Genomic DNA, 144,179 nt, shown 5'->3' with positions numbered 1-144,179 from the left:
CTTGAAGTACCTTTTCTGTCCAATTCGCTCTCACCACACGATTTCACCACGACGAAGTAGATCATCTAGGAATCATCAGAAGCCACCATGACTACAACTGACCAGCAGCAATCGTCGCCAAAATTGTAGTAAGTCACTCTGAGGCTTCTGGTGAGTAACATCAGGTTTATTCCAGTTAATGATAGAAAGGGTAAACAAAATTCTGAATTCAGCAAGGGGTCATTTGTGTAGATCCTTCTAGGTTTCTTTATAGAAACTAACAGTTGAAATTAGGTAAAATTGAAAATAAGTTGAAAAAAACAGTCATTTTTGCGAACTTTTTCACCTGTAAATTCTTCTAATTATGACAAATGTTTGAAAGCAATATACCGTTACATTTGCTGGACAATTTTGGTTGTGGGGGATATATAGGACTTTGCGGTTCACCAAGATCCCAATTAACCCAAAGCCAATAACTGAGCAGAGTCTTGCAATGGTATTTTATTATGTACCGGGTATATAGCAATTAATTTGGGAAAATATATCTAGTGAAAAATCGGGATGAAAGACACCTATGTATTTCTTAAATTGGAACAAAATATAGAGTGTAGAAACAATAGCTATTTGCACATTTCCGAAATTGTGCGTACCTATACCCATGAGAATTATAGGACATTTTTCAAAGTGACTTCTTTTTTACACAACGTCTTTCATTTGGAAGGCAGAAATGCGTCAAAAGTCAATAGGTAATAACAGTTGCTCTACAATTCCGTTTTACCCTTAGTCTCCTGATAAAAATGGTACCTCACTTGTGTGGGTAGGCCTAGAGCCCGCGACAGGAAACAGCTCAAAACACAACGAGGACACACTTCATTTTTACAGTGAAAACTGACACTTTTTTTGCAAAGTGACTAGCTGTAAATTTTAAACCCTAGCTCTGACGTCACCTAGGAAAACGTAGCAAACCTATACATTACTGAAAACTAGACATCCAGGGAAATCCAGGATGGGGTGATTTGTCTGACTCTGACCAGGTTCTGTTACCCAGAATCCCCTGCAAACCTCAAACTTTGTCAAAAAACCCAAATTTTTCTCACATTTCTGTGGTGGAATGTTTTGGAATCTGCGTACATTCCCCAAAGTCTTCCGAGAAAAATGGTACCTCACTTGTGTGGGTAGGCCTAGTGCCCGCTACATGAAAAGGCCCATAACTCAAGTGACCACTGTACCCGATGGGTTCTTTTTCCTTGAAGTACCTTTTCTGTCCAATTCGCTCTCACCACACGATTTCACCACGACGAAGTAGATCATCTAGGAATCATCAGAAGCCACCATGACTACAACTGACCAGCAGCAATCGTCGCCAAAATTGTAGTAAGTCACTCTGAGGCTTCTGGTGAGTAACATCAGGTTTAGAGCATAACAGAAGGTAACTTCAACGCTAGCTGGCCAGGCACAAACTGTCTAATCCCAGAATGCTAGGATGAGTCAGGGCCACCTACATTCTAGAATAAATGACATAGGGCTAATGCAAGAGAAAGCATGGAAACAAAGGTAGGAATATTATACAACAACCACCCCTTGCAAAACCAGGTCCTTTCAAAATAGGTAATTTTTATGTCTCCGCAATACGTGTTGGGCCCTTCCCTGCCATGGCTACTTGGCCCACCCACACAAGTGAGGTACCATTTTTAACGGGGGACTTGGGAAAATGCAGGGTGGTAGGAAATTTGTTGTTTCTTTCTGAAGCGTGAACATTTTGGCACAGTAATGCAAGGAAAATGTGACAGTCACATTTTTAGGTTTGCAGGACATTATGGGTAAGATAACGTGTTGGGATCCACAAGATAGACATCACCATTTAATTCCATGGGTGTTTAGTTTACAAGAATATCTAGAGTTGGTAGGTTTTTCTTAGATGGAAAGTACACCTTGTCAGAGAGACAAAAAAGACAAATATTACTGCGTAACCATCGATTCCTCAAACACACATGCATAATGGTTGGATTTGGCATGAGGCAAGTGATGGTTCAGTATAATAATGTTATTAACAAGAGATTTCACAAAAATGAAATGCACTGTCAATAATTGAAAGGACAAAAAACAGAACCAGTGACACCCAGCTCGTGAGCTGTAAAGCCTCATCAATGCCCCAACCGGTTTACATGCCATTCACTCACGTTTCGCATGTGATACACACAAGACCATTCACACCACCAGGCACGGAACCAACACATTACAACATTCACAAAAAGGGACAAGGAACACCCTGCTTGAGAAAGACAGAAAAGACAAATATTACTGCACAACCATATATTCCTCAAGCATACATACATATCTTGGATTTGGCACGAGGGTGAGTGATGGGTCAGTGTATTAACAAGAGAGTTCACAAAAATAAAATGCACTGTTAATATTTGAAAGGACGAGAAACTGAACCATTGACTCACAGCTTGTGAGCTGTAAAGCCACGACAAGGCACCAACCTCTTTACAGGCCATTCATACACCTTTCATACGTATGACACATACAAAACCATTCACACTGCCAGCCACGGGCCCATCACATTACAACACTCACATCAGCAGACCGCGCCATTCAAGGGCGCATTACTTTCACACGCCCACATGTCTGACACACTAATCACACCAGCTGACGGATTGCGTGGACTGGTGTTTGGCTACCAGTGTATATAGTGGCTTGCAGCAAGTCACTACTCACACACTGCCAGCCAAGCGCCAGTCCATGCACACCGCCAGCCAAGTGCCAGTTCACACACACACTGCCTGCTAAGATCCAGTTCATTCACACCATCAGCCAAGCGCCAGTCCAAGCACACAGCCAGCCAAAGGCCAGTCCACGCACACCCCCAGCCAAGCACCAGTCCACGCACACCGCCAGCCAAGCGCCAGTCCACGCACACCACCAGCCTACGCACACCGCAATCACATTTAGGGTTTTTTCCTCATTGCCAACAGACTCTACATCTCCTACTGAGAAAGTCTTTTCAGGGCATGGGAGGAATGTGATCAGAAAAGTGGCGATCTTCAAATCTAGCCACATCCTCCACCACTCCAACTCTAGGAACACTTGCATGTTCCACTACAACAAGGCTGCCAATTACAGACTCCGGAAACTTAGCAAAAGTCATCTTTGACTCAGGACAAGAATCCTGGAACACAACAAAAGCATGAAAGGTGGCACAGTGGAAAAGATGGATAGCCAACTTCCTATACCAAATGTAAGCCTTACGAAGAGCAGCGTAAGGTTCCAACCTCTGATCTACTCTGTCAACACCACCCATGTGCCTATCATAGTCTAAAATACACACTGGTTTGCGCACTTCAGCAATGTGACCTCAAACAGCGACAGAAGAGATGTCTACATGCTGACTACCATCCATGATGAAAGCACTGCACCTGTCTGAAAATGTCACAGCTAGTAGCTCCTCGCATCGCAGCGCACTGCACTGTCCCCGCACAAGCTTTTGACAAACACGTTCTTTTGGGAAACCTTTACGGTTAGAGTGAATTGTGCCACAAGCAACAGTGTCCACTTTGGCCAATTCCCTGAACAACCGCACACCAGTGTAGAAGTTATCTACATATAAATGGTGACCTTTGTTAAAAAACTCATCTACCAAGTTCCCACACAATTTTCCTAGTCACTCCAAAAGTGGACTGAGAACCAGGGGGGTTAATCCTGGATCCCTTACCGGTGTACACACTGAAATTAGAGACATTTCCAGTCCTACTGTCACACAGCATATACAGCTTAATTCCATAGCGTGCCCTCTTACTAGGAATGTATTGCCTAAAAACCAACTAGCCCTTGAATAAGACCATAGACTCATCCACTGCTATTTCTTTCCCTGAAGCATAGATCTCAGAAAATCTATCTACAAAATGATCAATGACAGGTCGAATCTTAAAAAGATGGTTACAATCAGGGTGATCTTGTAGTAATGCTAAACCATTATCAAAAAAATGCAGCATCCGAAGCAAAAGCAAATGCCTATCACGACTCATGACTGCCGGAAATATAGCCGTTGCCATAAAGGGACTAGTAGACCTATATGAAGACATTGATGGCTTCCTTAGTAAGCCCATCAAAAATGTTAACCCCTTCAACTTCATCGACTCATCCCATCCAGATTTGTGGGAGTCCACAGAGTAGCTCTAGAGTGGGACCTAAGCCTAGCACTGTTGTCTCTCAAATACTGTTCAGCATACAAACTAGTCTGCACAACAATCTCTGCCAAAAATACATCGTCCATAAACAACTGAAAAACGTTTATCGGCAAAAACTTTTCAGTATCCATTCCATACTCTGCAACACCAGTAAAGTCTGGCAATGCTGGCTGCACCATGCCTGGGGCAACCCAGAGGTCAGCACTTCCAATGGGAAACCTTGCAGTTCCAGGCTGCAGCCCAGATGCCTCTTGCTGCACTATTGGCACATCAATCTCCTCCTCTAAACAGGCGCTTCATCCGCACTAAGAGTAGCTACATCCGCACTGACAGTAGCTTCATCACCTGATGATTACTCTTGGACAGAAAACTCACTGTGCAAAATTTGTAAGTAAACAAAGTGTGGCTTTATCACAAAGATCTATATACTCAAAAACTACAAGATTAACTTCCAAGAGACAGCTACACTCACCAGCACCTACTCTGCAGAGACACAGTAAAAACCAACGATATCCCACTAGAAAGAAAAAACAAAACCAATTACTCATAAGACAACAAAATACACATCAAGCACAAATGCAAAAAGTTTTTCACACTCAATAAAACAGAAGTTAAACCTTCAGCTATTATTACACAATTTACAAAAAGACATTCATGCAGGGAAATGAAACTCATTTAGAGTAAATAGTACAAACAACTTTTTCTTACCAAACACCTGCAACTACACAAACTGCAGAATCACCAGTAATGAAACCCCAACCCGGAAAAACAGTCAAAAGGCTCGAACTAGAATAAAAAGAACTAAAACTATACAATCACAATTCAAAAGAAATAAAACAATTAACATTATAACACGCTATGTCACTACTCAAATGGCCAATCTGCCACCAAGGGGGAAAGAAAAACAGCCAAAAGTAAATAATAACTGATGCCCAATCCCATTAGGGCAACTCTTACCCAAGGGGCCAAGCCATAACATAAATATATACACATCCCTGGTGCAAGTGGGTTTTCTACCCTGCAGGCAGATGTGTCTTCAAGTAGGTCTGACCCACCCCTATTGGGGATAGTGGGGTCGGGGGTGTGGGGGGGGCAGAATCTGGCCACAAGTATAAAAAAAAGTGAGGGGGCAATCCTTCCCTTAGCGATCGCCTCCATGCACTAAAAACAAATCCCTGGCTTTAGTGGGGTGTTTTGCCCCCCCTGGGGACAGAAAGCCCCCCCCCCCCCAAAAATGGCTCATCTGTCTCCAGGGGGGGCAGAAAATACATAGACAAATGTTAACCCCCTTGGAGGCGACCCTTGCCTAAGGGGTTGATTCCATTAAAAAAAAAAAACAATTATCACTGGATTCAGTGACTGAGACTGTTGTCTGCCCCCCCTCCCCGGGGGCAGATTGGCCTAATAAACAGGTCAAACTGCCCCTAGGGCAAGCGGAAAACAGCCACTAGTGCCCAAAAAAATAGTGTGTGGTCCTTGCCTAAGGGATCGCCCCCATGCCTAATATGAACAAGTCCCTGGCTCTTGTTGGGGTTTCTGCCCCCCCGGGGACAGAAAGGCCAAAAAAAGGCTAATCTGTCCCGGGGGGGGGGGGCAGGCAGAAAACACATGATAAAAGTCAAAGGCCAATTGCGGTTGAACTTCGTCCTAGTATTGTTATAAAAAGGGGAGTGGTTTTGTTAATAAGAACTGGGATGTTAGCCTACCTATTTCAGTACAGTGGTGAATACTGTTTTGCATATACGTTCAATATATATCTTTAAAAATCCAATATATATTTTCCAAAATCTTTTTTGAAAGTGGCGTTAGTGAACTGGGTGCATCCCAAAAATAGTTTATACCTAGTTTGCAGAACCGTAAACGCACATGTCTAACCCACTACTACAGTGCTGTATGCTGGTCAAGTCAAAAATCTCGATTAGCCCCTCTTTATAGTGTGTAAGTTCTTCTGTGGTCCACAAATGGACCCAGAATAACAGAGGTCTCAGTATGGCCTGTTGGTCTATGCATTTTATATTGAGGTGCTGAATGGTAGGAATCATGGATGTGCGTACAGGCAGACCTAATAACATTCTTAGGAACCTATTTCCCTCCCTTGAAAACATGTTGTTCCGTCTTGTTGCCCCCCAGAAATCTGCATCACAAAGTGTTGCTGATTGTTCCCTGTATTTGAGTAGTGCTCCAGACATTTTTTTGAAAATTGTAAAAAACAACTGCTGGCAGAAAGTATTGTTCACAACTACATGTTTTCAACCAAAAAATGTTCTGCCCTCTCCCCTACTTTTTCTGATTTCGCTCTGCCACATTTAAAATCCACCAGCTGCCACTTGCCAGAGTTCTGAGGAAGGTGCTGATATGTTCCAAACTGGCTAGGTTCCGTTGCATAAACGTGTGAAACCTGTCCTGGCTGAAGCTAATTCAGGCACTTTTATTTTTCACTTAGGGTGGTTTGTGTTATTCTTGGGAGCGCTCAATACATCAATGAGAACTGTTTGTCATTAGCAGGTCTGAAGGTGCCCGGGTAGGGGAGAGGGAGGGTGGCGGGTAACTTACCCACCACAGCATTCTTTGCTCCGCGGCTTCAGTTAGCCCACCAGGGTTCTGGCACTACCAAGGTGCGGTCCTCCATCACGTAGACACAACTTACCTACAGGTTCCCTGAACTGGTGCATGTTTTGTTTTTGAGAGGGGCGTAGTTACCAGTGGTGCCATAAGTGCAGTGACCCAAAGAAGCCCAATTATTGTTTTTTTTTTTTACTATCCAGAATGGGTTTGGGCATCCATTTTATTTGCTTGCACTGGGGACCAAGCCACGTTTGCTATGCCACTGTCTTTGGAGGGGGCTTTCAAAGATACCCTTTGAGGAAAAGGAGGAGCGACACAGACCACTGATTTGTGTGAAAGAGGTGGCTTTATTGAAACAGGTGCACATTACAAACAACCTGGGCCTTTGCCTTACAAAACTATACCCTCACTATACAACGTTGATCACCTATGTTAAGCTACCCCCTCTGCTAAATACCCCCCATAGCAACTTCAATTCAATAATCTTTATTCGGTTTAATAACCATAAAAAATGCAAGTCTAAACAATCCATAAATGCATAATAATTTAAGTCAAAAACAATCATGCCGATAAACTTCCAGTAGCAATCAATTTACTCAAAATTGTTTTTAGGAAGGAGGCGTGGCTACCGGCCGAACAAGATGGCCGCTTAGCCTTTGAGCTCCGAGGACACCGTTGCCCTTTACACTGATCCGTACAGATATCCGTGATTCTTTTGATGCCCCGACGGCTGTAACCTGTGTCGGAACTCAAGCGGCATTGTCCTGTACAACTCCGGTAAAAATCGGGTGCTGCCTTCTGCCTGAGCGGCCGACCGAGAGAAAGCGGCCTTCTTGAAACGCCTAGACCGGGGACATAGTGCCAGGTCCCGTCCTGGACGGAATACACCTCAGTGCGGAGCCAGATGCCACTGCCATCTAGGGGTGCGACAGCGGCGCCCTCGCCCCTCCCCCCTTGTACCTTCTAGGGGAGGGTCTGCGCTCCTCGCCTGTGCTGGCCCTATATCGTGAGTTTTTACAGCGTCTGGTGCCTGCTCCGCTGCAACACGGATGACTGATTCTGCCGCCTAGGAGGCCCTGCTCCCATTGCCGACCGCAAGAGAAGGTACAGCATACCAATGACGGCTGCAGCTGTGGCATGCTTGAGGCCCCCTATTCCTCCCACCGTTGCGGATCTAACAACCGCTGCTTAAGGCGTGATTACCGTCCACGCTGCCCTGCGTTGCACCATAGCCCCTCAGGGGGCCACCCGGAGCCCAGCATGGCGATCCTGGCACCTGGAGGAGTGTTGCGCGGTGCCCGGCTGGGGGTGAAGGTGGCGGGGGAGACTGGGGGATACACCCTGGTGTGAATTGGCGACAGAGGCTGCACCATACCCTGCGCTACATCCCATCTGGATAGGTGAAGACTGCTGTCATCACGCTGGTTCACGGAGGGACTCCCTACTTTGCCTACTCCTGCAGTGATACAAACTGTGACAGGTCACTTTGGGGCGCCAGTCGGACTCCTGCCACTTAAGAACGTAAGTCTGGTCTGGTTTTCAGATATTGTGCGCAGAGGTGGGCAGAGGGCCGAAACACCACACTACGCAGGAGAAGCTGGATAAGTTTGGATACGATAAGGGCTCTTCTCCGTTGCCACCTCAGGGCAGACCAACGGACAGCGAGGGAACAAAAAAGGTCACTCTTGAAGACGTTATGAGGGCTCTGGCGAATGTGCTGACAACGGTGGGCACTATCTCTACGGACATTTCTCTGCTACGAGCTGACCTCAACAAGATGGCGGATAGGGTGAAAGAAGTGGAGATAGTCGCTAAATCTTTAGTTATGGACACTTCGGAACTGCAGACCTCTGTCGCCCAGCTGGAAAAGGAGAACAAGTTACTTGCAGAGAAGCTTGACGAACAGGAAGGGCACGCAAGATGCAACAACGTAAGAATTATTGGTATTCCGGAGTCTGAAGGTGCCCAGGCAATGGACTAGTACGTGGAGGACCTAATTACCACTAAACTGCAACCTAAGGGGCTCTCTACTTTCTTCTTGGTGGAGCGTGCCCACGGGGTGCCTGGCGGCAAACCCAAGCCGCGAGCGCCCCCAAGACCAGTGCTCGCCAGGCTATTCAACTTCAGGGACAGAGATGCAATTTTACAAGCAGCAAGAGTCTCTCACCATCCGTATTTTAAATTCCACTGTGACGTTCTTCCCGGACTACACGGCGGCCGTATCTAGAAGACGGCGGAGCTTCTTTGAAGTTAAAAAGTTACTTCAGGCACAGGAGCTGCCATACTCTATGCTCTTCCCTGCAAGACTTCGAGTAGTGACGGATGACCGGACATGGTTTTTTGATACGCCCGAGGCAGCACATGACTGTGGGCCGCTCAGATCGTAGGCACAGATCGCACCGTCACCGAGAAGACGAAGATGCTGCAGGAACTCTTAGCTCCAGAAGCCCCGACACAAACTAAGTCCTACTACAAGAAAAGGAACGACCATTGTCCTGACAATACTGACTCCCGATGCCTACGGCGGTCCCGTATAAAACCGCGCTATCGCCGTTCTGTGGTTCTGGACTGGGACAGGACTGGGGGGCTCTAAAGGGCTGGAGCCTCGTTGAACTCTTTTCCCCGACAATCAAGTATTGGGTTATGGGAGGGGAAAAGCGCTCTACTGAGTTGGGGTGGCGGGCAGTTGAAGGTTCGCTAAGCAGGGAGGCAGGGAGGGTGGGTGGGACACAGGGTGAGGGGGTAACTGAGTTGTTGCATTTCGTTGTTTTTGTTATTTGTATGGTTGTGAGGGTGACACGCTGCTCTACTGAAGGTGCATTGCAGGTCAGGTTCATCTTTGATTGCACGACACAACTCTCCACCATAGATGGCTACACACGTGACAGGTACACCTGAGACTCATCAAACACAACCTTCCCATCAATCAGCCCTAACCGTCTTGACATGGAACATCCGGGGATTGGGAGACAGGGTGAAGCGGGGTCTGGTGCTGAAATGCTTGAAACGATGTAGTCCAGCGGTGGGTCTGCTGCAGGAAACGCACCTAGTGTGCTCTGCTTCCGAGGCGATGGACAGGTGGGGGTGTAAGATGGTGGCACATGCAGACTTCTCCTCGGGTTCTAGAGGAACAGGGATCCTTGTAAGGAAAAATTTCCCGCTAGTATTCCAGAAGACGCGAGTTGATGACCAGGGCCGCTTTGCGACCATTACATGCCAATGGGAGGGTCGTCTTTTTAATTTTGTTTCTGTATACATCCCACCTACCCTACAGGCGACGGCGCACTCTGCATTCACGGCATTCCTACTGACTTTGCCTATGGCGACGTTGGTGATAGGAGGCGACTTTAACGATATCATTGATGACGGGATAGATAGATACCCGGCCACACCAGTGGTACGAGGGGGGGGGGCGACTGCTAGGACTTCTGGAGGCCCTGCGGCTTACGGATTGCTGGAGGTACAAACACCCCGGCGACAGACAATATACCTTTTATTCTGCGGTCCATAATTGTCTCACCGGGATTGATTACATTCTGATGTCGGCAGATGGCTTACAAGGCATTGAAGAGGCGGATATTCGCCCCAGGGGTATTTCTGATCACTCCCCATTGCTATTAAAATACACACACCACCGTATGCATAGGCGGCGCATGTTCCCTGTTCATGCGGGCTATCTACAGGTTGCCCCCCTTTTGAAGGATCTTGCCAAAACCACCAAGCAATTTTTTCTAGAAAATACCGGCTCTGTGGACTCCCACAGTTCTCTGTGGGAGGCCTACAAAGTAGTCCTGCGTGGGCAGGCGATGACCTCTATTACCGGCCATAAGCGAGCACAGCGGAGGGAACTAAACGCCCTTGAGGAAGACCTGGCCACCGCAATAACGGAGCAGGAAACTCACCCTTTCCCGGGGGCTGCCCAGGAGATTCGCCTTAAACAAACTGCATATGTAACATATCAGAGGGAGATGGCAAAAAAAGCACTCCAGGCGACCCGCCATAGAGTTTATAAGTTAGGGGATAAAGCAGGGAAGATGTTAGCCTGGCTGGACAAAAAAAATAAAAGAGCGGGTAGAGTCATTGCACAGCTTACGTCCCCCGCGGGGTCTATGACCTCAGATCCTGACGCTATAGTTGGTCTCCTGGCCGATCATTTTGAAAACACTGATGCTCCCCAAGCGTCCTACACGGTGGAGGAACATACGATTATATCAAAGATCTGACGATCCCTTGCCTTTCCCCAGAAGCGGTACTCCTACTGGAGGCGGACATCATCTCTGATGAAATACAAGAGGCGACTTATGCGCTCGCGTCTGGCAAGGCGCTGGGTGGAATTATATAAGAAAACCGTGCAAACGACGGCCCCCCTTCCTCCTGAATATGTTCTTGGTAGTCTAGAAGCTGAGGAACTGCCTAGGGATCAACGCCTCGCCACGATTGTTCCGATCCATAAACCTGGCAAGCCTGCGACGACTTGTGTTTCCTATTGCCCAATCTCCTTAATAAACGCAGAGCCAAAGATCCTCGCCAAATTATTGGCGTTGCGATTGGCCCCCCATCTTGCCACCTTGGTACATCCAGATTAGTCTGGCTTTATGCCGCATCGCAGTACAGCGCTCAACCTGCGCCGCTTACATGCGGTTATGGCCCGCCGGGAATATATACAGGAACCTGCTGTCCTCCTCTCCCTAGATGCCACTATGGCGTTCGATACAGTAGAGTGGCCTTACCTGTTCGCAGTGCTTCAACACATGAGCTTCGGCCCTAAGTTCTGCACCTGGGTTCGTCTGCTCTACGCCAAACCCCTGGCCCACGTGGCAGCAATGGACACATCTCAAGGGATTTCCCACTCGGCCGCGGGACAAGGCAGGTATGTCCATTATCCCCCTTATAATTTGCACTGATTCTAGAGCCGTTAGCGATTTGGATTAGGTGGGAACCCTCTATCAAAGGAATCCGGTGGTCTGCAGTATGGGAAGACCGCATATCTCTATATGTAGATGACATACTTATTTATCTCACTTCCCCCCAAAAATCCATTCTAGAACTGCTGAATGTGTGTGAAAAATTTGGGAGAGTGTCGGGCTACAGGATTAATTGGTCCAAATCTATCCTCTTTGTTCTTGTCGGCCTCCCACCTCTGCTTCCTGCGAGCTGCCCTTTACGACCTACTGGGTCGGCGTTCAAATACTTGGGTATTTATGTTACGTTAAACCCAGATGTCTTTTACACTTTGAATCTTAAGCCCCCATTGGACCGGTTCAAACGAGATGTGAAGGTGTGGGGGGCCCTCCCCCTCACGTTTCTGGGCAAAGCGGCCTTATACAAAATGATGTCACTCCCGCGCTTCCTGTATCTCATGGAAAATACGCCGTTTCCGGTCCAGACCTCTTATTTCACAGCAATCGCGGCAACGGTCTCTAGCTTATTATGGGATGGAAAACCAGCGCGCATTGCACAAGGTAAGCTGGTAAAGGACTGGTATGACGGTTGCATTGCGCTCCCAAATATCGAATTATACTACTGGGCAGCCCACCTCAAACAAATTCATTATTGGTTACATGCCTCACAGACTGAACCAGCATACTTAGCGGACAGACAGTACTTGGAGGCTAGAGGACTGATGGGTACCTCTACAGTCGCCGTGTGCCTTTGGACCTATTGGGCCCTACACGCCACTCGGTGCAACTCTGGTACAAAGCGCATAGGCGCTTTCAATGTTCTGATCTTATCACGCAAATGACACCATTATGGGACTCATGCAGGTTGGGTTCTCTTCGCAACAGTAAAGGGTTCCAGGCTTGGGACAACATAGGTATTTCAGTGGTGGGAGACCTTTGGAAGAAAGGCAAGGTGGTGGACTTTTCCTTCCTACAAACAAATTATGATATGGCGCAGGTGGAATGGTTCAGATATATCCAAATTCGGCATGCGCTGCAAACAGCCATCCCGGTGGGGATGGACCTGCAGGAATCTACCCCTCTTGAAGATAGGTTACTGATGGAACATATGACAAACAAAGCAACATCATTTACATATCGAAAGTTGGTTAACAACCTTCCTGACATGACGTCCAAGCTGAGGTTGAATTGGTCTCGAGACATTGGCAAATTTGATGACTCTGAGTGGCAGGAGGCCCTTTCCTCCCCTCGGGAAACGGCTATCCCCTCCAGGCTCAAATTAGTCCAACTTAAAATATTACACCGCACGTACTACACCAGAACGATTTTATACAAGATAGGGAAGGCGTCGCATGTGTACTGTCTGCGTGGGTGCGGGGAGGAAGGGACATTCTATCATACTATATGGGACTGTGATCGGGTGGCAATGTACTGGACTGCTGTGATGCGTACCATCTCTCAGACTCTAACTGTTTCCCTTCTGCCTGATCCCCGGCGCTGTTTGTTGAATGTATGGGAAGCTAACGACCTGACTCATCGCCAACAGGATTGGGTCATGTTGGCCATGATGATGGCGAAACGTAATGTTGCCAGGTTGTGGGGCTCTGACACGCTGCCTACGCTAAGGGACTGGTGCAGGGACATGGATGATGCAATGGTGGCGGAAAAAGCGGTGTTCGTCCACCGCGGCTGCCCTCGGAAGTGGGAGCAAATATGGGGTGCATGGAATAAGTTTAGGGGTGATATATGTGAGCCCCCACAACTAAACGAGGAGGAGGTCTCCTCAGATTGAGAGTTGTAATTACTTGCATGTATGATGTTGTATTGCTGTGCCCACTCTAGTTGAATTCCTACTGCTCTGTAGCTGATATACTAGTTGAGCTTGACTGTATATGCACTGTATATGTTTTATGATGTTGAAACTGCATGTTTTCTCGCCTTCCATGTTTAATTCAATAAAAACATTATTAAAAAAATAGTTTTTAGAATAAATAGCAGATACATCGATTGTAAATATGAAAACGTAGATTTTGATACTGATGCTGTTATGTGATTTTCTATCATTTACAGGATATTAGTTCAAGGCAGAGATTAATAAAGGTTAAATGCTGAAAAGTGCTCCTACATACTCTAACAGCATACAGTATTAAAACATTTAAAATATAGACAGCAGCAACTGGGTAAAATGTAATGCCTTTCCCCTTACGTATTAGATTAACAGCAAATAAATATCTACTTACACTAAAAACTATTTTCTGGGATGTATCCATTTTAAAAATCCTAATAGCTCCTGAGTGTGACCTTATTCCGACCTTATTTCGACAAATAGGTTTAATCCATTTTTTCCTAGGGATGGCGTACGCTGGCCATTAAATAGTAGGTGGGAGTAATTTTCCACTGCATTGAGTTGTCATAAGCGACAATAGGCCTCTCTATCATCACTATTGTTGCGTAACCATTTGGCTGTGATGCAGTTAATCTGTAGGACGTCAAAACAAAACTTCATGTACAGAGACTTGGCCAATTGCGGTTGAACTTCGTCAAAGTATTGTTAAAAAAAGGGTGAGTGGTTTTGTTAATAAAAACTGGGATGTTAGCCTACCTATTTCAGTACAGTGATGAATACGGTTTTGCATATACGTCCAATATATATCTTTAAAAATCTTTTTTGAAAGTGGCGGTAGTGAACTGGGTGCATCCCAAAAATAGTTTATACCTAGTTTGCAAAACCGTAAACGCACATGTCTAACCCACTACAGTGTTGAATGCTGGTCGAGTCTCAAAATCTCGATTAGCCCCTCTTTACAGTTTGTAAGTTCTTCTGTGGTCCACAAATAGACCCAGAATAACAGAGGTCTCAGTATGGCCTGTTGGTCTATGCATTTTATATTGAGGTCCTGAATGGTAGGAATCATGGGTGTGCATACAGGCAGACGTAACAACATTCTTAGGAACCTATTTCCCTCCCTTGAAAACATGTTCCATCTTGTTGCCCCCCAGAACTCTGCATCATAAAGTGTTGCGGATTGTTCCCTGTATTTGTAGACCTCAAGGGGCGGAGACACTGCCTTGGTTACACTATTCTAGTGTTTTTTTTAGTATTGGTATGGATTTCTGAAGTAGGATAGCCTTGCTTTTATGTAAATGTAGATACAACGTCAGTTTAGTGTCTAGTGTGATACCAAGGAAGTTGCTGAACACATATTCTAACTTTTGATTTTTAACTGTAATGTGTTTCTTAAAGGCTTTATGTGGTTTTATGGCCATGTATTTTGTTTTACCAGAGTGTATTTCAAGGCTCTTTGAAACACAATATTTGATAAAAGACTCTAACAGATTTTTTAGTCCCTTCGGGGTTTGTGATAGCAAGATTGTATCATTGGCGAATAGTAGAGCCGGTACTGGCACCCCTCCTAACTTTGGCGAATCGACTTTACACCCTTGGAAATGCTTTACAACATAATTTACGTATAGTGTGAAAAGTGAGGGAGCCAGTACACATCTCTGCCATACTCCTCTCCTTATAGGGATCTCCTCTGTAAGCTCACCCCTGGGCCCCCATCTGACCTTGGCATCGTTATCGGTACAAAACGGGGGTGGTGATGGACAGAGCATCTGAACCAATCAAACACTCACACCCAGTCAAAAGATCTGGGTGTGATCCATCACCGTTCTTTAGCCCACTCTGCCACCCCTGTTCAGACATGGCTATATGCAAATCAGTCTGACCCTGTGCCTCATGGGAACAGTCCAGCCCGAACCGCCAAGCCATGACTTCCCTGGACCGGAAACAAGCTTCCGAGTTCCGGTTTCTGGCATTACAGCCGTTTTCAGTCCGGCTTGCTTGAATCCAGTGGCAAAGTGAGCAAGGGACTCACGTCTGAGCATACCCTGCCACACTTATGGCGGCCAAATGCGGTACAAAAGGGGGTGGTGATGGACGGAGCATCTGAACCAATCAAACACTCACACCCAGTCAAAAGATCTGGGTTTGATCCATCACCGTTCTTTAGCCCACTCTGCCACCCCAGTTCAGACATGGCTATATGCAAATCAGTCTGACCCTGTGCCTCATGGGAACAGTCCAGCCCGAACCGCCAAGCCATGCCTTCCCTGGACCGGAAACAAGCTTCCGAGGACCGGTTTCTGGCATTACAGCTGTCTTCAGCCCGGCTTGCTCGAATCCAGTGGCAAGGTGAGCAAGGGACTCATGTCTGAGCATACCCTGCCACACTTATGGCGTCCAAATGCGGTACAAAAGGGGGTGGTGATTGACGGAGCATCTGAACCAATCAAACACTCACACACAGTCAAAAGATCTGGGTTTGATCCATCACCGTTCTTTAGTCCACTCTGCCACCCCAGTTCAGACATGGCTATATGCAAATCAGTCTGACCCTGTGCTTTATGGGAACAGTCCAGCCCGAACCGTCAAGTCATGCCTTCCCTGGACCGGAAACAAGCTTCCGAGGACCGGTTTCTGGCATTACAGCCGTCTTCAGCCCGGCTTGCTTGAATCCAGTGGCAAAGTGAGCAAGGGACTCATGTCTGAGCATACCCTGCCACACTTCGCATCGTTATCTTCATGCAATCGGACTATCTGTGTCAGAAGAACTTCAGGGACTCACTGAATTTCAAGGAATTGCCAAAGGGAATCTCTAGTGATAATATTGAAGGCAGACTTCAGATCTATAAATGCTTTCAACAGGTGTCCCTAAATTAGATTAGTGTATTTCCAACCTATACATAGAAGTCTAAAGACCTGGTTTATTGTGCTTGTGTTCGCTCTGAACCCAGCTTGGCGCTGTGTTAAAATGTTGTTTCCCTCTATCCAGTTGCTGAGTTTGGATAAATTGAAAGACAGTGGGTTACCCAATCTACCCTTGCGGGCTCGGGCAGTTTAGTCTTAGCTTTGCGGCAGTCATTATTGTACCAGTGGTTGTATGAGGGGCAGTTAGTCGCCCTAGCTGGCTCATGTTCTCTGGGGATTTTACTCCAGATCAGTTTCAATTTATCTTCCATAGTGCAATGGATCTGTACAATGGGAATCTCCTGTGTAGATTTATCTAAAAAAGTGACAAGGACGTCTGAGACAATGCTACAGGTCCTAATCATAGCATTGTGATTGCCTTCAATAGATGGCCATTTTAAAGCTCTATGATTGTTACTAACTATCGATTGGAAAGGGTTTCTAACATTAACATTGATTCCCGAAGTCCAAGTCTCAAAAAGAGATCCCACCATTATTAAGCACAGTGGGAAATGATCACTGTTCTCTCAAGCCTCTACTTTTAGATTTGATTAAGTTACCCCATGAATTGGCAATAACCATTATGTAATCAACTCTACCCTTGGAAAGACCTCTTTTGAATGTGTAAGCATTCTGTCTACCTGAGGGCAACCGGCCCTTACAGGCCCTCAATCCTTGCCCTGAAACTAGTCGGACCATTTGGGCCACTGCGGTTGTGCACGTTACGGTGGTACGACGGTACCGACTGCCAAGGGCAGGACACCGCTGGCCATGTCCTCTTCCTCCAAAATGGTTTACAACCGCACGACTGGTACAACTTTACAATAAAAATCTCCCCCTACGATTACTGTTCACCTGGGATCTATAGATCTTAGGAAATTGTCCTGTTGGTCTATCACTGGGGATTCCGTGCTAGTGGATCTTGGTCTATTGTAGATATTTAGTAGATACATTTCTGCTTTATTGTATGTTTTTATTTTTATCTCCAGGATGTAATTCCAAATGAGTTATTTCGGATTTTTTTTTTTTGATAATCAACTTTATTGATTTTTAAAAACAAAAGCGAATAAATTCATTGGTAGCAGATCAAGCATTATGAATGAAGAAATTACATCCCACACTTTTGACAAAGGAAATTAGCTTGACTGGATCAGATGTTATATTCCCAATACAGAGGAGACAGACAAGATCACTCAAACTCTCACATGGGTGGCAAATTAAACCATTTACCCCACACTTTACTGAATAGTTCGGGGCACCCCCTAGCCTCGAAGTGGCGCTCCTCCTGCGCTCCACACCAATCCACCCCCCCTCTTCAATTTCCGCACGGTGGGTGCTTTAGCCTGAGACCAGAGCGCAGCTATATCCCTTTTCGCCACCGCCACGGCCGTCCCCAGGAAACGTTTATCTGCCCTGGAGCCATCAAGGCCATCAAACACTCCCAACAGCAAGCGCTTCAGGTCATGGGGCACCTCCCATCCCAGGGCCTGTGTAAGCTCGCGTTCCACCCCTCCCCAGAACGATGCCAGGGCCGAGCACTGACATACCATGTGATAGAAATCTGCTGGGGCAGACTCGCAGCGCGTGCAGGTCGGGGTGGGTCGCATTCGGGCCCGGAAAAGGTGTGCCGGAGTGAGGTACGCTGCATGGAGGTAGTAAAGTTGGACTAGGCGTAACCTGGCAGATGTTGTTGGGGTTTTAGGGGCCATAAGTGTGTCCCGCCAATCCGCCCCCTCCAAGGGACCCCCCCTCCCAGCATGCCCGGAGCCGGTCTAGGGACGCAGGACCGTTGTTTACCAGTGACCGGTATATCCGGGAGACCCCCGCCCCACCTCCCCAGGTTCCCCATCATCACCTGGGCCTGCAAGGGACTGCATTCTTGGAGAGAAGTGGAAGTTGGAATGTGAGTGCGGAGGGCGTGTCTGAGTTGGAGGTATTTGTAAAATTGGGAAGGAAGAAGAGTGTGACGTTGCTGTAGGTCAGCGAAGGATCGAATGTGGTCCCCCACCCACACGTCTCCAAGCAGTGAGATCCCCACTAGTTCCCAGCGGCGAAAATCGCGCAAGGACAAAACCTCCCACAGCCATGTTCCAGTCCACAGCGGCGTCTGTCTGGTAAGCCTCCGGTCCCATTGCACATGACGAAGGGCAGTGCGCCAGGTCTCAAGGAGCTGAAGGGGGTCCACAGATCTGTTTAACTGAAGAGCAAGGTCTTGAGGGTCTTCCTGAAGGTGTTCAGGGAGGGGGCGCATCTGATGTCTGCCGGTAGCTCGTTACAGGTCTTGGCTGCAATGTGAGAGAAGCATCTTCTGCCTGCTCTGGCTCTGTGGAAGCGCAAGGTTTCGGCCAGTGCGGTGTTGGCAGATCGGATGTTTCTTTTGGGTATGTGGAAGGTGATTCTGTCGTTGAGGTATTTGGGTCCGTTGTTGTGTAGGCATTTGTAGGCCTGAGTGAGTATTTTGAAAGTGACTCTTTTCTCCAAGGGGAGGCAGTGGAGACTTGATAGGTGTTGACTGATGTGTTCGTGTCAGGGGATGCCAAGGATGAGTCTGGCGGCGGTGTTCTGTATTGTCTGCAGTTTGAAGAGTAGGGACTTGTTGATGCCGGCGTAGAGTGCGTTTCCATAGTCCAGTCTGTTAGTGATGAGTACGTGAGTGACTGTCTTCCTTTACTCCGGGGCGATCCACTTGACGGTCTAGCAGTGGATGCAGAGGTTGTTGAAAGAGCTGGAGGTGACAGCGTTGACCTGTCATGGTGAGTGATGATGAGTCGAGTACGATGCCAAGGTTATTGGCGTGGTCTGAGGGGGTAGGTAGGCTTCTGAGGGCAGTTGGCCACCAGGAGCTGTCCCATGCAGGAGGGGTGGTAAAGAGGACGAGGACTTCTGTCTTCTCGGCGTTGAGCTTCAGGCAGCTGTCGGTAATCCAGACTGTGACGTCTTGCCTTCCTTTCTGGAAGTTGAGTTTGGAATTGGTGGGGTCTATGGTGAGAGAGAGGATGAGCTGGGTGTCGTCGGTGTAGTATGCGATGTTGAGGCCGTATTGTCGGATCATGGCTGCAAGTGGGGCTATGTAGATGTTGAAGAGGGTGGGGCTCTGGGATGAACCCTGTGGGACACCGCAGGTGATTTTTGTGGGGTCGCAGAGGAAGGGTAGGAACCTGATCCTTTGGCTTCTTCCGGTGAGGAATGATCGGATCAAGTCCAGGGCTGTTCCTTGTATGCCTGCGCCGTGTAGTCTGGCGACTAGTGGGCTGTGGGAGACAGTGTTGAAGGCCGCTGATAGGTTGAGTAGGATGAGGGCTGAGGAGTGGCCTTGGTCCAGGAGGTTGCAGATGTCGTCTGCTGTTGTTGCTTCGGAATACGGATTGGAACGGGTCGAGGACGGTGTTCTCTTCAATGAATTATGTATGTTTCCTGTTGACTATTTTTTCTGAAACTTTGGCTGTGAAGGGGAGGAGCGAGATGAGCCGATAGTTCTTGAGGTCGTTGGAGTCAGCTGTGGTCTTCTTGAGCAAAGTTCTGACTTTTGCGCAATTCCAGTCGTCTGGGAAGGTGCCTGTTTTGAAGGCGATGTTGAGAAAAAACCTCTGCCTTACAAAACTATAATCTCACTATACAATGCTGATCACCTATGTTAAGATACCCCACCCCTAAATATCCCTCCCCCATAGCAACTTAATTCAGTAACATTATAGTTGCTCCAATGCTGCTTAACTGCAACCTTTAAACTCCTCTCCCTCTTTAGTACCACTATTAACACTGCAAGTAACTAAACTTTCTACAGAACCTTTAAGTTCCAGGTTCTTCCTGGATTTACCCTGTCTACCTCTGTCAGCCGCTGTCAACAACACTAAACTTCGGTAAACCATGGCAACTTCACAGCCAGCCAACACCCATGAAAAACGGGGTGGACCTCTCATGACTAAGCCTGGGCGGAGCTCGAGTAGCGGCGCTACGCTAAATTCCGTAACGTTGTAAAAAAACTCTGAGAGCCACACAGAGTTCTACAAGAATGCGAAGTTACTTGTTCTGCCCGTTCGCAATGCTTTTTTTGACGTTCGTGAACGCGTATTGCGTGTTCGGGAATGCGTATTGCATGCTTGGGGGGAAATATCTTGCGAACTTCACTACGTGGTCGCCCATGGGCTTGACCATCTTGATTTTCATATTTGCTATGGTTTTGGGCTGGTTTTTCTATCCTCCCTATATCTTTTCAATTCTTTCTTTCTAAAACATTTTTTCCGATCATTTTTAGGTATTATATATACACCTCTCTATTCCTGAGTGTATATTTTGCATTTTTTTCTACTTTTTGTGTGTGTTTTTTAATGCGTTTCTGACTGTTTTTCTATTAGTTGCTTTTTACTTTTTTTTTCACTTCCTTACTTCGTACATTTTCTTTTCTGCCCCCAGAACCATGGCAAAGAAGCAGGAGAAGAGGAGGAGTGTGAGCTGCGGAAGGCATCGCCCGGAAGGCTGCAGACCTGGGCCATATTTTACAAGGTGGAGGTGGCTGCACTAGGTTTTTTGTGACCACCCCTTTACCCTGGTAGCAGGCGGCAGGCCTGGGTCCGGTTACGGGCTCGGGGAGCATCACCGGAAGTGGGCGAGGGTGTTCCGGGCAGTGTTTTAATGCTCTGGGATCCGACTCACCCATAGCCAACTGATGCACTGGTAGTCCGACATCCTGGACCGGGAGCAGGACCTGCTGGACCTGCTAGGTGTTCAATCAATCAATCAAGGACATTTATAGAGCGCACTACCTACCCGGAGGGTCTCAAGGCGCTTGGGGGGGGGGGTGCTGCTACTGCTCGAACAGCCAGGTCTTGAGCTTCTTCCTGAAGGAGAGGTGGTCTTGGGTCAGGCGCAGGTCGGTCGGGAGGGAGTTCCAGGTCTTGGCGGCCAGGTGGGAGAAGGACCTTCCTCCTGTTGTCGTTCTTCGGATGCGGGGGACGGCGGCGAGGGCGTGACTGGCTGATCGGAGGTGGCGTTTGGGAGCGTAGAAGTTGATGCGGTTGTTGAGGTAGCTCGGGCCTTGATCGTGTAGGGCTTTGTGTGCGTGGGTGAGGAGACGGAAGGTGATCCTTTTGTTGACGGGGAGCCAGTGCAGGTCTCTCAGATGTCCGGAGATGTGGCTGCGTCGGGGGATGTCGAGGATGAGTCTGGCTGAGGCGTTCTGGATCCGCTGGAGTCTCTTCTGGAGCTTGGCGGTGGTTCCGGCGTAGAGGGCGTTGCCGTGTTGAGGTCCCGGGGCTTGGTGAGTAGCTAATTATATTACTATTTTGTTCTCTTCTGTGTTATTGCAAATCATTTTTTATTCCCAAATATCAAGAATGCTGCTGCTGCTTAAATGCAGGTACGTTACGTTTAAAAATCTTATATTATGTGATTGTTATTCTTCTAGACAGGAGCTAATAATCTTACTTGTTTGCAACTTTGAGCTCGCTTGGGCTGGTTATGACAGAGAGGTTAGAGAACTTAAATTAGGTAATGCAGACTAGAAAGACTCCTTTCCTTTGTCCTGTCAGGCTGTCCTGTCACTAAGAGACTGGTAGTTAGTTAGTTAGTTACTTAGTATTATTTGGTAATTTAGCTGCCTGCATGACACGTCCTCTCACATGACCTCAGTACTAGGAAAACCTTTTGTAGTTTGTATAGTGAGTGAATAGCAACCATCCAATTTGGTGTATGCAATATGCATGCGTCCATCTATGCATTTAAGAAGACCAAATGCAGACTTAGAGAATTGGCCCGTCAAAGCAGGTTGAGAGATGATTGCGAATGAGATCGGAACTTAGAAGCATATATAATTTTTTTGCAATTCATTCCAAAGTCTTTTGAATAGGCGGGCTATGTAGGTTTAGATTCACGAATCGTAATGGAACTGTGTAATAAGGACAGTCCGCAACCACGATACTAGTCTACTACTTGTCGATCTGATTTAGGATAAGTCAATGTTATTGCAATTGCTGTTTCCTGTCTAAAAATCTTTTTGGAGTGATTATTTAACACCAATAATTTTTTGTCTCTTTAATTATGTCTTACATGATCAGCATCCAGGGGCAAGAAGAAGAGGAAGACTGGGTCTGCTGAGGTGGCACCCGGAGGGGCCTCCCAGGGCCTGAATGCGGCCTCAGATGCCGATGGCTCTGCTAGGCCCAGTAAGTCCTCCTGTTGTTAATATTATGAATATATTTTTCCGTAACTTTTACCGCTCTAATATTTCCGTGAGCTAATTCTATTTTTCCCAAATCCTCTTCGATCTATCTGTTTCTAAATTCTTGTTATTGGTCCATTACCTACTAACATTGGTATTTATATATCTAGTGTCTGTTTTTATTTTTTTTACATAAAATCAAACTGCCTCTGACTCTATATTAATCTCTCTGTAGCTTGCTTTCTTCTGGTTTTCAACGCAGCTTTCCCTCTCCCCTTTAATATTTTGTGGATTGCCTAGTGGTGGTACTGCAATACTCGGAGAACCCATTGGTCCTACTACTAGAACTAGTAGTAGTAAGGGCTCCTTACTACTACTATTACTATTAGTACTAATCTGCTGTACAGATTTCATGCCCACGTAATGTATTCTACGCGTGTTTGTTGAGATGAGAAGGTTTTCTTTTACTGTCTCATGCTCAATCAGTGAAAATGACAGTCACTCACGTTGGATACGCCAAAGCAGTGTATTTTACTTTTCTCGTCTAGGCCTAGTACTTTTTTTATTAGCAGCATTTGATGGTGAACACTAAACAACTGATTGTCACTGAAGTGACAATCAGACCTTCGTGGGTGACTTCAATCTCCATTGGGGCTCCGTGCAAGACTCTTCCGCGAACGGGCTGGCCTCCTTCCTCTCTACAAACGATCTCACCCAACACTGCACAGAATCAACACACTCTAAGGGTTCTATCCTGGACCTTGTTATTTCTAAAGCAGGCATGCTTTCTATCGTTCCCCCTATTCACGTAGACTGGTCTGACCACCTCCTCATTCCATTCTCTCTTCTCCTAGCACACTCTATCACTCTTGGCCAACCTAAGAGGGCTACCTCCTGGTTCCGTGACGCTAAAAACATTGACACTGCTTCCCTCTGTGAATCAGCTTTGCTGTCACTTCCAAGGCTAGACCCGAACCTAGATGTTGATGATCTCACTTCACAATGCCTCTCAGTCCTTGCAGTCGAAATTAATAGCGTTGCTCCTCTCCAAAGCAATAAGAAAAGGCCCATTCCCTCAGCACCCTGGTTCAGCAAATCCCTATATGAAGAAAGGAAGCACCTAAGACGCCTGGAGAAACATTGGAGGCAAGCACCCTCCACCGAGAACTTGGCCACGCTTCGTTCAGCAAGATCCGAGTACCACAAGCACATCTTCCTTGGGAAAGCATCACACTTCAGAACCCTACTTGACTCAGCCAAAAATAGACCCAAAAAACTATTTGATCTCATCAAGACCTCTAACTACTCTCCCCCAACCTCCAAATTGGAGGATTCTACAAAGAAAGCTGCTGATTTCGCTGTATTCTTTGACGAAAAAGTGAAATCACTTGTGGTTCAGGTCGCTCATCCTACCCCTCCAGAGGAGCGCAAATCACTAGTCATCTGGCAGAACTTCGACCCCATCTCTGAAGATGTCCTCCTCAAGTGCATCCTCGAAACAAAGCCCTCCAACCACTCGCTCGACCCCATCCCCAGTGCCATTGCCATTGACTTCTATACCCTTTCTCTTCCTTATTGGACCACTCTGGTCAACCTCTCCCTCTGTCAAGGTTCCCTCCCTGTTCCCTTCAAATCTGGGCAGGTCACCCCTCTGCTTAAAAAACCCACTGCGGATGCGAATGACCTCAACAACTTCCGCCCCATCACTAACCTACCCTTTCTTGCGAAGATCACAGAAAGATGTGTTGCGAAACAACTCTCACGTCATATCAAGGAAAATGATCTTCTTGACAATTTTCAGTCCGGCTTCATCCAAAACTGCAGCCCTGAAACTGCCCTGCTGCAAGTGATCGATGATGCGCTGAGAATACTAGACTCGGGGGGGTCTTGTCTTCTAATTCTCCTTGACCTTTCGGCAGCCTTTGACACTGTCAACCACAACACCCTCCTCAACACCCTTCAACGTGGAATGGGCATGGAAGGCACCGTGCTTAAATGGTTTGCTTCTTTCCTTTCTGATAGATCCCAAATTATCAAAATAGAGGACAGTCCCTCACCTCCTTTGGCGGTGGGTCAAGGTGTTCCCCAAGGCTCTATTCTTGCTCCCACATTGTTCAATCTCTATTTGGAACCTCTGGGAAATCTCCTAAGTAAATCTGGGGTCAAATATCACCTCTACGCTGACGACACTCAAATCTACCTCAAGGTTGCCTCCACGCACGATCTCTCTGTCCTAAGCTCTACCCTCGACTCCATTCATAACTGGATGTCAACACATCAACTGATCCTGAACCCCTCCAAAACTGAGTTCCTCCTCCTCTCCTCCTCACTCTCTCCTCCCCCGGTGCAATCATGGATGGACCAGATGAATCTGCTGCACACTAATCCCATCATTGTCGACAGCGCAAAATCCCTTGGTGTCATACTCGACACAAAACTCAATCTACTCTCCCACATTAATTCAATTGCAAAGTCTGCCCGATACCAACTGCGCCTTCTTTGGGGGATTCGCCGCTTCTTTCCGGTGCATGACCTCAAAACCCTGGTCCAATCGCTGGTCCTCTCCAGACTGGACTACTGCAATTCTCTTCTGACTGGCCTCCCCAAATCCCACCTATCCCCCCTTAAGTCTGTTCTACATTCAACAGCTCGTTTCATTTATGGGGCCAAAAGAAGCGACCACATCACTCCCATGTTATCCTCCCTCCGCTGGCTCCCCATCGAGGCGAGAGCTATCTACAAGACTGCCTGCATCACCCATAAAGCCTTGCACTCCTCCTCTCCACGCTACCTGGCGAATAAACTGAAACTCTCTGGAGGCTCTAGACCATCACGAAATGCAGAAAATCTACTGCTTGAATCTCCCACTTTCAAGAAGGAGAGATCGATGGCCCAATCCTTTTCAGGCAGCGCAGTGAGAATCTGGAACTCACTACCGCCTCAGCTCCGGACCACCTCCTCCTCCCAAGCCTTCAAATCTGACCTCAAAGTTCTCCTTCTTCAAAGACATTTCCAAATGTAATTCATGCCCTCTCTGCTATCTGAAGGAAGCCCTTCAACTACTGAAAAACCTACTTTATTTTGACTATGGAAGTGTCTTGCAAGTGTGTTCTTGTGGTTTGAAAGTCTGCCTCTTATTGCAGTATTGTCCTTCCTCCTGTGTCTGGGACTCGTGGGTGACTTGCACCCGTCACTCTCTCCGGTAACACACTGTTTTCTACCTCCTACATTTGTTTGTTTCGACACCTGCACAAGTGCCACCAGTGCCTATGTAACGTTTGTTCTTGTGCTGGAGTGTCCTCCATATATTGCAGTATTATACCTCTATATTTATTTTGTACGCTTTTTGTAACCTGCACACGTCACTTTTTCCTCCTGCAATGCACCGTTTGCTACCTCTTGTATTTTGTTGACTCACGATTGTCACTTTTGTAATGCACCGTTTACTACCTCTTATACTTTGTTGGCGCACAATTGTAATTTTGCTTCATTTAATGTAACGTTTGCCTTTGTATTTTGCTCACTTGTAATGTTCTCATGTATCAGTTCTGTTCCTATTGTGAAGCGCTCTGACACCTTCGGGTAAAGTCTGCGCTATATAAAAATGCATAAATAAATAAATAAATAAAACAACTGACTACCGTGCACCATAGCTGGAAAGAAGTATGAGGAGGAGGACAGCACCATTATTTTCCAACCAAGAGAGACCTCATGTCCAATTGTCCGTCCAGTTGGCCACTTTTTCCTTCTTTTAAAAAAATCAGATGCACCAATTGCTCTAGCCACTGAGTCCAGTCATTTGGATCGTCCTCTTCTTGCGAGGCTTTTAAAAAATTACCACTAAACGAAATGCCCAAACTGATTTTATAAATTTTTGATAGAACATACTGTCTACTCTACTCTAGTACCCAAATTGTAGTGATGTGTTTGTATTGTATTTTCAATCTTGCTAATGAAAACAATAAATAGGGGAGGCGTATATGGAATTTAAAAAATGGGAAATGTTTTTTTCAGGTGTACCGACCACCATGCCGGGTTCAGCGGAGAAGGTGCCGCCACTCCGGAGGGAGCGGATGCCGCAGCTGCAGGGGGTGAGACTGCAGCAGTGGCGGGTGGTGGTAAGTCATATTCCTTACTTATTGACAATGATGAATACACTCGCTGCAAGGGTGTACACAATACTGCTGCTGAAACTAAGCTGTTGTGAATAGTTGAAGAATACACCCTTTACTTAACATTAGCATAGTGGGAGTTGAGTAACTAATGGCCTCTCCTATTCAATCTTCAACTCAGCAGAGAAAGGTTTATGAGGAAGACAAAGAGTCAGATAACATGTAATATATTATTGGCAGAGAAGGATGTGTGGGTGAAGGAAGGGGCCGGGAGATGCATATAAGTGACTGTTAGGATGAATGGGTGGTTGAAGGATGGGTGAAAGGTGAAAGAAAGGATGCCTGCCTGGATGGGTGAAACTGTATGGGTGAAAGGAATCCTCCAGGGGGTTTGATGGGTCAAACTCAAAGGCAAGCAAGGACGCATGGGTGGTGGTTATATGACAAATGTATGTTGTTGGTGAAAGGTTTGTTGAGATTGAGAATGATAGCCCTGTTTGGATGGATGGATGCCTGGATGGTATCATAGGTGAAGAGTCAGGCTGGATAAAGAAAATGTAAAACAAAATTAAACTGTGCCAGAGTAGAAAAGCCAAGGGTGAAGAATAAAAAAATGCTAGAAGAGCAATGCAATGATAAATGAAAAAACCCTGGGAAGAATAAACAAGGAATGTTCAAGGTTTTTGATTATTTCTCACAAAAGGTAAATCAGATGGTTATGTCAAAGAAAATGAATAGAGCACCAAGTGAACTAAAACAATGCAATACAAAACAAACGGCATTTGCTTGTTAAAGACGAGAACCCTCTCTCACCCAGGCGATGACATGCTTCATCATTGAGTCCCCTCTTACGCACAGTGCCCGCAAGGTGCACAGTATGGGCTACAAGTCTCCCTTGGAAGAGGAGCATGAGGTGTTTTCTATGCCAATGTAATGTGTGAGTGAGGGGCAGAGTGCTAAATAATATGTGTTTTAAAACCACCTAATATAGGGAAAATAACTTTACTCAATATCCCCAATTGATGGACTTAAAAACAGTGTAACAGTAGGGATATAGATGTACCCTATCTGACTAGGTCAACATGTTTCTGCTAAATTATATAAATTCGTAGCATTCTTCAGGAACAGTGTCTTGTCATTCGTGAATATAAATCTAAAAAAACATACTTATTTGTTGATATAAACACTTGCAAGACCAGCTTCAGTATGGTCCGCCCTCTGTAACACAAAAATCATAATCTCAAGATCACAAACCAATTTAGTACAATTGTGCCCAAGTGCAAGTGAAAAAAGTGTCAGAACACATGACATGACACCCACTACAACACAAATGAATTAATTAATCTCACCATATGCAGATCAAATCTCTGTTTCTACCTTCATTTAGGTCCTCTTATCTACCACTGGGAATCTTTAAAAAACAAACATCAACAATGTGAATCAACTTTCTTCACACTATAATCACTCAAGACTCTATATGGCTTAACTGTGTTCATATACTGTGTTCATATAAACAGTCATCCTATTTCTTCAAGTAACATACTATACATTATCTACATTTTGATCGTATGTCTCTTTTGCCCTCCTCCCCATTGAAACTATATGGGAGAACATGATAGGAGAAACAATCATCTATGTCTCAAAAAGTCGCCATACTTTAGCAGCACATAATCTACACCATAATTACTATCAGCACTCATGCGGCGGCACGTTCCAAGTCTCACATAATGTTAAACACGTAAAACAAAGCGTCTCCCTACGGACAAGGAACACTCACCGGCTTTCCTCATGTGCATCACTCGGAAAAGAGGCCTGAAGGGGAGGCCGAGTGATCGCGAAAGCCGTATTCAGGCTGCCGAACGTCTATCGACCCGGAAACAATGAATGTGACTTACGGGTCAAAAAGGCGCGTTGGAGTATTTGTCGACACCACCGAACTTCATATTGAAAGTCTCCTTAGAATAATATTTGACCACACTTTACTCTCAGGTCAAAAAGTAAAAATAAACGTGAAGTAAGGGGATAGTATAAATTAAGTCTGCCAAGCATTATGGGATACGTAGTCCTAGCACACGCTAGTAAAAACGCATGCCCATATTTAATCATGATAGAGAAGTCAATGTCAGAAACATGTTGCAACGCCATAAGCCAGTCAATAATGTTCAGTAAAACAACATATTTGTTTGTTTAGATTTAGTGACAGACAACCTAATCACGGTATTATGGAAAAATATCCAAAACAGACAAGTATAAAGGGGAGTATAAAAACAGTATGATGGTTATGTAAAATACCCCTATTTTTGTTTATATGTTGAACAATGTCAGAAAAACAATACAATGGGATATCTAATGCAAGTTCCAAGGGATATCCCGTGGTATTTAATCCCGTGATATGACTCTTTAAACCGAACACCCATCTTTGTTCTCTACGTAAGAGTACTTTATCTTGGTGCCCCATATTAACGTCATATTTAGGTTTATCAATGATAAACCAAACAAAATCATCCTCAGTGTGTGTCATATCTGCATAGTGTCTTGTCATACGGGTATTTGTCTTTTTACATCGAAAAGCACTTCGATGTTCACCATCCTATGTCTCACCTTCCGTGTAGTCATTCCAATGTAAATGAGTGAACACGGGCACAAGATCATATACACTACACCACTCGTATTGCAGTCAGTGTGTGAATTTAACCGCCATGGTGTACTTAAGCCCAAGTCCAATTCTGTCACTTGTTTGGTAAACAGACAAACAGAACATGCCCCACATGGGAAATGTCCTACAACTGGTGAGGCTCCCCATAACGTAGTTTGTATGTTCCCTTGTTGTTGTGGCTTGGGTCTAGTGTGTACTAGCATATCACGAAGATTGCTACTACGTTTCAGTGCAGAAAGTGGTTTATCCAAGGTCAAAGACCCTGTATTCAAGATATGCCATGATTTGTTAACTGCTCTCTTAATGTTCTCAATCAGGTTACTAAAAGTTGTCACACACACTAGCTTCTTGTTTGCAACTCTCTCATAGTTTTCAAGAAGTGCCTCCCTATTATTATTACGGGCTCGCTTTCGAGCACCATACACCAATTTAGAGGGGTAGTTCCTTGCAAGGGGTTCTTCACTTAAAATCTGTGCATGAATTTTATATCTCTCAACTTCACTACAATTTCTCCGTAGCCTTAAAAGTTGACCAATCGGAACATTATTCAATAAGGCTCGTGGGTGAAAACTGTGGTAGCTAAGTAAAGAGTTCCTTGCCATCGGTTTCTGATATAACTCAGTTTGGATTTTACCGTTCTTACGGTAGAGTCTTAAAACTAGATAGGAAACATTCCTATTACTAGATTCACCAGTAAATCTTAAATTAGGATCTTGATCATTAAGCCAATTTGATAAGACATCAAGAGACTCCTGGTCACCTTCCTAGATGACCAGGATGTCGTCTATGTATCGTCTCCACAATTTGAGGCGTTGTACAAAGGGGTGGCCAGCTGTAAAAATAAACCTGGTTTCGAAACCATACATATACAGATTCCCCATGCTTGGGGCACAAGTGCTGCCCATAGAAGTTTCAGTAGTTTGCCAAAACAGGTCTCCTTCATAGCTGAAATAATTCTCCTTAAGCGCGAATCTGGCACATTGCATAACAAAAGAATTGGGCGTTTGAGCTTCTAGCGGATGACTCTCCAATAGCTGTTCTATTATGTGTAGCGTGTCCTCCTGTGGGATGTTCGTATATAACGATTCTACGTCATAGGTCACCATCCTATTAACAGTTGGTTCAAAAGACACTGTATCCAGAAGTGTAAATACCTGTTTTGAGTCTTGTAAATTAGATGGCATTTCGGTCACAATAGGACGAAGAAAATAATCAACAAACTTGGATAATGGCTCCAAAACCGAACCAATACCCAACACTATAGGTCGTCCAGGTGGCGGTCTTTGTTGTTTATGTATTTTAGAAAGAATATAAAATCCTGGCACCCTCGGATGTTTTTAAATCAAAAATTCAGCTTTACTTTTAGTGATCCAATTGGACTCTCTACCTTCATCCACCAAGGATTTGATCTGTGTCTTCAATCTCGTAGTTGGATCCTGTAAAATTCTAGTATAGAATTTGGGATCATGCAATTGTCGAAGACATTCTCCACGGTAAACCATAGTATCCATAACGACGGTGGCACCGCCTTTATCTGCAGGCTTGATTGTAATTTCAATATCATTCCCCAATTCTTCAATGCATTTTCTTTCTTTGTTAGAGATGTTACAATATGTCTTCTTAGGAGTAGCCATTCTAGATTCATATTCTTTAAGTACTGCTTTCTCAAACGTACTGACCTCTGAAGGAACTTGCTGCAAAGATGGCAGAAAAGTGGGAAAATAGTAGCAAAGCCAAGGGTGAATAATAAAATAATGCTAGAAGAGCAACGCAATGATAAATGTTTCAGAATACTCCCTTGACTCACAGTAGTTTGCAAGCACAACATATATATTGTGTATGTACCCACTCATCATCAATCGCCACACTCCCACTCCGAAGCCCACTCCCGCTCCCCACCCATATCATTTTAACCATGTCAGCCATGGGTGGCCTATCGGCTGCATGGTAAACAATAGTAGTACGTCAATATCATCACGTGACGTTGTGCCGTATATCATCATCATTCATATTAGTAAGCATATATCATGTGCCTTTTTGTTGTAGTCAGGGTGAAAGTGAAATTGAGCGTTTGCAATTTATTTAACAGAGTATGGCCATAATGGAAAAATAGATTATTGTGTAGTACAACTGCCCCACCTGCATTCAGTAGTAAAGTAATGTGAATCTGCGACACAATTATGTCTGTCTAGGGCTCAAGCTGACTGAGCTGGCATGCCTACAAGATTAATTTAGCCAAACAAGAGAAAGAAGAAGAATACTTGTCTACTCCATAAGTGTGCAATGCCTGAAAGTCTAATCATCATTCTTCACATCCAAATCTTAGGGCCCAAGAAAGTGAGGATACCACAAATGTTATGTACTGCTAGTGCTACCATACAACTATAATTTTATGTGTATTTTGTGCTACTGTTTTGCTAAGAATATTGGTTACAACTGTCTTTTTTCTTTCTTGATATAGCTACTCCTTCCCAACCCGCCACCAGGCAGGAGTTAGCAGCCAAGACATGGCAACGGAAGCTGGAGGCCATCCGAGCCAAATATCACTGGCTGGTTTTCCTGGTTGAGGAGGCGGTAACTATATCTTTCTCCAATGTCCGGACCCCAGCCAGGCCCTCCGTGCCTTCGGTGGTACAGCGCTATGTTCTAGCAGCCGCCTACCGCAACTCATCATCAACCACTGCTGCCCTCCCTGTTGTTCCAGCAGGAACATTCAGCGCTGCATGCTCCTGAGGATGGTGTGTCTAGAGGCCATGCTGGAGGAGGTCGTTGAGCGCACTACTCGGCACGTCCGCTGCTAGTCCTCAGTCTTCACTTTTCTTGACCCTGGCCCCTTTTTAAATCTTTTTTTTTAGTGAGTGGGATGTGTTGGGGAGAGGGTGGGAATGTTGGGAAAATTTGGGTGTTGTTCTTATGGACATTTGGAGTTGGACATGGACATTTACTGGACATTGGTTGGGGTTAGGGAGAGGGGTGGGTCAGGTGTTGTAGGTTTCTTCTAGCTTATTTATTAGAATAATACATTATTTATAGTTTTACAATACATATAATGTAAATCTTTTCTGGGGGGATACTTTTTTACTTCGCCTTGTTTCCTCCTTTGCTGCAAGGCCCCAGGCAGTTTTTGAAATCTGCTGATTGTGTAACACACCAACATATAGATGCGGTACCCTCACTTATCCTACTATGGTCAGTCTCTCCTCCTAGTCTATGCAATCTGCAACTAAAACCCCTATCTACTAATAAGGATGTGGAGGTGTGAATTAATTCATTTCCTTAGTATATACATTAATGCCTCCCCCACACGTCTTCTCTTACCTGTGATTGATGTTTAGGCGAAGCGATAGCTGCATGGTGATGGTTTGGTTTCCCAATGTGCCATGGTGGTGGGAGTAGCAATAGTAGACAGTAGCATTTTCAAAAAAAAGAAAATAAGATAGTCAGTCACCTGAGGGAGACTGTGGAACGAGGAGTAGAAGTACAGTACACAAGAAGAAGACTGAAAACAAGAAACCATGATGATGATAAGCAATGCTAAAGTAAAATAAAACATAACGGTGGCAGGGATAGCCTAGTACAAATTGCAAACTGAAGTTGACTCGACCTATGAAGTGGAAAAACGTAACCTTTAATGCTGGAAGGATGGTGAATCAATGTCTGCAATTAATTATGATGGATTATGTTCCTCTGGAAAAAATAATTGAATACTGTGCATGGGTGAAAAATCTATTCTATATGTTGCCTGAGTGGGATATATATATATATATATATATATATATATATATATTCACTGAAAAACCATAGGTTTCAGGCCTTATATAGTTAGGAATCAGCATTTAAAAAACCTTTGAAATTCACTGAAAAAACCATAGGTTTCAGGCCTTATATAGTTAGGAATTAGCATTTACAAAAACCTTTGAAATTCACTGAAAAAACCATAGGTTTCAGGAGTTATATAGTTAGGAATTCGTTTTTAAAAAACCTTTGCAATTCACTCAAAAAACTATAAGTTTTAGTGGTGTTATAGTTAGCTGGACATTTTACTCATACAAAACCAATGAAATTGCTCCTATATAGTTAGTTATATATTTCGCTCACCCTCACTCCACTGCTGATTATGTCACATATTAGATCATTCATGACATGGTCAGTGACATCACTGATGACATTTCAAATGACATCACTGATGACATCACTGATGACATCATCCACGTGACAATCACATACACCTTTTCATACACTATTACAATTTTTCATCACTGTTTGTAAAATACAGAGTATCATATTTAAATCCATTGTCACAGCAATACAAGTATCTAAAAATCCACTCAATGATTCATAGATGTATACACACATCTAATCACTTACCTATGGATTCACTCATACATGCTGTCAATGAAAAGTGAGGGTACCGCATCTATATGTTGGTGTGTTACACAATCAGCAGATTTCAAAAACCTATGGTTTTTTCAGTGAATTTCAAAGGTTTTTTAAATGCTAATTCCTAACTATATAAGGCCTGAAACCTATGGTTTTTTCAGTGAATTTCAAAGGTTTTTTAAATGCTAATTCCTAACTATATAAGGCCTAAAACCTATAGTTTTTTCAGTGTTTAAAAAAAAAATTTGATTGGTTAACTGGCTTATTAGGTGTATCTTAGTGAATACATATATTAGCGAGTAATGTTTAAATATTTAAATATATGCATGAGTGATGTAATATGTGACGTCATCAGCAGTGCATTGCAGACGTGCAAGTTATAGTGAGTCCAACTAACTATAACGTGGGAATTTCAATGGTTTTATGCGAGTAAAATTTCCAGCTAACTATAACTGGTGTGAAACCTATGGTTTTTTCATTGAATTTCAAAGGTTTTTTAAATGCTAATTCCTAACTATAACTGGTGTGTAACCTATGGTTTTTTCAGTGAATATATATATATATAAAATTTCTATGGCAAAATGAAACCCCTCATTTTGTTCCTTTTCAAATTAAATGTATTAAGTGTTACCACTTTATTCCAATCAAGATGACTTCAGGTGTGCCATACTTTTGTCATAAGTAAGACTGTTAGCGTTCTAGTTGTTCTTTAGAACACTCTGGGACATTCTGTCATTGGGCTATAGTTGGGCTACATCTGGCTGATATTTGGGATACATTTGGGCTCTTTTGTCTCTGGTGGCCATCTTGGGAGACTGCATATCAGAATTTTTTTAATGAAATATAAGAGGATTTGAGAAGTCACTCAAAATGTGCCCTCATTTTTCTTTCTTCAGCACTAATCATAATTTCTATGTCAAAATGAACCCCCTCATTTTGTTCCTTTGCAAATTAAATGTTTTAAGTGTTAACACTTTATTCCAATCAAGATGACTTCAGGTGTGCCATACTTTTGTCATAAGTAAGACTGTTAGCGCTCTAGTTGTTCTTTAGAACACTCTGGGACATTCTGTCATTGGGCTATAGTTGGGCTACATCTGGCTGATATTTGGGCTACATTTGGTTTTTTGTCTCTGGTGGCCATCTTTGGGCTACATTGGGCTACATTGGGCTACATTTGGGCTCTAACATATATATAGCCCAATGTAGCCCAATATATATTTTTTCAAAGTTAATTTTCGTAAAAACCACTGGAGCACATATCTTGAGACATAGCAAAGGCACATCGGGCTACCAGTCCCTACAATTTTGCCAAGTTTGGTGGAAAACCATTCAGCCGTTCGGGCTAAAAGTGAGTCCAACCGCCCTATGGAAATTAACATGGGGAAAACACGTTTTGGGACCCCCCTTTATCTCGGCCCCCGCTTGACGAATTCCCCCCAAACTTTCAGGGAAGGAGCGGAGCGCCGCGAGGCAAAGCTAAGGAAAATTTCAGGAAGATTCCTCAACCGGCGCCAAAGTTATTCCCAATAGAATGTTGCGGTTTCCCTATGGAAAACAATCCTAACTATATATACCTACTGGCAAAAAAAAAAATATATATATATATATATATATATATATATATATATATATATATATATATATATATATATATATATATATATATACTGAAAAAACCATAGGCTTTAGGGGTGTTATAGTTAGTTGGACATTTCACTCGTACAAAACCATAGAAATTCCCTCGTTATAGTTAGTTGTACTAACTATAACTTGCGCTCCCACAATCCACTGCCGATGATGTCACATATTACATCATTCATGACATGGTCAGTGACATCACTGATAACATCACTGATGACATCTTGAATGACATCACTAATGACATCATCCAGTGAATGTGATTTGGTGCGATATTTAAATAAGTATTATATATATATATACACACATAGCAATCTGTCTTGAAGACTGAGTGCATGTATAAGTGTCTGAATGGACGATTTAGTAGCAATGTGATTGACTGTCTAAGTGACGAATTTAAAGTGTCTCAGTAAATATATGGGATAGGGATTAAACTTTGGGAATACCTGTATCACTCTATCTCTTGTTGTGTAAACTACAGTTGGTTACTAGATATGTGAAAGTCTATATTAGTTATTAATTAGTTAAGTGAGTATTTGTAAGGGATAGTGAATGAATGTATGTGTGGTTGGGTGGGAGGTGTGTGACTGTCCAAAGATGTGTAAATAGTTGATTTAGTAGGGATATAAGGTTAAGACTGTATGTGGAAACAGTTGTTTGGGTGAGTGAATCTATTTATGGGTGTGGTGATGAGTAAATATAATTCTCAATGATACATGTCCAAGAAACTAGAAATATAAAAAGCAGTGTATGTGACAGTTGTTGTATATAAATAACTATACATAAGACTCAGTGATTGTATGAGTGACGTATGGATAACTGTATACTTGTAATAGTGATTTTATAACACACTAAGTATGAGTTACTATCTATATCAATAAATAAAGTGGTGTTTGTGTAAGTGTGTAGCTTAGTAAATATAAGTATGATCAACTGTTTGCATAAGTGAGTAGAATGACTGCATAAGTGAATAGGATGTGTGCTGGTGTGTAATGTTGATCTAGTTGTATAAGTTTATTTAATAGTGTTCTATTGATCTTTGTTAGCATGTATGAGTGAATCGTGTTCATTTATACGAGGCTGCATTTCACCTGGAGTGGTAACTCGGAGAGCAATTCTATCAATCAATATTCTGTGCCTCAGCTAATAGTAATCTGAGCTCTGCAAACTCTGGACCTGATATTTGCTGGGGCCCAGAGACGCTTCGCCCCAGTTCACCCAGTGTGGATGTGTACCCATTGAAGTAGCTACTGGCAGAAGGGCTGAGGTTGAGGGTATATGCACAGCTTGATTTCTGCCCAGCCTGTGCAGCTCATTGAAGGTAGCATATTAAGGGCCTCATGTATGGCATTTATGGCATTTGGCATAGGTCAGCACAGCAAGGCACCAAAGTGAAAATCCTGGAATGCATCATATTTAAGCAATGCGGTGCATTCCGGTCCTTACTGCCTGCATTGGTGTTGTTTTGGCAGCCTATTGTGAATGTAGGCAACCTTGCACCATGGTGCAAGGGTGCCTTATTTGCAGGCAGGATTGTTTTTTTGCAGGAAGGGGCAACTTCCTGCACAATCCTGAGATGAATTTTTATCTTTGTATGTGCACTGTAGAATGCAGCACGCAGGAAAAGAGGAAAAAACTGGGAGAAATTAACATATTCCTCCTCTTTACGTCTCCCCACCTCAGGAGACGTATGGATTTGACACTTCCCCATGTTTACATGCCTTTGTCAATCTGAGGCAGCATCAAATTCCATGGGTGTTGCATGGGAAAACTGTAAGAAAAGATCACTGCGAGGTATCAGAAGAATGACCAGGAGTCAATTGGTATTGTACAGCTTGATGATTTATTTCATGTCAGACCATGAGTACAGCATACAATGAATTCCTGTAAACTGCTCCTCCACATGTATGTATATATATATATATATATATATATATATATATATATATATATATATATATATATATATATATATATATATATATATATATATATATATATATATATATATATATATCCAAAGCCAAGTCTCTCTTTACTGGAGCCCCCAACCCTTCAGGGCGGCCTCTTCACAATGGGCACGGAGCAGCCCATCAATTACAAACACAAAAACCACAAGAGGCCCATTGCTGGCAACTTCGGCATTTATTCCACGTTTAGCACTGCAGATTCCTTCCTGCACCTAACGTTTCGGCCTCATCCGGCCTTGCTCACAGGTAGAAGGACAGCTTTCAAAATGCTAATTGCGCTCTGCTGTGTGCTTTTAAGTTCTTGTTCCTCACGTGACTGGTTTGGAAATACATGTCCCAGAGTGCACCGCCAGTGAAATTGTAGTAACAGCTGGAAATCCACATTTTTATCCAAAGTGTTTAGAGTATTTAAAGTTGGTACCTGCATGGCGGTGTCACTCGTAGTTGGAAAATACTTTAAAAGTCAGGTGAGTTTCACTGGCGGTGCACTCTGGGACATATATATATATATATATATATATATATATATATGTATATATATATTCACTGAAAAAACCATAGGTTATAGACCATATATAGTTAGGAATTAGCATTTAAAAAACCTTATTTTACTCACACAAAACCATTGAAATTCCATATATAGTTAGTTGCACTAACTATATATCGCGCACCCGCAATCCACTGCTGATCATGTCACATATTACATCATTCATGACATGGTCAGTGACATCACTGATGACATCACTGATGACATCTCAAATGACATCACTGATGACATCACTGATGACAACATCCAGTGACTGTATTTTTCTGTAAAGTTAAAATATGTCTTGAGTGGATGTATAAGTGTCTGGATGAAGGATTTAGTAGGTGCATGACTGACTGTATGAGTGAGTGATTAAATGTGTCTCACTGAATGCATGGGTTAGTGACTAAACTGTCTTAATTTGTGCATCATTATGTCTGTTGTTCTGTAAACTGCTGCATGTGTTGATCATTAGCTATACGAGAGGCTATATGTGTTATTAATTGGTTGCCCAAGTATTTCTATGGGAGATTGAGTTTGTGTGGGGGTGGCTGGGAGGTGTGTGACTCTATGCATAGATGTGTGAGCAGTTTATTCACTAGGTGTATGAGTTCAAGAGTGCATGTGGAAACAGCTACATGGGCAGTTGACTGTGTGCATGAGTGTATTGATGAGTGAATGGATATCTCAATGCTACATGTCATAGTAAGTACATATGTAAAACACAGTACATGTGAGAGTTGGCATATATAAATAACTGTGCATGAGAGCCACTGAATGAGTGAGTGGTTGTATCGATCATTGTGAACTTGTATCAGGGATTGTATAAGAGAGTAAATATGTGTTAGTATATGTTTCAATAAGTAAGGTGTGTTTAACTGTATAGTTGAAGAAATGGAGGTGAGATTGTTTCTTTGCATGACTGACTGGGTGTGTGAGTAACTCCATGGATGAGTGGCAGTGTGTGAGTGTCTGTATACACTGAGTGTATCTAAGGTTATATTAGAGTCTGAAGAGGTTTATCGTATTAGCACAAGAATGATGTCAAATGAGATGTCATCAGTGATGTCATCAGTGATGTCATTTGAGATGTCATCAGTGATGTCATCAGTGATGTCACTGACCATGTCATGAATGATGTAATATGTGACATGATCAGCAGTGGATTGCGGGTGCGCGATATATAGTTAGTGCAACTAACTATATATGGAATTTCAATGGTTTTGTGTGAGTAAAATAAGGTTTTTTAAATGCTAATTCCTAACTATATATGGTCTATAACCTATGGTTTTTTCAGTGAATTTTCAAGGTTTTGTAAATGCTAATTCCTAACTATATATGGTCTATAACCTATGGTTTTTTCAGTGAATTTTCAAGGTTTTGTAAATGCTAATTCCTAACTATATATGGTCCATAACCTATGGTTTTTTCTGTGAATTTCATTGGTTTTTTAACAGCTAATATCTGTAGCTGTAAAATGTATTCTTCTTTAAATCCAAAAATATATTTTATATGTTTATGAATAATTTTTTTTTTTAATATTTTTTTTTCTTCGTTCCTGCTTCGCAAATCGGGAAGCTTCCCGTTAGCTGACCTTGATGCCGCGAAATAGACCGCGAGCCGGTAAACGTTTCTTTACCGCAAGTGGCGCGTTACAAAACAACATCGTGACGCCTCCCGTCCGCATGACGTTTCACGTTGTCGCGTGATACGTCATATGACGTACTACGTTAGCGAACTGGTACGCGAAGCGAGTCGCAAAGCGCAGGTTTCTGGAAGCAAACCGGGAGGCCCTGCAAAGCGCTTAACGTAAACACAGCAAGTCATGTGACTTGGTAATAACACTTTTCATTGGTTCATTTCACTTTTGGTTTCCTAATGATGTAAGACTAGGTCATATAATCTAAAATGAACACTTTTGATTGGTTGAGAACTCTTGTTTTTCCCAAATGATGAAAATCCCTCCTTCTTTCCTCACTCTGACTTTCATCATTGTGAGAGAAAGACCCTTTGTGATCACTGAGCAATGGCTTCTTTAGTAGCTTCAGCTGGTGCTTCCCCACCACCTCCACCACATCCAAGGAAGAGTGGACCACCTGCTCAAGTTATAATTCAAGAAGAAGAAGAAGAAGAGGAACAGGAGGACGAGCACGAAGAGAGGCAGTTTTTGCCTGAGCAGCCCAGGACGTCTCACCGGAAAGAAAACTTCATTTGGCAATTTTTTAAAATTCCCAAAGGTCAGAAAAAAGTAAATGCAAGATACGTAACTTGCCTTATATGTCAAGATAGACTGTCCAGAGGGACCGACAAAAAATACAGTTTCGGAAACTACACAATGCATCGCCATATGACTAGGTGGCATCCTAACAACTACAGTGCTGCACAGTTTCGGAACGACCTAGATAATCTCCCTATTATGGCCAGAAGATCTGTTGTACCGGAAGTAACGGGACCAGAGGGCAGGGAGATGGTGCCAAATATACAAATGAGATTTGGTGATGTAAAACACATCTGCGCATTTTGCGATGGATTCATTTCCTACGGACAAAAAAGCATCACTCTGATCAACAGAGCTATTGACTATCATATGCAAGTTTGTCCGAAACGCCCAAAATAATAAATACTTCTTTTTTTTGTTTTGTTGCTCCTGTTGAGCCCTTTACAATGAATCGTTTTCATTGCCCCCTCCAAGAAAAACCCAAAAAAATATAAAACTGTTCCGAAAAATTCAAAAACAGTAAAAAAATGTTCAGAAAAATAAAAAAAAAAGTTCTTTTCAGAACTACCTCCCCGTTATTAAAAAATTGGTACAATATTTGGAACTGTGCCAACCTCTATTTCTCTTAGTTCGCTTCCCAGTTCGCTCGCCGGTACGCGAACCGGAAGCGAACCAAAAACAGTAAGTATAAGGGAAGGAAACAGACACTTATGTTAAAAGAAAGACAGCTATAGGGGAGTAAACTAGAGATACTATTACCCGTAATCCACTGCTGATGATGTCACATATTACATCATTCATGACATGCTCAGTGACATCATCAGCAGAGGATTGCAGGTTTTTTGGCAACATGCCTTATCCACGGTTTAATAACGCTGCCTTTTGCTTTATATAAGTTTTCAAATTGTATGAAATATATACCAATAGGTCGTTATGAACCTTTAGGTAGTGCTTTTCTTCATGAGGTCTGGTCGCTTCCATACACATACAGATGTTTCAAAGATGATCAAGAAGTTTATCTGAATGGAGAGGAATGCACTGAGACGCCAGATCATTCACTAATGTGTAGGCACATACAGTTACACGGTTCATGCAACAAACACCGACCAAATATGGCTTGCGTGTTGCAAGGCACGCCAGTTCCTGCTATCATCCCCACGTTCAAGTTGTTGGAAAATGGTAGTTATTTGATGCTCAATAATGAAGATTGTTCTGAGTTAATTAAAAGTATTCCTTTTATCGTAACAGTAAGTGAACGGGTTATTTGCTGCAGAAATGTTCTATTTCCTCCCACACATGAACATAGGGAGTTTTCAATCTGGCCACAAATACCAACCTTGGGACACGTTTCAACGGCATGGCAAGAATAAGAGCTCTTTTGTCTCAGAGAGAGGTGGCCTTGAGTTCGGCCCGTGAAACTTTCGTACTTCACATAGCGAACACCCGTACAGAGGTGCACACCCTTTTCAATTAAGATTTGCCTTTCAATTTCAGCAACATGTTTCCGACTATCTTTAACGCATCCTCCACAAAGTCCCTGGCGCACTTTTTTAAAGTTGTTACCAGTGGTCTCGTGACTTCATTTGAGAAAATCTTTGGAGTCATCCCTGCTTCCTTTCATTCTATTTTATGCACTCTGGTTCGTGGATTGGCATTTTTACTTGCATTACCAGCGGACGCTCTTGTGCTTTTTTACATTTTTAAATATGGATGTCCCTCCTATGCAACCTCCCACCCTGCAGCTGCTGACACTGTTCCGCAATCGCATGCTAGAATATTATGGCACAATGCCGTTGGCGATATTAAGCACGGCATATGGATTATCTTTTCGATTCTCCTACTTCACCTGTGTCCAGCCTGTATTTCACTGCCTGACCTGTGATTTCGATTGGGCCATTGATTTGTGTCTCTGCGGACCGGTTTCTCCTGACGTCGACTTTAATCAGCTGATGACTCCTATCATTACTCACGAGTTGGTTTGTCCTGGCGAAAGGATTATGGCTGTGGCATTGATGCATGGACTACTTGGTCCCTGGAATTTACTGGCGGCAGCACAGTCTTTCTTGGAACAGAGCTTTCTTGAAAACCCACCGAGCTGTCCTCTGATGGTGATAGAGGATCCGGTGCTGGGAGAGCACGTATGTTCTTTTCCGCTTTTAAATTGGATGGCTGAACTGTTTTCGGATGAAGACGGTGACTTCCTATTGGAGGCTGTTGCAGCTTATTTTGCATACACAGTTATGTCATAGACCTTTTTCATGTTTGATATGCTGAGTACTAGCATTTCATTGACAATTCATTGACTTATTTGTCAAGTTTTTATTATTTACCTTGCCTATTGGCTTAAGACTCGATAAAGTACTTGGCTGTTTTATTTTTCTTTAGCATTAAATTTTCCTAGTTTTTAATGCTTTACCTTGCGGACCGTCCACATATAAACTTTCAATCTGCTCTCATGAGATGGCACTTCTATTATCTTATTCAGTTCGTTTCCGGATCATGAGGAGGTGTCATCTAGGTCCTGGATATCTTTACACCGTGTTAAGTTAGCATGGGCTCATTACCGGTTTAAACGCCATTTTTCCTTTTTTGCAACTTCTGCACACGACACTTAGTTGTTGCTTTAGCTTTCCACCTAGTAGTTCATCGTGGTTTACATGAGAATAATATGTTATTGGTCTACTATCTGCTTTACTTGTTAAACTATATCTGTACAGCGAGTGCTAAAGTTTCAAGAACAACACGATACAGAATTGTTATGAGGTCTGATCTCCACGACTTCATACTCATAACATAAGTGCAACTTCTGCCAATTCTGGGCATGAGGCGGGTTTTATATTGCTTTGCCGAACACACATACACAACAGTTGATGCGGTTCACATGAAGAGAGAGCTGGTGTATGCTGATGTGATTCCTTCAAATCTAAGACACTAAAGTATGGGCACGCCCTAAACCAACACAAAGAGACCTTCTTAGCAAATAATATAATATGTGTATTAGGGAGGGTGAGATATAAGCAGCCGCGGGCCGTGGAGGGAGTTACGATGGGGCAGGGAGGCGGGGTGGGGGAGAAGCAGGGTGGAGCCCTCTCTACCTTGCCCCTCCCCCTCCCCGCCTCCCTGCCCCACCGTAACTCCCTCCACGGCCCGCGGCTGCTTATAAGTGTTGCTAACTCTTATTCATTTACAGCATGTTAACATACTGTCACCATTCGCTTTTTATGTACTAGTAACTATGCTGGTAATTTTGCTACTGATAATATGTGTACTTTTATTCTCCACCCTGCTTCTCCCCCTCCCCGCCTCCCTGCCTCACCGTAACTCCCTCCACGGCCCGCGGCTGCTTATAAGTGTTGCTAACTCTTATTCATTTACAGCATGTTAACATACTATCACCATTAACTTTTTATGTACTAGTAACTATGCTGGTAATTTTGCTACTGATAATATGTGTACTTTTATTATCTAAGGTACTACGCCTGAGAAGACGGCATTAGTAAATAAACATTTCAAATACACATCTGTTCTTCTTAACTCCATGTTCTGGTTTCTAAGAAATCTATAACGACCGACTGTTCATGAGTTCCACGTATCCTGAGGTACTATAAGTTCATATTCTGGATTGTCTAAACATTGAGAGTTTGTTATATCCAATGTGACACTGTACCTAGCTTGCTAAGGAGTTTTTGATTACTAACGTGAGTTTTGGGACACCCTAATTCGCCGAGGTTCCAATCCTCTGTCCACAGTTCTGTGTGAGAACAGAAACCCTGCGACAGGGGCACCCCCGACCCTTGCTGGAGCTTCATCACACTTGCGATACAACTCCAGCAATGCATTCGCCGAGGTTCCAATCCTCTGTCCACAGTTCTGTGTGAGAACAGAAACCCTGCGACAGGGGCACCCCCGACCCTTGCTGGAGCTTCATCACACTTGCGATACAACTCCAGCAATACGCCACCTTTACGGCACAGATACATCACGCATCTGTGCTGTTTTTGCCCCATGATGCGCCGCATTGTAAATGCAGCACACCATAGGTGACGGAACAGCAGCACAGAATGACTAACACATCCCTGGTGATGCGCCAGTCATCATAAATGTATCCCTATGCTTCTTATCTTGTTAGAGATGAACCGCCATATGTATCATCAAAGTTTTTTGCATTTCCTAAATAGCGAACTTTAAGGAATAAATAGCGATTCTTTACCATTCCTAGTTTGCGATGAGCTATTTGCTAATTAGCCGAATGTAGCCCAATGAAGCCCAATGTAGCCCAATGTAGCCCAAAGATGGCCGCCAGACACACAAAAAAACAAATGTAGCCCAAATATCAGCCAGATGTAGCCCAACTATAGCCCAGTGACAGAATGACCAATCAGCTTCGCAAACCTCCGTTACGCGAAGCGGAGCGCTGTTACAGATATATATCTTTTTTTGAACGTTAATTTCTCAAAATCCACTGGAGCACATATATTGAGACCTAGCAAAGGCACATCGGGCTACCAGTCCCTAATATTTTGCCAAGTTTCGTGCAAATCCATTCAGCCGTTCGATTATTATTATTATTATTTTTTTTTGCCCCGCGGGGCCCTGTTAAAACCTCCACATCAAACCTAGGGGGTCAGCGAGGATCTACTATGCCCCCTTATAGTTATTTCCCCCTTTGTTTTGACCTCCTCTTGTCTCTCGATCCTACCGAGAGACAAGATGGCGGCCGCTACGGACTGTTTGGAATGTTGACAGACGCCGGAGAACCAATCAGCTTCGCTTCACAAAGCTCCGTTGCGCGAAAAGTCCGCGAACCAGAGCGCTGCCCGGTCCGCTGTTACAGATATATATCTTTTTTTAAACGTTAATTTCTCAAAATCCACTGGAGCACATATATTGAGACCTACAAAAGGCACATCGGGCTACCAGTCCCTACAATTTTGCCAAGTTTCGTTCAAATCCATTCAGCCGTTCGGGCTAAAAGTGAGGCCAACCGCCCTATGGAAATTAACATGGGAAAAACGCGTTTTGGGACCCCCCTTTTTTCTCGGCCCCCCCTTGACGAACCCCCCCAAAATTTTCAGGGGCTGCTCAGAAACAAAATGTGCCATTTTCCTGAAAATTTCAGCCAATTCCGTCCACAAACGCCAAAGTTATTAGACATAGAATTTTCAAAAAACCCATAGAGAAAAAATCCTAACTATATATACCTACTGGCGACCGCCAGTAGGTAATATATATATATATATATATATATATATATATCGTCCGCAAATTGCCCATGAAGAAGGGGGTGGTTTTCCATGAAACGCGTCGGCAAAGTTAACACAGAGGAGCAGGAAGGCATGTTATAATTGGAAGCCCGAAGGGCGCGGAACTGTCGTGTGCCTCTTAAAGCATCGGGCACTTTGTTGTTTTATGTATATAGTGCTTCTGGGGCCGCCGCACGTTTGCTGGCTTGATTCCCACTGGCTGCGATGTGCTCCGGCGCATCTGACCCTGTCTCCGAGGCTTCGGATTGGATCAAGCCCACCAGCGCATCTGGGAGGAAGAAACACGGTGGCTGAGTCACTGCACTCTACCCCGGGCCTGGCGCACTGTCGCACGGGTCCCCGTGAATCAAGGAACCTGGACTAGTTGGTTGTGCGTCTTTGGGGGGCGCGAGGAGCCCTTTTCTTGTGGCAGGCTACGTGGGACATCGGTTTCAGCGCTTTCTTTCAGCCCTGCCATTCCCCGCCAAGACACGACAAACCCAGCAGAACACTGCATGCTGGGATTTGCAGTTCCTACCCACTTGGTTTACCTCAGCAGGTGACATTGATCATGGCTGGGGGGAGGAGCTGGACTTTGCACTTACTACAATAGGTGGGGCAGAACTGTGAGAGGCGTTTCCTGTTGACATGCTGGGCGCTGAGGAGGCCATACACGGCCGAAATGCATACGCCCGCCCGCTTCTGCTGCATTAAAGGTTCTCCGTTGTTCCCCCCAAGCGGCCTCAGACTCTTCTTTTTTGAAGGTTTTTGTACATATTTCCGCACTAATTTGCCAGTTTAGTGCTTCTGGGGTCGCCGCACGTTTGCTGGCTTGATTCCCACTGGCTGCGATGTGCTCCGGCGCATCTGACCCTGTCTCCGAGGCTTCGGATTGGATCAAGCCCACCAGCGCATCTGGGAGGAAGAAACACGGTGGCTGAGTCACTGCACTCTACCCCGGGCCTGGCGCACTGTCGCACGGGTCCCCGTGAATCAAGGAACCTGGACTAGTTGGTTGTGCGTCTTTGGGGGGCGCGAGGAGCCCTTTTCTTGTGGCAGGCTACGTGGGACATCGGTTTCAGCGCTTTCTTTCAGCCCTGCCATTCCCCGCCAAGACACGACAAACCCAGCAGAACACTGCATGCTGGGATTTGCAGTTCCTACCCACTTGGTTTACCTCAGCAGGTGACATTGATCATGGCTGGGGGGAGGAGCTGGACTTTGCACTTACTACAATAGGTGGGGCAGAACTGTGAGAGGCGTTTCCTGTTGACATGCTGGGCGCTGAGGAGGCCATACACGGCCGAAATGCATACGCCCGCCCGCTTCTGCTGCATTAAAGGTTCTCCGTTGTTCCCCCCAAGCGGCCTCAGACTCTTCTTTTTTGAAGGTTTTTGTACATATTTCCGCACTAATTTGCCAGTTTAGTGCTTCTGGGGCCGCCGCACGTTTGCTGGCTTGATTCCCACTGGCTGCGATGTGCTCCGGCGCATCTGACCCTGTCTCCGAGGCTTCGGATTGGATCAAGCCCACCAGCGCATCTGGGAGGAAGAAACACGGTGGCTGAGTCACTGCACTCTACCCCGGGCCTGGCGCACTGTCGCACGGGTCCCCGTGAATCAAGGAACCTGGACTAGTTGGTTGTGCGTCTTTGGGGGGCGCGAGGAGCCCTTTTCTTGTGGCAGGCTACGTGGGACATCGGTTTCAGCGCTTTCTTTCAGCCCTGCCATTCCCCGCCAAGACACGACAAACCCAGCAGAACACTGCATGCTGGGATTTGCAGTTCCTACCCACTTGGTTTACCTCAGCAGGTGACATTGATCATGGCTGGGGGGAGGAGCTGGACTTTGCACTTACTACAATAGGTGGGGCAGAACTGTGAGAGGCGTTTCCTGTTGACATGCTGGGCGCTGAGGAGGCCATACACGGCCGAAATGCATACGCCCGCCCGCTTCTGCTGCATTAAAGGTTCTCCGTTGTTCCCCCCAAGCGGCCTCAGACTCTTCTTTTTTGAAGGTTTTTGTACATATTTCCGCACTAATTTGCCAGTTTAGTGCTTCTGGGGCCGCCGCACGTTTGCTGGCTTGATTCCCACTGGCTGCGATGTGCTCCGGCGCATCTGACCCTGTCTCCGAGGCTTCGGATTGGATCAAGCCCACCAGCGCATCTGGGAGGAAGAAACACGGTGGCTGAGTCACTGCACTCTACCCCGGGCCTGGCGCACTGTCGCACGGGTCCCCGTGAATCAAGGAACCTGGACTAGTTGGTTGTGCGTCTTTGGGGGGCGCGAGGAACCCTTTTCTTGTGGCAGGCTACGTGGGACATCGGTTTCAGCGCTTTCTTTCAGCCCTGCCATTCCCCGCCAAGACACGACAAACCCAGCAGAACACTGCATGCTGGGATTTGCAGTTCCTACCCACTTGGTTTACCTCAGCAGGTGACATTGATCATGGCTGGGGGGAGGAGCTGGACTTTGCACTTACTACAATAGGTGGGGCAGAACTGTGAGAGGCGTTTCCTGTTGACATGCTGGGCGCTGAGGAGGCCATACACGGCCGAAATGCATACGCCCGCCCGCTTCTGCTGCATTAAAGGTTCTCCGTTGTTCCCCCCAAGCGGCCTCAGACTCTTCTTTTTTGAAGGTTTTTGTACATATTTCCGCACTAATTTGCCAGTTTAGTGCTTCTGGGGCCGCCGCACGATTGCTGGCTTGATTCCCACTGGCTGCGATGTGCTCCGGCGCATCTGACCCTGTCTCCGAGGCTTCGGATTGGATCAAGCCCACCAGCGCATCTGGGAGGAAGAAACACGGTGGCTGAGTCACTGCACTCTACCCCGGGCCTGGCGCACTGTCGCACGGGTCCCCGTGAATCAAGGAACCTGGACTAGTTGGTTGTGCGTCTTTGGGGGGCGCGAGGAGCCCTTTTCTTGTGGCAGGCTACGTGGGACATCGGTTTCAGCGCTTTCTTTCAGCCCTGCCATTCCCCGCCAAGACACGACAAACCCAGCAGAACACTGCATGCTGGGATTTGCAGTTCCTACCCACTTGGTTTACCTCAGCAGGTGACATTGATCATGGCTGGGGGGAGGAGCTGGACTTTGCACTTACTACAATAGGTGGGGCAGAACTGTGAGAGGCGTTTCCTGTTGACATGCTGGGCGCTGAGGAGGCCATACACGGCCGAAATGCATACGCCCGCCCGCTTCTGCTGCATTAAAGGTTCTCCGTTGTTCCCCCCTAGCGGCCTCAGACTCTTCTTTTTTGAAGGTTTTTGTACATATTTCCGCACTAATTTGCCAGTTTAGTGCTTCTGGGGCCGCCGCACGTTTGCTGGCTTGATTCCCACTGGCTGCGATGTGCTCCGGCGCATCTGACCCTGTCTCCGAGGCTTCGGATTGGATCAAGCCCACCAGCGCATCTGGGAGGAAGAAACACGGTGGCTGAGTCACTGCACTCTACCCCGGGCCTGGCGCACTGTCGCACGGGTCCCCGTGAATCAAGGAACCTGGACTAGTTGGTTGTGCGTCTTTGGGGGGCGCGAGGAGCCCTTTTCTTGTGGCAGGCTACGTGGGACATCGGTTTCAGCGCTTTCTTTCAGCCCTGCCATTCCCCGCCAAGACACGACAAACCCAGCAGAACACTGCATGCTGGGATTTGCAGTTCCTACCCACTTGGTTAACCTCAGCAGGTGACATTGATCATGGCTGGGGGGAGGAGCTGGACTTTGCACTTACTACAATAGGTGGGGCAGAACTGTGAGAGGCGTTTCCTGTTGACATGCTGGGCGCTGAGGAGGCCATACACGGCCGAAATGCATACGCCCGCCCGCTTCTGCTGCATTAAAGGTTCTCCGTTGTTCCCCCCAAGCGGCCTCAGACTCTTCTTTTTTGAAGGTTTTTGTACATATTTCCGCACTAATTTGCCAGTTTAGTGCTTCTGGGGCCGCCGCACGTTTGCTGGCTTGATTCCCACTGGCTGCGATGTGCTCCGGCGCATCTGACCCTGTCTCCGAGGCTTCGGATTGGATCAAGCCCACCAGCGCATCTGGGAGGAAGAAACACGGTGGCTGAGTCACTGCACTCTACCCCGGGCCTGGCGCACTGTCGCACGGGTCCCCGTGAATCAAGGAACCTGGACTAGTTGGTTGTGCGTCTTTGGGGGGCGCGAGGAACCCTTTTCTTGTGGCAGGCTACGTGGGACATCGGTTTCAGCGCTTTCTTTCAGCCCTGCCATTCCCCGCCAAGACACGACAAACCCAGCAGAACACTGCATGCTGGGATTTGCAGTTCCTACCCACTTGGTTTACCTCAGCAGGTGACATTGATCATGGCTGGGGGGAGGAGCTGGACTTTGCACTTACTACAATAGGTGGGGCAGAACTGTGAGAGGCGTTTCCTGTTGACATGCTGGGCGCTGAGGAGGCCATACACGGCCGAAATGCATACGCCCGCCCGCTTCTGCTGCATTAAAGGTTCTCCGTTGTTCCCCCCAAGTGGCCTCAGACTCTTCTTTTTTGAAGGTTTTTGTACATATTTCCGCACTAATTTGCCATTAGTGCTTCTGGGGCCGCCGCACGTTTGCTGGCTTGATTCCCACTGGCTGCGATGTGCTCCAGCGCATCTGACCCTGTCTCCGAGGCTTCGGATTGGATCAAGCCCACCAGCGCATCTGGGAGGAAGAAACACGGTGGCTGAGTCACTGCACTCTACCCCGGGCCTGGCGCACTGTCGCACGGGTCCCCGTGAATCAAGGAACCTGGACTAGTTGGTTGTGCGTCTTTGGGGGGCGCGAGGAGCCCTTTTCTTGTGGCAGGCTACGTGGGACATCGGTTTCAGCGCTTTCTTTCAGCCCTGCCATTCTCCGCCAAGACACGACAAACCCAGCAGAACACTGCATGCTGGGATTTGCAGTTCCTACCCACTTGGTTTACCTCAGCAGGTGACATTGATCATGGCTGGGGGGAGGAGCTGGACTTTGCACTTACTACAATAGGTGGGGCAGAACTGTGAGAGGCGTTTCCTGTTGACATGCTGGGCGCTGAGGAGGCCATACACGGCCGAAATGCATACGCCCGCCCGCTTCTGCTGCATTAAAGGTTCTCCGTTGTTCCCCCCAAGCGGCCTCAGACTCTTCTTTTTTGAAGGTTTTTGTACATATTTCCGCACTAATTTGCCAGTTTAGTGCTTCTGGGGCCGCCGCACGTTTGCTGGCTTGATTCCCACTGGCTGCGATGTGCTCCGGCGCATCTGACCCTGTCTCCGAGGCTTCGGATTGGATCAAGCCCACCAGCACATCTGGGAGGAAGAAACACGGTGGCTGAGTCACTGCACTCTACCCCGGGCCTGGCGCACTGTCGCACGGGTCCCCGTGAATCAAGGAACCTGGACTAGTTGGTTGTGCGTCTTTGGGGGGCGCGAGGAGCCCTTTTCTTGTGGCAGGCTACGTGGGACATCGGTTTCAGCGCTTTCTTTCAGCCCTGCCATTCCCCGCCAAGACACGACAAACCCAGCAGAACACTGCATGCTGGGATTTGCAGTTCCTACCCACTTGGTTTACCTCAGCAGGTGACATTGATCATGGCTGGGGGGAGGAGCTGGACTTTGCACTTACTACAATAGGTGGGGCAGAACTGTGAGAGGCGTTTCCTGTTGACATGCTGGGCGCTGAGGAGGCCATACACGGCCGAAATGCATACGCCCGACCGCTTCTGCTGCATTAAAGGTTCTCCGTTGTTCCCCCCAAGCGGCCTCAGACTCTTCTTTTTTGAAGGTTTTTGTACATATATATATATATATATATATCCCCGTAACGGTCTAAAACACGCTATCCATGTATCAGAATATTGCACATGTAACATGAAGCAAGCGCGCAAAATTTAAACTACGTGCTTCTTGGTTACACAGCTACATTATACAAGGTAGACTACGCACAAACAGGAGGCACGCACAAGTGCCATTGCATTAGAAGACAAGTGCAACAACACTCCTGTTGCACTTGTGTTATATGTAACAAAAACCCAACGCCTATGGAATGCCTACCAAACGCAGAGTGAGGTGCCGGAGCAATTTGCGCTGCCTCTCCCTGCTCGTGATTTATGAGGCCACTCAAAGCCATGCAGGGGGGCTTTCTGTGGCTTCATAAATCTTTATGAGAGTCCTGCGTCAGACATGGACCACTTTACCTAATGTAATAATGATGACGCGCTACCATATATAGGCCACTAAGTTCCCAGGCAGCAGGTTCCATATCCCTTCTCCGACCAACCTACCACGAGCCCCTCAGAAATAGGACAGTCCAGGACCAGTGGCAACGCACTGGGCTGCGTGTCCTGCCCTTCCATTGTGCAGAACATTACACTAGGGGACCTTACAAAGCTCACCAAAGAGTGTCCTTACCACCACTCTACAACTCCACCTGCTGACATTTTCGACCTGCTCCAAAAAGGCTGGACATGTCAGCTGATGTGTCTCAGAATTGGGAGAAAGCACCATTCCCTGTTCTGGGAAAAACACTCTGAATAGTAAATTAGGTGCTGAGATATGCCCGCCTCTTCCTTTATCCCCCAAATGTATGCACCAAATTCCTGCAAACTACCATTAAGGGCCTAAGAGAAACAGATGTGTTAAAAAGTCTGTGAATCAGGCCCCATCCACTGCCAGCACTCATCATGTCCAGAGTTGATACCTTTAGGTTGCAGCACTTTTCAGCCCATTTACACATCAGTCTCCAAGTATTTTATTCATTCCACAGCTACAGTGTCTGTGAGGCAGCAGAAGCAGATATTTTTGGGAGTCCTGTGAACATCTTCTTAGATTGTGTGCACTAATATAGTAGCACAGTGCAGAAGCCATCCTCTTATAGCCAAGCTATTTGGGATTTTTTGTCCAGATGGAACTGACAGAGCTTGGGAATGACTTAGCATAGTGCTATTTGTGAAAGAGATTCACATGAAACTGACATGATCCTGGCATCTCCTCTGCTTCTCTCAAAAGCCATTCAGTCAGCTGCCAGTTACCACACTGACCTGGCATCTGCCTCACCCTTCAACAGATCAAAAAAGGGATGTGTAGCAAATATGCTTTTTCCCCTCAGAAAATAGCTGTGGTACCTTAAAGGAGCCTTTCAAATTCCAATACATGAATTAGAGTCGATGAAGGTGAAGGTAACATGGGATGCAGTAAGTGTGCTGTTCTCCAGCTGGCATTTCCATCAAGCAATGCATTTTACATTAGAGATGCCCTAAAATTAGTTCAATTTGTTGATATTTATATTGTCAAATGATTCTCTATAAGTGATCCAGTTATTCATTGATATACTTTATTTAAATGTCCCTGCTTCAGGGTAAGGTCATGTTCTTGAACCAGCTCTTGGATTTTCCCACCAATGACAGATTTGCACAAGTCTTGGGACACGTATACATAACACAGTTACTAAGGAGAACACAGTTGCTGGAACATTTACGGTAGAGAGTGCCAACCATTTGTCTAGGGGTCTATACCCACCTCTGCATATTTACATGGCAAAACAGGCATTGCTGCATCAAAACACCTGAGGGAAGATGGTGCCCCACCTCCGAGAAGGTTGACAGTTCTATAGTGGGCAACATTGATTCCACAGCCCTGTCTTTTTATATCTTTATAGTTTTATGTATGGCAACAAGGATCCCACAGTCCCTATCTCTTAATGGACGATCACTTTTGAGTAGGGTCAAGTATATACCATACTAACGCTGTATGCCTTATTTCAGAGCACCACTGGTGTGCCTCCAAGGGCATATGAGGTGTACTGATGCAGAGACAGAATACGTGGCTGTGACTCCTTCCCGGGAACCCACGCACACAGTCACTGTTGTAGGATGGAGCAGGGTGCAGGCCCGTCACTCCAAAAACAAGGAGGGGCACAGGCACACCATAAACAAAAGAAATATGAAACGCCTGCTCTTTGTTCAGGAACACCATGCGGTATGCTCTTCAGTGGGTGTTAGATCTGGGGGTCTCTAGTTGGCAATGTTTATCACCTTTTTCCAAATAGGGACCCTTACTTCTAAGTCAGGACAAGGGGATTACTCTCCTTTAATAACCCCTGCTCACCCCCTTGGTACATTGGCACGAGCAGACAGGCTTATCTCAGAGGCAGTGTGTTAAGCATTTGTGAATATACACAGTAATACAGTGATAACACTACAGATGGACACAACACAGGTTTTATAAAAATAGGTATTCTTTATATGGAGTAGTGTGGCTCACTGGTTAGAGGCGGCAGGCCTGAGAGCAGAAGTCAGCCTGGGACCAGGGTTCAATTCCCGACGCGGCAGGGTCGTGGACCTTGGTCAGCGGACTCGATAATTCTCGCTTCGGTGCTTACTCTAATCAGGGGTTCCACTCGGCAACTCTGGGCATTAGCTTGCCTAATCTCCACAACGGCCCCACCAATTCCGGGGATGCCTGGCTCCACCTTGGGGACTCCCAGCAAGGGACCATCCCACAGGGAAAGCCAGGACGGGTTCCCCAGAGTTATACAGCGCCGGGACGCCCCGTTGCTGGGGCAGGTGTCCGCTTTACAAGTATACTACATTTACATTTATATAGACTTAAACACAAGACCACAAACGACAAAAATCCACAATACTATACTAAAGGTTATTAAAAGATGATAAAAGTCTCTTAATTCAAGTTCATGGTGAATGCAACAAAGTTCTTAACAAATTTCTTTGATGCGGCAAGCAAAGTAAACAAAAAGGCTCGCAGAAGGGGAGATGAGTCCGTTCCGTGACCTGGGGGAACGGTTGCGTCCTTCCTCAATGCTTGCGCAGAGTAGGGGAATCGTCGTGAGCCTTACCGGTGCGGAGGTGAAGCGTAGATTCTCGACCTGTTGCGGTGCGCAAGATGGCACCTTGATGCGATGCGATGATGATGCGATGATCCAGTTGCAATGCGTGAAGATGGCGCCCTTGATGCGGCGATGCGATGACGATGCGATGACGCCCTGGCAGCCTTGCGACGACTCTGTACTTTGGAGCCATGACAGGCCCTGTGATGCACTTCTCCGGTGATGTGATGACAGCTCTCTCGATGCGTCGCGCTTCTCCGGTGATGCGACAGCAGACAGCTTCGATGAACACACTCTTCCAGGGAGATGCGACAAACTCTCGCTTCTCCGGCGTTGCAATGATTTTAGCTGTGGCAACGACACGCTTCTCTCGATGCATCGCGCTTCCGGCTCCCTGCGGCACGCAAGTGACTGAATTCAGAATTCCCAGCAAGGAAATTCAGGAGGGAGCTGGGGGTGAAGTCTTTTGGCCCTGAGACTGAGCAAGCACAGTTCAAGCCCTTGGAGAATATTCTGTAGATGAAAGTCCTTACAAAGTTCCTTCTCCTTTCCCTTGGCAATGAAGCAACCACTGCAATCCAACCCAGCAAACAACACACTGGCAGAGGGGCAGTCCAAACTTCTGCAGCTTCCTTGGTTCTTCTCCTTGGCATTAAGGTTTCTTGTTCCAGAAGTGATCTAAAGTCTGTGGGACTGGGTCCCAATATTTATACCAAAAAATCTTTTTTTCTCTGAAGGCAGAGAGGCCTCTGCCTAGTTTAAACCAGTTCCTGAGCACTGTGTTTACATGACTCTTCTCTTCCTTTCGCTGTGCAGAGCAGAAACATCAGACGCCCCACAGGAGGTGGAGCCAGCACAGGGGAGGGAAGATGCAGCTTTGGAGTACTCTGTTGACAGGATTCCCCTTCTCCTTTCACTGTGCAGGGCAGAGACATCAGACAAGCCACAGGGGGTTGAGCCAGCATTGTGGAGGGAAGGCCCAGCCCTATTCAGGTCCCAGGTGCACTCTCCCCCTCCCATCTGGAGGTAAATCTCCCTATTCACTACTGGGCTGTCCCAGACTTTCTCCTGGAATTTCCCCAGCCCTGTCACACACAAACCCAGACAAGTAATACACAAGTCAGCAGAGGCGGGCTCAAATGGTTAGGCAAGCAAATACCTACTTTCTAAAAGTGGTATTTGCAAACACAGAATATTAAAATAAACTTCACTAAAAGATGTATTTTATTATTCTGAGTTCAGGCATACTAAACTCGAATTTCTACCATGTTCCCTGAGTCAGTTAGGATTGTAGGGATGTAACAATCTTCACTGCCCATCCTAATCTATGAGAACAGGTAGCCTTCAATAGTGAAAAACGAAAATGGCTGTAATTCACTACTAGAACATGCTACACACATCAGAGCATGTCCTACCTTAAACTTACAATGCACCCTGCCCTTGGGCCTACCATAGGGGTGTCTAATATGAAGCAAAGGGAAGGTTTAGGGACTGGCCAGTGGGTGCACTTGGCCAAGTGGACATGGTAGTCACAGACTACACACAGGCCTTGCAATGGCAGGCCTGAGACACACTTTACAAGCTGCTTCTGTGGGTGGCACAACCAGTGCTGCAAGCCCACTAGCAGCATTTGCTCTACAAGCCCTTGGCACACATGGTGCACTGTACTAGGGGCTGACAGTAGATCAAAGAACCCAATCATGGAATAACCAATTAGTATCTCAATTTAACATAGGGAGCACTTGCACTGTGACCGGGTTGCCGATGCACTCAAAACACAGTATACAGATTGTTATGTAACAATACAACACATAGTATAGAACACAGAGTGACAGAAGTTTTTGACAGAAACTCCAGTGGAAGGGTAAATCGTGGAGTCTTTTAATGGAGTATACAGCCAGCCGACACGTGTTTCATCGCACTCGCGAATCCTCAGGGCTAGATGGCTGTTTCAAAATCAGAAGGTCGCGCAGCTGGTGATAATTCCGACCCAGCCGGGCTCTTGACCGTTGGTGCGCAATCAAGCTTGAGATAACAGGGTGGGATCCCCAGTTCAATGTTTCGTAAAGCTAGTTCTGTGGTGCCCGGAGATCACAGCGTTTTCGTTTCAGATAGTTGAAAACGTAGGACAAAGTATTGTTCTATTAAGGTACTGCTATGCGTTCATGTCGAGTACGACTTGAAAAAGTGGCGGGAAACTCCAGGCTGTATTAACGCGGGAGCGGCGTGTAGCGCGTCCTCTCTCCGGGCTGTGTTCCTGTTTGGACCAAACAATACTTTGTCCTACGTTTTCAACTATCTGAAACGAAAACGCTGTGATCTCCGGGCACCAAAGAACTAGCTTTACGAAACATTGAACTGGGGATCCCACCCTGTTATCTCAAGCTTGATTGCGCACCAACGGTCAAGGGCCCGGCTGGGTCGGAATTATCACCAGCTGCGCGACCTTCTGATTTTGAAACAGCCATCTAGCCCTGAGGATTCGCGAGTGCGATGAAACACGTGTCGGCTGGCTGTATACTCCATTAAAAGACTCCACGATTTACCCTTCCACTGGAGTTTCTGTCAAAAACTTCTGTCACTCTGTGTTCTATACTATGTGTTGTATTGTTACATAACAATCTGTATACTGTGTTTTGAGTGCATCGGCAACCCGGTCAGTTAGGAAATTGGTAGTTCATCTACTCAATCTGAGTGGTTCTAAGGCCTTTCCACTCGCCGATTTGCACCTGAGAAACCTTGCACACTATACTTTTGTGCGCATAAACAGGCAGTGCACCCAGTGCTATAACTGACCAAAAAGCCCTATAGGATCTTCAGCACTTGCACTGTGGCATTGATTAGCAGTGGCACAGGGCCCAAAACATACAACCAGCAAAAATATGTCAAAACAGAGGAGGCAATCCGTCAAAATGGAAGGGAGACTCACGCCAATGATGTCAGGTCTAACAGTGGGTCTAGGCAAAATGTGAATAAAAAATAATATTCGACATTTGTAAAGCGCACAATCACCTGTAAGTGTCTCTAGGTGCTAGGGGCTGTCGGGAAGATTAAGCAAGCTATTGCCCAGAGTCTCACAGTGCTGGGATAATCTGCCACAGGTGCTGGAGATCGAACCGTGATCCCCAGATTCCGGAGTCAGTCACCCTAGCTGCAGCGCAACACCTCTTCCTCCTGTTGAACAGGAACAGACTACTGGATCAAGAGAGCTAACCCAAAGTCCAGTCCCTCTATGTATTCAAATATCTATACAGTTCTTTTCATGATTTATTTCATTGCATGAGTGTGGTAAAATGGTAAGGCTGTATCAAGGTCATACCTACGGTTGTTTTGAACAAAACCAACCACCTCTATGCTTTGCAGGTCTTATAATTACTTATAAGTGATCATGAATCAAAACTTGTTAATGTTAAGGGGTAAGTCAAGCCAATGATACAGTTCATATTCAAAATATTGCCCCTCGATGGGCATGATCACTATTATTTTTTTTATCTCTTTTTTTGTGAATCACGCTGTGATTTATCAGTGCATTTTTTTCTTTGAGTTGTACATTAGGCTTTAGTGACATACATTGTTGTTATGTCAGTAGCATCAAGGTTATGTGGTATCATTTCCTGAGGCTCAGAGTCAAAGGTCTGATGATGTCACTTCCTGTAGTGTAATTGAGGTCAAAAGGTGGGTGAAGTCACTTTGCTAATACTAGCATTTCGGTGAATTTACATATATGGCAATGCTAATTTTTTTAGGTATTGTCTGACTCTCCCTTGACATCTATTTTTTCTTGTAAGGAGGAAATTCAGATCCTATGGAATTAATCTAAGAAACTACTCTTGTCTGGTCTGAGCTGTGTCCAAGAACTTAATTAACTTCAAATCCTGACACAGGTAGATGTAGCTAACTCCCACCATTACATGTTTGATGTTGCCCTTTTTGAATAGTGGACGAAGATGTAACCTCCTTGCTGGCAGAGAAAAGGAACGTAAAACCGAAATAATATAAAGCCAAATCCTATATTTGTGAAGCGCGACGTATCACCCCTAAGGGTACCCAGGCGCTGGGGCCGACCGGGAGATGAAGTGACCTATTGCCCAAAGTCACATGATGGCAAGCTGCCGGCATCAGCGATCGAACTGCTAGCCCCACGGTTCGGTGCCAGTGGCTCTGGCTGCTGCGCCACACCTCTCCTTCAGTTCCTTCAACAGGCTGTTACAGGCAGACACTGTAATCTAAATTACACTCACGCCCCTACACCACCTGACCTGAGACTGTCACCTGACCAACCATGATCGCGGCGCGCAGCACGCAGATGTCACTGCCTTTGCGTCTGCGCGCCGCTTTTTTTTTCGGGTGGGATGGTCAGCTGGCTGCCTCGCAGTGATGTTCATGCTCATTGGGGAGAAAAGTGCGCGTGATTCTGAGTGGAGGTCGAGGCAGGTATTTAGAGGACTGAGAGGGAGACAGACGGGGACAGCCAGGAGAGAGAGCAGCATCCCATAAGTTAATGTCCCCTGTCTGCAGACTGCCGTCCACAGGTGAGTACACCAAATGCGAAGGAATGTGGCCCAGATAATTGCTGCAGTATGTGCGTCTGATATCGGGGTGCGAAAATTGTGCAGCTACTTACTCACCCCTGACCTCGTGGCGTTGGGGCTGCACCATTCAGTTTCATTGCGAGGAGATGAGACTTGGCAACTAGCAGGCCCACTGCGGGCAAACTGACCAGTGGTAAAATCCCAGCCGGATAGGATTCCTCATCTAATAGGTTATACTCTTCAGCATACGCACAGGCATGGTTGTGCACCGGTATTTCCCGCTAGTACAGCGGTTTAACCCTTTGTTAACGTGTTTTTTTCTTCTATTCAGTGACCATTCACCGACACTGCACGTGGCATTTTAAATTGTGCCCTTCTAGATTACCAGATCCGCACATGCGGCTTCTGCTTGCGTGCTTCAATTCCCAGAACTGAGAGTGCCTAAAAACAGGCAGAACGCTATCGAACACTTTATTTAATGCGTGAAGAGATTCACATTTAATCTACGTTCTTCGTGCCAAGCAGCCTCCTGGCCCGGGATACAACGCACTACGATACAACCGTTCCTACTAGTGACTTCTAAAACAATTCGCAAACCAATACTAAAACCCAGGCAGTAGTTCTAATTCAGTGCAGCTTGGTAAGTGGCCACCTCCCGACGTACACCGCAAGCTATTAGGGGTTCCAAGCCCTATCTCGCTGCCAGAGAGCTATTTGTTTGCTGTGGCCAGATCTGATTTATGGGTGCACTGTCTAGGCCTGGGAGCGTCAGTCTTGGGTATGGGAGGCCTAGGCTAGACCAGCTAACCGGAAGTGCACATGAACCGAAGGTCTAAAGCTCTCTTTTTTAACTAGGCAGGTTACAGTATAGCCAGGTACCTAGTACCCGCACTACTTTAATTTAAAGTGAGTCCAAAGGCTCTCCTTGTCAGGGGTGTAATGGGAGAGTACAGACACTTCTCAAGCAGATACACTGGGTCGGGGACTACCCTGCAGTTCTGTATCCCATTTCATGCGTTGCTAGTATGTGTGTCGTGGCACCAAGACTAGTTCTCACATAGAATCCTATAAGATGCAAATTTGAAAACGTGTGGAAACACTCATGATGGCTTTGTATTTTCTGAAACGGACTCCTTAAACCTGGCAATATTGAGCCTGAGGTTTGAATACCCAAAATGGTAGCGTCATGATGTGGATTTAACCCTTTAAGATGTACTAGTAAAGGAGATTAACGATTGTCTTAGGCTCATTGGGGCTATTTTTGACTGCAAGGGGTGGCCAATCGCTTTGGCCTTCTTAATTTGACGGGGACTGTGCACGGTCTGCCAAATGGCAAGTTGCCGGGTACAAAGGCGGCCTACAACTGATCCCGACCATACTTCTTTCTTGCACCACAAAGCTCCTACTGCACTCTCGGAGTCGGAGTGTGTGCACACCCCTTCCTCCTTCGGGCACTTGTCTTTGTGAGACTCTTTACCCATCCCGGATGTATACCCCCTGGGTGGCAGAAACCCAGTTTGAACCAATGGCATTTTTGCCAGTATGCACACCTCAGCTATCTAGAGCATTCTCTTAGGTAGAGTAACTTGTTTAAGTAAGGGACCATGCACCTATGCAAAGGAAGCAATCACATTTTAATGCCCACCTGCGCCAAGAAGGGGTGTGCATTTGGTGTTTTAGAATGGACCTTCCGTTCCATCTGTAACACCAATGTGCATCCTCAGCAGGGCACACAACCCAGGGATCCTTTGTGCATGTGGTTCATGATAATCATTCCTCAAATATGGGAGTGTGTAATTACCAGAATAGACAAACCAGCACATCTTGCTTACTTGTGTGAGAGTTGTATGACAAATTTACTAGAGTTAAGACAAAGCTTCAATTCACACAAATAACCACCTGTGGACAATCTAATAACAGGGCAACTTTTTGTGGAATCAGCACGGAATAAATTAAAGAATACACGATTCACAAGGTATGAAACTGTTACCTAACAAGAGTTTCTGGGCACTACTAATGTAAATAAATGAATATATCCACTTAATCCATGAGTCAAAAAGGTATTCTTGTTCAAACAGTACATAATAACTGTTTTTAATAACTCGTGCATTAATCTAATTTGTAAAATAGGTACTCTAGCCATTTTCACATGAACTTTCAGGTACTCTGCCCCAGAATTAAAATGAGGAAATGTTGCAAATTGATAGCGAAAGCAATGGATAATTAAAAAAGTTTAAGATGATTAAGCAATTTCAGTGAGGTATCTAGATATAGGCACATTTGGTCCTAGACATTTTTGGGGTGGACCACTGCTCCTTATTGCACCCCGTTATCCAAAACTACTAGTCTGTGTGCAGGTAGCTCATATAAGCGGGTACTGTTTGTTTTCATAAGCACTACACACCTGGAAATAACCTGGTGCCCTTGAAATCCATTGGAACTGAAAGGGCGCACTGTGCTCCTAACCCAGGAACTAGAGTATCACAATTATGTAGTTCACGTATGCCTTGGATTTTACTGATTACATTAAATATAATCCAAAGAAATCGTCATGGTCAGGAAAGTTTGCCAGACAGCGGAAAATATTTGACAGGAGGATATTTTAAAATTCGAAATCCAACAAAAGTGTTCAAGTACACTTTTCATAGCCTAGAACCACAAGCCACTTTCTACTCCAATTCTACCACATCTCCTCTGTTCAGAACGATCCCCGACTCGTGTAGGGGCCAACATTCTTCTGGTATTTTACAGGAAACTGGGGAATGATACGAAAAATATGCCCCAGGCAAAGCTCTTATAGAAAGTCTTTTGCGGGATAACGTTCCACTAACTCCAAAAATGGTCAATAAATATATAGAAAGAGTCTGTTTATTCCAGCTTCCACTTTTTGATTTTTTTAATCTTTCCCCTTTAAGAAAGTGAAAGCACGTTATTCACCTGTTTCACTGCAAGATGTGTTTAGCTGCGACTGAGTACTATAATGTTCACTAATTAAATTGCACTTATGGTTAGTATGTCATCTGAACTGTAGGTGGTGTTTAGTGATGATGCATTTAAATAAAGTCTACTGATCTAAAGACCAGAAGATGTCATTAGGGATGAAATGTGCTTATTGAAGAGTTTGTATTTGTATATCACACACTGCTCAATAAAATCAATAAATCAATATTGAGAAACTACAATAGTCCCCTCAAGCTGTTGCCAGGTGCACTGCTGAATAAGAAACGTGTTTAAGCTACAGAAGCACTAGTAGTCAAAATCCCAAAGATCACGCAGTGAAAAAAGGGAAGAGGGTCACATTTTCTCTCTTTCTCGTTCTCTCTCTTTCTCGTTCGCGCTCGCACTCACACTCTTTCACACTCACACACATAGCGCTGTATGCAGCACCGGTACAAGGCGCATTGGCCCTATGCCAGGGTTGTACCAGGCTGGCACATCATCTCGCCCTGTGATTGGCACTGAATCTCGTTTTCTTCTGTGACCCTGTGTGTACCCCCGGGGGTCAGGCTTCCCCCATTTGTTGGAACCAGGCCCTGTTCACCATCTTTAACGCCCATCACAGGGCACAAGTGACGGCAGGGAGGTCACGACCCTTCTTGGAAAGCAGCCGCGCCCCCTGCAGCGCGAGCCTTGCCAGGCACTGGGGTCAGGTGGAGGCGGGGATGCTTGGGGTGTTGGGGACCGAGCGCCCCACTCTTCCAGGCTGCCGGGGGTAGGTGAGGTGTCGCGAAGGTCGCCTCTAACTCTGTCTCTTGTTGTCTTTCAGCCATGGGTCCCGTGAGAGCTGCCCTCCGGTTGCTGCTGGCACTGGGCTTCTTGCAAACAGCAGCATCTTCTTTCTACGGTAAGGCCTTGCCCTGCAGCCTCCGTCCTTCTTCCCTACTCGCCCCTGAGCGCTCGTTCCTGAAACATGCTGGTGAAACTGTGCAGAATGAAAGGTGGAGTCGGCCCTGCCATATTTTTACCCTATAGTCTACAGGTTGTCCCCCGAGTTAGTGCACCCGCTTTGGAGAGTGCCCTGTGTGTCGGGGGGTGAGACAGCTGCCGAGGACACTCTGGGCTCTAGACTGCTGGACGCGGGTGAGATCTGTGCGGACTGAGCTCCTGAGCGGAAAGGTGACCGTGGGAGGGTAGAGGCCAGAGGCAGCCGTGACTTCCGGCAGGAGGGGACTCACTGACTGTCAGTTACAATGAATGTTACAATGAGTAGAGCTAATGTCTCCTCGAGGCCGGCAGTGGCACGGTGAGACATATTGGGTCTGGTAGTGGATGACCCATGGGTACTAAAGGGATTGACAGTGCAGAGACAGTGAGAAAGATTATTGAAAATTGTATTTTCTGCTGGATATAGCGTGATGCACTGGGCAAATTAAAAGGCTGTTTGTTTTTTCATTACACAGGCTGAATTCAGGTAGGTACTGTTAGTTTCACAGCAGCACTTGCAGATACGTGTCAGACTGTAGGCTCTTCTTAAAATGGCACCACTGTGTTTTTAATTTGAATTTCATCTTTGTAGATGGGCATGAAGAGGTGGAGACTTCCTTCATTCTGAGGTGTGCTGAAGAAGCCAAGCACCTGGTGGATGCCGCCTACAAGCACACGCGCCAAACGTGAGTCACGAAGGTTTGGGTATTACTGATTATAGCTACATAAGCTGACATCACTTCCTGTCTTTTGGTCTCTGACCTTCTCGGACCTGCACATTCAGAGCTGCCACTACTACCCAAGATCCTCTTTCAGAGCTGCCATCATAACAGGTTTTAGAACCTGCCCCTTCAAAATAGGCAACTACCGTTGTCTGGCCTTTAATGTCTCAACTCGTCCCTCTACAGCTGCCATCACTGTTAGTGTGAAGAGAGAATTCACCAAAGATCACTGCTAGAAATCCTATCATTGCTAAGACTCTGAACTCTGACCTGCCCTTTTAGAGCAATCCTGACTGCCTGAATTCTAACTTAGCCCTTTGGAGCTTCCATCCTGGCTGAATCTGTCATTCCTCAATCGGAATTCCCATAAATCCACAAGATTCGCTCTATATGCCACCTCTTAACGAGCTCCACTTCTTCCTTTATCTATCTGCTGGTGAAGCGTGCACCACCGCTGTTGTTGCTGTCTGTTCTGTGCATGTGGGGTGGCTTAGTCTAGCCTTCATGTGTCACACCTCTCCTCTCTCCGACGGTGAAGCACTCATTGCTGCTGGTGATACTATGTCTGTTCTGTGATGTGCGGTTGCTTAGTCTACCCTCCAGGTGTGTCACACCTCTCCTCTCTCCGATGGTGAAGAATTCATTGCTGCTGGTGATAATTTGTCTGTTCTGTGTTTGTGGGGTGGCTTAGTCTACCCTCCATGTCACACCTCTTCTCTCTCTGACGGCGAAGCATTAATTGCTGCTGGTGATACTATGGGCCTAATTTAGTGTAGAGGACAGATTACTCTGTCACAAAGTTGGTGGCTATCCCGTTCACCTTATTACAAGTGTAGGATAATCTAAGGTACTTATATGGTTAATGGGATATCCGTCGTGTGTTGTGCCTCATTTATCTCTGCTGGTGAAGTATGCCACTCCTACTTTACTTCAGATCTTGATATCCTGACTGCTAACTCCACTCCTCACACCTAAAGAGATCACGCAGAGATTATGTAGGACTGTCTTTTCCCTGAGGCCAGCTTTCCAACTTTGTAGGATTCAGTAACTGTACACCCGTTTCATGACATGACCTGCTTTGGCCCTCAATACCAGTGGGCACTTTGCACCAAATTGGTATTTTGAGTTTTACTGTGATTCACCTCACCATTTTTACCCCGTAAAATCTAGTGGAATTAGTGCCGGCAAAAACATTGCACCAACTGAGTTTATAAACCACACATGAGGACAAAATATGCAGTATTACCACGTTAGTCCTCATTCTGTGGTGTGAAAATCAAAAAAATGCAGCATCACACTTAGTAACAACCAAACCCCATGGTATTGATATTTTCGGGCACAATATAAGGATATACAACACAAAAAGATGATGGACGGAATGCTGAACATTCAAGAAATTGGAGAATAGAGAGGCAACAGAAAGAACAGGCGAAGAGTATACAAAAAAAAAAAAAATTTTCTTTCATAAGACAAGTGATAGTCCTTCAATGATATACACAGGTCATTTTTATTGCATCCTTGAAAATTCTCTTGATAAAAGATGATCCTACAAAACCGCCAACGCGTTTCACCCAGGTTGGGCTTCCTCAGGGCAAATGCACAGGAAATCGCTAGTGTAGCAGCGTTGAGTTCACAAGTCGATCCCAATGTTTTGAACTTTTTCATGAAGGAAGTAGTATCCAATACTTTCTAAGGAAACACCCTTGTGTTGGACAAGGAATAGAAAAATACACCAGTGATGGGCACAATATATCTTTTCAAAAGTTTCAAGGTCTTCTGAGTATCTCGATTCGACTCAATAAGAGTAGTGTGATTGTCTAACACTGCCCTGACGGGAAGAACTGGGCGTCTAATGGAGGACCGGGTCGGAAACGTAATTCTACTTCGTTTAGTGTCACATATCAGAGTGTACACTACAACCTGGGCGAAACGTGTTGGCTGTTTTATTCGATCATCTTTTTATCAAGAGAATTTTCAAGGATGCAATAAAAATGACCTGTGTATGTCATTAAAGGACTATCACTTGTCTTATGAAAGAATAATATTTATTTTCTTTGTATACTCTTCGCCTGTTTCTTTCTGTTGCCTCTCTATTCTCCTAATTCTTGTATATTCATGGTTCATTGGCAGTGGACCTAACAGGTGGGCAGCATATGCAAATAAGAATTTGCCGTGACTTTGGTGTATAGCTTGGGTAGTGCAACTAGTTATTCCTCACTGCCATCTTGCTGTTCTTTGTGGAATGCTGAACATTGTCAAACATTCACCCCTAGTCTCAGATATAAGTATAATCCGTCGTTATTTTGCTCACCACGCCATTCCAGTTTAGACCCATCCATATGCAAATCAGCCTTGACCCTGCTCCCCAAGGGAACAGTCCATCACGAACTGCCAGGCCAGGTCCTCCCTGGACCGGAAAACAAGCATCCTGGGACCGGTTTTGGGGTATCTCCCCATATCAGCCAGGCTAGCTTGAAACTCCGTGCAGCTGCTGCCTTTTTCTAGTGCTGCAAATTCGGAGTTTGATGGTATTTTTTTATTTTAACATGTTTTCTTAATTTTTTTTACAAGAACACATTAGTAAATCGCTTACATAGTTAGCATCGATTAGTCCACTTGCTTTTAGACCAAATAATTCTTTGCAGGCCCTACATATCATAACAGTGATGAAGAGAAAAAACAGAAAGGAGCAGGAAAGCAAGGAGTGATGGAGATAGGAGACAGACATCTGAGAGCTACATTGCTTATAAAATACGTCTGACACATAGTAGGAGTTTGATGGTATTAACCTCACAAATTCCACTGAGGTTTTAGCTGCAAAAATTGTGCGGGTAAAATTAAGTGGGCGTTGTTGTTATTGCAAAACCAGGCATCTTGATTAAGGCATAAACTCCTGTTTGTGCACAAATCAGCATTTGCAGGGCACTCAACGTGGACCTTAGTATTGACTATTCCAATTTTTTAAACACATATTGAGACTAATGGTGGGCCGGTAAAACCGAGCAAAAAAGTTATTTAGTGATAGTCCTGTTACTACAATACACAGATAATCTGCTCCTAATATTTGATTCCATTGGTGGATCGGAGGAGGACTGGTCAAGAGCTCTCAGTGACATTCAGGCCCGGACTGGCCGTTGCGGGCACCGGGCAATCCCCCGGTGCGCTGCAATGGTGGGGGCTGGTTTTGGGCCCCTGGGGGCCGTTTTTGTTACAGGGCTGTTTTTGCAGCCCTGCAACAATCTGCAGAAAACCGGCCCAGGCAAAGAGCGCAGTAGCACCTCCAACCCCCTGAGGGGAAGGGGGACCGGCTGTGCACTTTGCCAGGGCCGGTTTTTGTTCCCAGTCCGGCCCTGGTGACATTAGTATTAAACTGGTTAAGAATGTGTAGACTCTTCGCACATCGGAAATTCAAATTGTCAACACTTATCTGGAAAACGTTAGTTTTAGGATAAATGTTTTGCCTTCAAGAACCTTCTGTCGAAGCTCACAATTTGAAAATCTTTCCTAATGGGGAGCTACAGCATGCAATCAACACACTGTTTTAGAAAAGTTAGTTTCACAAAAAAAACAAGGGGAAAAAGGGGTACACTCGTTAGTTTCATATCTAACCATGAAAAGAGTAACTGCACTACAAAGCTCACTTCTTTGATAAACATAAAAGTGAATCCGAACTTTTAGACATGTAGCTTTATTCCTCGGCCATGAGGTTTGCACTGCTGCGGTGCTGTTCATGATCGGTGTGTAGATCAATGTCTTCATTTGCAGCACTGGCAATTGACACATTTAACTAAAAATTGAAGACACAACAAATTGACCAGACCCAAATTATATTTTTCCTTCCCAGTTTAAAGAACAAACTGAAGCAGGGGAGCCTCTCGCCTTCGGACATCATGGCTTTCTTCAAGCAGCCGGTGGCAGGCAGCAGGACCGCCATCCGGGCAGCGGATTATATGGAGACCACCTTCCAGTTGTTGAAGGAGAGGGTGGAGAACTCCTACCAGAGGCCCTTCAATATCACAGGTAAGAGACTGTTGGATAGCCCTAGGAGGTGATTGTTCACTAACCAGCAACTAGCAAAGTAGTGCTCGGTCTAACCAACCAGAGGGCGCCCTGTGCAGCCACTGGCAGACTGTTTGGTATACCCTCTTGGAGACTGTTTAGCATTAATTATCAGATATTATATAATAGAGCTGGAAAGAGGCTGCCCTTTGCAACCAGTGAGACTCATCAGAGGGTATCCAACTGCAGGATGTCAGATGCAACCACTGATCATCTGTTCATTTTAACACACCACTGACAGACTGCTTAGTGCAACCGGTAAGAGATTGATAACTATTGCCAACTAGATAATGTTCAGTAAAGCTACCACAAGACTGTCTACTGCAACCAAAGAGAGAATGTTTAGATATTAAACAACCAGAGGAGGCTCAATACAACCACGTAGACCACGTTCAGAGTGTGCCCAACCATAAGAGACCGAGTACTACCAACAATAGACTGTACTGCATATGAAAGAAGTACAACAATTAGCATCCTGTTCAGTGGAACCAGTAAGAGAACAGAATATGTTGACTATAAATATGAATGTGGGGAAGCTCAAAGTAATTCCTAACAGGGATTCCCTGTTAGATCGGTGTCCATTTTGGAATGGGTTAGAAGACCTGACATTCACTGCAACTACTGTCTTGTTGTAATGTAGACTCTGCCTCACTTCAACCTGTGCCAGCAATCCTGGGCAGAGACCCAAGTCCTCTACGTGCGACCAAAGCCTATGACCAACAGAACATAACTCCTGAAAGCCAAATTCCTTCAATTCTCCTTTCCCAGAGTTTAGAAAGGGATGGTAGAGAATTAAATTATGACCTCTGTTCCAATTTTATCTTGGAATGTCAATGGTCTGCGCGTGAGGTGCAGAAGAGATCGCATTTTACAATATCTAAGGGACTCCCCTGCGCAGATCATTGTCATCCAGGAGACACACCTACTTAAAGCAGAGGCCATCACACTTTTAAAAAGGCAGAGATGGGTGGATAAATTTATATGCACTACCCACAATGCCAACATTAGAGGAGTACTCCTACTCTGCAAAAAATCAGCGAAGGTTCAGATTTTGGACTTTAGGGAGGATCAGAGTGGGAGGTGGCTTCTTGCGAGAATTTCTATTAATGGCTGGGTGTGTATATTGGTTGGATATTATGGGCCTAATGTGGATGACCCGTCTTATTTGGAGGTTATAAGGAATCATCGAGTGGACTTCCAAGACACTATAATTTGGGCAGGGGACTTTAATATCGTGCTAAACCCAAAAATGGATAAATCTACCAATTCCAGAGCCTGCACGTCCCCCAAATCTAGACAGACCCTCATAGGAATTATGACACAGCTGGGGTTGGCAGATGTGTGGAGGGAAAGGGCGGGAAAAAAATTGGGAGTGTCCTTCAAGAACCTCAAATACAAACCTAAATCAAGGATTGATTTCGCGCTGTTCAGCTACCACCTTACGAACTCCTTGGGCGGGATAAACTATCTTCCCTCCCACCTGTCTGACCATTCAGCTCTCTTATTTACTCTTAAACTTGATGCCCAGATCAAACATCCATCCTGGTCATTTGACCGTATGATTCTATTGGAAGAAGAGGTCAGCTTTCTGATAAGCAAGACCACCTCTTTCCTAAAGATCAATCTAGAATCTGCAGCCTTAGTTATGGTTTGGGAGACATTGAAAGCCTTTTTGCGAGGATGCATCACAAACAGAGCCTCCCACCGGCACAGATTGTACCGGGAGAAGATTAAGAGCATGGAGCAGGAAATGGAATTGATCAAGCAGAGGCTTGGGCCCTTAATTGGGTCGCCTGACGAGCAAAGAAAGTTGGGTGAGATGAAGAACCAATTGGAGGCTATTCTTCAAGAAAGAGTGACTAGGAGATGGGAGGCAAGTAAGATCTCCCACTTTGAGTTTGGAGAGGCAGCGGGCAGGCTATTGGCTTGGAAGGTTAAGGCTGATCAAGCCCGAAATTATATAAGAGAAATTATGGTCGAGGGAGTAGCCAGGACGTCTACCCAGGCGAGAAGGAACTGCCTTCAGGGAGTTTTTTGAGGGGATCTATAGGGAAGATATCCCGAACGATCAACTGGCAGGGGATACATAGTTAGACCAGATCCCCCTACCATCTCTCAATAGCACAGAGTAAATGCCTGGAGTTGGAAACTTCTGAGGCCGAAGTTAGTAAAGCGGTCAGGCAACTTAAGCATGGGAAGGCAGCAGGCCCTGATGGGTTGCCAGGTGAATTATATCGAGCCTTGGGTGATGCTATCGTTCCTATACTGACTGCCCTTTTTAATGGGATTCTTAAGAACTGGGAATCTCCCCCAAAATCTTGGGGGGAAGCGACCATAGTTCTGATCCCTAAACCAGGGAAAGATACAACAAAGTGCGGGTCATATCGACCAATATCATTATTAAATAGTGACTACAAGATATTCGCCTCTATAATGTCAGCAAGATTGGGGTCAGTAATAGGGGAAATTGTCCACCAAGATCAGAGGGGTTTCATTAAAGGTCGTCAGTTATCTGACTTGACGTATGATTTTGTGGGGGCAATAGACATAGCCTCTGCTTTTTCTCTTCCACTGGCTACATTTACCTTGGACGTGACCAAAGCCTTCGATAGGGTCAATTGGCCCTATCTGGCCTCAGTGTTGAAGAAGTTCAACTTTGGCGAGAACTTTTGTCGGGCCGTCACCCTCATGTTTGACGCCCCATCGGCTAGGCTTTTAATTAATGGTGCCTTGACAGAACCTTTTGAAATCAAGAGGGGCACAAGGCAGGGATGCCCGCTCTCTCCCCTCCTCTTTAATATATACATCAAACCATTTGCCCAGTGCTTAAGGGGAGATGAAAATATTCCATCATTTAGATTCGGGGAGTGGGAGAGGCGGGTCGCACTGTATGCAGACTACATTCTTATCTTTACGTCTGATCCGATGACATTTTTCCCCGTGGTTATTAGGAGGGCTGAGGAGTTTGGTCGCATTTCGGGGTATGAGATCAACGCTAGTAAAACTGACATCATGGAGTGGAACATCCCTGATCTTCAACTGAATGTGACCAACTCCATGCGCTAGCTGGAATACAGGTAGTTCAAGAAGTGGGTGATATTGCCCAAGTCAACTTAGAGAGAGTCTATAACGAATGCAGGAAGCTATTAAAATCTTGGTCCAATCTCCCGCTTACCATCTTGGGCAGGGTGAACCTGATAAAGATCTCTATCCTTTCCAAATTTACATTCATTTTTAACACCATTCCCCTGGCTCTTGATGTCAAAATCTTAGACAAGTGCCAGAGAGAGAAACTCATTTGGAATTCTAAATCGAGGGTGGCATGGAAGAAGTTGAGGAGAAGGAGGGAAAAGGGGGGGCTTGCCTTGCCGGACCTGCAGTACTATGCGTGGGCTTTTCAGTTGTCCCACTCCAGAATGCTTTTAGAAACACCATCTAATGCATCTGCTGGGACTATGTTTGCCATGCTCATAGGAGCTGCATTACCAACTGATGGATATTTGTATAAATTCGGGGACCAAAATTCTTTCAAAAAGGTCAAGTTAAAAACTCTTCTGTCCCAGGCGAAGGCCTGGGTACAGATTAGGAAAAGACTAGGGTTGCCTTATTTTTCTAATTATGCACCGGTGTGGGATTCTCTGGGTTTCCCAGAATGTCTAAAAGACAAGTTAGCGATCCCGGTGAGGGATGGAGGGATAACAAGATGGGGAGAATTGTTGGCTGAGGGGTCATTGAGGCCTTGGGAGGAGCTACAGGAACAGCTGGGCCCTGGGATCTCTAGATTTAAATATCTACAACTAGATAGTTGGGTCAGGGTCCTGTGTAGGAAAGGGATCCCACTTGGGAAGGTCAGTTGCCTGGAACAACAGTTGGTGGAACGAAAAGCGGGGGGCAAAGAGGTGGCCCTGTGGTATTGGAGTATGTTGGAGGAAGCTGATGGGGAGTTCACTCTTCCAGAGGATTTGTGGGGGGAAGAGTTAGGCGCCCAGTGCGTCGCAAGCTGGACAAAATCTTTCACACTCCAATACAAAATTGTTAAACCAACATGGCTGAGATGTAACCAGCTGTTTACGATTCATCGTGCCTACCTCTCACCCCTGAGACTATCCAAATTCCTCCCAGGCAAGAAGTGTAACAAGTGTAATTACATCGAGGCCTCAGACGTCCACATGTTCAAGGACTGTCCTTATGTTGCTCGGTTCTGGGAGGAAGTGAAAGTTACCCTAGACTCAATCTTAAATACATCCCTATCCATTACATTACCATTAATCTTCTTTGGGTTGGATGCCGGTACGACTGGTCAGGCAAGGTCTTTTCTGTTCAATGCAGTGTTGCTGGCCAGGAGACAAATTTGTAAAGTCTGGGCGGAAAATACGGCGCCATCACATGCAGGCTGGTTATCGTCCATGTATGAAACATCTAAAGTGGACCTGGCCAGAGCCTGCAGCAAACGTAGCTTGGCTTTTTGGGACTTGTTGGTTCAGTGGAAATAGTGTCCGGGGTTTCCCACCCCCCCCCCCCCCCCCCCCGGTCCAATGATTATGCCTATCCCACTCCAAGGACCCGGGTCCCCCTCATCTGCTCCATGGTTGGTCCCACAGGTATAAATACCTAGTTGGAGTAAGTGCAATCCCGCTTCATCCATCTCCCTCTTCTCTCAAGGTCCATCTACTGCCAATCTTGTTAAATCGTGTCACCGAGTGGGCGCTAGGCAAAATCTCGATCGCCTCGGAGTTTGACACGCCAGGTGGTTGGCGGCTATCTGAGAGGAGGGCAAGGCAAATGAGGACAAAAAAAAAAGGGGAAAAGGGGATGGTAGAGAAGCCTTTGTTGGTGGGTGGAAGACAATGTCACTGAAAAAGACTTTGCTCTTGGTAAGAGCGCTGGGTCGGTCTGGCACGCAGCCTCCATATTTTAGTTTGGTGCATTTGAGGTATAACAACATCAGTAAGGGCATATATTGTGTTGACCTACCCCCATTTCAATAAAAAAAGTTTTCAAATAAAGCATGTTCTGATGTTGAACATATTTTTTAAAATTCTGTCAGTTGAAATCCTCAATCTCCTCAGTAATTGTTTCTTGAAATGCACTAAAATACATTTCTTTGGGTAGACTTTTGCAGCTTTGTTATCGTCCAGTTACCTCTCACTTGAAGTATCTATTCTACTCAATATTTGTAATTTTTATTGTGATTTTGTGTATATTTTTGCATTTTTAATTTGTAATCCATTTAACATTTTCCCAAAGATTCTATCCATTTGTTTATCGAACATATATCCTTCTATTCTTATTTGAATTCTTTTTGTACAGTGCCCCATTTCTCTTCATTTCCCAGAATGCACTTTGTACATTTTATACTTAAAGAAGACAAAACTATTCGCAGATAAAGGTACAATTTGAGATGACCAGTAAAACCGCTCCAAATCTAACCAATTAAGGATTCTTTTGGAAAAATTATTTTGATAAAAGTGCTTGAGTTAGGCAAGCATGGTAAATAGAATTGAAACAAAACCGGGATTGGAAGGGTTTGGCAAATGTAGTGAGTTAAAAAGTATATATTGAGTAATATAAGGGTGGAAGGATTGGTAATGATTTAATACTACTTTTGCTGTAACATTTTGCAGATATACTCACGGCCGAACAGCTTCACTCCGTCTCCAAGGTCACTGGGTGTGCATATCAGTCCATGCCGACAGCTTGTCCGAACAGTCGATACAGAACCATCACTGGCGAATGCAACAACAGGTAACTGTGCTCAGCATGGCTTCCTTTGACATATAATGCCTGTGGGTCACTCTGAGCTATAAGGGCCACTGGAGTTATGTAACTGTGGTGGTTCGGTTTTTCCGCATAATTATGGATCTGCCACAGTTGTTACATAATCCATCATCTGTTGTATAGTTCCCCAGATTTTAACAAAAAAAGTTTCTAGCTCCAACGGTTCAGAAATTTGAATAAAATAAAAATGTATAATAAATGCGCACTACTACCCTAAGGTGTCTAGGCGCGCAAGCTTGCTAACCGGGCAGTACCCGGTTAGGAGGCTGGCCAGAGTTTAGAGACTCCTACAGGTTGAAAAAACAGGTTTTTCGTTTTTTTCTAAAGCAGAGGAGGTTTGTTTCCTTTTTCAGGAATAAGGGAAGGCTGTTCTAGAGATGGGAGGTACTGCCTATAAAACCTCTCCCGCCCCATTTTGCTCTTTTTACTCTAGGAATAATGCTATTGCATGCTGTTTCTAAGCAAAGGAATTGTGGCGGACAATACCAATGAAACCAAAGCTTAAAAACTTGTGGGCCTTCCCCGTGAAGAGCCTTTAAGCAATGCACAGGGCCTTAAACTGTATACGCTTCTCAATTGGTAACCAGTGGAGAAGCAGAAGTGCAGCTGATACTGATTCTCTTTTGGGTATGGCAAGTAAAAGGCGAGCGGCTGAGTTCTGTAGGACCTGAAGCTTATTTAGACTTTTTTTCCAATGTTTATGAAAAGAGCATTTGCATAGTCAATTTTTGAGAGGATCAGAGTGGAAATTAGTTTTCTGCAGGTCTTTTGGAATGAAGGGAAAGATATTTCTTAAAAGATTCATAGTAAAGGAGGCAGACGTGAATGTATTATGTGCCCTTCGAAGGCCTGTTGATTATCAAAGATAACTCCAAGATTTTTTTACCGTCTTAACTGGTGATGGAAGTTGGCCAAGTTCAGATGGCCACCAGTCTTTGGACCAAAACAAAGTGTCCTTCCCAAAAGCAGTACCTCATTCTTGCCTGAATTCAACTTAAGCAGTTTTGGACCATCCATTTTCCGATCTCCTGGATACAGTTGTAAAAACGCTTTGCTGTCTCTGAAATATTAGATGATACTGAGATCACTAATTGGGTATCATCTGCATAGGTGACTGCAGAGAACCCAAAAGATCTAATACGTTTGGCTTAAGGGGCTACATAAATGTTAAATAGGGTCGGGATAAGAGACGAACCCTGGGGGACGCCGGAAGGGAGAGAGAAGGATGACGTTTTTAAATTGCCAAATGCAACAAACTGAATTCTGTCTGACAAATGATTTGACCAAAGCAGGGGGCTTTATCTTTTACCCCAATATCCTCCAGCCTATTCAGCACGATTTGGTGGTTTACAGTGTCAAATGCCGCAATAGGATCAACACTGCACCGCTCCCTGCATCCAACATCAATCTAATCTGTTCCGAAGCACATCTCAATGACAATTCTGTACTGTGATGTTACCTAAATCCGAATTAACAAGGGTCTAGGTGGCTTTGGTCCTCAATGAAGGCTGTAAACGGCAAATTAATAGCTTTTGCAATTATTTTCGGCGGAAGGTGCAATCTGAAATTTGGATGGTAGTTCCCAGGATCTAAAGGATCTTGGTGTGCTTTTTTAACTAAAGGAAGACTATAAGCTATCTTCCTTGAAACTGGGAAATTTTCCTGACTTAATCCTAAGATTCAAGATTTCTGTTCGTGTTCCGAAAGAGTGTTGGCTACTAAAGGATGGTTTTAGTTTGAACCTGGGAGAGTTAAGCAAAAGAAATTAAATTCATTATTAACAGTTTGGGAGTCACTGTGACATTAATTATTTTTAGTCTGCGAATCATTGTGATTAGTCAAAAGATTAGAAGAAAAAAGATTAAAAACAGACTTGACCTTATCTCAAAAAAAAGGAAGAGCATGAATTATATATAGTTTGGTCCATTCCCTGAAACCCCATTTCAGGAGGTTTAGATAACTGTTTAACAGTTGCAAAAAGTTCTTTTGTGGAATGTTTGGCTGCTTCTATCTTCTGAATGAAGTATTTGGATTTTTCGAATTTTTATGAGGCTAAAATAAGTAATTTTTTTTTTTTTTTTTTTTTTTTAATTTCTTTTTTTTTTTTGAATGCTCATAATGATGCCTCTGTTTATTTCCTGCCTACGACATGCTTGTTTAAGCAGTCTTAGGTTTTCTGTGAGCCAAGGTAAAGAGGGAGTGTCCCGGTTCCTCCTATGGGGTTTAGTCGGTGCAAATTTTCAGTGTCATTTTCCAACCAACCGTGATATAGACTAGCCGCTTTATCAGGATCTGATTTTGTGCAAGGCTGTGTTTCTGACAAGATGGTGTCCTGCTCTATCTCCTTTATCAGATGGCAATTGCATGAGAGCCTTACTGGACACGTTTTATTATGAGATGCATTAAGGGGGGGCTAATTAAATGTTAAACATAACTGTTCGATCAGACCATAGCACGGGTAAGACTGCTGATGTAGATAAATACAGGCAGTCAGAAACAATACCATCAAGTTGGTGGCCTGCTTGATGCATCGGTTAATTTACCCAAGTCCTTCAGCGTCTTTCTCCAATAGCAGTTTTTTCCTAAACAGTGTAACCGGCATGGTGGTGGATTAGGCTTCTTAAAACGTCATGCTGTTTAGTACCACCTCTTCCCATCAAAGGAGATCTTCACTCATAAGGCATTTACTCTCTGACAAAATGTCATCTTCCACCCCCTAGTAAATATAACAAATTTATTGAAGAGTGCATGAACTTCATTATGTTTTAACTGTTTCCTGAGGCCAGCATCTTACTCGGTTATTTCATCTGTATTGGGGTGACATCCAGGGTCAATCTGTCAATCAATTGCCTTCTTTCCTTGTCGACAACATTTTCATACAAAGCTGTTAAAACTCCTACTTTAAGGCCTACACTCTTGATCTGCTCATCTTAAAGGATACCCCCTTGTCCACCAAAGTCCTCATACTGGTGGACTGTTCTGACCATTTTCAGATTTCATTCACTCTGGCCACTGGAAAACCTAATGACAACAGAACCCAGGGACAATGTAGTTTCCTGCCAACAAACACATAGACATTACAGCTCTTGTTAATAGGGCTAGATGGAAAATTTCCTCATGTGGTTCTCGGAAAGACATTAACATCACTCCGAGAAATACAACCAGTGCATGAGGACTCAGTTGAGGAATTTGATTTATTGAAAAGCTAATAAAAACACGGAACCCTTCACTCACCTGCTTCTCAAAACATTTGTATGAACAAAGGCAAGCCCAAAGCAAACTCAAGAAGGCCTTGAGATGTTCCCCCTCCCCAGTTATTCTGCTGCAACTTGGGTCCAAAAAATGCTGTAGCAACAATTGATGGATGGAATGCAGGCATGGTGAGCAAAAGAACAATGAATTTACCCCAGATCTGTCGCTGAGGTGAGTGTCTGAAAAGTTTCAGCACCCTGTCCATCATCTCCTTGTATTTGCTTTGTTCACCCTAAGTGTGCCGGGCATACCCAGACATGTTTCCAGGGCTCACTGTGCTACTGAATTGATGCTAGCCTGGTTGATGAGGAGTGATACCCCAAACCGGTCCTAGGGTGCTTGTTTCTGGTCTAGTGAGGACCTGACTTAGCAGTTTGAGCTGGACTGTTCCCAAGAAGAGCAGGGTCAAGACTGATTTGCATATGGGTGGGTCTAAACTGGGGTGGCATGGTGAGCAAAAGAACAGAGAATATAAGCCGGATCTCTTGGCTTGGGGAGAATGTTTTATTTGTTACACATTCCGTGCATCATTTGTGTGTCTTTTGCTTTCTTGTAACTTAGGGCTGACACAGGAAGCTGTGAATCTCTAATTTTCAGTTATAAGTCCTCTCTCATTAAATTTTTCTTAATGATGTTATGTTCTTTAAGCAGAGATGAACAGAGGACATGGACCCAGATATTTGGACTAATCTATACTTTATTGGGGATGCCCACTTTACTCCTGGGTGAGCTTGTGTCCTCCTTCTCTCCAAGCAAATTCCCAGTCTGAAGTGCCCTGTTTTCCACACTTTCAGCCCTTCTCCAATCTTCATGCAGGAAGTGGTGGCCATTGTCTATTTCGCAACCCCATGTGTCCTTCTTGTATATCAGATGACTTCAAGAATCACTCAAAGCTTCTCTTCCAAGTGATTAAACAGTCAAACAACCAACCCTCCAACGCTGCTCATGGTCCGTAAGATAAGTGTGAAGAATGTTTTCTTCTTTGCAAAGTAAATGCATTCTATTGAGGTCTCTTTCACCCGATCTGTTTATCGTGATGACCAAAAGCTCACCTGTAAGGCACATTCATGCTGGTCTGACTTTGATGCAGTATCGAACACGGAGCCATTCAAAACTAAACTGCCAAGTCACTTCAATGCACTGTGAAACGATCCATTAGTAAGGAGTTTGCCAAAGAGCTGCTACCCTTCTGGACCACTTTAGTGAATGTCAGCAATGCAAGACACCTTCCCAGATTGTCTGAAAGTTGGACAGTTTCCTGGCTTCTGAAAAAAGCCTGTGCATACTCAAGGAACTTAAAGAACTACCGGCCTGCCATAAACCATTCCTTCCTACGCAATATGAGAGCAAGCTGGGTAGTCTCACAACTTTTGATATCCAGAAAAACCACCTCCTAGACTATTGCAATCAGGCAGGGCTGCATCACACTGACCTTAATACAACTAGTGCTTGAGGAAGCACTCTGTTTAATCAAATAGAGAAACCCCTGCCATCATCTTCTACTATACCTTTCAGATGCCTTTGATACGGTTAATATCCTGAAGGAATAAATGGGCACCAAGGCAAAAATTTAAAATGATTACCTCCTATCTCTCTAACCACTTCCAAGTGATTAAAACAGTGAGTTCCATATCAAGTGAAGTTAACCTTATCCTTCGGGAATTAATATTGTCTCATACTCTGTTTATCTAGAGACTCTTTGAGAAATCCTCAGTAATGCTGGTATACTCTATCACCATTATGCTGATGATAACTTACTAACACCCTGTCCAGAATTCAAAAGCGGATGTCCATCCACAACCTAAAACACACCCAACTAAAACCTAACTCTTTTTAATGATTCTGCACAGTCCTGTGTGCCTGTCCAAGAGCGGGTTTAATCTGTCTTTCCTGGGTTGCATGCGTAATGAGTAGGATTCATGTTTGACAGTTGGCTTAATCTACAATCTAATATCTGGATGATGTCTACGACCTCATGCTACCACCTTAGATTACTTCGAGATCAGACAGGTCATCACAAACTAAGATTTTAAGTCCCTAGTCAGGACACTAGTTCTCTCCAGATTGGACTATGGGAACTTCCTTCTATCTGATTTTCACTAAAGTTAACCTGGCCTCCCACAGAGCTGTTCTTCAAACTGCCTCTTTCTTTGTTTCAGGGTACAAAAAAACTGACAATCTCTTATCCTTCTCACTTGTGAATGGCTTCATATTGAAGAACGGGCACTATTGAAGACGGTCCGCCTTGCTCAGTCATGCACAACTCCAAATCCTCCTTTCAGGCTAAGAAACTGCAAATCTCTAGTGCGCACAACTGTGACCAAGGACATTTGAATCCCTCCTAATCAAACTCCTGATATTCAAATAAGAGGCAGTCCTTCTTCAGTATTTCTACTAGTATCTGCAACTCTTACCCAACTCAACACAAAGCCCCCATGCAGGGTTACTTTAAAATAGGATCTTAAAGCCCTCCTCCTCTTTCGAAGACTCTTTGGTCACTGACTGCTCTTAACTCCACCACCCAATGGCCATTGCCTCTTCTTGACTGTTCTGCAGCTTTTGGTTTCTATTGTTTGTCCACATTAGTTAGCATTCTCTTGTACAGTGCCCTCATTTCCTTGGGCCACGTTTGCGCTATAGGATATTGGAAAATAAATTAAAAAAAATTACTGCATAATCCATATGTTTAACAAAAGAACTAGACCGCTGTGCATCACTCTCTTTCAAAAAATTATCCAAGGCCTCCTTAGAGTAATTGGTCTCGAACCTTAATAGTGGTGGTTATAAATATTTTCTTCTGAAATTCTAATACTCACTTTTTTTTAGTGTTTTTCTGTCCAGTTCCTTTTTCTTCTTACTTTCTACCTTAGGAACCCATTTTGTGTTTACGAAGCACTCCATAATGGAATAGCAGTTGGTGTTCCCTGACATTCTTTTGCATTCTGTTCAATTAATTTCAACCCAACACTATTTTATTACTATGTCTCAAAACTTTCAGTTCAAAAACTGTTCTTCACAGCAGCATTTTATAGGTGGGTATCTCAATATGGTTGACCTTGCAATGTTTAACACCAAGATTAGCAGTGCCTAATCCCAGCATTCGTTGCATTTGTCTTGCATTCTCGTTGTAGGAGGAATCCGCTTCTCGGTGCTTCAAACAGGGGGTTTGCTCGTTGGCTTCCAGCGGAATATGAAGATGGACATTCCCTCCCCAAAGGATGGACAGAGACCAGAAGAATAAATGGATTTGCACTTCCTCTGGTAGAGTATGAGGGGCTGGACCTATGGTGAAGTTGGAGGGCTTCTGCTCTGTGATATGACTGATGGTAGAGCCAGTGGTTAAGAGGGAAGGTGTCTGCCTACCATAATTTTATTTTATTTTTAGAGTTCTCTATAGCAGGAACCAGACCAAAGGTACGGTATTAGACCTTTTTACATAGGGAGCAAGGTATGATAGCACATTTAGTAAAAACATGGCATACAAAAACAAACCATACAAAGTAACAAAGCGTAACAGAGTTCCAGGAATAAAAGCGGAGTAGAGAATTGTTCTGTGCAATAAGAATCAATTCGAGATTGTGCACGTCTTAGCTTCGAAGTATCAGTGAACAAAGAGTATTGGCAAGTTTGAGGATGTAAACTGGCGTGTTTGTGCGGATTAAGGATTTAAGGCAGGAGACCATACAATAGAGGGGCTGTACAAACCACGTTCTGTAGTGGGTACATAGTACGGATCACCAAATCAGGCAGGTTACTTCTTGTGTATATCAGGTGCCACATATGCTCCAAGGGAAAGTAGTCAGTAAAATGTAGATAGGACACCCAACTTGGAGCAAATGCTTGTTTGTTCAACCTCCTGATCCTACTGACTCTCGCAGAGAACATTCCATACACAACACTCACAACATTCCATGCACACATCACCACTTAAGCAGTGTACCTCCATGACAACGCTCATAAAATATATCAAGTATCATTACTTAGCTGGTGAGTTGCTACATTTATATTGTGATTCATTACATTGGGTTCATCTTTGCTCCACATATCAGTGCAGGTATTTATTTTATAAATAATGAAAGCATAGGAAAAGGGTTAAGGAGATAAATAGTATTAAAATTTATTTAAACTAGATTAAATGGCTATTTAAGTGAACACAAAATATTATGTTGAAATCTAACGTTTTGAGAATCAAGCATAACAGGAGTACAGCAATAAAGAGAAAAATAAAAAGGAATTAAAGCTGATACATTTAGAAAATCTACATGTAGGTTCATAAATATATATAATATTCACTCACCTAAACATGTATATTTTATCAGGAGGTGAGGTGTAGTCATGGTTAAGTATCAGACTTTCCATTGAAAACGTTTTTTTGCGTTTTGCTACTAACTTTGGCACTGCACATAGAACTGCATGACACTTTCCAAAGAAAAGTTTCATCTTTAGGCTCTTCATGGCATGGCATGTTAGGTTCATGTCAGATATGGGGCAGGGGTGTCGCACTTCAAGAAAAACAGTGAAGTTCACATTTCCAGAATAAGAAGGGTGTCCGCACTTTCAGGTGAGGGGAGGAAAATAATTTTTCAGAGCAGGATGTGGTGATCCTATTTCCAGACGAATATGATCAGTGGCAACACATACAAATAGCGTGCTTTCTTTTTAAGAGAACGCTTGGAAAAGGAGAGATTATGATGCATCCAAAAGGGGAAAGGATAGACCCACTTCCTGAAAACAAGGGAATACTTTTAAAGGATAGGATGGGTGTTCACACACCCAGCAGAGAAGGCAGTGGTCTCACTTTGAGAGAGTAACGGGTCTAGCCATGCTAGAAATGGGAAGGCGGTCTCACTTCCAGAGAATGAGAAACTGGGCTTCTTGTCAGTAATACAATGAGAAGTCTTATTGGTTGTGGAAGAATATAGGTCTCACTTCAAAAACGTGTGTGCGGGTCTCCTTAGAGAAGGTGGGTCACTCTTCCAGAAGAATAGAGATGATCAATTCTTCAGGAGAGTAGTTTGTGGTCTCACTTACAGAGAAAGTGTGGGGTCTCCAGTCTAGACGAGGAAAGGAAAGTCACTCTGAGAGGAAGTGGAAATGTTCTATTTTCTAGATTAGGAAGGAGTGGCCTTCTAGCTGTAAGCAGAGGGTTGATCTCCTTTCTAGAAGATGAGAGTCTGAAGAATTAAGAATGTGTTTAAGCAATTTGTGTTTGTAGAAGGAGGGCCATCACCTTTCTCTGTTCTTTATTCCAGGCACGTGCGGTTTCAAACCAGATTGTCCAGTTTCCAAGCCAAGAAATCACACTGGATAATGAGCGGTCACTCACCTTCATGCAGTTTGGTCAGTGGGCAGACCATGACCTGGACCTTTCTCCAGAGACTCCAGCCAGAACCACCTTTGTTGAGGGCCTGGACTGTGACCACACCTGTGTCAAGGCACCACCTTGCTTCCCATTGAGGGTATTATGCAGACAAGTGTTTACTGTACTATATCTGTTCACTTGATCGGATTAGGCTTCCTCTAGCTGCTCACCTTCTATGCTTAATGCAATCAATTAACAATTGAATTAGTTAAGTGAGTTATTCCAGAAGCTATCCAATAATGCAAAAATTAAATGTACCATTAAGGCTGTCATCTTCAAGACAGCTGTAATGGAACAATCCCCAAACAAAATAGTTTTCAATCTGAAGAGGGTCTGGAATTTGCACCCGATTCCTTCTCCTAATGGCTAAAATGATGCCAAACAGTTTCTCAGGCTTTCTCGGAACCAGCTCTTAAATTACGTAGCGCTACTTGAAGAGATTTGGATCGCCTCCACTCTGATGGTTCTCGGAGAATATGCAAAAATTCTCCTTCTTAAAATATCTTTAAACTTTAAACTAGGGTTCTAATGCATTGGTCATGACTTATCTGGCTGCACAATCTTCACTGTTGTATCGAGGACCCAACTGTTACATTGTTACTTACCGCACTCTGATATCCTTTCTGGAGATTTCTTGAATTTACAAACTGTGTGAAGTAAATACAAAGTGTTTATTAGAGATTCCAGATTTGATTTTGAAGTAAGAAAATGAAGATATCAAGCCTTCAAATGGCAACCAAGCATAAGTCAGGAGTGCCCAACCTATAATCTGGGGGTGTGATTGTTGGTAGATAGTCAGAATATCCACAAATCTACATATATTGACTGTAAACAGAACTAATGTGCGTACTTTATAGCTATCCTGAAAATGTGCACTGATCCAGCAATTCCGGGTTTATGTTGGATAACCCAGCTATAGTTTTATCTGTCAGACACTTCCCTCTTGTAATTATAAGGGTCATCTGACCGTTGTTTTGCCAATGAGCAACCACAGTAACCACCACTATGTCTGCACCTCCAGTAACACTCCAATGATGCTCCATCAAAGGAACCTTGAGATGTTACTTTCCAAATGTCTATCAAAGACCTTCCAGACATTCAATGCCAATAACCAATAAATACAACGATTAATATATTGCCACCTGGGACAACCTATCTGTAGAACCTGAAATATCTCATATCAAAATCGAAGAGTCTTTGAATCTCCCATTTAGCAAAACAACATTTAAATGTAGCCTAGTGTGCTAATAAAGAATGGTTTAAGATTGAATAAATAAATAAATGCCATGTAAGATGTCAAGGTCTTCTTCATTACCCTATCCATGGAACTACCTTAGAGCTATCGGAGTTCTGCTTTTAATGTTTCTTACAAAGCTTCTCATACGAGTTGTACATCAATTTTCTCTTACTGGTGCCCCTATATCTCTGGTAGCCTAATCAAAGAACACCAATCCACTATATATCTACCTCTTAAAACCCATCCTTGGAGGTTTATGATCACCACAATCAAAGCTGTATCCATAGAAGCCATAAAAGATCTCCATCTATTCTTTCCCATAGAGGCATGTTTAAATAATCACCTGAATTAATAAATGCAAAGAATCATCACCCACACCTCACCTACTTATAAACCGTATCGTCTTCTCCTTCACAATCCAGCAACCCACAAAATACCACTACTTTGTACGACGTTTCTATATCTCCACTGCCAATAACCACAATCTTAAAACCTCTGCCCTTTCTCTACCTCGAACAACTCATCAGGTAAGCTCTATCCTAGATAAATCGGTCAAGTACATACCAAATATCCAGTTCCTCCAGAGGCATTTATACTCAGATCGCAACTGACTTTGTGCATTTACCTTAAGATGTCATATAGTCCTATAATAAATTGCCATCATATATCAGAATAACAAACCATCTTGTCCTGTGATGTTTTTAATGCAGATTCCTCCCAATGATCCAAGGATTTCAAACAGAAGTGACTGCATTCCTTTATTTCGCTCTGCTCCAGCTTGCAACGAAGGATCAACTGTCCGTGAACAGATTAACATTTTGACATCATTTATTGATGGAAGCCAAGTGTATGGAAGTGATATGGCATTGGCAACCAGACTTAGGGACCCGACAAACCAGTTGGGGTTGTTGGCTGTTAACCAGAGATTTACTGATAACGGCCGAGAGCATCTTCCCTTTAACACCATGGGAGAAGACTTCTGCGTCCAAACCAACAGATCTTCGGGAATTCCATGTTTTTTGAGTGGCAAGTAGCATCATTTATGCTTTCATTGGATTTGTACACTCCATTAACATTCATGATTTCTGAAAACACTGAAGTGTATCTTTATGTGCTTGAAAATATTCACTTGTCTGTGTTATTATTGAGCACCAGAAATGCAAGGTCTCCTTCCCAACCCTTATTCCCATTATTCAGAGACAGTGTTCTGCCAGTTGCCATAAGCTTACGATATCATGGGGCCTCCATGGGGTGATCAATGTACAATCAGTCCTGGATCTCCTTAGTTCTCTCATTCCTCCGGCTATTTGCCTTTATTTATTTTTTTACTATTTTTAGATTGTCTAAAATTTCAACTGATTTTATAGTGAGAAAAAAATAGAGTAGGTCTAATTGTGAAATGAAGGAAATAAACAAGAGTCTTGTGTGAGACCGCAAAACAAAATACCTTTGGGAAACAGCCAATGTTCAGGAATACCTTAACTATGGTGCTATGAGCTCACAGTTTCATGGCTGGCATTTAAGGACTCCTTTTCTTTGCCATTCATTATCTAGATATATGAGAACAAATGGATGAATGAATACACTTACATATCCTAAATAAAGGAACAAAGAAAAAACTTTTGGAACTGATGTTTTGAGTGTGGCGATAACCATATTACCAATAGTCACATTTATCGTTGGCCAATTTGGTTTCCTGATTCTGTTTCTTTATGAACTGCCCATGATAGACCTGTTGGCCCTGGAGAGGACTTTAACCTGCATTTTTTAGTGACTGTCAGACTGCAGAAATGTTATAATCTGTCATGTGTTTATTTCTATCGAAACCTTGTAAAACTGGATAGACCGAAATAGCTGGATCTTTTTGTTGGTGTTAACTGGGATGGCATGAAACTAGCACCTATAGTAATGATGACCTTCTCAACCATTACACAAAATCAGTGAATCAGTACTGACCTACAGTGACCTAGTCAATCCGATCAGTTAATGACAGCAATTGATCGTACTACCCACCAAGAAGTCTGAGGCACTTCAACAAGACCGGTGGAGCAAAAATAAAAAACTAAGGAACAGGTACTGTGATGCAGATCTCTTTGGCAACAATGAGGATGTTCCCATTTACATGATAGGTGATAAATTTGCTTTCCAATCCAACCATACAAGCTCGGACCTAAACCATACCCAGTGGGTCTAATGTGGCTCAAATCTTCCAGAGGGCGATTTGATGAGTGACAGTGTGTTGTGCAATGGCAAGCATATCCTATCTGTCAATACAGTCAAGATACCTCTTTAGGAGCTGAATGTGTGCTCCTTTAATATACCTGTGATGCTCGTACTGTTTGCAACCTCAGCATCAGATTCAAATGCCAACTTTATAAGAAATTGGGGTATTGCGAGGGAGAAGTACCCACCTCAAATAATTACCATAATCCTTGTGGAGGTGAACCCTTGAAGTCACTTAACTAACATGAGTCCAATCCCCTGGTAGCTATGGCACAGAGCAGACAGGCTTAATTTATAGGCAATTTGTAAATTACGTTTGCAGTATTCAAACAATAATTAAGTCAAAAAAACAATACTAAAAAAATCCCACACTAATTTAGAATAATAGAGTGAATTTAATAAATAAAATGACACCGAATTGACAACCTAAATACAAAGAACCAGAGGTATTCATTTTTTAATTTAGAATTTTAAATTATTGCTAAAGAGTTATACGCCAACCAGTCATCTGGTTGCACATGACCGGGACAAGGGTGAGTATTAACGTTGAAAGTGATGGCGCAAGGTTGGGATACAAGGACCGAATTTGTTTCAGTCAAAAAGTTAGGTTCGCACATAACTTTTATGGACCAAAACAGCTTAAGCAAGTCAGCAGCCTGTGGTCAAAGCTGTGCTCACCATCAACGGGAAGCCAAAGTCCATCGTTTTTGTGAAGGATTTGACTATGGTGGGAAAGTGGGAAAAGTTCAGATTTTGCGTTCAAATAGCTCTTGAAATTGATCGGATACAGTGGCACCTTGGTTCAAAGTCAAAAATATATTCACTGAACATACAAACTTTTCTAGAGTTGGGAAAAAGCTGCAGGCAGTAGTTGAAAAGGGTTGGACAACGGCCGATGCTGGTCGATGGCGGTACCACTGAATAAGATTTGCTGTTGTGGAGGAGAACACATCAGGACTGCAGCAAACTCAATGGATCAGCTTGGCAGGTTGTTCCCAGTCCCACGCTGGTTCTCAGGGCAAAAAGATAGCAAAACTTTTTTAGTTTTAGTCTCAGGCTTCAGCAAACTTTTAATGGAGTACACTTTGTGACACCAGCCAAGTGTCCAGGACCACAAGGATAGCACTTGCTGAGCAATACTCACTTCAGCAGAAGAGTCCAGGGCATGTTAATTTACTGGTGAGCTGGAAATGCAGGAAAAAATCTTGAAGCTTGTGTATCCCTATAGCCCAATCAGGAGGTCAGCATTATGAATCTTGGAGTCCACTTCTTTGTTCTGGATACATAAGATCGAGCAAGTTCAGTCTACAGTGCTGCTCTCTGGTCCCAGACGCAAGGTCCAGTCCTCTTCAGTTCTTCCAAAGCCCTAGAGGTGATCCGAGGAGGGTAATGAGGTTGTTATATTTATGACTGGCACCAGCCTGTGGTTGGGGCAACTCCTAGCAACTTCCTAAGCAAAGGGGTAGTAGTTCCCAGGGGTGACCCTACATATTTTTGTTATAATGAACAAAGGTCCTTAAGCAGAAATAGAAAATTATACCCCACACGGAATATAAATAATACATAGAAGCTGTCCAATCCACTCTTAAAATGTCATTTTATTAATACATCATTTAAAAAATATGTACGGGTAGTTACCCCCATAGGGCACACTTATACAGGTATAAAAAAACAGACACAGGCAAAAAACTGAGTGACAAAAAATACACCGAATTAAAGTCGCAACTCTGTAAAACACAACACTGCTTCTCTGTGTACTGTGCCAAGGCGGGCTTTGAATTCATGGTGTGTCCAGGACTGAATTTATTTATCGGGTATCGATCCCGCTTACTAGTTCCAGTGATTTGTACAGGTTTTTCACATTTATGACAAATTACTTTGTATAGTTTTCCTGCTATCAACTGTGTGGGAACTTAATTGGTGGGGGAGCACACTCTACTGGAATATCCCTGCGAGTCTGCATTGGGCGATGTAATCCCTTGGCATACTGCCATTGTATGGTACATGACGATGTTTCCTAAGGGTTTTCATATTGATTTATTTTCTTGTCATATTGGTTTATGTATCCAGGCAAACAATGTATTGGCTTGGTGCTGATCCCTAGGTTTGAGTGGTAGGAAACGTTGTCAACCTAATCACTCTTACCAGCCTTATTATATAGAATTAATTAATAGGTGCAGCAGTGTTGTGTTTTATGGAGTTGTGACTTTCATTCTGTGTATTTTTTGTCACTCACTCTTTGCCTGTGTGTGTGTGTTTGATACCTTTACAAGTGCACCCCATGAGGATAATTTTTTTTAAATGTATTAAGATGATATTTTAAAAGTTGATTGGGTGGTTCCTGGGCTTTTTTTTTATATTTTCAGTGAATTATATTTTTGTATTTCTGTTTAGGGACCTTTGTTCACTATAACATAATACAATCCTTGGTCCTTTCAATTGGTCCTTACACATTCTTGGGTTTTCTTGTGTGTGCACAACACCCTACCAACAACCTACCTATTTTTGTAGCACTTCCTTTTTGGTCTACTGCAAATAATCCCATAGTGCCCTTTCTCCCTAAATCCAATATGGCAGAACATGTCTCCCCCAGTCAGAGCTACCTGTGCTCACCTAGAGGTGTGGCTATGGAAATGGCCAGCCCTTCCCCTGTGGTTCTGAGGCAGCTCCCTCTCCTGCAGGGATTGGGACCAGCCTTAGTAGAGGGTCAATCCAGAATGGTCTGGCCTAGGCGATAGCTACATCTACCTTAGACAGGGTAGGTCGACCTTTAGGTTCACCAAGTGCCTGGGCACATTTTTCAAGCCATCCTTTCATGGAAAGTAGAACACCTACCTACACCCAAGTCCCTGTCCTTTTCATGGGATCAATTTAAACCTCACTACCAGGGAGCCATCAGCTGGCAGGTGACAGTTGGGCTACTTACAGCCTTACAGGCTTTAGGCAGTGAAAAGGTGAATTTTTTTTCAAAAATACCTTTTCCTTAGTAGGTAAAGTCCAACTCCATCATTAACTTTGATTTAGTCTAACTATTAAAACGAGTCTTTGGAATACTTGTTTTGCTGTTACGAAACCAAAATTAGCATTAAAAAGTTTAATGAAGTAATCCAGTGTTTCTATATGGAAGGAGCCAGCCTTGCCACAATGAAAATAGCTTTTAGGGGTTTTCACCATGTGGGACATTAAACTTTTTATGTCCTCATGTTAAATACCATACATTGTCTTAAGGGCACTAAGCCCTATCATAGGGATGACTTATTAGTATTTCAAATGAAGACTTGGGTCTGTCCAAAGGGTGTATTTTGAAAGGTCGAATTGGCAGATTTAAAACTGCTTTGCCAAGGGTAGACCTGAGGTTGGGATTGCTGTAACACTGCAGTGGCAGCACAATCAGGGTTGTAGTCCACTGGAGAGATTTAACGAACCGCGACTGGATACACTTTGGGGACCATGTACTAGGGACTTATAGGTAAGTAAAATATGCAAATTAGGGGTATGCCAATTTCATCATGTTGAAAGAGGGAACACGGGCACTTTTTCCACTGGTTAGCAAGGGCAAAGTGCGAAGAGTTCTACAGCCAATGCCCCAATCTGGGGGAATACCACCCAAAGGATGGGCATTTCCAACACCTGCCAGTCTGACGTCCATGCAACCTCAGAGGTGAAAATAATACTTTGCTCTGAATTATTGTTAAATGACAGGACTGCTAATCTTGTATGTAATGCTTTTCTTTACATCAAGGCGATCCCAGGACGAGTGAGCAACCAGGCCTCACAGCCTTCCACACACTTTTCATGCGAGAACACAACCGTGTGGCCAGGGAGCTGCGGCGGATGAACCCGCGATGGACAGGAGAAATGCTTTACCAGGAAGCCAGAAAAGTTGTAGGAGGCATTCTCCAGGTATTCCAAAAAGTACATTTATTTGACTGAATTTGAAACTGTTGAATTTGCGTTGGTAACACCAAAAAACAATCATCTGTGCGGGTGTAGCACATACAATGTGCCTGAAAGTAGAAGAGAACTTCTGATTGAATATCATGGCCTGACTTTGCCTAATACTATTGTGAGGCTGTTTTATGCATCCAGATACTGACAACAATTTTAGCTGCACCAGATTTAGTGTCCACTTCAGCAGATATATTTCACAGTACGATTTGACTGAATTTACTTCTGCAAGAGGTGTCTGGGAGAAGAAGGGACGTGTTTTGTATATTAACTTGTGCATTTGTAGTGTTGTATCCAGGTTGAATGTTATTCGTTATTGCACAAAAGCAGGACTGACCAACACGGAAAGCTAAACCGTACTACATGGTACATCCACCTTTAAAGCCTGTTGCACTGCAGCTTTCTTGGTTGGACAGTCCTATTTGTGACTGAGTCAAAGAGCAAACTAAATCCTTTCCAAGCGGGGTGGAAACCTCCTCGCGCAAGTGCAACAATGGTAATGATCTAGTATTGAGTACACTGTAGTGGGTAATAATGTTAGTGAAACAGTGCAGGGTACACTGTACAGCCTGTGAAGCAGTGAGAGTACTTTGTAACACAGAGCGATCTATTCCTTGTGAAACTATACTATAGTTTACAAGAGTGAGTGATCCACTGCTGGTGATACTGTATTGACGGTCTAATTTTCAGAGTTATTTGTGTAACCGAGACAGTAGTTCTGTGCTTGAGATACTATCCTGTATTGTGTAGCAGTGAGTTATTTTGTGCTCGTGATACTGTATTTAGTAAAAGTGAGAGGCATTATATGCTGTGGATACTGTGCTATGAACAGCTGTTGATGCTGCACTCTATAACAGTGAGTGACCGTGTGCTGGTAATGGGGAGCGAGCTCCTGTACTAGCTTTACTGTACTGTGTAACAATGAGTGAACCTGTGCTGGTGATACTATACAGTGGAACAATGTTACTGAACCTGTACTGGTGATACTTCACTGTGTAACAATGAGAGTGAATCTGTGCTGGTGATGCTGTACTATATAAGAATGAGAATGAACCTGTGCTGGTGATGCTATACTATATAGGAATGAGAATGAACCTGTGCTGGTGATGCTGTACTATATAAGAATGAGAATGAACCTGTGCTGGTGATGCTGTACTATATAAGAATGAGAGCGAACCTGTGCTGGTGATGCTGTACTATATGAGAATGAACCTGTGCTGGTGATGCTGTACTATATAATAATGAGTGAATATGTGCTGGTGATGCTGTACTGTATAAGAATGAGAGTGAACCTGTGCTGGTGATACAATCTTGTGTAACAGTGAGAGTCTGTGCTGGTGATGCTGTACTGTGTAACATTGTGAGTTCACAAAGCATGCCTGACCATGAGACCACGAAAATTTAATCTCACATTAGCGTGTCCTCATTGAAAAGCAGCGGATGCCAATAAGCTAGGCACTCTAACTCTGTACCACAGGCCTAAAGGGGTCAGTTATAGCTATCCTAATGCATAAACTACCTCAGCACCTTTCTGTATTTATGCAGACAAAGATCACCAGAGACATCTAGTCTTTCCATGTGCATATTTCTGCAACACTGTAGGCACAATGCAGTTCCAGATCGGGTAAAACCCTTGCAATGTTTGTTTTCTTCCAGAAAATCACCTACAAAGATTACATCCCCCTTTTGTTGGGCTCTGAAGCAGCTGCACAAATTATTGGTACCTACCGGGGATACAATGAGTCGGTAGACCCACGAGTAGCAAACGTGTTCACCCTTGCCTTCCGCTTTGCTCATGCCTCCATCCAGCCCACAATCTACCGCCTGGAGGATGGGTACCGCCCGCTGACTGGGGCAGCTTCTGAAGTTCCACTCCACCTGACTTTCTTCAACAGCTGGAGGATCGTGAGGGAAGGTAAGAAAGTACCCCACCTTTCTTGCCAAAGCAGCCCACACAACTCCTCCACACACAATATACTACAAGGAGGTAAAGGACAGAGGGTTGTACAGAATCTGCCGAAAGGCTGCCCAACATATGTCAATGGAGTCATGAGCAGACAGTGATGTGTTATTTTGGAGGGCTACACCTATCAATTAGAAGTAATTACCAACTTAGTAATGTTGACAAACGGTAGCAGAGGCACAGCACTGTCGAACTGAGGCTACTAAACAAAACCGGCCATAGGAATCACATTTGTGATAAAGCATCTTGTAGGGGTGGGAAGGTAACTCTTAAAGACTCCTCTTACAAGGCCACTCCCTGTTACAATAATCTTCAATGAGGGGTGGCCATCTCTGGATATGATCTTACAAACACAATGAGCCACATGTACAGGACACTGACAATGAAGGCTCTGCCCAATTTATCTATGGGCTTAGCTTCCCAATTTAGAGCTCAGTTTATGGCACACACACTTCCATCCCCAGCACCGTGTCAGCCAAGCTAGCTCTATCAAAAATGGTCCTAGTTCAGCGCCCTTTTTGACAGATCAGATGCACCATTAAGTGTTGCAGAGCCAGCATTCTGAAGGATTGCTCTTTAAAAGGCTAGTGAACTATCATGAAAACATAATTAAACTTTTGAAAACATTCATGGAAATTTACTTGAATGCTAGGGAGACATTGTGTGCGGGTATTGACTCCTTGCCTCACTTTTGGGGGGTACATTTTAATAATCCATATGCAAATACCACCATCCTACAAAGGTACTGGTGCAGTCCGCCAGACATTTACTCTAAAAAATGCCTCATCCTAATAGAATGTCAAAATATTGAGTATTATGTTATTGATGTGCAATAATATTGTGTCCGGAATATCAATTACTAAATATTGTAACTTATCGTAAAGGTGAACATATATATATATATATATATATATATATATATATATATATATATATATATATTATATTGAAAAGTAGATTTACTATTTGTTTATTAATTTAAATTTTTCATAGTTAAAGAACTTCAAAATCTTGTCACAGCTCAACAGGCTATCTGCAACTGAAAAGGTTTTACATAAGTGGCAGACATTTCTTGTGCACAGCTAAGGGTTCACAGTCAGTACATAAGAGATGTTGCGTAACTCCTAAGCACCCCTAGTATTTAGAATTTTCAACTTGTTGACTAACCGCATTAACATTTGCTAAGCAGGCATAAGTCTTAATGCTAATTTTTCAGTGTCTCTGTTTTCTCCCACCAGGGCGTCTGTGCTTACTGCAATCATGCATATTTTCCCCCTAATGCCTAGTCACTAACATGCTTCTGCTTCAAATCTCAGAACCCCTGCCTGTTTCCAAAGGATCACTATTCACATTTTAATCAGAATTAAGCCTAGACACATCAAGCAGAACTGCATGTGCATCATTCTTGGTTGTGAGTGTAGGCCCAGAATGCAGTGTTTAAGTTCTAATTTAACTAGTTGTCCATTAGTCCTCTAAAGACCTGGACTACCCAATTCCAAAGTATCTGACTCAGTCATGCCATGTGGATTAGGTCTGTCCACTCCACATAACATCTAGAGAAACTATATGCTTAATGGTGGAGTATTGGTATGTAGCTCTACTGGTCGGGATAGGTTCTATATAAGTGCTTAATGTGGTGAGCCTGAACCGTGTGTTTTTGAATACTTTATGAAAATAACCAAACACTCTAAACCACTGACGGTCAGTTTGTAGTCCCTGTCCCATTTAACCAATATCTGTAGATCCTGATTTGATCAGTTAGGATATATCACTCTGTAAAGTGTAGAAAGAAGACCACCATCCAGTCTCCGTGTCAGAAAGATCTTTATGGTGCTCTATTCAGATGGATGGTTATCTAGAAATCCCCTCCAAAGACTACAATGCCATCTATATAGCTTCTAAACAGCATGATGCTACTTGGATAAGGGGTACCTGGCTGGAACATTTCCTTTTTCTTAAAGGAAAGATTGTAGAGATTTGCCAGACTCCGTGCAAAATAGGAGTACATGATTTGCTCCCATCGTAGTTGAAGAAATGTTTTGATAGCCTTTTTCCATTAGTTGCATCATGAAAGACATGAGTATGTATTACAATCAAAAGGTTTCCACCTAAATTCCTCTACAGAGGTTAAGGGAGCTCTTTGAAGGAAATCAATATAGAGAGGTTCTATATTGAGTGTAATCAAGATCGGTTTCGTAGAGTGAAAGTCAATCGTCTTTTAAAAACTGATTGCATCCCTGGAATCCTGCACATACGTAGACATTACCATTACGAAAGGACAGAGAAAGAAACTCAAAACGTATTAAAAGGTTATAACAAAGACCCCTTACAGCAGAATATAGGCCGTTCCTGATGAAAGCTCTAAATCAGTGTATGATGGTTTCAACTGGTTACGGTAGTATCCTTTGAGTATATCCTTCCACGTACAGCCTAAAGCTGTGATTTAGGTACGTAGCATGGGTGTAGCACATTTACACCCAGTTGGTGTCAAATATTGGCCCTGGGAATTGCATTGCAATGCTTTTTATATAGTGAGGAGAAATCAACCTGAACTTTCAAAAGACCAAATGGAGTGAATAAAAACCCAAGTGTAGGTTCGAAGGTGATTCAACATTGATAAGTATTCACTAACTTTCCGAGGTATGTGATTGGCTGCACTGAACGGTTTTAAAAATGTGCCTTTTCTAGTTTACAGCCACAGTGAAACTCCACAATCTGCATTTAATGGCCCAGTCAGCGGTTTAAGGGATATTACAAAAACCCAAAAGGTAAAACCATGTACCGGTCCAGTTACAAATGGATGTGTAAACCCAAGTCTCAAGTTGAAGAGGGAAAATTCAGTACCCCCAAACGATCAGTACCATGGAGTCAATGCAAAAATTGCAAGTGCTCATGCATAACCCAAGCACAAACCATACATGTGCTCTCTAAAAACAAATCTCTATTTTCTGGGGCATGCCCCAAAATTTACAAGGTGATTAAATGAGCACATATATTGTGCAAAAGTATTTGCAGTATCCAATCAGAAGGCCATGCATGGTATGCTTACCACTAAAAGCTAACCAGAAAGTGTAGCTTTCATTTCCCATCATACAGGCCACGTCTCAGCTACACTAGTTTTTTCTCTTTTTTTTTTTTAACGTCCTTGCTCACTCAATATAGTTAAATTGTCACAATCACAGTACAGATGTAATAATCATATTGTTTCGCAGGTGGCATTGACCCTGTCCTCCGTGGCCTCATGTCAAATCGTGCAAAGCTGAACAGGCAGAATCAAATGGTGGTGGATGAACTGCGAGACCGTCTTTTCAAACAATTCAAGAGGATTGGACTTGATCTAGCGGCGATCAACATGCAACGAGGCCGAGAGCACGCAATCCCAGGTATTGACCCTTTTAAGATTTGGGCCCAAAGATCAGAGTGGGCAAATACTTGTATCCCAGGTAAGGAGCTAGATGGAAGAGAATACAGCTTCACAGACCAGGGACTAGAAGACAGAGAACATGAATTCTAGGTAAAAGACAAATGGTAGAGCGAATAAGGCTTCACAGGTAAAAAACCAGGGAAGGAGGGAGGAAAATTCCTAAACTCGAGCCTTCAGTCATTAAACCATAAGATAGAGAGCTAAGCCTTCTAGGTAAGTAGCCTAGGGTACAACATGGTTTTCAGGTAAGAAATTCTGGGGAAGCTCTGTTCTCCAGAGTAAGAGCACTCATTTGTAGATGTGCCTTAAACAGACTTGTTCAGCTGAAAGTAAAGGCTTTTACCTAAAAATGTTCGTGACCGCAGCAGTTGGTGACATTTCAGTTAGGTTGGAGTGCAGTACTGCTACTTATACCGGCCTCTTACTGCATCAAGCAAGTAAAGTAGAGCATTGTCAGTGCGGTTATTTTCTAACCAGGTTTAGAAAACAATCTGAGTTAACGACACATTTTTATAGCACCATTTTTGAAAATAAAACTGTGCCTATTAGAAAATTATTAAATACCCAGCAGTAATACTGGCTGCCCAGCTCAACATTGTTTGCTCAACATTGTTTGCCATTAGTAAAACAGTGCTTTTTAGATAGTGTGTTGCTGCCCATCAAAATGTGCGATTCATAAGGAGGTGGTGATGGACGGAGCATCAAACACTCACACCCAGTCAAAAGATCTGGGTTTGATCCATCACCGTTCTTTAGCCCACTATGCCAGTTCAGACATGGCTATATGCAAATCAGTCTGACCCTGTACCTCATGGGAACAGTCCAGCCCGAACTGCCAAGCCATGCCTTCCCTGGACTGGAAACAAGCTTCCGAGGACTGGTTTCTGGCATTACAGCCGTCTTCAGCCCGGCTTGCTTGAATCCAGTGGCAAAGGTAGTCAAGGCGAATGAATCGGTCATCGGGAAATTCAGTCTGGCGAGTGAAACGCTGTCCGGGAGGCGAGTGAAGCGCGCTGTGCGGGAGTTGCTATGGCAATCCGGACCACGAGAGGAAGCTACTTTCTCTCGTGGTCCGGATTGCCATGCAACGCCTCGACTACCTTTCCATCCCGAGATCGGTCACCGACCACTTTCGAGGGTCCGAACATTACAGAAACTCCCCGACCACGCTCCATTCCTCATATACAGATCCATTTTCCCACCCCGTGATCTACTCTACCCCGATCGGACCAAACGGCCCCGGACATCCTTGACCTCCACCCTTGCTCCCTAGCACTCGGATGATACTACGGGCACAATAGTTTCCCAGACTTGAGACGTCCCTCGAGACTTCTACCGCCTGAACCCCAGCTTTGCTTCCAAATTAGTTTTTCATCGCACTGCTTACAGCCCCTCAGTCCTGATGATGATCCTTAATCATATGGATCGAAACGCCGTCTATTTTTTCAGCAAGACATTAGGCGCCCTGTACTTAGTGGTTTTGAAAAAACTGTAAAACAAAATGGAACTGTTTGATAAACCACTTTGTCTGTTTTTAATCACTGTATATTAATCACTGTATATTAATCACTGTATATAATTCTATCACCATACGCTTCGCGCAGTCCACGCTGTTTTCACTGTCACTTGTGTCGCCGTACTGTCACCCACTTCTTGCACTCGTGCACCTTGTACATCTTTGGGCTGTCACTTGTTTTTTATTAATTACAGTGCTGATATCAACTGTAACTACAATTGCCCTACTTTTGCTTATAAATGCTGATAAAATGATGCCTTAGGCACATATGAAAATCAAAATGAGTTTCCTTGTTCTTTGATGGATCATACTGTATGGATATCCTGTTTACTTGTCCAGAAATAATACCAGTTGGGATATTGTTTTCTATATAGATATATCTCTCTACCACAATCCCAACAAGGTTGAAGGGTTTATACTCCGGTCTTTTGTACAAAATTTACAATGCAAAGGCATGCATGTTAAAGGTATACTCATTGTAAATGTTTTAAAGGTAAGTGAGTACCCTGCAAAAACACTAACCTACACTACCCTACACTAAAACACTACCCACTACCTTACACTACCCTACACCCTGAAACACTACCTACACTACACAAACACTACCCTATCCCACACCAACACTACCCTAAACCCTAAAACACTACCCTACATTACACATACACTACCCTACACTACACAAACACTACCCTAAAACCTAAAACACTACCCCTGCATGACCCTACACTACACAAACACTACCCTAAACCCTAAAACACTACCCCCAGCATGACCCTACACTACATCACTACCCTAAACCCTAAAACACTACCCCTGCATGACCCTACACTACACACACTACACCACTACCCTAAACCCTAAAACACTACCCCCAGCATGACCCTACACTACAACACTACCCTAAACCCTAAAACACTACCCCCAGCATGACCCTACACTACACAACCACCACAACACTTCCCTAAACCCTAAAACATTACCCCTGCACGACCCTACACTACACAACCACCACAACTCTACACTACGCAATCACTACCCCAGCACGACCCCCACCCCTAAAATTAACCCAAACCCCCTTACCTCACTCGTCGTCGTGGTTCCACACTCCTCCTGGTTCCATCGTCTTGAATTCTATTATTTTTTCACAACGCATGTGCATTTACCATACATGCCTTTACAACTTAATTCGTTGTAAAGGCATGCGTGGTAAATGCAGCTGCGTTGTGAAAAAATGCGGAGTGATGGTATGTGAGGTCAATGACCTCGCGGAGAAATGGTATGCGGATTGAAAGTCTGCGGGGAAAAAAAGATTCGGAGTAACGGTGCCGTACCATTTTATTTCACCAGAAAGTATTTTCTTACTAGAAAAACAGCCCTAAATGTGGTTAAGGTAATAACATTTAAAAAGCAGGCTGAGGTCTCTAACCTTTAGTGAACTCCTACGGTGGTTATGAAAGATGGTTTTAAGATGGTTAGCACCAAGATATTTAACAAACAGCCTGACATATGCAAAGAACACTAAATCAAAGAAGAAACTTTAATATTTCGATAAATGGGCAAGAATCAACAATTGAAGTGAGAAAATTAAGAAACATGCACCCGGGTGGCTATTTGGTCAGAAAGCCATTTCGCACTATGGGCTTCAAAATGAGCATATAACACAGGGATCTAAGATTTTACATTGACACTCCTTTATTACAGAATTGTATCCCTTCAGCCAGCCCATGCTTTTAACTATATGCACCTTTCATCCTGGGACATGTGGTTTCACTTTAAAAATTGTATGAAATTAAAAATAATGCAGAATTCAACGTTTTGTTTGGTAAGAAGCCAAATCAAATTAAAGGTGTCATTCGTGACATGAGAACAATTGACAGCTGTGCCCCTAGTACAACAATGCAATGGTATGTTGACCAACACTAGTGATTTTGGAAGTTTCTTTCAACTTCCCACCACCCAATACAAATTTAATTGATTGCTGTTTCAGGGTATAAATTTAGAAAATTACATTATTCTCACCACTCTGTCTATCCTCTACTGTCTATCCCTCACAATAGATTACGGTGCGTGGCGGCGTTTTTGTGGACTCTCTGAGCCACAAAATCTGGCAGAACTCCAAAGGGTCCTGAATAATGGTGACCTCGCCAGAAAGTTGATAGGCCTCTATGGGACTCCCAAAAATATTGATATTTGGCTTGGAGGAGTGGCAGAACCTTTTGTTCCTGGTGGGAAAATTGGACCTCTTCTAGCCTGCATCATTGGAAACCAGTTCCGTGTGGCCCGGGATGGTGACCGGTAAGTGCATCACTTTTTAGAATATTTTGTATTTGTGTGAAGAGATGGCTGAACTCCCTGTAAACAAACAACCCCTATGTCTTTCTCAGGAAGTAGTGGCTCTTGATCTGTGGTGAGAGGCCCTCGGGGGGACATTTTAGAGATGGCTAGGTGTCTTTGGGAACAGATTGTGTACCTCTGTATAAAGAAGACACTATCATTGGGACTATAGCCTGGATCTGTATCTGTTGGCATACACCCTTTTACGTTTGTATCTGTAAAGAGAATTCCCCATCAGGTGTCTGTTGGGATAGACCTCTTTGGATATATAGCTGTCGGCAAAATACCCTTCAGATTTTTGTCTGTTGGGATAAAACTCTTTAGGTATATATGTGTAAAAAGAGTCCCTTTCAGGCCTGTGTCTGTTGAGCTAGACCTCTTTAGGTAAATTTGTGTGTGGAGCGTTCCCTTAAGGCTTATGTCAGGATGGACCTCCTTAGATCTGTTTGTGTCCTTTTAACCCCATCCGCGCTAAGCGTTTTCCCGCTGTGCGCTAAAGATTTGCAAATACCACGTTACATGACGAGCTCAGCTCGTCATGAGCGTGTGACCGGCGTACCTCATGGCAAGCTGAGCTCGTCATGAGCATGGAAGGGGTTAAAGACCGGTGGGTGATCAATGATTGGTAATGACAAAGGAGAAGAAACACATGCTTACAAAATGACACAGCAGTTAAACACTGTTCGTATCAGATTCTGCAAATCTCTGGTTCTTACCGTCCTGACCTCTGTGTAGCAGTTAAAGTGCAACTTCCAGAACCAGCCACTAACCCAATTGAACTAGGTCTAAAAGCGCTGTTTTGAAAAAAGAAACCCACATCTCAAACATGGGGTCCGTGGTGCTAGGGACTCCCCTTGTAAGCTCATCTCTAGTCCAGTATTGGACTGGGGTGATCAGGCAAAACTCTGCTGAGAACTTTACCATTTGATCTGACATTTCCCAGCTGTACAATAATGCTAGGTGTTGATAGCAGGAGCATATCACTCACCCTATAAAAGGGGTTTACTCAAGTGCAAGATTACACACTTATGGGTAATACTGTGCATGAGTAAAGGCATTAATGATGCAAAGTCATCTTTTGTGAATTGCTTGCAGCAATACATTTGGCCATGTGCTTGTGCAAGTGGTTCTGGTTCAGGCATAGGCTACCTGGATGTGCATATTATCATGCAGTGCAAATTCTAGGTTTGGAGTTTACTTGGTGTACTCCTCGTGGACTAGCAGGAATGTGATAATGGCAGTTGTAGCCGATAGCACTGGTGTGAAATGTCTCTGAAATGTGCCTCGTATGGTAAGCAGACCTTCACCATATGTTACTTTCTTTCCTACACAGGTTTTGGTATGAGAGTCCCGGTGTTTTCAGCAGTGCCCAACGACGCTCTCTGGAAAGGATCACACTGGCGAGAGTCATCTGTGACAACACAGCGATCACGGAAGTGCCAAGAAATGTCTTCATGGCAAACAGTTACCCACGAGATTTTGTGCGTTGCAACCAGATTCCTATCCTCGACTTAAGTCCCTGGAGGAGCCGAGGCACTGAGCCTGGTAAGTTCAGGATGATACATAATCTTTGTGATTTTCTTCCCAGAGGTTTGCAAGCTGTCTCTACAATAGGGCATTCTTGCAGATTACCCAACTGGTGCTGCATGGCACTGGCAACAGAATCCCAGATATTACTCTTTTGCTGGTGAGGGTTTGGTTACTAAGTGGAAGATAGTCCTAGTATTACTGGAGTGTCCCAAGGTGTATACGAGATGGAAGACACACCACTCTTTCCATGTTGTTGACGGAGTTCACTGTAATTCCTCGAATCCAGACAAATGCCTGAGTACTCCATTACCTCTTTGCCTGTCCTCAGATCCCAGGCTTCCCTACTAGTGTAGAGGCCCCATCCCAGACAGTTTGGCCAAAGTCTGAAAAACATACTAAGCACAGTATGATCCTTTCTCTAATTTATATTGCTATGGGGTATAAATACCCCCCTCCCTTCCAAGACTTCCAGTTCAAGGTTAGACGCTTTCTCTGTTTTAATGCACGTGCTTATATTTCATCTCACACTGCTGATACATTTTCAGTGCAGTGCTCCGAGATACTGTTCCCGCTCATGTGCTGGGCTAGGGAAGGGAGCTAGTTCTTGTCTCCGAATGTGCTGCTTGGAAGCCACTGAGGTCAGCAGTCCCATCGCTTAGTGGTGTCGGGAAAGGCTAGCACAAGTTTTTTTTGTTACATTTCTCATTTTGTGAGAGGAGTCTGTACCTAGCAATCCATATTAAAAAAAAATCACTTCTGCTACTGCAATTGTTCTTTTATTTGCAGTTGTGAAGGTCAGAAAGTTACGTTTCTATAAATTTTCGATACCTAATTCCACATATACGGACCTTGGTGTGATCTATCTTCACGGTACATAGATGTGGAGTTAAGATTATTAAATACTTACCTTTCTCTAGGAACTTACCTTTTAGTACTTTGGCCTATTGTTATAAAATATTCTGTCCCATCGATTTTGGAATACGATATTCAGTCCTATGTTCCACTACCAATAAGTAATCTAGACATTAATGATTTCTACCACTCACATTTCTGTTCACATCCAACCCTTGTCTCTTATCTGCATTCAGTTTCACACATGCTAAAATATGTAAGTTGTTCCTACAAACACGGCAACTAGATCAAATTAAAACATATAAATATCTTGGAGTAATATTTGATGAGAAGGACTCCTTGAAGCAACATAAGATGGATCTACAGAGGAAAGAGACACTTTACTCTTGGCATTCCGTTCATTACAGAGGTCACTAGGAGGCCCTAGCCACCAACCACTACTAAGAAATAATATCTGCAGAACACTTATGAACGATCTTGTATTGAAGTGAGACAATACGGGTAGAGATGCAGTAACATTAAATGTAACTCTCGCTAAAATATTTAGATCTCTTTTTAACCTTCAATACAATTTCTCGCCAGCTCGAATCAGATTAGACTTTGGGCCACTAAACCAAATTTTTGCACAAAAAGGATAGCTCGCCAAAATCTGGAAAAGAATAAAATCAAATATTTCAAATCAGTTTAACCAAACGTTTTGGCATGAAGTTCAAACAAATCCATAGACACCAATATGGAAGTATTTAATTGAGGCACTAGGTTTTTTCTATTCATTCTTTATAGGAAAAGCCTCTGGCTCCAGCAATGTTAAAAAAATAAAAAAAATAAAAAAAAAAAATCAAATGTTTAACAAATATTTCAATACTAAAGGATAAGTATTTATTTGCACCTAGGTCGCATGCCTGGATGGTTATAAATGAATTTAAAATGCTTAAATCACAGTACTATTTAGAGTCTGGATGGTCCCCGCTACAAAAAAGAAGGTTCACAAGAGCACGATTTGGAATACTTCCAGGCCTTGTGCACGCAATACCCTGGTTGCAATAAACAAGACCAACCTCTTATAGGCTGGGTGAACTTGGTAAAGAGAAACCTCATTCATTTAATCTGTACATGTCCAGCCTTATTGGAACGAAGATGGAGGTTATGTAGGATACCATTTAATCAGCGGGCCATTTGTTCATGCAGACAAGCTGTGATAACATGCTTTAAATCATCTGATACAGCACTGAAATGTTTATTTGTAAAATTCATGAGGGCAGTGGAAATAAAAATGGCATATACTATGTGATCACACTTTCAGCCCTAGAAATGAATGTTTCCTTAATTAATATAATGTAGAAATATGTAAGGTCGGTTTCTGATCAATGTAAATATGTAATTATTTTAATCACATTCAGTGATTTTTATAATTATGGCTAAATTGATTTCCCTCATGATGTTTTTATTCCTTTTTTAATATGGTTAGATTTTAATCAAACCATAAACTATTACTACCACACATGCTATCTTCCTCCTACATGCCCACTTTTACATTCAGGCATATGGTGTATCCTACTTTTGCTTGCCTTCCTTCCCACACCAGACTCCTGTCCTACTCACACCTAGAGTATGTTGATCTCACTTACCTTCCACTCACACACACCCCTCATTTCTTAACCCTACCTACCCCATTCATTTAGCATTGGTGTCATGTTTCCTCATTTCTCCATTAACACATTTTTTTTCTTCCGCAGAGGATGAAGATTCCGCTCTATAGGAGCCAGCGTTCTCCAGAACGAAACCCACAAGACATTGATCTGTTACTGTGATCGAGGAAATCTTATCTTTGATCCTACATGTTCCTGTCATTGGTTCTCTACCTCTGAGTGACAATGCTCTTAATTACATTGGGGGAAACTCAACCTTACAATCTTAACACCATTTGTAATGTTCCTTGGGGAGACCATTATCCTGAAATCCTACAATTTAACTCCAGTGTCTGGAGAGATTTTTTCTTGAGCCACACTTACACTCATGTATGGTGAGGCATTCACCAAGATCCCAAAAATTTATGGAGAGATTTTTACTACTGTAATTCTACCCTTAGTCCCAGTATATACTTGCGCCTTTATCATATGCTCATGCCGTCATCGAAGTGGATGGAGAAACCTTCTGCTTGAGATTCTACACTTAACCCTAGTACATGGAGAGACATTCTTCCTCCAATCACACAGCTATTTCCAGTGCTTGGAGGGGCCTTTGTACTGAGATCCTATCCGAGTACATGGAGAGCCCTTATCCTCAGATCATACACCTAATACTAGTGTTTGGAAAGCCCTCCATTCTAAAACCATGAACCCAAATCCTGGAGAAATGTGACACCTTATTTCTGAGACATACACCTAATGATAGTGCATAGTGAGTGGTTCTTCATCCTGAAATCCTACACCTAATCCTAGTGCTTGGAAAGAACTTCACTCCGAGATCCTACACCAAATCCTAAAGGGTGGAGAGACCTTATTTATGAAATCCTGCACTCAATTCTGGTGTTTGGGTGACATTCATCCTTAAATAATGCACCTCATTGAAGAGTATATAGGGACTTTCATCCACTGGGCCGACATGGAGTCATGGCTACTGAAACAAGCTATTCTATACTCCAGTCTACTCTAGTTAGAAATGTCAAGCCTGAGATTTTAGGATCAGTCTTAGTCCCTGGAGAGATATTAATAATGAAATACACATAGTCTATACTGTTGAATTGATAGACCTTTGCCATGAGAGACTATTTAAATCCTTTCCTTTGTGAAGACTGCCATGTATCAGTCCTAGGCCTCAATCTGTCCATGTGTCATAATCCATTCAGCAACAAGATTCCTCTTAACTCCACATGAGAACCTCTGCATCACTTCTGTGAGCGGTGGATCAGTGTGTGGTCACATGTAGAATCTAAAAGGATATGAATCATGAAGTTTATCCGATTTGAATCCAAATTCTAGGACAAAAGAGCATCTAGAAGGCCCTCAGGTAGGCTAGAGGAAAAGTCTTTCAGATGTTTTTTTACATATCATGAAGTCAGAAGATCCTGCAAGCCTGTCCCTACTACTGTGATCATGAAGGACATATGGTTTCATAAAGCATATATTCTTTCTTGCAATTGTTTATTATGCGGTATTTGCACAAGATAAAGCTGGAAACATTCTTCCCTGTATTTCTAGTTGTCTGCTCAGCTAATCGTCTTGCAGCATATTCAGGGCCAACTATCCAAATACTGCTATTATTCCAAGTCAATAAACTTAATGTTTTTGTTACTAATAAATATGCTTATTGAGTCTTAATCTTTTCTATTTTAACACTTTCTTCTTCATGGCATTAATACTCAGGAAAAAATATTTTCTACGCGACATGAGATAATGCAAGGACCGTTGCTAGTTCTGTTGTGTGCTTGCCAATAGATTGGCTGGGAGAGAACTCTTTGCTTATTTATTTGAGTTTTATATAGCGCTGGCTAGACACAGAGGTATCGGAGCGCTTTGCATGAGTATAATTACATAGGTTACAACCTACACATTGTTACAGAAGGTATGTCAATTACAAGTTACATCAGTTGGTTCTAGGTGTGTAGAGGGTAAGGGGGTAATGTAAAAGGGCAACGGGAAGGGAGATTAAGCAGAGAATTGGCACAAATAAAAACAGCAAGTAGGGAGAGATTCAGGGGAGAAAGGACAAGAATGGGGGAGGCAAGGAGAGAATTAAGGAGGGAAAGGGTGTGGTGGGGGTGTAGGAGACACAGCAAGGAGACTAGGAAGTAACTGTGTCTGATGTCTGGCTGGGTGGGAGACTGCTCCCCGTGGTAAAGGGATCATTTCTAGTTTTCTATTGTGTGTGATTCCCTTGTCCCGGTGTACTCTCTCAGCGGGGTCGCTGAGACTCCAGGGCATAGATGCTGGATCCCTCCCCAACAAGGGGAGTAGGAGTTCTTTGGACAAGGGCATACTAGAGGGTGCCATAATAGGGAGTCTGGCTGGTAGGGTGGCATAGGTTACAAATTACACATTATTACAGAAGGTATGTCAATTACGAGTTAGATCCATTTGTTCAAGGCGTGTAGAAGGGTAAGGGGATAATGTAAAAGGGTGACGGGAGGGAGACTGAGCAGAGCATAGGCACTGGGATAAACAAAGCAGGTAGGTGGAAAGATTCAGGGGGAGAGAGGGAAGGAATAGGGGAGGCAGGCAAAGAATGAAGGAGGGAGGAGATGGGGGAGGGGGTAGGAGACACAGCGAGGAGACGAGGAAGTCCAGGCTAGACCTGGAGGTATCAGAGCGCTTTAAATGAGGATTAAGGCGTGTTACAGTGTTGAATCAATTGCAGTTACGTTAGTTGGATCAGTTGCGTGTGCATTCAATAAACATGGAAAAACAAGTTGAGGAAGAAAACAATGATGTCCAGTTGGCCCCTCTGCTCAACTATTTCCACCATTTTTGGCTGTTGGACTTCAAAGAGTGGTGTACTGAAGCATGGTACTTTCAGAGAAATGCTTACTAGTTGTTCTTTAGCGGAGTTCTTTTGGTGAGAGCACATTATTGCCTACAAAACGCTTGGGTGACATTGCCAGTCCAGGCAAGGAACCTGCACCTGTAGCAGCTAAAAGATAGTGAAGCGTCAAGGCAAAAGCACCGAAGTCTGAATGTGCTACTCCTTTGCCCTGCAGCAGCCACTTTTGTGATGCCATTCACAAGAGAGCAGCACAGCATGCACCCACTTTACAAGCTTATCACCTTCCGAGGCTGTCTCCTTTCCATGCTACATTGCACTAACTTCTAGCCCCAGTGACACAAGTATACTCAGGCCTCACACCAGCAGTTCCTTTAATGCTCCTGCTGCCCACGTCAGACAGCAACAAAGTTGGAGTGTGATGTGTAGGATTGCCACTCCTTTACGCAACACTGCCTCTCCTCCCTCCTGGCCCTAATGGCTTTATGGTTGAGTATTACACACGCAAAATGCTGACTGTTGGAACACTCCTTGCTGAATATGGCCCTACATGGATGGATGTCATTACCCACTCAAAAGAAGCCTGTTCCTAAGTCTACCCGCAGTCTACAGAATTTTCGAGCTTACTGCTGCCGTAAGCGCCTTCTTGGAATATTTGTAAGCCAATTGCAATGCCATGTCTGTTTAGAACTGTGCATTTGACCTGACACATGATTTTACCCGGAGCAGGCTTGTAACTAGGTGAAACATGTCAGCTGCACTTATCTGTATACAGTGAAGAAGAAATTGATTAACGAGTCGCAGAAACAATCAAAGGATGTATTCATTTCATTGACTCCTGGTGTCCTATGTACAAATGTTTGAATGGGTGCTCTGTTTTGTTGCCTCTCAACTGTGTTATAACACCTTTACGGGGTTGTCTGTATTGAGCCACTTGCAAGACTGCTTCCTGTCTCTCACAGGACTGTAGGAGTGCCTCTGTTGTGCAGCGTTCATGGCCATGTAGCTCTAGTAGAGTTCACTACCCTCTCATGCCTAGCGCGGATTGGGCATTTGTCCTGTATATAGCTTCCCTGGTGACTGCTGGAAAAAATATTTTAACCTTCATTTCTCTCCCCCTGGTGATCAGGCTGTCCATACTTTACCTCTAGTATGTGGAAGGAGGTTTGCACTGCAAGTATTGTGCTGTATCAGGTGAATGTGCCAAGAAGGAAGCTTTCACTGTTGTCCATGATGTGTTTGCTGTGTGTGTGTTGGGCTCAGGCTGAAAAGTCATCTGCTGCTCCTGTGCCTCACCATGGATTACAACTTAGTGCAACAAGCACACTATACACCCATCGCAGCCAGGGCTTGTCTGACCCTGACTAAAACCATTTGAAGGACATAGTGGAGAGGTGTCACTGCTGGGCTCCTGTCACTGAAGTAATGAAACAAGAGCCTTCATAGGGAGTATTGTAATATATTGCAGCATTTATATACTGCTTACTACTATGTGGGGTGCAGAAGCACCTGCCAACTTGAGTAGCATGCTGCACCATGTAGAGTGTGTGGCTGGAAGGATGTTTTTGTTTTGATCCTATGTGGGTGGCGATGTCATGTGTGATACCTGAGGTGCAGTTATCGTGTTATGGGACGCAGCGCGCAACAGTGTGTTGGATGATTAAGTGTAAGATAGATATGCATTTTTATGATTTTCAGTATGCTGTTAGCTTTGTACAGATCTGCAGGTGCCTTTATAGAATTTTATGAGCTAATCTGCTTAGCGTGTACTGCACTGAAATTCTGTATATAGATGTGGTCCTAACCTGGCATGGTTGCAGGACACGCGAAGGGGAGAGATCTAAAGCTTTGAGCATTTTTATTATCATCCTATACCTGAGTGCCTATGCGAGATGGAAAGAAGGGATCAGGTTATATTGATATGTTAGACCTGCAGTGTATGGACTACATTAAAGTCCATCAAAACTGTCCTGTTATGTGTGACAGATCTCTTCATTTATTCCATGCTGTTCATTTGGTGATGTTTTTAGCTGTACAGTGCTGGTGATAGACACCCTCATAGCAAGTATGTATTAAGTGAATTTGATAGTAAAAAGTTACAAGTTGTTGCTGAATACTAATATGCTTTTTATATTACTGTGGGCCATAGCATGTATATATGGAAGTACATAACTATATAATGTCATGGCGAGCCAAAGTTCAGCCCTTTTGGCTTACCTACATAATGAAAGCAGTCTAGTTTGCAGGTTGAGTTGTTTGCAATTTATTGGTTGTAAACTGAGGACAGGTTTTCTGGGATCTGTTGCCCGTCTGCAAGTGATGCATTTATCTAGGAAATAGGCAAGTTTCCATCTGTCTTTGGAAGTGTGTATGCTCTTGGGTGCTTAGAATGCTGGCTGATAGGGAGTTCCAGAGCATGGCACAAGTACAGAAAAAGCAGTGCCTCCTACGGATTTCTTATGGTAAGGCGATACAATAGTAAGTGGTACAAGCTTAATTTACTTTAACTTGTGGGTATAGCAGTGCTTTTCCTTGGGAAATCTGTGGACAGTACATAGTGCCTTGAACATTGCCTTTCTAGTTATAGGTCACTAGGGGTTTGTGTTCTCTTGGGTGAAGGTGGAGAAGAAGCCTTGTAGCAGCATTTTGGATGAGTTGTATTTTGCATATAATGAATGCGCATGCACCAATTTATAGGTTATTGGCATAGCCAATTTTGGCGATTGAGAGTGTAAGGATGGCTTGCAGTTTATGTTGATATGCAAGGTATGGAGATATTGCCGGGGTTATTGTGTAGAAGGCACTCTTTGGGACGATGTGAAAGGGCGTACTTGCACTACACTTTGTCTGAGATCAGAAGCAATCCATTTGAAATCTTTTTCACAAATTCTGATATTGTGAAGTCTTTACAGTAGGGTGTGGTGGTGGCCAGTGGCAAATGCAGCTGATGAATTCTGAAGTAATGAGACAGTTGATCTGTTTTTGTCCACTGCGAGTTTTAGATAATTGCAATTATGTAAGGGCTGACTTTGTGCCTCTACCTTGTCTGAAACAAGGCTGTTGGTCTGACAGTAAGCCATATTGTTTGGTAAAATTAGAGAGTTGAGTAAACATTGCTCTCTTAAAATATTTTCCTAAGAATTGTCCATTTGATATGGCCCTGACGTAGATGTTTTTTAATTCAGGTGGGAATGAACAGTGTTCCAGGGACTTGTTGAGTAGGCATCTTGCTACCTCTCCTGCACAGGTTGAGTGAAAGATTCTTGCAGTACAGGATCTGATGGTGATCCTAATGGTCAGGTTGCAATGATCATATTGAGGAAACGTTTTAAAACCGAGTATTGATGGTATGCACTGATGGATGGTTATTGTTGTCTTTTTCTATGGTTGTTTTATTAGGCATTGTTGTGGTGTTTGTGTTTTTATTTAGGTAACTTTCAGACTTTGTACATTTTGAGATCAAGTATCTGGAAAATTTGTCACAGAATTCTTGTGGCTGGGTGTTTCTGTGCTTAGGCACTCTGGATTATGGAATACTGCTATAATTGTATGGAGTTGTTTGGAAGGGCAGTCTTCAGATATTCATGTGTGGTAATGGTTTATTTTTGTGGTTCTGATGGCTCTTTTGTAGGCTTTGCAATAGAGCTCTAGTGTGCTATGGTTAGCTTAATCTCCTGATTTTCTCCATTTGTGCTGTAGTATATTTAGCTGAGTTTCCATTCTTTTGATGGTATATTAACCCATGTTGTGTATGTATAGAATGCATTTAACAAGCATGAATGTTCACTAAAATACATTTCAGAGCAGACTCCCCTACTTCCTCCACCACTCTGTCCACGTCAGCTTCCTCAACCCTTCCAAGCAAGAGACCAACTGCAATGTCCATTTGTAGCAAAGGAGGAGGGTGTTTCCTTCATGGTACTCCCAGCAGTGGAGGCCAGTCCATTACAGCACTAAAGCTGAATAGGGCTGCAAGCCCTGTATACCTTCTACATATAATATTGTGGTCATATCTGGATGTGGTTCTGGACCGCTCACTGTTTTGTATGGGGGAGGATCGCCATCTAATTAAATGGTTATATGTTGGTATTCGGGCACAGGCATCCATTCAACTTACTGACCTCAGGACAAAATGGACGGAGGCAACTAAAGTTGCAATCACTGACAAAGCATGGGCGAGTATCCTAGAGCATCCCAAGCGGGTATCCCGCAATGCCAAATTTAAATTCATACAAAGTATGTTATTACACACATCCTATTTAACTCCAAAGAGACAATATCACATGTCACCGAACACTACTGCCCATGTTGCAGATCCGAGGAGGTGTGCTGTATTCACATGCTATGGGCTTGCCCTCAACTTCACGACTATTGGGCAGGGATCCGAACCGCAATTGGGGAGATTACACATTTACACATTTGCAGATCGTAGATAACAGTAGTGTTTGTTGGGCCTCCGCAAACGCACAAGTTCTATGAAGGTCCAGCTGCGCTTCCTTCATCTAGCCCTTATATTGGCCATACGAGTCATCACCATGAGATGGAAATCCCCTAGATGCACCACTTTATGTATGTGGCAGGAAGTGGTGGTACACTGGTGTTGGGCGAAAGTGGAGGAATTAGGCACGAAGAGGTGCCCGGATTAAGAAAACACCCCATCCCCCATGGAATGGGATCTCATGGTAGAAGGTTTTAAATTACTAAGGAATAGTATCAAGCAGGGCATTAAAAATTATCGCCGTTTTAGCGGCAGAAAACTGCAGCTAAAGCGGCGATAATGGGCTTGATAATATGGCCTTGTGAATTCCAATAGAAACCCATGTTCTGGTGTGAACATGGGCTTCTATTGCTATTCTCCAGGGCATATTAAGCCCATTATCGCAACTTTAGCTGCAGTTTTCTGCCGCTAAAACAGCGATCATTTTAATGCCCTGCTTGATCATATGCCCCTAGATCTTCTCCCACTGCATCACGGTTACCCCACATTAAACCCATTGTATGCAGATCAAGATTTAAATAATTGCTCAGTGTCAAAATGGCATGATCATCCGCACATACACATGGTTGTGGGAAGAGTAGGAACCAACATGCCTGGAGACGGGTAGAGGGTGGGTGGGTGGTAGGGATTATATGTTAGAGGAGTGATTTGTAAAGATGTTGCATACCGAACCAAATGCGATGTTGGTATCATGTATGGACTCCTGTTTCTTAGACATACTGACTACATCACTTTGGTTTATGCAAGCATAACATTAATAGACATGAAGGACACGTGTACAAGAAGAAAACAGAAAACTGCTCCAATGTATTTGCTATGTCAACTGGAAATTTTCCTACGGTGCTCAATGTTTGTTTAAAAAAAAAATCTGGTGTGGTTTTTGTTGGTATTTGTCATGGCCGTCAATTCATCAAAATGTCAGGGGTAGCGAAGGTGACATCAGGAGCCCTTTGACCTGATGACATCACAGAATGTGTCATCACACATCCTTTCAGGTGATGATAACACATGGCCTTTGTCCCTGATGGTAAAACAGAAGTGACATCTCTGACAACCTACAAAAATGCAATATCATTTAAATATCATTAAAGTAACTAAATCATACCGTTAAGTTGCTGCTCAAAAATTACAGAGTTGCATCGATATACTAGAAGTACATTATTTAACCTGCCAGGTCCAGATGTAAAATTCTAGAAAGTGATCATAGGCTTAAAAAGGTAACAAGTGCCAGGTGTGTAGCCATATTCGGGGTATACACCACTTCCGTGCTGATGACGGAACCGCTCTGTCATCAGCCGTGGTAGCGCTGTGCTGATGACGGAGCGGTTCTGTCATGGCCCCGCCCGCTCAATAGAACGTGCCTGCGCAGTGCTGATTTTGCACCTGCGCGGTGCGTTCTATTGAGCGGGTGGGGCCATGACAGAACTGCTCCGTCATGAGCACAGCTCAACCGAGGCTGGTGATGGAGTGGTTCCGTCACCCGCATGGGCGTGCTGCACGGCCCCCCGCCCCCTTAGCGCTGCGGCGGAATAGCCACCGCAGCGAAGGTGTTAAACCACAATGTTTCCAAGCCACACAATGGTGAGAGGTCCTAGACTGACCCCTTTTGATACCTCCCTTTGTTTACCTCTTAGTTCTAGTTCATAATGGTAATCACTCACCGAGAAGCAGCTGCAGGTATACTGGGTAGGCACTTAGCATGCTGGAGTACGATTGGTCTCACAATGTCAGTGATACTCTTGTGCATCTATATAGACTCTGGAGTCTATAATCCGGGTGGATCTTCACTCATGAGGCTGGATTATATAAAACCTCACATGCCCCCTAAGAACCTTCCTGGTTGTTACAGTTTTGTAACAAATGCACCTGTCCACATGATGAACTGGAGAGGGTACTGGGACGTAGTTTCTATGTGCAAGGCTTTGCAGATTAAAAATGTAATGGGGACCGAATTGCTGGTTTACTAGTTTTCTTTCAGCAGCTAATTTACAGGTTATCATGGGTTAAAAAATAATCTTATTGACTGACTTTCATTGCTACTCTTCTAGTCTGTTGGTTTTTTCGCTGCAGCAGAACGCAGAGTATTTCCCAGATAATTCATTTTAACAGGCACAAGACGTTGGCTAAAATGCGTCTCGGAGCAGTCTCCTCCCACTACCCCTCCACGACACTCTGTCCCCGTCATTTCCCTCACCCCTTTCGAGCAGGAAACAATCTGAAAACTGCATTGTCCATTAGTAGCGAAGTAGGAGGAAGTTTGCTTTATGGTATTCCCAGTAGCAGAGGCCAGTCCATTTCAGCGCTGAAGCTGAATAGAGCTGTAAACCCTGTTTACCTTCTGAATATAATACTGTGCTGCACCTCTGCGTTTTCAGGACAGAGATTGCAAATGGACTACCGAGGGTCACAAGGGGCAAGCTAAAAGTCGTGCTATGACCTCTAATCAGGCCTTGAAAAATCATAAAAATGTTACTAGACCTGCAGGTCGAGTAACTTGAATAATCTGCTTGACATGCAAACTAGTCTCAAATTGTGTGACCATTGGCAAATATTTTATTTTAGAGCTGCCTTTTTCTTCATTCTCACATGAGTGCACCTTCAAATATGTGAGTTCGGGAATTCGGCTGTACTAAAAAAACTCTTGTTTGATTAGGCTAAATGTTTGCTCCATGTGGAATAAGAATCTAGCCCACAAATAGGGTACACATGTTCCCTGACTTGCTTCTCAGCTTACTGCTAGCGTAGCCATCAGGGCAGGGGCAGCAGTGTTTCTCAGTTCATGTTTGAACACTCACTATTAATAAATATAGTTCTATAACATGATGTGGTGGTGCACTGTTATTTACAGACCGTACATTTCCAAGAAATGGGCAAAACCATTACACTACCTTTCAGATATTAACAATAATCTATGAACATTGGGTTTCCAAAATGTATTTATCATTTGCACTCACCAAGTAAAGTGTGCTGATTTTGTTTTTCATTCAGTTAAAATGTTTTTTTTCATCACGCAGAAGTATGAACAAGCATTTACAATGCAATGGTCTCGGCATTATTAAAGGTAGAGCTATTGGCATTGCTCATGACTTTTTTTTTAAAACAAATGGTATTGTCATTTACAATGGCAATAGGTGAGCATTATAGAGTAGTAGAGAGTATTCGCGGACACAGAGCACCACACACACACACAGAGCACCACACACACACAGAGCACCACACACACACACACAGAGCACCACACACACACACAGAGCACCACACACACACACAGAGCACCACACACACACAGAGAGCACCACACACACACAGAGCACCACACACACACAGAGCACCACACACACACAGAGCACCACACACACAGAGCACCACACACACAGAGCACCACACACACACAGAGCACCACACACACACAGAGCACCACACACACAGAGCACCACACACACAGAGCACCACACACACACAGAGCACCACACACACAGAGCACCACACACACACAGAGCACCACACACACACAGAGCACCACACACACACAGAGCACCACACACACAGAGCACCACACACACAGAGCACCACACACACACAGAGCACCACACACACAGAGCACCACACACACACAGAGCACCACACACACACAGAGCACCACACACACAGAGCACCACACACACAGAGCACCACACACAGAGCACCACACACACAGAGCACCACACACACAGAGCACCACACACACAGAGCACCACACACACAGAGCACCACACACACAGAGCACCACACACACAGAGCACCACACACACAGAGCACCACACACACAGAGCACCACACACACAGAGCACCACACACACAGAGCACCACACACACAGAGCACCACACACAGAGCACCACACACACAGAGCACCACACACACAGAGCACCACACACACAGAGCACCACACACACACAGAGCACCACACACACACAGAGCACCACACACACACAGAGCACCACACACACACAGAGCACCACACACACACAGAGCACCACACACACACAGAGCACCACACACACACAGAGCACCACACACACACAGAGCACCACACACACACAGAGCACCACACACACACAGAGCACCACACACACACAGAGCACCACACACACACAGAGCACCACACACACACAGAGCACCACACACACACAGAGCACCACACACACACAGAGCACCACACACACACAGAGCACCACACACACACAGAGCACCACACACACACAGAGCACCACACACACAGAGCACCACACACACAGAGCACCACACACACACAGAGCGCACCACACACACAGAGCGCACCACACACACAGAGCGCACCACACACACAGAGCGCACCACACACACAGAGCGCACCACACACACAGAGCGCACCACACACACAGAGAGCACCACACACACACAGAGCACCACACACACACACAGAGCACCACACACACACACACACACAGAGCACCACACACACACACACAGAGCACCACACACACACACACACACACACAGAGCACCACACACACACACACACACACACACACACAGAGCACCACACACACACACACACACACACACACACACAGAGCACCACACACACAGAGAGCACCACCCACACAGAGAGCACCACACACACACAGAGCACCACACACACACACAGAGCACCACACACACACACACACAGAGCACCACACACACACACACACAGAGCACCACACACACACACACACACACACAGAGCACCACACACACACACACACACACACACACACAGAGCACCACACACACACACACACAGAGCACCACACACACACAGAGCACCACCCACACAGAGCCCCACACACAGAGCCCCCCACCCCCCACCCACACACACAGAGCCCCATTCCTTCAGTGGCAGAGTAGTTTGCACGTGCATATCTAACGAAAATGTGTCTATCATGTTCTCCTGTGAGTCTGAATCAAAGCTAGTGGCATCGATGCTATACAAGATAACTGTTTTGGGCAGGAATACCAAAGTTAGCTAAAATGTTAGGCCGAGCGCTATACTGCGCATTAGGGGGTGTGAGCAGGTCAATGACACAAACCTTCATGTGATTTTAATTGAATTCACAAATGAAATCACAACGTCATTTTGATTTTATCATAGCTGTAGCACATATTCGATGGGGTCACAACAGTACTTTGGCAAACGTGGTTGCCCAGTCCATAACTTCAACTATAAGCAACCTCACATTAACAAACTGGTGTGATACTTTCCATCCTCAATACTTCAATTTGAGTTGCCTGGCTTGTGGTCGAGCATGTCTATTTCATTTAAATATTTTGTTAAATGAATGTACATATAATATATCTCTTCAGCATATAATGGAAAATAACCTTTAATCTGAGACACGTGGTGGTGAAAATCAATTAACTCCTAGAATGCCGTTTGTGGCACAGTACCTGTAGTTTAGATGTTTAGTGTCCTCCATTTCAGAATGTATCGACCTATGACAGTGGTAAGAAACAAGTTTAAAAAACAGTCAATACAACAGCACTGCCCGAGTGTAAAATGTTGTCTTAATATTTTAAGGACGAACTCCAGCGTTTCGTTATTACATGCGCAGCGCTCCTACACTTTCAGTAAAGTTGTGGGTAATCCTTTTGGAACCGACAACCAAGCTTTCAATTCCTAGTCGCGAGTAGGCAAGGAGTTCACCTTCAAAACATTTGATGTCAGTTTGTACCATGTATGTAGCACAAATGGATAAAACTGTTTATTTATTCCTTGTAAATACTTGCTAACATGACCAGTCTCTCAAACACCTATTGCACAGAGCACACTGGGGAGGGGTGCTACTATCCAATCCGGGGGTTAGCGTTACTGGACCTACGAATGGGGTTAGCGGGTAAGTAGAAAAACAAACCAAACAGAAATACAGAAGGGCCAGAGGGTTAAAGCATCACACCTCTGTAAAGAAATCAGCAGCGACAGTTACTAACGGAAAGCTCATAAGACAGCATCCAAGGGAAGGAAGGAAAATATTGCATGGCGGAAAGAGGGGACTCTGAATTAACAAATGTGCCCTGAGCCTCTCGTCGGCTCTTAAGAACTGTGCCCAGGTTGTTGGAGTCCCGCTTGGGGGACTCGAAGTTGCCAAAATGCCCCCTGAGCCTCGTGGACTCTAAATAAACCAAATATCCACTGGGAGCCTCGGGGCTCCAAATTACAACTGCCCCCCGAGACGTTGGAGTCCCCCTCGTGATACAAAATGGCCCCAAACTCCGTCCGCCGGAACAGGCCGCAGGCTCCTCTGCTGATCACCACGGGGCTCTCGGGAGCCCCATGGGAGATGCCAGCTTCTGCTTCTCGCGGTGACAGGCTGGGGGATCCAACACCTCCTCTCCTTCTGGTCTCCTGGTGGCCCGCCCATGTCCTTGGCGGAGCTGCCTGACTTCCTGCGGGCCGGCCGGGGAGACTCTTGGGCAAGGAAAACACGGGATAGGCTCCCGTTATAATAAAAATATAAAGTTCCTGGCGGGGGTGGCATCCGGCCCTACCAGATATCGACACAGCAGCAATCCGGCCGGGTGGGCACCTGCTCGGAGATAAAGCAAGGAAAGGGGGGGGATCCCCATGCCGGCGCCTGACACAATTCGCCTCCATTGGATTGCGACTCGTTGGGCAATACAATAGCAGGGCACAGAGGCGCAACGAGGGGGCAGGAGAGCAAGCACAAACAATGAGGGGGCCGCACAAGGGAACAGATGCACAACGAGGGGGGGGGCGGAAAGCAAGAGGGAACATACGCACAACAAGGGAACAGATGGCAAAAAACTTACCTGCACAACGCCATGACACCACCATCTTTCTCCGAGGCGAGGCAGAAATGACTAGGAGAAAGCAGCGTAATTTTCTGATTCAGGGGAGTGGTTTTCTTTCTTCTTCCCATTGGCTGGAAGGTAAAATTCCAGCCAATGGGAAGAGGAGAGAAAGAAAACAAGAAAGAAGCTAAAAAAGACGCCCCCGAATCTGAAAAAGACTGGGCTTGAAGAGAGTGACGCCCCTCTCCTCCAATGGCTGGCTAGCATTTACGAGGCCAGCCAATGGAGAAGAGGGGCGGGTTCAAGCCCCATTCTAAGAAACGTTAAATCTTCGCACCGAACTGCGCAAGCGCAGCCTGCGGTCCTCGACCTAAAAATGGGCTTTCACAACTACTGAAATATATTTCGATGTTTATACAGTTGGCTTATTAGCTAATTAAATGTGTGTTAGGAAAAACCTGATACCCTTCATCCTTTTATTTCATACTCTTACTGCAGGTCAGACAGTTCACTTTACAAAATCCTGGAACTGTGCAGTCCGAGAAGGTAAGGTCATTGTAAACTGACTTCTTACCTCTGTCTCCCATCACACAGCAAATGTGACCAGATCAAAACAAGAATTGAATACATCTTTATTGCCTTTATGTTGTTGATTCACAAAAGTTCTTTTCTTTTTCCATCCTTCCCAGCTTCTCAGATCTGCCTGCTCATTATCCTCATTAAAAGGTCTAGTGAAAGAACATTTGCTGACACCCTGTTATCAGGCTTAAACAGACTGCATAGCGCCGCCCACAGCAAATGGAGTGGGTCCAACCCTATCCTGGAAAGAAATGGGAAGATCACCAATTTGGTGGTCCTTGGCAGTTGCAGGAACCCTCTTGGAGGCTCCGCTTTCGACGTAGGAGCTGTGTCGTGCTATTTGCAAACTCCACTCGGAAAAAGCCATGGGACCAAACGGGCTCCCCTTTGAACTTTACAAGCTCAACTCCCATGGCCTTAGCCCGTATCTCAAACGGATGTTTGAGGAAAGTAAGGAACAGGGCGTACTACCTAGAGACCAGCGTATCGCCACTATTGTGGCTATCCCGAAGGAAGGCAAACCCAAAGACTCTTGTGCCTCATATCGGCCTATTTCTTTGCTTAACGCTGAACCCAAGATCCTGGCCAAGGTTCTTGCTAACAGGCTTAAGCAGGTCCTCCCAATGCTGGTTCACCATGATCAGTCGGGCTTTATGCCGCATCGCAACACTGCACTCAATCTCTGTCGACTACATGGCGATTTGGAACGCTGCCACACCATTCGGGAGGACGCAGTAGTGGTATCGCTGGATGCTGCCATGGCGTTTTATACCTTAGAGAGGCCATACATGATGGCGATCCTTCGGAAACTGGGCTTTGGTCCCGAATTCATAAGGTGGGTGCGGCTACTCTTCGCTGAGCGCCTGGCCCAGGTCACCGTAAATAACAAACTTTCGGGGGTCTTTTGTTTGGAAAGGGGAACGCGACAGGGGTGCCCTCTACCGCCCCTGCTTTTTGCCCTGTCCCTTGAGCCACTAGCCGCCTGGATCAGGCAAGACCTTTCGATCAGGGGGCTCTGATGGGCAGACGGTTGGGAGGACAGGATATCGCTCTACGCGGACGATATCCTTTTATATCTCACGAACCCTCGCAAGTCACTTATGGTGGCCATGGACATTTTCACCAGTTTCGAGAGAAACTTGGGATACAGTATGAACTGGGGCAAGTCTGTAATGTATATTCTACATGGCGACCCCCCGACGATCCCAAGTCATTGCCCGATCAGGATTGCCACTGACAGATTTAAATACCTGGGGATTTTTGTCTCCAAGGACGCCGCCACCCGGTATGAAAAAAAACTCCAGCCACCCATGCAACGGCTCAAAAGGGACTCGGCCTCTTGGCAGAAGCTCCCACTGTCGCTGTTGGGGAGAGCGGCACTCCTCAAAATGATGGCACTGCCGAGATTTTTATACGCCCTGCAGAATTACCCTGACCTGGTGCCGCAGTCGTACTTCGCATCTCTTGAAACCACGCTCAGAGTTATTGTGGGCAGAAGCTGACGTTCGGCTGGTATGATGGGGGTATAGTGCTCCCGGATATTCGTAAGTATTACTGGGCAGCCCATCTTACGGCCATTAATCAGGGCACATACTGCGACGGGAATGATCCAGGGTTCGGAATGGACTGAAGGCTCCTGCCCGGGGGAAACTATGAGGCGGCACTATACTCTAGGCTAGGCAGGTACCCACTTACCGGGCCCACCAAACAATCGATACAAATCTGGCACATAGCACAACGGAAACTAGGTTGGGATGATATTTTGACTATGGCGACCATGCTATGGGCTTCCGATAGATTGGGCACTCTAAGCCGTACTAAAGGGTTCCGTAATTGGGACCTGATTGGGATCTCCCATATAAGAGACCTATGGGGCGCCGGGGGTGTTGTCTCCTTTGCTTCCCTCCAACACACATATGAGGTCGCACAAACAGAACATTACTGTTACCTACAGGTCCGACGCCCTCCATTCCACCATTCCCCATGGGACGCTTCCCCTAGCCTCCTCCCCTCTAGAGGACAGATTACTTGACGGCCACCTCCCCTCACATGCCATCTCCCTCACATATAAAAAAATTATCAATAACTCCCCGGATATACTACAACAACTTAAAAGAAAGTGGGAGTCCGATGGGTTAGAAATAGACGAGGAGGAGTGCGCTAGCGTCCCCTAAGGAAGTGGCCATATCAGCCAGGATTCGCCTGATACAGTTGAAGATCCTCCATAGAGTATACATATCAAGAACGAGATTGCAACTGATGGGCCGCAGTGTGAACGGGCTCTGCCGGAGGGGGTGTGGTGAGATTGGGACAATTTTCCATATCTTATGGGAATGCCCATTGCTCCAGGTTTACTGGCAGCGGATACACCGCTGCATGAGGGAGGTGGAGCTCCGAGATGAGGCGAAGAGATGTCTACTGAATATATGGGAACCAACTGATCTGTCTACACACGGGAGGGCCTGGGCCACGCTGGGCTTTGCGATAGCGAAAAGGAACATTGATAGGTTGTGGGGGGCTGCTGAGCCACCGACGCTTCGTTCCTGGAAAAAGATATGGACTGGTGCATGCTCCAGGAGAAGACTGTTTATGTGGCTAGGGGATGCCCGAAGAAATGGGCCGATGTTTGGTCCAGCTGGAACGAGTATAGGGGCCACATATGCAAACCCCCCCCCAGATTTCCCGGGCCGATGAACCACTCGCATTGGCGAATGTATGATGATGAACTGTATTGCATACTGTTTTTTGTATTGAACTACCCTTTTCCTGCTTTGAATTCCCCACGGTACAATTGTAAGCCTTCTCAATGTATGATTGTGATGCACACCACTGTTTTTCAAGTAACAATAAAAAGTTAAAAAAAAAGAAAATAGGGATGTTTGGTATCAAACATCGCATATCGATAAACCCACACTGATCCAGTCTTGGATTTACCAATACATGCACCTAGAAGGCACCTTGGAGGTGCCCCCTAAAAACCTACTAGCCTCTGGTGTGCTCGCTGACTGGTTTCTGCCAGCCTGACTGCTGAGACACTGTTCTGACCTCCTAGCATGAGAGCATTCTGCTCTGAGGAGTCCCAGAACAAAAGCCTTTCTAGGAAAAGGGTGTCAGAACCCCTCCCACAAGATGACCTGCTGATAGCCTCCATAGGCTGGCAAGCTTCAAAGAGCTGCTGCCTTTCAAATGTAAATCTGGCTCCCCTCAAAGGAGAGGAAGCCGACCCCCTTTGTTTAGAGCCCTTTTGGCACCTGGACAAAGCATGAAAATGAGTAAGTCAGGTAGGCCTGCCACCACCAGGCTAGTACCACCCCTACAGTGTCCCAAACCCATGTGGACACAACTTTTCATTAGTAGCCCTCTTTGTGATGGCATACTTAGGAATTGTGAGATAGGGTTATGTCCACTTCCTTTAGGAAGTAGTCCTATAGGGGGCGTAGTGACCGCAAGGGTCACTAGCTTATTGGCTACTACCCTACACTCCCCTAATGCCCCTAAATTCAGTAATTAAGGGAGCCCATGGCACCAGAACAACAGATCCGGCTGACCTGAAAGACCAAAGACATGAATAGTTGCATCCTGCAGGAACTGAAGAGTCAGTAGTTGACCTGGCGCCAACCCTGCCAGCCTGCCTGTTGACTTCAACAATGATGACTTGCCCTGCAGATGCTGAGTGCCCAAAGCCAACACTTCACCCAGGACCAAGACCAGGACCAAGTCCTCCAATGCAAAGCAACACACTCAATGTAGCCTCCGTGTTCCCACTGAAAACCCTGCGCCCTGTATTGAGCCATTCTTAAACTTCCATCAATGATGCTCCAACCTCAAGGATAGAGTGGTGACCCTGTCCTATAGTTACACTCTAAAGAAGTAATCAAGAAAGATTTTGTATATCTACAACTTATTTACAAGTAGATCAAATGTCCTTCGCAAGTATCTGGATTTTCTGGTTTCATACCATTTCAAAACCCATTTCTAAGGGTCTAGTTTTTAGAGCCCTTTACCTATCGGGTATTTGCTTATAAATTCTCCATTTTTTACGTTTCCGTCGTAACCGGCATATCCCAATGCCAATAATATATTGATCTTGCACTTCATTTAGGTTGCTAACTACATTTTCTTTCATTTATATTAGTATTAGATTATTTTTTACCTTAATGCATTGAAGGGACACTCGTTTTTACAGGCCCTATTCCAGCTCATTTATTGTTCCCAGGGCCTGAATGGCGATTCCGGCCAATCCCCCTGTAGGCCGGATGGTGTGGAGGCCGTTTTTCCCAGAGGGGGCCGGTTTTGCTGGGGCTGAGTGCGGCCTATTTTTGGGCCGTGATTGACTCCGTGAGTCAGTCAGACTGCGGGCGGGGGTTGGAGATGGAAAAGCTCAACTGCACTGCTGGAAGTGGCCCCCCTCTTTGTCCCTCTCTTCCCTCTCTTTCTGTCTCGCTCCTCCGCATGTAGTAAAAACCAAGACTTCAAGAATCAGGCATTTCCTTTTCTTTCCACCTTTCGTGCAGCCTCAGGGTGGAGAGAAATAAAACCTTCAAAATATGAAAAATAACTAACTAAAGCAAGACAGAGTGGTTGCAAGGTGGCCAGATTGATTTATTCACACCTAAACACATTAGCGCCACTTTACAGTGTTTGCAACGAAGCGCTACTTTTGTTGTCTCCTCGATCTTTGAACAACGATTTTTTCCCTGGGTGGAAAAGTGTAATATTCCTGGAGGTACTGAAATACCTGCTTGTTGGATGAATTGGAAAACAAAATGCATTTTTGCGGCTTTGTATACACAAACGTGGTCTATAAGCAATGTGCATTGAAGCGGTCCCTTCTGGGCCTTTAAGTCATGGCCGTAACTTTTGAGGCAAAAGCACTCACTAAGTTCTGAATAAGTAGTGTAAAAAGAAAAAGGTAACCATGTTGTTCCTGCTTACATTTCACATGCTTTACCTAATCTTACATTCCCTATGAGTGTTTGTTTTTTTCTAAGATGCTGTTAATTTTTTTTAGGCAGCATTTTGCTCTTGTCTAGTGCGTAATTTGAATTGTTTCACATCTGGGTGTTTATAGCGGGTCAGTGCAGTGCACGTTTCTCTCAGTTGGGACGTATGCTGTTCAGTGCGGGACAGCATATTGGCGCTTTGCCAATAGCTGCTGAATTTGGAACTGGGGAACCATGTTCAGCCTTCATGACCAGTCCACCAGACCACTCTTCCCCAAGGGAGCACATTCCCATACTAGACCTTAGAAGGTCCCTCAAGATCTTAAAAGCCCTGGTGTGTTAGCACCAGCAGGTTGACCCTAGCAGTGGCTAGTGTGGGTTGTTAACCTTGAAAGCCTGTCCGCTACGATTCGTTCAGAAGTTCACCTCCAGCCTTAAAGGCATGCCTAAGAAGCAGCACACCCTAGACTGACGGTGACTGTCACTGAGTTCACAGGGCCCTTGAGCAGGGAGGCTCTCGGGCAGTGTGACTACACCAGGTGCTGACCAGCCGCAGTCTGTGCAGGTAACAGCGATGGTCCAGAGGGGCGCTGTAAAGAAGGATCACGAGGGATGATGCAGAGGGAAAATTCCATACGTAATTAATTCCCGTTCTGCACCGTCCCTTGAAATCCCCCCTTACCCGGCCCCATCACTCCACTGCTGTTATCTGCACGGACAGCGGTTGTACGGACTTCAGGTGGGGGCGTCGTGTTTGTAAGTATAAAATGTTTTTTTAAGAGCGCTTGCTGCCTCCTTCCTGGCCTCCACCAATTTTCGGCAACAATAAAAATGGCATGATAACTCCAGTGATTAATGTTCTTAGTAGACAGATGGTATTTCATCTCGGACGTTTTGACTCATGGAAAAAAACCGCAGAGGGTTAATGTGCCTGCTGCTAAGAATGTGTTTCTCCATACCAATCACTATGCTGCCCAATATTATGGTTGTCATGTGACTCCTACACCTTGTAGCGCTTTTTCTTATGTAACATTTTCTAAACAGTGATTTACACACTTATGATTGATTTTTTCTGTAATATGTGTGATGTAAAATGCTCTTACACCCTACACTGGTATTAGTGGTGCTGTACATTTCCTGATACTTTATTATAATTTTACACATGCTATTAGTCTCTGCAAAGATTTTTCCTTGTTGGCTGTATGTTTCTTACCTGACCTTCAGGAAACCTCTGAAAGCCTTCCTATACTGATGACATGCTCTGGGTTTTCGCTGCTCTCGGCAACTGAACTATGTAGCGCGGAGATGCCCCCGGGTGATTCATGCGCTTTACAAAACACCAAGAACATAACATATGTGTCTGCTAAAAACCTCAAAGAGAAATAAAAACTCAACCGTAGATTCAGATCCTGCCTCGGTGCAGTATTTGGGAGAAAAGTGCAGTGGCTCTGTGCCTTTAACTCTCTCTTGTTACACCCTGTCCCAGCTCCTCACTCTACCTTCCATGCTCTGTGCAAACATTTTATTCTGGCTGATCTGTGTCTCTATCAAACACCCTGTTTCCCTATCTCTCATTCACTTTCTTGTGCTCTCTTTCTAAGTATCACTCTCTCCCTCTCCAAATCTCGCTCGTCCAGCCTCCCTCTTTCCCAATTTGCCAGCCCACACGTCTCACAATCTCTCCCTCTTTCTCTCCTCCCTCTCTCTTTCTATCTCACATGTCCCTATCCTTTGTCTCTTCATCTCTCTCACCTCTGTCTTTCTCACCTTACACCTCCTCTTGTCTTTTCATCCCACGCTCTCTCCTGCTCCGTCTTACTTCTGTACCCGTCGACCCATCTCTCTCTCCGTCCACCTCTCTCTCACCTTACACATTCACCTCTACCTTTTCTCTCACCTGTCTTCATCTGTCTCCCCTTTCTCTCTTGCTCTCTATGTACCCATCCACCCATGTTGCCCCCTCGCGCTCTCTGTGCCTTAACATCTTTTGTTTCTTTAAACCTGTATCTCTAGTTCTCCCGTCTGTGTTTTAGATATCGCTCTCCTCCATCTCATACACTCATCTCTCTCTATTGTTATCTCCATCTATCAGCTGCCCCGTCAAAGCACTTCAAATGCTTACATTTTCAAAAAAATGTGGAATAAATATTTAATTCAAGACACCTCACAGGAGTGAGACAAGAAACACAAGAGTGTGTGCATGCATGCCTGCATGCATGTGTATCTGAGTGCATTTATGCGTAGGTATATATGAGAGCCTGTGTATGTGTGCTTGTATATATCTGCATGCATGTGTGAGTTTGTAAATCTATCTCCTCTTGTTAATGCTGTATATGTATGTGCATGCTTGGTTATGTGCTTGTCTATGTGAGTGCGTGTGTGTGCTTCTATGTGCTTGTGCCTGTATGTGTGTGTGCGTGCGTTTGTGTGCGCGTGTGTGTGCGCGTGTGTGTGCGCGTGTGTGTGTGTGTGTGCGTGTGTGTGTGCGTGTGTGTGTGCGTGTGTGTGTGTGTGTGTGTGTGTGTGTGTGTGTGTGTGTGTGTATGCTTGTGTGGATGCTTGTGTGGCTGTATCTATCTGTGGATGTGGCTGCAGCTGGCTATTTCCAAATGTGTGCATTTCTATGCATGCGTTTGTGTATACAAGTTTCTTTCTATCCGTGCTTGCACGTTTTTGTGCGTCTATCTGTGCATCTATGTTTATTTTGAAAGGTTTTTTATTGCACATAAAAGACTTTACTAAAAACAATATCTGTAAAAATAACTACTGGATGGGAAAAATTAACAACATTACTACCAGTTTAGCACTTAAATTCAACAATCAGCAACTCTACGGGGCCAAATTAAACTTTAGAGAGAACATGCCAGTGCCCATCACCACGTATCATGCTTTTTTTTGTTTGAGCTACAATGTGTTGTAATCTAAGAATATACAGATGGTTGTGTATTATGTGTCATGTTTGTGAAATACATAGTCCAGTTTAAAATCTTGAGGCTTCAAGAGCATATAATTCCATAGTTCCTTTTTTTCCACAGCCAGCATATTACTCTTGTCTCTCCCCTCACCGCCCCTTATAAACTACTAGCAGCCTGTCCCGACGTTGTCCGGGTATGAATTGCTGCCGGCCAGTAGTATATTGTTTTGTAGGATTTCGTTTTGAAAGCATTTCTTATCTGTGACAGGCCTGTGAAACGCTCCGATTCACAGTGCACTGCTGATGCACTTAAGAGTGCGCGTTCAGTAGTGGGTGAACTCGAGTTTCCCTACTTTATTTTTCCTTGCAATATTATATAGCGTGAACTCGACAACATGGCATGAGCACAATTTACATTACAGAAGAACACATTCATTTGTGGTAGGCACGGGGAGACAAAGCGATTTGCCTGGAATCACAGGATGTTGAGCTGATGCCGAGATTCGAACGTAGCTCCCCAGCTCTAAAGTTCGCAATTCTAGAACTTGCGGCGGGAAGTGTGTATAAAAGTGTATGTCGGTGCTGGCCATCAATGAGAGAGACCTGTGCATTTTTCAAATCGGTGGTGAAAAAATGAGTATGTTGCTGGAGATGTGGGCCGCCGTGCCACCAATGTACTTACCGGGGGAGGGTAAACGCCCATTATTCCGCAACTTTATTTCCGCATACCATCACTCCGCATACTTTCATTACGAAAGTACCATGACTCCGCAATGCCATTATAACGCATGGCATCACATTTTATATGCTTTTACCACACATACATTTACAACAACATTTGTTGTAAATGCATGAATGGTAAAAGTATGTTTTTTTTTAATGTTTGGATAAGGTAAGTATGGGTATAGGGGTATATGTTTTGGGGTACTGAGGTATATGTTTTGGGGTGTTTGGGTATTTTAAGGGTTCAAATATAGTTTTGGGTTATGGGGTACAAGGGTAGTTTTAGGGTTTAGAGATAGGTATGGTTTTTGGGGTACAGGGGTATTTTAAGGGTTCATGGCTAGGTTTGGGTTTTGGGGTACAGGGGTATTTTTAGGGTTCGGGGCTAGGTTTGGGTTTTGGGGTACAGGGGTATTTTAGGGTTCAGGGGTAGGTTTGGGTTTTGGGGTACAGGGGTATTTTAGGGTTCAGGGGTAGGTTTGGGTTTTGGGGTACAGGGTTATTTTTATGGTTCAGGGCGAAGTTTGGGTTTTGGGGTACAGGGGTATTTTTAGGGTTCAGGGTAGGTTTGGGTTTTGGGGTAGAGGGGATATTAAGGGTTCATGGCTAGGTTTGGGTTTTGGGGTACAGGGGGATTTTTAGGGTTCGGGGCTAGGTTTGGGTTTTGGGGTACAGGGGTATTTTAGGGTTCAGGGGTGGTTTTGGGGTACAGGGTTATTTTAATGGTTCAGGGCGAAGTTTGGGTTTTGGGGTACAGGGGTATTTTTAGGGTTCAGGGTAGGTTTGGGTTTTGGGGTACAGGGGTATTTTAAGGGTTCTGGGCTAGGTTTGGATTTTGGGGTACAGGGGTATTTTAGGGTTCAGGGGTAGGTTTGGGTTTTGGGGTACAGGGGTATTTTTAGGGTTCAGGGGTAGGTTTGGGTTTTGAGGTACTGGGGTATTTATAGGGTTCAGGGCTAGGTTTGGGTTTTGGCGTACAGGGGTATTTTTAGGGTTAGGGATAGGTTTGGGTTTTGGGGTATAGGGTATATTTATTAAGCATGGGCGTAAAATCCGTTACGCTCGCGGATTTTTCGTATTTTCGGAGAATCCGCAATCCGCGAACTCTCGCGGATGCGGCGAGAATACGCAAAATCCGCGCGAAGCGGATTTTTTGTTTGTGTTCGCACTGCTCGCGGTCCGCGGCGCGGGCAGGAACAATCTCGCACTAGCGAAAGTACAAAAATTACTTAGTAAAGGAAGTGGCCCAGTCTCCAACTTCCTGTTCCTGTCCAGCAAGCTCCTCCCATAGGGGTGGGGTGAAGGAAGTGCCCCAGTCTCCAACTTCCTGTTCCTGTCCAGCAAGCTCCTCCATTTCCTGGCCACTTTGATTTCGATCTTGACTGGGAAGGATTACTTTTTGTGGTTGCTGCTGGATATTTGGATTTGAGGCCTTTTGGATTACTTTTGGATTCGAATTTTGATTTCACAAAGAAGTAAGTCGATGTTGTTTGTTTGTGGTGATTTTTGTGTGTGTTGTTTTTTTTCGACTTTTTTGGGGGGAAAATCTGCAAGTTCGCGAGCTGAGGATGTGTTTTTGCTTGTGTTCGCACTGCTCGTGTCCCGCGCAGCAACAATCTCGCACTCGCGAAATTGTAAAAATTACAATTCTGCTGCACATGAATTGAAAACCACCAGGCTTATTTATGGGTGCATGGATGATACAACTGTTTTGTTGAAATTATTTTTGTTAACATGATTCTGGCCAGGGCATGGATGACATTGGATTGTGCTGATTTTTGTGTGTTTTAGGACTTTTTGGGGTGGTGTTGGGGGCTTGCTATGGGGGTAGGGGCCATTTTATTGTCTGGTCCCGTGTGGGTGGGGGTCTAGGGGCCATTTGTAAGTTGTGTGCTTTGTGCCATAGGCCTGCACCCACTGTGCTCTGATGTCATCCATTATGCCCAGGGGGGCCCAGAATCGGTCTGTTCGCGGATTTTGTGGGTTTTTGCGCCGTGAAGCAACAATCTCGCACTCGCGAAATTGTAAAAAATGCAATTTTGCACCGGAAAACCACCAGCAGGCAGCATAAGCCTTCTGAAAATGGATGGATGGCATTGGATTGTGGTGATTTGATTTGTGTTGTGTGTTTTCACTTTTTGGAGTAGGGGTTGGGTGCTGGCTATGTTGGTGGTGGCCATTTTGAGGCATGGTCCTGGCCATGTGGATGGGGGGGTCAAGCGGCCATTTTGAAGGCAGGCAGTGAGCTTTGAGACATAGGTGTGCCTTGCTTTCCACCTGGGACTCAGGGGAGGCATCAAGCAGAGGCCAGAGGGAAGCCCAACCCCTCCGGCAGCAGCATCGATGAACGGGCCCGCACTCACCGGCAGACGTCCCCGGCGGCGGTCCAGGCCGAGGTCCCTTACGGAGGCCCCAGGCAGCACCGGGCCACAGGCAGCCCCCACAGCGCAGTCGGGCCACGCCCATCCCCGGCGTTCCACAGATCACGGCTACTGGAGCGGGTCGCCCATCACAGCACCGGGCCCCAGGCGCCTCTTAATCTACCGCCGCTGTAGAGTAACAGGCACTGAAAGCACCCAGCACGCTGGGCCGTTCAGACAAGAGCCTCAGGCCTTGAGTTGAGGCGGTGAGGGGGCCGCCATCTTAGGGGAGCAAGGCCTCGGGAGGGAAGGCGTCCAACAACGGCTGTGAAGGCACCGGATAGCTCCACAAAGGAATCAGGGCAAGGCAGGTAAGCTGGGGATCCGTGGCGGCCGTTGACAGAGACCGATGGCATCTGAAAACGGGCAGATACGAAGTGGATGACGGAAGGGGTCCAGAGCACCCTTAGAGTGCGACCGCAATCTTGACACCTCAAGCCACGCTCGTTATTTCGGGTTTTAAGGTGATTTTTGCCCATAAGACCAGGCCACCTGATGCTCTGCCTTCTTGTTGAGGGAATGGCACTGACACTGAATGCTTTGAAGCCCAGCTTATGTGGTGTTTCCAAACCTTAAGTTTCTTGTAACAGGCAGAAATCGAATTGATTCATATATTCCTACCATTTGCAGTCTATTCATTTTTGTTTCACCCTGCTATATTCCATGATACTAGGTGTTTTTCCAATAGCTGGGCTTCTTCGTTCCTGGGTACGTGGCTGGCTAGTACAGAGTCTACCATTAAATTCGCCCTCTGTACTGTAGAATTATCTTTTTGGTTTTGTAAGGGTTGATTTGAGATTAGGTTTCCCATAAGGGAGCATGAGGGCCTATCACATTGGTAGGAGGCAAAGTCCTGCTTTGACGTCAATTGACTGCCTCCAGATTATTTTAAGAGGGGGCCGGATAGGGCACTTTTCTGGAATTTGAGGGCTTTCGATGGTTCTCTCCTATATCACTACTGGGTTTGTTCAGCTTGCATCTCACCAAGGTGCTAGGGGGAGGGCATGTTCTTAGATCAAGTGCTATTAATCTATCAACTTACCTCTTTGTTTTTAAGGTGAGGAGTATGATATCATAGGCTGCGTGTTTAATAGACAGGCGCTCCACTTTCAATAGGTCCGAACGTATTACTGCTAAACAGTAACGCTTGTATCTTATCCAGTGTATAACCTTGTTTTTAGTGACTCTTCGCTCTTCCTCCAAGAAGAGAGGTTGAGTTTATGGACATTCAGTTGTCAGTTTTAATCTTTATTTCGTTGACTTGCAACATAAAAGATGCTATAAAATATGACAAAACATGATAAAATTCACCATATATACAGCTTACAGTTCATTATGGTTCAGCACCCCGCTATAGGAGCAACATTTCATCATATTCGGACACACAGAATACAATTTTATATTTGGCGCAAAAAATGCATAAATATGTTAAAATGTTTAAAATCACATTAAAAAAACATTAAATTGATTATAACAACCGGGAGTTTGAGAAGACACAAATGGCTAGGCATAATTCATGATTTATAAGATATCAGGATGGCAGTTTCCTTATTTAAAATGAAAGGTTTAATTTCCTTCTAGTATAGTAAACGGACAATAGAAATTTACTGATTCCGAACACGAATACTTGGCTGGTGTCCGTGCTTAGGATCCTACCAGCTTCCCTATGCGAAATAGAACCAATATTGCGGCACAGATGGACAATCCATCTTTTCCTTGCCTTTACATAACTAGGGCAGAAAAATAATATATGATAGATATCCTCCCTTTGATTGTTGGTACATATACTGCAGTAGTCATTATCTGTCTTTCCCCAACTTTTCTCTGTTGCTTTGAATCTCAGCGTGCCATATCTAAATTTCAAATACAGAGTTTTGGCCAGTGGTGGCTCGATTTCATCAAAAAATTGTTCAAAAGATGCCTCATTTTTTACCATAAGGAATTTTTCTGTTAGAGGACCATGTGTTCTTATGTACACGGAATCGTTGCTCACGTATGACCAAAACGACAGTTTGACTATTTTCTTAGAAACTGAGTTTAAAGAACCTGGCTCGTTCCAGAAGTGCATTAATCCTAGCTTGATTAGCCAGGTTTTTACATGTTTAAACCAAAAGATTTTCCTGTCACTATCAAGTTCAAGGACCTCTTTCAAGCCATTTTTATAATCTGATAGTTCAATTGTTGTCCATAGTCTGACCCACAACAATACTGGTCTCAATATTGCATGATGATCTGTGTGTTTAATGTTTAAGTCAAGAAATAGGGGAATCAGCGGAGTGTTATTAGGGATTTTTAGAAGACCCCTAATAAACTTATTCTCAAGTACTTCAAAAGTTTTCTTACATACTGGCCCCCAAATTTCCGCCCCATACAGTGAGGCTGATTGGACCTTATATCTAAAAAGCTCCACTGCTGGTGTGACCGCCTTATTGACACTTTTATTGTGTCTCTGCAATGTGGGAAAACAATTTTGTTTAAACACCAGTTTTAATTTCTCTAGTTGTGGGCCCCATCCCATTAAAGAATCTAGCAGGACTCCCAGATATGTAAAGCTATGTTCGTAGTCTAATTTTTGTCCGTTTAACATTAAATTTCTTTTAAAAGTTTTGTGCGGGTTTAGTGCCATGTATTTAGTTTTTTTTATATTGATTTCTAGTCCTTTCAAAGTACAATACTGTTGGAACCTGTCTAAAAGGGTCTGGAGGCCGCGCGGTGTTTGCGAAATTAAAATGGTATCATCCGCAAAAAGGAGGGACGCAACACGTTCCCCTCCTAATCGGGCGAATCATTCTCACAATTTTCCATATAGGCTGCAATGTCATTTACGTATAGGGAGAAAAGGGTGGGGGCCAGTACGCATCCCTGGCGTACTCCCCGTTTTATGGGGATTGGGTTTGTAAGTTCCCCATTTGGTCCCACCTAACTTTAGCATAATTCTCCTGGTGCAAGCCCATTATGAGTTTTAACAATTCGCCTGGCAGCCCTTGCCTATTCAGAGTTTCCCAAAGTAGATCGCGGGGAATTAGGTCAAATGCTGCTCGCAGGTCTACAAAGGTCACATACAAGTGGCCCTTGCGAATTATGACATATTTCCAGTACAAGCAGCAAAGCCTAAATACCTGGTCTATAGTACTTGTTTCGTTCCTAAACCCCGCCTGATATTTAGATAAAACTGACTCATCCTCCAGCCATGAATTTATTCGATTTAAAATATGTCTAGCATAGATCTTCTGTGTTATGTCTAAAAGACTAATGGGGAGATAATTGGCTGTATCGCCACGATCCCCTTTTTTAAAAATGGTAATAATTTCTGCGCCATTCCATGTATCCATGTATTATGGACATTCATCATGTAGACTTTCCATTCCACTGGTCGCGAACTATCGTTATTCCTCTGATTAGTGGTGGTCTAATGAATAGGTATGGCTTCAAATGCACAGTGTGTAGGTCTTGGTCCCAGGATTGTTTTCCTATGCCTCTTATAGGCAAGGTATAATAACCCCTCTGATTATAATTTTTTTATTTTTATTTATTTTTTATTTTTTATTGGTTCAGTTCAAAACCGATATCATTTCATATTCATAATACAGTTATACAGTTTATACAAAAGAAAAGCAATACAATAAGTAAAGATTATCAAATATAAAACAATATTAGTATTATGCTACCGTGTAAGCCTTCATTGATCTTGATACATACAAACATCATTCCTCAGCCCCCATATGATCGATCATCGCCTGCCACACCTTGATCCCCCTTTGCTTTTTCTTAATTGACTTAGTACAGTATAGGTTGTATTCCAAGTAGAACACATTATAACATTTTGCTCTCCACATCTCATAAGTTGGAGCTTCCGGTTTCAACCACATTGAGGCAATGCATAGGCGAGCAACTGCCGTCACCATAAATAGCAAATATCTATACTTGCGGTACGATAGGAACACTTCCAGGTCACTTGATAGACCAAAGATAATCATTTCCCTGGATATTATGACATCAGCTTTTAAAACATTTGAGAGAAATTGTACAATGGATACAAAAAATGAATTTAGCGCACTGCAGTCAGCAAATATATGAACAATGTCAGCCATGTTATTTTGACATCTAAAACATTTCCCATTATAGCTATTGCCCCACTTTGCCATTTTTGCAGGAGTATGGTAGAGATTAAATACAGTTTAATAGTGCTGAGAACGTAAATTCGCCGATAGAATAATGTCAGCCGCGGTGTTAATAGAATCTTGTAAGGGTACAAAGCTAGTAGCTAGCCTTATCGACCATTTGGACTCCTGCAACACAAGGTCATCCTGATGTAATTCGAGTAGATAGTTATATATAATACCGATCCGTATCGGTTTATTAAGTATTACCAATAGCCCATTAGGCAGGATAGGTATTGAATTTAAATGTTTGAAAATAAAGTCTCGTAACTGTAAATACTTAAAAAAATCATTCTGTTGAATTGCATAGGTATCTTTAAGTTCTTGAAAGGATGACATTACACCATCTTTAAACAGCAAACCAACCGTTTTTAAGCCTTTTTCACCCCAAATATGCATTCTATAGTCCCAAAATACAGATGGTAGCAGTTCCGGGGAGTCGCAGGGAGTATGATAGTTAATGCGACGCAGGTGCATAATTTTGCTAATCGTACGCCAGCCCTTAAAAGCAGTGAGCACCAACTTAAATTTGGTTCTTTTATAATAGCTGGGTTCGTAAAAACGAAGAAGCATCTGTCGTGCTTGTGGGCCAAGTAATAAATAAAAAATATCAGGATCCTCAAATTGAGGTGGGTCATTCCCATTTACAGCAAACTTAATATTCTGTAGCAAACAGGCCAAATAATATATAGTATCGGCCTCGGCGACCCCTGCTGTTGAATTACTAGTTCACCCTGAGAACGATATTTTTGCAAAGTCAGAGACAAAAGCGGCCACATTGGATACAGAAAATAAGACCAAGTCTCAAAAGGAGAGCATCGAAGGCACAGAACTCAATGAGAATACTGAGAGTATTGAGAATATCGAGAATCTGGTAGATACTACTTTGACTGAGGCATTATCAGATTTGGTGGTCTCCCCAAGGCCTATACAACCTGCTTCCATTCATACTACCATTTTAATATCTACCCCTACACTGACTTCTAACACAGAAAATATAGCTGACTCTGGAGAGGGGGATCTGATTGGTAGCAAGGATAGTGAATACGACTCAATATCTGAACATTCAGAGCACTCCTACGCCTCGGAGGATATAGAAGAGGAGGTAGAGGAGGAGGAAGAGGAGGGAGACGTGGAGGATGATGGCGAAAATACTGGGAAACTATCTCTCGAGCTTACTGCCGTCGAGCAAGGGAATGCAAATTGGGCAGACCTGACCGCTGGCAATAAGGTCAACGACAATGGTGGTCATTCTGGATCTATGGAAATTCCCGAATGGGCATTAATCGAGAATAATCCCAATGTTGATCAACCTGGTGGGGCGGTGTATAATATGGGTGCAACGGCGCAGGAGGCATTGGATGTAGTATTGAAGGCCATTTCTGATCAACGTGCAGAGGCCAAAGCGGACCATCAAAAAACTCATAATGCCTTTAAAAAGCTACAGAATACTGTCCGCCGATTAGCAAAATCCTGTAACGACTTTACGGACAGAATGACTGAAGCAGAAGGTCGCATCTCTACACTCGTAGATCAAATGGTTCAAAACCAAAGTGATATTAAGGAAATTAAGGCTCAAAAGTTCGATGTTAATTCAAAGCTGACTGACTTAGAAAACAGGCTACGGCGTAATAATTTACGCATTTTGGGTGTCCCCGAGGGACGTGAAGGCCAAGATGTGCGCCAGTTCGTTATAGATTTATTTAATGCTGTATTTCCTGAAGTTAAGGAGTGGCAATGGGTGCAAGAAATCCAATGGGCTCACCGTTTCCCATTTCGGTCACAACCAGCACGAGCGAACCAAAGCGCTCGATATCCACGGGCTATCTTAATTTCCTTCAACAATTTCTTGGCTAGACAGCTGCTTTACGATCTTGCACGACCAGACAAAAAGAGATCAGGTCTGGGGGTGGAATTTTTCGTCCGCCCTGATTACTGTCATGCTACTGTCGAGAACCGATGGCGACTTCGTCAACTAATTCCTGCATTTCAGGCAAAAGAGGTGCAAGTGTTCCTTTTGCAACCTGCTACTTTGAAAACGATTTATAAAGGGCAAAATCGATTTTTTACAACGGAAGACTCAGCCAAAGAATATCTGAACTCATTACCCTGAGATAACAGAGACTTGATTATTGTGTGACTATCCTATTCTATATTTTGGGAATCTCAGGGTTTTCTGTTTCTATTTCTGATTAGGATCTCCATAGCCACTGGAGGTACTCTCACACACATCAAGGGGCAATAGGCCCTATTGCCTCATTGTTGGGGGAGGGTCACTGGGGTGGGGGAGGGGGCGCTGTGGGGAGTGTTGGGTGGGGGGAGGGTGCACGGTGGAGGGGGGCAGAAAAGGGGGAAAATTCAGTTCAAGACCGAAAAGCTGATTATAATTTTTCAGTAATTTGTTATTATCAGTGTACTGTTGTCCACCCACCATACTTCTCTTATGCTCTTCCCGTCTCTCAAACCATGCTCTTTTAAAACCACTAGTTATCCCCCTATGCCAACCGTTCCCATCCCTTTTTTTTATTTTTTATAAAGTTTTATAGATTTTGGTTTTGCAAATCTGCACTCAAGCCCTCTAATTGTTTACCTATATAATTGGAATGTTGTGTTCCTTGTGTGGTGGTTTCATGTACCTGGAGGGTAGCCTGGCACTTCCCCAGACTTCCGCGCAATTCCTCTGGTACAGCATCCCTGTCTACATTATCTTGTTGTTTTAGATTCCATATTAATGTTTTTAAATTAGCAACCTCGTTAGTTAGAGCATATAATATCTGCACTAGCTCAATTATTAGTTGAGCATTGGCGTTTATTTGCCCTCCAGGTAAACTGTCTTGCAGGCACTTTGGACAAACTATGGGCTGAAATAGCTTTTGCTAGTTGTTTATCATGTTGTGAAAGCACATTTGAGTTAGGGTTCTGTGTAAAGGGATGCTCAAAATCATCTTCTAACGCTAATATGGGGATTAAAGGGGGACACCTATTTGAGCACATAGTGGGCGACGGGGCCTCCTTACCTCTTGCGGTGCAGATTAGCTAACGTAGGACACAGTAATTTGTTTGCTGAAGGACATCACAATCCCTTTAGGTGGAAGGCATGGCTAGTGAATGGGTACCTGTTACACCTGACGAGGTCTCAATTGTTGCTTCTGTTTGGCCCGGTTTTGAGGTGCTCTCTATCTGGGAACCAGGTGCGCATTTACCATGGAAGGCAGTGATTTTTGATTCATATTTACTAGCTGTTTTGCATTTATTGCTTAACATTGACTCTACCTCTTCAATCAGGTCATCTATTTCTTCAATGGTACGATTCTCAGCTGCGCTTTTCCTCATCTTCGATAATTTCCCTTTAGTTAGTCCCTCTGTAGCCTTCTGCTTGCCCATGATGATGAATTTTTAATTTATATTAAAAAGGAAGTGTCTCGCCTAGTACCTCTCTACGCTCAAGCAGACTTTATAAGTTTCCCTCTTTTCCTTATCAATAGTGATATTGGGCCGTTCAAGGTGGGCAAGTGGTTGACAGTAGTTCCTGGGCAACAAAACAAACCAACCCTTTGCCAATACACCAATGCACCTATCGATTGAATTAATCAAGAGTAGGCCAATTATACTCCCAACAGTCTGTAAACCATAAAGTGTCAACAGTGCAACCTCGTCAACAATGGAGAGTAATGTACAGTTTCTCCCTGCTGAACAATATTCAGGGATCGCCCTGGTTTAAGTTTTATAGGGAGACAGCTATCAGTTTCAAATTCCAAGTGCGGTCTGGGAGACTTGGTCAAAGGCTGTGATTGCATTTGGTCACTAAAAAGAGGACTGGTTAAAGTCTTACATGAGTGCCGGATTGTACTGTGAAGCAGTAAGGACAAGGGGGGTGGTCCTGTCCTGCCTGTACATGTCGCTGATTGATGCAGGACGGGTCTGTCTTTGGCCCGGGAGTGACCCGCACACGGCCCGGCCTGCGGGGGGATATGCAGCGCTATGAGCACGATGGCCATGCTTACCCTCACCGTCAGCGCCCACACCAGCAACAAGAACCCTGGGACAGGTAGTCCCACCAGGGGAAAGTAACTGGGCAGAGTGTGGCCCCAACAAATGGCAGGCCGTCCACCATATCAACTTCATTCAGTTACAGTGTAGTTGCTCCTATGCTACTTAACTGAAACATTGACCTTTAAACTTCTCTCCATCTTTAATACCACTATTAACCTCTAACTAACTAAACTTCCTGCAGGATCTTTATGTTCCTGGCTTATCCTGGCGTGAGCCCGTCTACCTCTCTCAGCTGTCAAAAACAGTAAACTTAAGTAAACCATGACAACTTCTCAGCCTAACTCATATGTGTCTGCTACAAATCAACAACTTAACCGATAACATCTTTCAGCACATCTATTCCAAAAAAGCTCACCAAGGGTACTCCAAAAGAGATGGGGAAAAACCTTTACTAAAAACTCCAAATTAAGGGAATGGGAGGGTCAGAAAAAATGCTAGCTGCCAGGTACCAGCCAACGTGTCACCAAGACGATTTGGTAGCTTGTCACCCACCATATCCGTCTATATATTTCTTGGGCTACAAAATGTTTCCCAAACACAGCCAAACCTGAGCATTCATCTGACTGCTACCCTTCCCAAAATTACCCTGTGGGCAGACAGCCCTATGGTCGGCTACCCCCCCAAGTCCTCAATGGGGAAAAGGAGGAGCAGCACAGACCAATGACAACAAGTTTGTGTGAAAAAAGGCTGCTTATTGAAACAGGTGCATAATACAAACAACCTCAATCCATCAATCAGGGAGTTTTAAGCACGCTACTCACCCATGAGGGTCTCAAGGAGCTGAGGGGGGTCCACAGATCTGTTTAGCTGAAGAGCAAGGTCTTGAGGGTCTTCCTGAAGGTGTTCAGGGAGGGGGTGCATCTGATGTCTGCCGGTAGCTCGTTACAGGTCTTGGCTGCAATGTGAGAGAAGCATCTTCTGCCTGCTCTGGCTCTGTGGATGCGCGAGGTTTCAGCCAGTGCGGTGTTGGAAGATCGGATGTTTCTTTTGGGTATGTGGAAGTTGATTCTGTCGTTGAGGTATTTGGGTCCGTTGTTGTGTAGGCATTTGTAGGCCTGAGTGAGTATTTTGAAAGTGACTCTTTTCTCCAAGGGGAGGCAGTGGAGAGTTGATAGGTGTTGACTGATGTGTTCGTGTCAGGGGATGTCGAGGATGAGTCTGGCGGCGGTGTTCTGTATTGTCTGCGGTTTGCGGAGTAGGGACTTGTTGATGCCGGCGAAGAGTGTGTTTCCATAGTCCAGTCTGTTAGTGATGAGTACGTGGGTGACTGTCTTCCTTTACTCCGGGGCGATCCACTTGACGGTCTAGCAGAGGATGCAGAGGTTGTTGAAGCAGCTGGAGGTGACAGCGTTGACCTGTCATGGTGAGTGATGATGAGTCGAGTACGATGCCGAGGTTCTTGGCATGGTCTGAGGGGGTAGGTAGGCTTCTGAGGGCAGTTGGACACCAGGTGCTGTCCCATGCAGGAGGGGTGGTACAGAGCACGAGGACTTCTGTCTTCTCGGCGTTGAGCTTCAGCAGGCTGTTGGTAATCCAGACTGTGACGTCTTGCATTCCTTTCTGGAAGTTGAATTTGGCAGTGGTGGGGTCTATGGTGAGAGAGAGGATGAGCTGGGTGTCGTCGGTGTAGGATACGATGTTGAGGCCGTATTGTCGGATCATGGCTGCGAGTGGGGCTATGTAGATGTTGAAGAGGGTGGGGCTCTGGGATGAACCCTGTGGGACTCCGCAGGTGATTTTTGTGGGGTCGGAGAGGAAGGGTAGGAACCTGATCCTTTGGCTTCTTCCGGTGAGGAATGATCTGATCAAATCCAGGGCTGTTCCTTGTATGCCTGCGCCGTGTAGTCTGGCGACTAGTGTGCTGTGGGAGACAGTGTTGAAGGTCGCTGATAGGAGGAGTAGGATGAGGGCTGAGGAGTGGCCTTGGTCCAGGAGGTTGCAGATGTCGTCTGCTGTTGTTGCTTCGGAATCCGGATTGGAACGGGTCGAGGACGATGTTCTCTTCAATGAATTGTGTATGTTTCCTGTTGACTATTTTCTCTGCAACCTTGGCTGTGAAGGGGAGGAGCGAGATGGGCCGATAGTTCTTGAGGTCGTTGAAGTCAGCTGTGGTCTTCTTGAGCAAAGGTCTGACTTCTGCTCAATTCCAGTCGTCTGGGAAGGTGCCTGTTTTGAAGGTGGTGTTGAGGAAAAACCTCTGCCTTACAAAACTATAATCTCACTATACAATGCTGATCACCTATGTTAAGCTACCCCACCCCTAAATATCCCTCCCCCATAGCAACTTAATTCAGTAACATTATAGTTGCTCCAATGCTGCTTAACTGCAACCTTTACACTCCTCTCCCTCTTTAGTAACACTATTAACCTGCAAGTAACTAAACTTTCTGTAGAACCTTTAAGTTCCAGGTTCTTCCTGGATTGACCCTGTCTACCTCCGTCAGCCGCTGTCAACAACACTAAACTTCGGTAAACCATGGCAACTTCACAGCCAGCCAACACCCATGAAAAAACGGGGTGGACCTCTCATGACTAAGCCTGGGCAGAGCTCGAGTAGCGGCGCTACGCGGAATTCCGTAACGTTGTAAAGAAACTCTGAGAGCCACGCGGAGTTCTACAAGAATGCGAAGTTGCTTGTTCTGCCCGTTCGCAATGCTTTTTTTTTTTTTTTTTTTTTAAACTCTTTATTGATCAATAGGCAATTTAGACATGTATTGTGGTACAACATTACATTTCGTGGTACGTTTTTATCTTTTGATGTATTTTCCTTTGGTATGATTGCTTGGTCGGTTCTTATATGGAGTCGCATTTAAACGGTAAAATTTCTCGTAGTACATATTGCGTTGCAGAAGATTCCTTTACAATTGCATTAAACAGTGTTCGCGGCACATGCTTGCCTATACAGTTTGTCATTAACCATACCATTTGAGTAACATTAATTATCGCCCTATTGACTGTATCTAGCTTGTTTTCCTATTCAGTATAACATTTCTCGAACAACCCCCCCCCCAACGTATGCCATCAGAACTTACACTTTATCATCCCGTTTTGTCCGCAGTCAGGTCCGTTGCATTAACCCGCTCTATTCACTCCCTATACAGCAATGCAATCCCGTGGCCTGCCCCCAGCTTCGCTCATCCCCAGTCGCATCCTCACTCATCTTCCCCTTCTGAGTCTAGATCCTCTCCCTCCGGAAGCGGGTCGCAGATGTCCCCGCGATATACATTCCATGCCATCCAAACCTTGTTCCACTTCCGGGGGGGAGGCTCGGAGGAGATAGACCCCCCTTTCTGTCACCATCAGTGTGTCCATATTGTTCGCCCACCTACTCGCCGTGGGTAGATCTGGAGCCCCCCATTTCTGCGCGATGTCTCGCTTAGCCACTGCCATAGCCAGCGTAGCCCATAGCCTCCCGTACCTACCCAAGTCGTTGGGTTCCCAAACATTTAGGAGACATTTGCGTGGGTCAGGCAGAATAGTGCTTTTAAGAGCTTGAGAGATGGTACGTAGCACCCGCCTCCAGTATTCCTGTATGTGCGTGCAGTCCCATAATGTATGAAATAATGTGCCTTCCTCTCCGCATCCCCGCAGGCAGAAGGGGTGTGGAGCTCTGTGTATTTTGTGAAGCAGTGTTCTGGTATAATAAATGCGGTGTAGGATCTTTAGCTGCACCAGTCTGAATTTCGTCGAAATTCCAACTTCCCTTGGGGAGGCCAACGCCTCGTTCCATTCTGTTTCATCCATTTCTCCTACCTCCCCCTCCCATTTTTCTTTTAGTTTTTGTGTGGGGTCAGCTAGGTTGTTTATGATCTTTTTGTAGGTAAGAGAGGTCGCCTTGTGTTGCATGAAATCAGTGAGCAGTCTATCTTCCAGGGGTGATGATTCCGGTAGGGTCGTGCCCGCCGGGATCGCCTGTAGCAGTGCATGCCTGATTTGGACATATCTATACGTCTCTGTTGACCTAAGTCCGTATAGGTGCTGTAGTTGTGGAAACGATACCACCGTGTCCCCGTCCCACATATCCCCAACCGTGGAGATGCCTATGAGGTCCCACTGTGTAAACCCTTTGCATATCCTCAGGGATCCCAGTGCCTTCGTGTCCCATAACGGTGTCAGTTTCGTTATCGTCCCTTTCCACCCCAGTCGTGCCTGTGCAATGTGCCATAATGTTGCTGTGTGTCGTGTTGGGCCTGTTAGGCGCCCCAGCTGGTGTCTATTATAGAGCACCGAGAGCATACAGTCTGTCCCTAGTTGGGACCAGTCCGCTTGGTAAGCCGGGTCGGTTCTCGGGGCATGGATCCATTGGTTAATCACTTTAAGCTGAGCAGCCCAATAATAGAGCTGTATGTTGGGTAGTGCTATGCCCCCTTCATACCAGCTTTTCACCAGCTTGTCATATGCTATACGAGCCGGGCCAGCGTTCCAGAGCAGGTTGGAGACCAACTCCGTAATTTGCAGAAAATACCGTGGCGGGACAAGGTAAGGTGTGTTTTCAAATACATACAGGAACCTGGGCAGTGCCATCATTTTATATAAGGCTGCTCTCCCCAGGAGGGTCAGTGGCAACGCGGTCCAGTGTTTCACATCCGCACGTAGGCGTTCCAGTTTCAAGTTGTAGTGAAAGAAGGCTGTAGCATCCCGCGTGACCACTATGCCCAGGTATTTAAAGGAGGACAACGACGTCATTAAGGGGCAGTCTGCTGGCAGGTGCGGTGCCAGGCCTGTCAGCGGATATATCACTGATTTCGACCAATTCAAAGTATAGCCCGAGGACCTCCCGTGCGTATTACAAAGTTCCAACAGGGCCGGGATCCCGGCGTCAGGGTCCACCATATAGACCAGCATGTCGTCTTCATATAACGATACCTTGTCCTCCCCACCGTCTTCCCATTTAATGCCCCGAAACAGGGGCGTCTCTCGAAGCAGGATAGCCAGGGGTTCAAGTACCAATGCATACAGCAACGGTGACAAAGGGCACCCCTGTCTGGTTCCTCTGCCCAGTGGGAACGGTGGCGAAGTGTGGCCGTTTGCTATCACCTGCGCCATCGGTTGTGTGTACAGGAGTCTTATCCAGGCTAAGAAGTTCGGCCCAAAGCCCATACGTGCGAGAACCTCGAAGAGGTATTCCCACTCCACCAGGTCGAAGGCCATCTTAGCGTCAAGCGAGATGATGACCGCCTCCTCCGTGAGGAGGTGCGCCCGGGCCAGGACGCCATGAACCCTCCTCAAGTTCAACGCTGTACTTCTATTAGGCATGAAGCCCGACTGGTCAGGGTGGATCAGGGTCTGTAGGTGTGGCATCAGTCGAGTGGCAAGAATCTTGGCCAGGACCTTCGCCTCCACATTAAGCAGCGAAATTGGGCGGTAAGAGGCACAGTCTGTCTGTGGTTTACCGGGTTTGGGAATGGTTGCGATCGTCGCCATGCGCTGGTCAAGCGGTAGTATCGCCCTGTCTTTACTCTCCTTAAACATGTCTAACAATGGTTTGCTAAGCTCCGATGCCATGGATTTGTACCACTCCACGGGTAGCCCATTAGGGCCCAGCGCTTTGCCTGCCTGCAATGCCTGGATTGATAATTGTATTTCCTCTTCCGTCGGGTCTGCCTCTAGCCCCAGCCGGGCCTCTTGGGAAATAGTGGGGACGCCAATTGCATGCAGTGATTCCGATGCCATTGGGGCGGTGATGACATGTTTCGGGGTGTATATGTCCTGAAAGTGAGTAGCTAAAGTGTGAACAATGTCCTCCGGGTGTGTCAGTACTCGGCCATCAGTCGTGTGGAGCGTTTGGATGCCCCTTGGTCCCCCCCTTCGTTTATCTAACCATGCCAGCATTTTACCTGCTTTGTCGCCCACATCGTAGATTCTATGCGCAGTGGCTGTGATGTAGCCCTGAACCGTCAGTTTGAAGTGATTCTGATATAGCTGCTGTTGTAGTTGCAATGTATGTGTTGTGGCCGGGGTGGGGTCCGCCATATGGGCGGCGTTAGCGTCCTGCAGTAGCAGTTCTTTCTCCGCGAGTTCTCTCCGGGAGTCCCGCTTGTGTCCCGCTATTGAAGCTATCGCTGCGCCCCTGAGGACCGTCTTGTACGCTTCCCACAAGACCGATGGTGAAGCCACCGTTCCCGTGTTTTCCTCAAAGTAGCGTGTTGTCGCCAATTTGAGTTGTTTCCGGATCTTAGGGATTTGCAGGTAGGCCGGAAATAGGGGGAAGATTCTAGCGCGTTTTTTGCCCCCGGTGGTGAGCGATAAAATGAGTGGTGAGTGGTCAGATATTCCTCTGGGCAGGATATCAAGCTTGTCCACCGATCCCATCCCTGTCCCCAGGAACAGGAAGTAGTCTATTCTAGATAGACTGTTATGTACCGCCGAGTAGTAAGTGTATTGAGTCGCCTTGGGGTGTAAGTGGCGCCACAAATCTGTAATGCCTAGGGCTTCTAGAAAGTCAGGTAATGCTGTGTTCCCTCTGGGAGTGTTCCTAGTGGGCATAGTGTCCACCGTTGGGTCCAGTATGGCATTCATGTCCCCCCCTATAATTGTATCTCCCTCCGGCAGATCCAGGAGGAATTTACCTAGGACAGGCAGAGCCACGGAGTGAAGCGCCGGGGGTATGTAGACAGAGACAACATTCAGCGGTCGTCCCTCCCATTGGCCGTGTATAGCGGCGAAACGACCCTGGTCGTCCGTCACGCGGTGAGTGATGAGAAAGGGTGAATGTTTTCTTATTAGTATGCCTGTTCCCCTTGAACCGGTGGTGAATTCTGCATGCGTTGCCATTTCATAGCTCCGCCTATCAAGTGCTTTACATGTCGTCCCTGCCATATGTGTCTCCTGGAGGAGGACTAAATCTGGGCCCTGGCGTTTTATGGCTTGCAGCACCAATCCCCGCTTTATTTTGTCCCCTAGGCCCCTGACGTTCCAGGTTAAGAGGCGCAGAGGAGGCACAGCTACTGTCTCGGGGTCAGTCCGCGCGGGCGGCACTTGTGGCGAATGGGCCATGGGACCGGTGGGTTGATGGATTGCTTAATGCGGCATGTATGGCAATGCAGACCTGACGGGCGTGGCTAGAGTGTAAGTGTGCGGTTCCATTGTGGGAGATGGTGTAGTGTGTAATTCGAGCGATGGCTAGCAACAAAAACCAGAACAAGAATAACATAACTGTAACTCTTTCCCCCCTCCCTGCTCCCCTGCTCCCCGGACAAACCCCCGCCCGGGACCCCAACTTCGCAGAGTGCTTTAGTCCCTCCCCAACTATCTTACTTCCTCGTGGGGTCGATGAGTTCCTTACAGGCACCAACTGTGCCCACCTTACTCAGCTGCTTCGGTACCCAGGTCCATTACGTCTCCGCTTGTCTTGTTCCGCTATAGAGAGTCATTAAACTGGGGCCTGCTGTCCCGAGTCGAAGAGGTCCTGCGTCTCCTCAAAATCAGTTCCATCCGTGCCGTCCCGACGCGGCGAGGAAGCCATCTGTGCAGTCCGCTGGCTGCTGCTCCGGTGGTCGGGCTGTTCCTTGCTTGTGCGACGTTGTCGTCCATTCCGTCGCCAACCGTCGAGCCAGTCCCGGGCCACTTCCGGATTGTCGAAAAACCAAGTCTTACCCTCGGCGACCACCCTCAGTTTGGCCGGGAATAACATGGAGTATGGGAGTTCCCTGTCTCTCAGCGTTTTCTTAACCTCCGTGAACGATTTGCGGCGTCTGGCCACCTCTGCCGTGTAGTCTGGGAAGAAGGCCAAGGTAGCGTTTTGTATCTTGACTGGGGGGGAGACTCTCGCAGCCTGCAGGATGGCATCCCTGTCCCTGAAATTAAAGAATCTCGCCAGCACAGG

General features: G+C 44.7%; 1 protein-coding gene across 1 annotated transcript; it reads left to right on the top strand.

Annotated features, from left to right (window-relative positions):
• The first annotated feature begins 58,463 nt into the window (after positions 1-58,463).
• On the top strand, positions 58,464-104,075 carry LOC144828474 (eosinophil peroxidase-like). Its single transcript, XM_078686663.1, has 14 exons — positions 58,464-58,650; positions 62,417-62,494; positions 63,167-63,260; positions 67,141-67,316; positions 72,980-73,100; positions 79,517-79,646; positions 81,638-81,844; positions 83,695-84,010; positions 88,950-89,110; positions 90,812-91,070; positions 94,331-94,501; positions 98,116-98,353; positions 99,726-99,937; positions 102,511-104,075. Exons 1-14 carry the CDS (start codon positions 58,620-58,622, stop codon positions 102,531-102,533), a joined length of 2,217 nt encoding a protein of 738 aa, XP_078542789.1. The 5' UTR covers positions 58,464-58,619; the 3' UTR covers positions 102,534-104,075.
• Positions 104,076-144,179: the final 40,104 nt, after the last annotated feature.

The sequence above is a fragment of the Lissotriton helveticus genome, chromosome 4_1 (assembly GCF_964261635.1).
Source record: "Lissotriton helveticus chromosome 4_1, aLisHel1.1, whole genome shotgun sequence".
Lineage (NCBI taxonomy): Eukaryota > Metazoa > Chordata > Amphibia > Caudata > Salamandridae > Lissotriton > Lissotriton helveticus.
This window is presented reverse-complemented; position numbering and strand designations above follow the sequence as displayed.

Excerpts from the sequence above, each read along its gene's own strand:
- LOC144828474 (XM_078686663.1), top strand. The coding sequence starts at position 58,620 with ATGTCCCCTGTCTGCAGACTGCCGTCCACAG. Across the intron at positions 89,111-90,811 it reads TTGTAGGAGGCATTCTCCAG|AAAATCACCTACAAAGATTA; the intron begins GTATTCCAAAAA and ends GTTTTCTTCCAG. Across the intron at positions 98,354-99,725 it reads GTGGCCCGGGATGGTGACCG|GTTTTGGTATGAGAGTCCCG; the intron begins GTAAGTGCATCA and ends TTTCCTACACAG.